This window comes from Rhinolophus ferrumequinum, chromosome 24 (assembly GCF_004115265.2).
Source record: "Rhinolophus ferrumequinum isolate MPI-CBG mRhiFer1 chromosome 24, mRhiFer1_v1.p, whole genome shotgun sequence".
NCBI classification, from domain to species: domain Eukaryota; kingdom Metazoa; phylum Chordata; class Mammalia; order Chiroptera; family Rhinolophidae; genus Rhinolophus; species Rhinolophus ferrumequinum.
In genome coordinates, this window is record NC_046307.1 from 18988318 (window position 1) to 19132496 (window position 144179).

Consider the following 144179-nt stretch of genomic DNA (forward strand, 5'->3'; position numbering starts at 1 on the left):
CCTTCTCTCCTGCATATTCTGTTGTCACTGTCCTTGGTGATTTCTATTTCAACCCCAGAAAGGACCCAGTAACAATGATGCACCCACTCCACCAGCAGAGGGAGCTAGGGTAGATAGAAAGCAACTACATACACCAGCTAACAAGTTCACCATAAATGACTGCATTGGGCCCAGCTTGAAAATGTGCACAAATTATACCTGCTCATGCCAAGTTCAAAACAGCTTCCAACTGCCTGATGCTACATTCATCACCATGTCCCAGAAAGATGCAGACTGAAGGTTTTCAAAAACTTCAAAAGACTCTTGCAGTAATTGCATATTCATTAGGCAAATTAGTTCTCGATTATTTTTAAAACCATAACTTGAAAAAAAACAACCAACAAAGGCTTCAATAGAATTATGCAGGAGTGCTGTTTGGAATATAAAAATTTAAACTACTGTTCATTCTTTCTGGAAAGCATTAAATGGTAAAACAAAACAAAACAAAAAAAGTGGGGGAGAAGGAAAACTAAAATTAAAAAGCCACCTACAGAAAAAGAATCTATCTATATGAAATTCAATCCTTTGGAAGTATGTACGTAGATTTTTTCCTATCAGTTGGGTTGGGGGAAAATGTACACAGTGTTTCTACCTCTGATAGGAAACATCAGTGGGAAAATAACCACTTTCATCATAATATTCCATTGGCTGCAGTAGGTGATTAACACAGTGGGACTCCTACAACAGTCTCCACTAGGATCTTGTTCTTTGAGGAGTCGCAATCTGCTATATAGACTGGGCTTCATTTCTTTAGATTCCATTATTCCCCAAATAAGCAGCTACCACTTCACCCAGATGTGTCAACACGGTGAAGAGTCACAAAAAGCAAAGAAAAGCCAGCAATGAAGCATCAGATGGCTCACGGCCTCCTGTCTTGATGTGCATTACAAAATGGAAAAACGTGTTCTAGAACATGGGCCCAGGCAGGGCTCTTCGTGACAGGAGCAGGGAGGAGTGCAAACGCTAGTGTTCGCCACGGGGGGAAGGGTAAGCGACGGGCTCCCCTCCTGAGGCCACATGTGTACCACAAGAAGGTATCAATTAAAGAGCCAGCAGTAGCTCCTGTTACTTGCCAATGCCCACTGAGGTTGATTACTGCACCATATGCAAAGGCCTGGCTGCCTTTCACCTGGCAGAAAAATCAAGAGGCCTGTTCCAAAGCCAAGCCCATCTTCCATGATCATAAGCATAGTGCTACATTATAGGACTAGTGGAGGAGGTAGACATTGAAAAAAATAATCCCAGAATTAAGTTTATGATGACAAACTGTAGCTAGTATTCCGAAGGAAAGAAACAGGGAGCCATAGAGAAAAAGAAGGAAGGAGGGGTATTATTTACATTGGAGGAAGGGGAACAGGCAGAGAAGAACAGTATTTCTAGGTAGTATAGCATAGTGGTTAAGAACCCAGGCACTGATGTCTGAAAGATTTGGATTTGAACCCAGTCCTGCCTCAGGTAAGTCATTTCCCTCTTGTAAGCATACCTAGATAGTACTTGAAGATGTAATGATGTAATCTATTTACCTCCAGAATTTAGTGTTACGTTGGTGCAAAAGTAATTGCAGTTTAAAAGGTCATAAATAATTGCAAAAACCTCAATTACTTTTGCACCAACCTAATATTATTAATAAGTTCTTATTCAATAAAATTGTGATTTGACATGATAGTCCAAAATTCATCACACTGGTGTATTAATTGGCTACGGCTGTGACACAAATACCAGAGGCTTAAACAGCAGAAGCTTATTTTCTCACAGTGTGGAGGCTGGAAGTCCAAGATCAAAGTGTTGGCAGGGTTGGTTTCCCCTGAGGCCTCTCTCCTTGGCTTACAGGTGACAGCCTTCACACTGTCTGCTGACGCGGTCTCTCCTCTGTGTGCACACACACTCTTGGTGTCTCCCTGTGTGTGCAAATTCCCTCTTCTTAGGACAATAGTCCGGTTAGAGCTCACCCTGGTAGACTTGCTTCAACTTAATCACCTCTTTAAAGGTCCTGCCTCCAAACACAGTCACACTGTGAGGTAGTCAGAGTTAATGTTTCCATATATTAACTTGGAGCATACACAATTCAGCCCATAACAACCAGTATAGCAAGGAAGCTGACCGATCAGAAAAGATGCTGCTTCACCACTGGCCAGTCAGAATAAGTGCTGGTTGGACAGAACCAGCAGAGTGAACTGATACAAATGGGTTCTTGCTACTGTCACGACTGCTTTTATTTACTGAGTTGTATTAACACTGCCTGTACTCGGGAATATGCCAGGTTTTTAGGCAGTGATCCAATGTTTCTTAGAGGTGAGATTCTGGGAGGCAAAGCAGTCTTCAGCCAGTGGGAACATGTGCTGCCTGTCCCTGGAATGAGATGAACACCCAGAGCCTTTAGAAGCTACCTGTGAGAAGAGGCAGGAAGAGAACAGTGGCGAGGGGAAGAAAAGGGAGAGTGAAAGAAGACTGAGATGTGAAGACAAAGGAGGCCTCACAGGGCCCGTCTCCAGCTTTGGTTCTAGCCCAGGGTGGACCAGTCAAAACTTTCACACAGTCAGGATGGACTCTCCTTGGCATACCTCCTTCACGTCATCCTGCTAAAAGAGATTCTTCTTTTTCCTTTTTACCCAGATGGTTGCTTCTGTTATTCTACTGTATTGTGTCAGATTGAAGGTTGTAGAAGGAAAAGGAAAAGAAAAGGAAACAAAAAGCCTGTTAAACCACATCACCTTCTGCATTGTCTCCTTCTTCTTCTGCTTCTTCTTCTCCTTGGTCAGCCTTTATTCTGTGCTGGCTATGTGCAGCGTCATGTTTCTCACGTATGCCTTCATTGAATCCTCACAACCCCAATAGCCGTGTTATTATTTTATAGGTGAGATTTAGTGACTTGCCGAAGGTCACACTAAAGAGTGAGTGCAGAGCTGGACCTTGAACTGAGATCTATGACACTTGAAAGTCCCTGCTCTTAACCACTATGACATCCTGTGAATGTACACCTGGGGCACAGTAAGTGTGGAAGGATGAAGCCTGGAGTCAGGTAAAGACCAGCACCAGAATTTAGAGTACAGATTGCAGCCACGAGACTGTAAGCACCATAAGGAGGGCACAGTTACCATGGGGTCTGAGGTCGATGCCAAGATTTGAGGTCATAGCATGAGGAAGAACTGAGGATCCAGGAAGGCTTCAAAGTCCAAGACCAAAGTTGGGGTACAAGACAGGTATGAAGGAAATTGGACTGTTCATCTTTGATTCCTCCTCCTCCCTCACTCTATACATCCAATTAATCATGAAGTCTTACTGGGTCCACCTCCAAATAATTCATTCTTTTGCTTCTCTTCATCCTAATCGCTTCTGTCCTAGTCCAGGTCCCCCGCATGGTCTCTCTGCTTCCAGTTTTGCCTCTCTAGTCCTTCTATCTTACTGCAGCCAGAGCGTTCTTTCTGAAATAAAAATCTCATCTAGCACTTCTCAACTAATAGGGCTTTAGTAGTTTCCCACAGCTCTCAAGATAGAGTAGGTAGCTCAAAAAAAGCTTCCAAATCTTTCTACCCGGTTTCCCCAAAAATAAGACCTAGTCGGACAATCATCTCTAATGCATCTTTTGGAGCAAAAATTAATATAAGACCCGGTCTTATTTTAATATAATATAAGACCGGGTCTTATCATATAATATAATATAATATAATATAATATAATATAATATAATATAATATAATATAATATAATACCGGGTCTTATATTAATTTTTGCTCCAAAAGACGTATTAGTGCTGATTGTCCGGCTAGATCTTATTTTCGGGGAAACATGGTATGGTTTAACTCTTTCCAACCACATCTCTCACTTCTGCCCTGTTTTCACTTTCCCATCAGTCTCTCTGATATAACACAACATGATTTCTCTAGTCTTCAGGTCTTTATGAATGTTATGCCTGCGTCTAGAGCACAGTTATGGTCCCAGTGCCTTCAAGCCTCAGTTTGGACATCACTTCTTCTCAAAAGCCTTCTCTGAGATAGGTGAGAATTTGGAAGCTACACCCCATCACATTAAAGCTCCCCTACCACCGTTTCTTTCTACCTTCAACGTTTCTTACCTACGCTTCATTATGATCTCACATCTATTTCAGGAGTGCTGTGAACTATTGTCTCTACTGAGTGTAGAGAGCAAAGGTCTGTGTATTAATCCAAATGGGAGAAGGGGGAGAGAGAGACAGACCAGAGTACAATGGCTTATGATAAATATTAAGTAAATATCACTGGGGGAAGCAGGAGGCTCTTTGTATATAGAAGGAGGAAAGGGACCGGCTCGGGGGAAAGTAGCCCTGTTCTGCAGAGGGTAGTATCACTAGGTCACCTAGAGACGGGATCAAAAACTTCAAACTTGTCAGCACCCCTGTCCCAGACAGCCTCTGTCTCAAAATTCTGAGGAACCTCCTCTGGGTTTTTCTGAGGAAGATTCCCAAAGAGCTGCTTTACTTCTCTGGTCCCCCTGGTTCCTGAAATCACCCTTCTTTGAAAAATCCTGTCATTCATTTTCCACGTTAAATGAGAGTGGACAGCATGAAGATCTATAACTCTTAAACAAGCCAAACTCTTCCCTTCTGCCTTTGTTCTTTACCACGGGATAAAAGTGTATCATCCTGTGCTTAGCCTATATAATTGCCTCACCCATACCCCACATAGGTAAGACCATAAATTTCCTGAGGGCAGGAACGATAAGCGAGTCATTCTTTGTTAAATCCACTACCTACACAGTGCCTGGCTTTAATGGTATGTTCAATAAGCAATAAGGAGTGAATGTTTACGATGTAAATAAACAAACTGCCCAACCGTATCACTTCCCACCAACACGACACAGAAATATTTCTCCTGACTACCCACCCCCACGAAGCACTGCAGAAACTAGCGCTAAATGGGGGAGGGTCTTGCCCCAGCCGCACCTGGTGACATCCTCCTAATTCTACTTTTGGAAAAGAAGAAAAAGAAATGCTGTGAAAAAGTAAGAAAGCTGTGGAAAGGCAAAGTTCATTTAGGGACAGTTGGAAGGAATTTTTTTTTTTTTAAATAACATCTGGACAAATTTAGAAATGTATTTGAGGTCCAATGCATGAAATGAGAAGCAGAACATGGTCTCAGCACACCAATTACTTGCCCTTTTGTCTCTCCTATTTCTTTGAGAAAATTCAGTGAGCTAACTCTTAGCCGGCCAACATAATAAAGTACCCCACATTTGGGTAAATTATAGATTAGCTACAGCAATTGTTCAGCCTTTACAAAGAATTCTCCAAATAAAATAAAAAAATAAAAAAAAAAGATTTTTTTTTTTTTTTAATTTTAGTGCAGTTTGTTCAATGTCCTACAGTTTTGAAAAATCACATCATCGTAGAACTCAAATGGTCTTGTGGCTTTTTGCCCTCATTTGGTCTAAGTTTTTCTGTTTTTCCCAGCTGCTCTATTAAAGCAGGACAAATTGTCACCTTGAGAGAGAAAGAGAAAAAAACGATAAAATAACCACACATTTTTTTTACACACTGTCAGTCAGACCTGGAGATGCTAAATGACAGCCGAGAAAATTGCTAGGTTTACAGGGGAAGTGGTGCCCTCTTTGGTGATCACCATTTCGATGCTGCCGTTACTTAACCACGGAGCTGGGTTAACTGGATTGTTCTTCCTGGGGGTGGAGTTACAGGGTCTTCTGACCTCCAAGTCTCCTGGCGGCTTTTAAGAGGAACGTGTATAAGATACGGGGTCAGGCTTAGCCCTGCCATTTGCTGGCGGCATGACCTTAAAAAGCACATTGTCAGAAAACAATCAGACAAAGCAGAATTGAGAAATGTTCTACAAAACAATGGGCCTAGACTCTTCAAAAATGTCAACATCGTGGAAGTCAAGATAGGGCCGAGGAACGACTCTAACGTAAAGATGACTAAAGAAACGTAACAACTGCATGCAATGCGTGATCCTGGGGTGGATGCTGCATCAGGGGAAAGAGGAAATAAAAAACTGCTTTAAAAGACAATATTAATCAACTGACAAAACTGTCATTCTTTTGTTTATTGATGTGTTACCTTTTCAGATTTTCTCCTCCCAGTAGAAACTCCATGAAGAGGACATTTGAAAAATTTATTTGCTTATATATCACTAGAATTTAGGAGGTGTTCAGTGATGTCTTCTGAAAGCATGGATAAATGAATGATGAAGTCAGCTCTGCCAATCCAATCATTTTCCAAAAACTGCCAATATTTTCCCAGCTCTGTGCTAGATCCTTTCCATCAGTTACCTCATTCATTCCTCTTCAAATCAATAACTAAAATGAAGTAGATGCTATCAGTCCTGTTTTACAGATTAATAATCTAAGAATATCACCAAGGTGTCTACCTCCATTGGGAGTTGGGGGCAAAGCCAAGATCTGAACCACGTTCTGACTCCAGTCTTTGTTCTTTCCGTGCACGGTGCAGCCTCAGGAAAGCAGGCATATTTACAGTCTTCCCCTCTGATCCGCTGCGTCTCATTAACATCCTGAAATCATGCGGGTACGGACTTGACAAGGCTGCATTTTCTTCCGCTGCTTCCCTTTGACACGAGGGCAGCGGTGGGTGACGGGAAGGCTTTTAACCTGGTGAATCAATAGCTGACCCTTGTCCACCTCCATCACGGGGAGTGACGTGTGGTCGCCTCAAACACATCTCAGGTCTTTAAGGCATCTTATTTGTTGTCCTTGAGTCCCATTTTTGCAATTTTCGCAACATTAGCTTGTCTTTTGGATGGGACATGACACCCTCAGGAATCATGCCGGGCACGACTTGCATCAGCAGAAATGATAGCGAGGTTTTTGTCCTTGCTCCAAAACCTCCAAAACAAGTGAAAAGCAAGCATTGAGATTGTCTAAGGAAGTTTTTGTCAAATATTTATTAAGCTACCTATGCAGTTCCAGGTACTGCTTTCAAGGAGCTTTCAGACCAGTGGGAGAAATAAACAAACAAATTAATTAATGCCATCGGAAGGAAAGTACAGGAGACCACAGGAAAGGGGGAGCAAGCAATAAAGGCTTCCCAGGGGGAATAACATCTCTGCTGGCTCCTGAAGGATATGTGAGAGTTATCCAGATAAAAGGGTGGAAGGTATCTGTGCCCTTAGCAAAAAGAACTATATATTCAATGGCCTGAAGGTGATAGAGCATGGCATGTGGAAGAACTTAAGCAACTTCCAGTGCCTAGAACATAAGGTGCAAGCCTGGGACAGGAAGACACACAGCTACAAATGCAGACGGGGCCCGAGGGTTTAGACTTTATTCTCAGGGCAACAGGAAGCCAATATTAATTTTCCATCAGGACGATCTTCAGACTTAGTTCGAATGATGGCAAGACAATGCAGGTAGATTGGGACTGGGATTGCTTCAGTCAGGGTCTCAGGAAACACAAAACTGCTCCAGATATTTTAAGGAAGATAATTTCATAGAAAGAATGATTAGCCAGATGTTAGAAAACTGAAAAGACCAAAAAGAGGTACTGAGGTGTCATAAATGTCTGTAGAAGCAGCTATCACTTCAAGGATTGGAGAAGCAAAGAGACGAGGTTGGCATTACTAAAACGTATAAGCTTAGCAGAGGGGCGCTGCAGAGCGCCAGCCCAAATCTCGGAGAAGATGCTGCCTGGCTGGTGCTGATTCTTCAGTTTAGAGGGTCCAGCAGAACTGGCATTCAGACTTTCAAGGAGAGGCTGGCTGGTTGGGTTCCAGTTTATTTTTCTAACACTCAGAATCTGCCTCAGGGAGGGCACCATAAGGCAGGTTCTGAGAGTGTTAGATAAATAAACTGCAACCAAATGTTTCAGCTTGAAGCAAGTGTCACAGACAAGGTGAAGAAGCACAGCTGGATTCCATAAACAGGAGGGAGCAAGACCCTTCTTCCCCCTCGAACTTCACAGCTTCTTGGTTCCCCTCTCCCACTGGGAGAGCCCACCAGGGAGCCAGGTGGGAAACGTGGTTAGCAGAGGCTCAAGTATCACAAAGCTGAGGAAGAAAGACGGGCTTGCCGCTGAGAGACAGTAGTTTACCAGCCACTCATCACAGGTCTGCAGGCTTCCTCTCTTTACACACCTCCTTGACAGCACTGGGGGTGAGGCCAAACTGGGAAGCAACGGATTTAAGCTCCAGGGAGAGAGGAACAAAAGGAGCGATGAAGCACACCCTGGAAGGCTGAAATATGAAGAAGGAATCTGGCCATTGGGAGGATCATGGCAGCGCTGCTTCTGCCCACTGCAAGGGCTCTGCTCAATCAGGGTCAGCCACACAGTGCAACAGGCAGTTTATACCTGGGCCCTTTGATCGCACGTGTAGCCCTGTCATGCAGGGTCTCTGGTTCCCGCTCCCGGCACCAGAACGCAGGATATGGTGAGGCAAAAAAAGAACACCAATGGAGCCATAGATAGGGAAGTTATGCCACTATATTCTCGCTGGCAGCTGGGTTGGAGACAGAGGAAGCAGGATCCACATGATCTGCAATCCACTGTCTGCTTCTCTGCCAACCAACCAACCAACCAACCTCTTATCGTAGCCACGGCAGTTATATTAGTGGCTAATAGCTAACCACTTACAGCGGATGGCCATCTGCTACCCGAGCCAGCACCTTTCCAACTGCTCTCTGGGACTCTGTCCCCACAAACACCCATTGCAGAGCCCCTCCTGAGATTCCATCCTTCCCAAACAATTGCTCCATGGTAAAGCTGGAATACTTTAACTTCCATCCACTTTACTTCCAGTTTCCTTCTGGGCATCCTTCTCCTTTCTAGCCTTAGTGCTTAGGGTGAAGTTCCAATTCAGCTAACAGTAGAGCACGTGACACAGGCCTGAACCAATCAGAACATCACATGCCTTCCAGCCAACATGATTGGTTCAGTATGTTCAAGTGACCCAATCAGACCCAATGAGATTGAGAAAGAGATTCTGCTCTGCCATATGAAAATTAATCTGGAATTAAAGAGTGGGAACTGCTGTAGGTAGAGAACATCCACAGGAAGAGAGCTTATTTGAATATGGGACTACAATATCAAATGCAGACCACAGAATCCAGAAATGGATCCTGGTAACATCATTTGAGGCTGTAACTGAAGTCAAATCTACTGTCAGGACTTTTCAGTAAGTAAATTACCAAATTTCCTTTTTGTTTATGCAAGCCATTTGGAGTAAGGTTTTCTTTCTTGACACACACACTACAAAAAGATACTAATGTGCCACCAGTATCTGGCATCTGTTTCTTCACTCTTTCTCATTTGCAAAATAACCTTTGCCTGCCCTCCCTTTGGATCACAGTACCAGAAGGAAAATGCCTTCACGCAATAGAAAAAACCACAAATAAACAAAATGAAAATCATTTAACTTCACTAGTAAACAAAAAAATACAAATTACAATGAGAATGATCTCATCTTGATGAAATTTCCCCTTTATAAAAAAACTTTAAAAATGACAATAACCATCTCTAACAAAGTTGTGAGGAAACAAGTACATCTATATACTTCACATACCATGTAAATTAGTATAGCTATTTTGGAAATCATATTGTAATATATATTAATGGTCGAAAACTGTTCATCACCTTTGACCCAATAATCATAAATTTCTCTTAAGAAAATATTGCATAGGCCATTCTCTATCTTGCTTGACCCTCCTGGTCTAACTCTAGTTCATTAATGTTCTATTTAAAAACTACTAAAACTGTATATCATACCCTACATATAGTAGAATATAGTGTTCCTACTAATTTTCAGGACCCTGAATAACATTTTTATGTATACTAATGAAGGTTGGGTTAACTTTTTATTTTGGAGTTTATAATATTCTTGTCAAATCTCTTTTGCATGTGTAACTGGTGTTTCAATCTTCATTATAAGTGAGTACTTTTCATGTTTATAGCTCATCTCTCCAACAAGACTAGAAGTTCTCTGAAGTAAAGTACTAGCTCTCATCTTTATAGTTATCCAACAACATTTCAGTCAACAAACATGTAGTACATACGTACTACGACGTGGAAACTGCACAGTAGTTCATGCAGCGCCATGCATAGTTAGTGATGGATAAAGAGACGATGATGAATATTTGCACAGAAAGGAATGAGAAATAGAGCCAAGGGTAAATAAATCAATCCTAACAGTAGAAATACAGGGGTCTTCAGAAATTATCTGAGACCCACAGGTTTTTCCCATAGCCTAACATCTCAATGCAAAATGGCCAGTGCACATTCAAATGTCTCTTTCTGGAGCCCAAGGACGACCAGAATATGGGCTGTCTCTGCAGCACCTCAGTCTCCTCAGTCCCGCAGCTCTAGGGGACTGAAGTTCCTTAATTACTACACACCGTTTCATAACTCTGTGCCCTTGAACATTTTCTTCTTTCTGTCTGGAATACCCTTCCCCACCTTGGCCACCTGGTGAGTGCCTCCTTCCACACCTAATGCATGTGAACCCTCCTCTGTGCTGCTGCACCTAAACCCCTCCTTCCCTGACCCATGCTGTTCCCCGCACTCGTCATTCGTGGCAGTATCACACGGTCTCTAATCTCTTATCTATCTGGCTAATGTTTCCACAGCCCTATGAACTCCTTGAGGTTCTCATTCATTTCTGCATTCCAGCATCTAGGGCAGTGCAGATACGCAGTGTGCTCAGTGAACGCCTGTCGAATAGATTGATGAATACATTTTAAACTGATTGCATCTTAATGTTTCTGAGAGTCCAGTCCATGGGGCAGAAAATGTTTACATGTGTTTTTTCCCAGATAGTTCTGCAAGCTTGTATGTACCCAACTACAAGACATTCACACACACACACACACACACACACACACACACCCTAGGACTCAGGTGTAACCATGCTGTGTGTTTCAGCATATTAGCAAAGGGAATGCTTGACCAGCTGGAGACCTCCCAGAATAGCATAATTCATCAATCACAAGAGTTTGGGCTGACACTTCAAGAGGTAAACATGTTTAGTGTTTTCACCCAAAGGATGACATTTTGTCTAATGATGTTAATTTTGCACCATAAACACTTTACACTACCCCCCAAAAAAAAAATCCAAATAAATGCCTGTCAGGTCGACAATTACAAATGGCAAAGGGGAGATAGATTAATTCCTGCAACAGTGAGTTTGAATTATCCAGAAGACAAGTATTTAAAACACAATTAGACAGAGATTAATTAGCCCTGTGTCTTCATAAAGCTAGCTCTTTTGTTTGGCTTGAAATATACTCCAATTTGCCTGTAGTGTTAAGTATACAGATTTGGTTTACTTTACTTTCTCAGTTTTTACCTGAATTTTCATTCTGAATTTTCCATTATCTTGTATTTATAGCTCGCCCCACAGTCATAATGTCTCTATTTAGAAACACATTTTTCACTTGCTGGTTACCAAGTAGATTTTCAGCAAAAGCAACCATTTGATAAGAAGAGGAAATACAGGTGGACCTCACTTAAATTCATGAAGTAACTACCTAATACTCCAGATGTATAAAACCACAAAACTGTCCTTTTCAAATTTGCTCCCCATAATCTCCTTAAGTTACATGCTTTGTTGAACTTTATATACCAGTTTGAAAAATTTAACCTAAGGGAGGCGTCCTATAGGGGTACAATGATTTACCTTCAACTTGCTTTATTGTAGACTGTATTCATAATAGTAAAAAGAGAGAGAGAAATGGAAGGAAGGAAGGAAAGAAGGAAGTCCTAAAAATTCTTCAAAAATAGAAGAACTAGAATATTTAAGTATTACAACACTACATAGCCATTAGAAATAATCTGGAGAATATATGAAAGTTGGGGAGATGTTTTTGATATGGTGATAAGAGGGAAGAAAAAAAGCAAGTCACAAGCAATATTTGTAGGCAGCAAAAATAGTGATGAAGAGCATGGATTCTGGAGCAAGACTACTTTGGTTCAAATCCCAGTTCTATCACTCACTAGCAGGGTGACTTCAGGCTTTTAACCTCCTACGCACGGTCTCAGTATACTCATCTATAAAACGGGGGTAAGACTAGGACCTAGATCATAAAGAAATTAAATTAATATGAATAAATACAAATAAACCACTTGGAACAGTGCCTGAAACACAGTAAGAGCAACATAAACATTGGCTCTAATAACATTTATAGTATGTTTCTGTTTTTAAACACGTATGGAAATATTATATGCACAAGAAAAAAACTTGGAAAAATATGCTCCAAAATATTAGCAATGATTATGTCAATGGGATTAAGGGTAATTCTTAGGTTTTGTTCTTATGTTTATTTTTTTTACTGTTCTAGAATAACAATGCAGCATTTTTGTAATCTTCAAAGTTGATCATTTTTAACGAAATCATCTTTTCTTATATGTTTTTCCTCTTAAAATTTCATTAGTAAAACACCATCTTAAAGAACAAGTAGAGTATGTTACAATATAGTATAATTACAGCTGGAGAGTTTACTTGAAATGAAGTACAAATCCACTGCAGTTGAAGAATTTGAAGTCTATGGTATAAAGTAAGGTACTGTGTTTTGCTTTGTTTTGCTTTTCAATGTTTTATTTCCTGGGATCAACTATACCTGCATGGCATTCCTAAATGTCATTCATTGATTCACTTGACAAATTTTTGAAGGGCCTACTATGTGAATAGAATTCTAGTGGGAGAAACAAACAAAAAACAAAATATACAAGTCCATGATGTAGCATGCTAGAAAATGATAATTAGGTCTGAAAACAAGAAGGAAGCAGAATGTCAGGGATTGGGCAAAGGGCAGGGGGGAAGGAAGGAGTGGGGTCCAGTTTTTAAAAAGGTATTCATACTAAGCCTCACTGAGCAGGCACTGTATGCCAGAACTGATGAAAAGTCCTTTGATAAATACAAATATTCATTCCACAAACTGTTGATGAATACATAGTATGTGCCAGGTCCTGAGCCGGGCACTAAGAATGCAGTAGTGTCCCAGCAGTCTTGGTTCCTGCTGTACTTTACCAAGTATAAAATCTTATGGTTGCAATACTATCTAGTCCTTTACAGGGAAAGTTTCCTGACCCCTGCTCTTAACCATTATTTTATCGGAACAAATCTGAGGATTGGGTAGGAAATCGTCACAACTGCAGTCCATGTAGACAAGAAAAGTCTCTGGAGTGTAGTTGTGCCTGCGTAGGCAGTTTAAATCTACAGTTGAGTTGGGAAATACAGACTATGCCTTTAAGGTTTAATGCAGTTAATGCTTGAGAAGAATTACAAGAAGGCATTCTGTGACATTTGAAGCTGTTTCGATTTCAGCTGCCTGTTATCTGACACTCCAAAATAAAATCACTAAAAATTTGCAGCCTCCTTACTTTGAAGTTCACATATGAGATCTGTGATTCTCCGAATGCCCCTCAAATACAAAAAAAAAAAAAAAAAAAAAAAAAAAAAAAAAAAAAATCATTTTAGAGATGTGGCTTGCAACGCAATGAAAAATATAAATTCAAGACTTGGGTATTATTAACTAAAAATAGCAGCCACTTTGAAAACTCCATCACATAAATCTCTATTATAAGTCTATAGTAAGTTTAGATTTTGATTCCAATCCACAAAATCTCATGTATTCACTCATTCAACAAATTTTTATTGAGGACCTACTATATGCCAGGCATTGCTACTAATTACAGAACAGTTACTTGTCTGGTGCGAGTAGCCTAGCCAGTATGACATACCCCTCACCAATGATACTGTCACTTTTAAAGGAGATGAAAAAACAGGTATGTCCCTATTACCTTGGAGTGTATAATCTACTGGAGAAAAGAGAACCCAAGTGAACACAATAACGAGAAAAAAATCATATCATTAGAATCGTGCACAATGTGTGAAGAATAGGATTCTAGGAAAGAGAATAACATGGCATCTCATTCCCATTGCAAGACTTGGAAAGCTTCTTGCAGGAAGAGGCATCTGAGATGGGACCCAGAGAAGGAGCAGAGTGAAGCCAGGCGAACTCGGCAGGAAGAATCCTCTTGTCCCTTGCTACAATGTTCACACACTGAAATGCTAAGGATTGGGGGAAACTGGGACCAAGACATACCATTTAACAAATGCAAGTTAGATGTTAGTTAGTGCTATTACCCTTCTACACACGTGTGCACGCACACGCATACACCAACTTACAGATGGGCCAGCTGAGGCTGGGAGAACTGCCAGTTCATCCATCTGCCCAGTAAATGGCAAATCTGGGCACGAGTCTGGCTGGCTCAGTGGCCAGAGCTTTTCCTGCCCCATAATGCGCCTCTCTCCCCTGTTCTTGATGCTTCTGAAACCGGGAAGCCCAACTCCCCAAATCCCATTTCAGTTCATGGGACACGGGGCTACTAAGGAGAGACTGATTTCAGAGCCATATGATTTTGCTTTAAAATTTCCAAATTCAGGGAGAAGAAATGTCAAAAGCTGTCATTTAAACTAAGCTCCATCCCATACTCTCTAGCACTCCGGCCACCTTCTCACCCCATTCTCGAAAAGAGAGCTGCATCACAGATCTCTTTTCTGGAAAGAAAACATCACCATCAGTTCTTTGGACTTTTGGAGATTCTAGAAAGAGCCCCTGGTGTTTTGTGAAATGTAATCTTCACTTCACGTGGTTTCCTGGTAGCCGTGGGGTTACTCACTTCCTGGGGATGCACAGGCAGCTGAGTGTAAGTTCTGCAAACTCCCAAGCAGAAAGCCATTTGTTTTAGAGCAAACACAGATATAGATAGACACAGCCACACATCTGTCTGGTCATTTCATTCCCACTTGACAAGTGAGGAGAAATGATTGGAGTACAGTGATGGGACCTCCACAAGTCTAATAGCCATTTAGATGGTATTTCCAAAGAGTCATTGGAACCCAGTGGTTTTTCTGATCATCCACGGGAACCCAAACTTTCCCTTTCTTCTAGACATTAATCTGTAATGATTCTAGAACAGACCTGGATTCAAGTCTCAAATCCTCCACATATGGCTTGTGTGACCTTAAGAACTTAATTGACACATCTGAAGCTCAGTCTACTAATACCATGTTCTCCAAAAATATTTACTTTCCTGTATCCCCTTTGATTGATATTCTGCTGGTTTTCACCAGCAGGGCAGTACTGGTTTATGAAATATTAACTGTATCTGTAGTTTTAATAAACAGCCACAGCCTCGAGCTCTCCAAGGAAACCTCCTCCAAGAGCCCGAGAATCCCTCCATAATCCAGCAACAAAAGGGTTAATAACTGGTACATCTGGGACCTCTAGGACCCCCCAGCTGGTATCTTTTCTGATTGGTTGATGCCAAAGAGAGTTAAAGCACCCAAAAGTATCTTATACTTGCTCCCCACCATAGGTTCTCCCAGGGATCCCCAAGGGCTAGTCATGTACTCCTCCAGGTGCTGGGGATCTCTGGCCATCCTGACACCCATATATGGGAGCCGATCCACTATGCCGATATTTGTTCCACCTGCCATGGCGTGTCCTGGTCCGGCAGAAGAGGGGTGAGGGATGCCTTTGGCAGCACAGCTAACACCCATGTGAGCAAATCCTCTGTGCCCATCTGGACCACAGAGGCTATGACTGGCCAACTCAGGCCAGCATTCCCTGGAATCATCTCTGCGTGGCCACTTATAGAAATTGCAGCCACCATGAGCCAGGCTCTGAGAGAACCAGAGAAAGATGGGGACAGCAGATGGGCAGGTCAGGAGATAGAGATAGGAGGAGCCATTGCAGGTTCAGGTCAGTGGCTGGAGGCTCCAACTCTACAGCTAGCACTCCCAAGAGATCAGAATATTGTTTGGAGTCCTATATTACTATGGTGTTTCCCATTTCACAGATAAAGAAACTGAGGGATGAAGAGGCTATTTAAAATGTGAGTGACAGAGTCCAAATCTAAACCCAGGCACCTCAGTGACACAGGATGCGAACTTACCCTTCACACTGCACCACTGCTCATTTGGCCTGAAATATAGATTGAATTTAATTAAAAATGACATTCCAGTAAATGATTTTCATGGCTTAGTTGATAGGAGAGAATTTGACCATATAAAAATCATAAGCAACATTATAAAATCTAGAAAAAAAGTTTAATGGAATTGCTTAGTTCAGCAGAAACCGAAGGAGATTCAGGACCATGAACAATATTATGGATTTTAAAAGGAATTCTCTACTTTTTAAGACGGCAAGTCACCTAATGGCTATCAATTGAACACAGAAGTGGATAGAAGAATTGGATGTATTTCCTTGTGTCAAACCACAAGGTATCATTTAGCATGTGACAGCCATCAAAAGATCACACCAATGCCTACAAATCCACAAATGTCAATCACTAACATTTCAGTGAATGTGTGCATTACAACTTCTATCACTTGGTAAGTTTTATAAGTTTAGTTCAGACATTGAAAAGGAATACATGTTTAATTTTTTATGTAAAGCTTGATTTATACATTAAGTTATATTACTGTAATGTTTTAGCATTTTGTTAACTACCACCCCTGCTTTCACTTATAAAAAGGATGTTTCCTAAGTGTGTAAGAGATTGAGCTAGTAAATTTATTGGAATTTGAGGATAGTATTCTAGCACCACTACTTAGCATAAAACAGCCCTGCAAACCTGGTAGTCACACAGACCACTCCTTGTCTGTGGCTTGGGGTAGAGCCATGCACAGAGAATACGAACATTCAGATAAATGTTAAGGAACTATAGTCGATGTTGTTTACTTTTTTCCTTTTATTAGGGGAAGGGGTGCTCTCAGCATCAGCTCTCCCTTCCTGCATGTGGTCCTGGCAAAATGCCTCAGGACGTTTCTGTGGCATAAATTAGGAAAGAGAAAACAACAAAACTGATAACCAGCTTCACATCATCAGACAACAGTAAGACTTGCAAGACAACAATCTCAACAATAAGATGTCAAAAGAGAAAGCAATTCAAGGATATTAAGGTCCCGTGTTCTTCAAAGAGCTAAGAAACCTTTCCCAGAAGCAATCCCACCCCCAGCAAACATCCATTCATGTCTCATTGGCCAGAATTGAGCCACATACACCCTTCTGAACCAAGAACTCACATGGGGAAAGGAATTTTCTCCATGGTACAGATTCTTCAAAACAGTCCCTACATTCATTCCAGAGCACCCCTAACACAACTTCACCAGCCAAAAATCAGAGAAGGTACCAATGGGCTTTAGTTCCACGTTCACCAGAAAAATTCATCATGGTAAACCAATGGAAGAAAGGAAGTCTTCTAACAGATTGATCTACAATTATTTCCTTTTCTATCAAAAGACAGTAAATACTGTCAAATAAAGCAATCACTCATCTTTCAACCCTGACAAAAATGCACACTAGCCGTGCAAACAGGAAGCTGGATCCAAATTAGGAGCTAAATTTGCCATTCCTGTATTGGTCTGTGCTACCAAATAACAAGTGTTAAGCTTTTTTGAAAGAAGCCGGTCAAATTACCAAGCAAACATAATCTATTCCAAGCAGACAAGTAGTGAGACTACTTGTAGCTGACGCGAATTTTTAAATGCAAATTGTTTCACACTCAGCTCACGTGGCTTAAACAATCCATTTAGAATTAGGGTGGGCTTTCAATGAAGAGTGTTGATTCAGCAGCTCAAACATTGTCACCAAGGACCCCTGGTGTCTCGTCTTCTTCTGTCCCTTAACTCTGCCTCCCACGGGGTTGGCTTCATCATCAGACTCCATACGATGGACATGCCTCACAATATGCACCAGCTCAAGCTTTACTCTTATGACAAAACGGCTGCCTCAGTTTCAGGCCCTACGTCCTTATCCTAAACGATCTGTGGAACAGAAATAGTCAGTTCCAATAAAACAGACCCAGGTCCTGGGGTCTTTCATTGTCCTGAAATAAGTCATTTGACTAAATCCAAATTAATAACTGTACCCAGCGGGCAGAATAAATATGCAGGTTGGTGTGGGTCAATAATAGCCGATCATTTGAACTGTGTGTGGGATTAGTCCCACCTCAAACCACATGGAACAGGGTATGTTCAGGGAGTAGTTACTGGGAGAAGGGAAGAAGAAAGCAATGGTTATTTGAGTGACAAACAGCAAATTGCCACTGCACCTATCCTCCACACCTGAGTTTCTCTGTACATAAAGGAATGATTCCAGCAAGCCTCCAGTTTCCAGGGCTATTTCAGAGCTACCTTTTACAAAACCACATGGTTCATTTCACTCATTCACCTTAAAAGAAAAAAGAATCTATAAAATAATGGCATATTTTATTTAACAAGTGCCCCAGAATCAGAGTCACAATACCTGTGGCATCCTCTTCAGTTGGCTCAGTGGCAGGTTTTGTGGCTGCAACTCGCACTGATGAAACATCATGTCAAAGCAGTTTCTGGATTCGTGCTCGCTGGGCTATATCCATTGCTAATCGAGCTTGGAGATTGGATGCTGGCGTTAGACACAAAGATGTGAGACAAAAGCGGGCCAAGTGATGAGATGCCAGCCTAGATTGGCATGTGGATCATTTTCACTCAATTTCCCTCTGTTGATGGATCAAAGTACTCTGAGCACAGCAGTCAACCAGGAGAAAATTCCAAAACCTGCGTCTGTCCATTGGCTCCCAGCTGCAGCCTGGAGACAAATTAAAGGACACAGAGGGAATTCCCAGCTTCCAAAGAGATATCAAGCAACAAGATGAAAAATGAGCAAACTGTGATCTGCAGCGCAAATAGGATGTTATTGTTGCAACATCCCAAGTCCAAAGCCATCAACAAGCAACAGTCTGGTGTACTCAGAACACACCTGGGATTGGACCCCGTACACTTATATTTGACCAATTACTTTACTACTTGGGTAATTCACTCAATGTCTCTAAGACTCAGTTTCCTCCTCTGTAGAATGGGAGCAATATAATGAAGTAGAAACTTCTGAAGTATCTCTGTAATGCACAGTTGCCCCTCTTAATTATCCCCCAATGTATAGAGGAGCCATTTTGTAAATGATTCCCTAGCAGCCATTTTCTACAATGGTGATAGGTGATTGAATCCGGAGTAAAATCTGGCCAACTATATTTCTCTTCCTGATAATATTACATTTAGAATTGGGCCTGAAAGGAAACAATTAGGCTCCTTCAGAGTGGTGGGACCAATAGCATGGAATGTCATGCTATTATCAGCCAAAATCCTCCACTTGCACTTACCAGCAGAGAAGGACAATCTATGCAAAACACACACACATCCCATAATCTTAAATCAATCATCCTCAATCCCCTTTTCTTGTTTAATATACTTAAGTTGGTGTCCATTACTTGCAAGCAAAGAATTTCCATGAACTCATAATGTCTAACTCACTAGGTAGCTATGAAAATTAAATTAGATAATGATGCTTTGTAAATGAAAAGTACTACAAAAACTGATAAGGGCAATAAATTTTATGACTGATAAAGATAATAGATCTGGACAAAACAAATGTACTATTTTTTTAATGAAAAACAAATTATTTTTGGAGAAAGGTATTTCTTGACATGGAAGGATGTTTAAGATATATCATTAAGCGGATGTTCAGTTTACCAAAATAGAAATTGTTTATACCAGGGGTCAGCAACGTTTATACCTTTCCTATAAAGGGCCGGATAATAAATATTTTTAGTTTTGTGGGCCATACAACCTCTGTCACAACTACTCCACTACTGCATCAAGGAAGCAGCCATACAAATGTGTGTGGTTGTATTCCAATAAGACTTTATTTATGGACACTGAAATGCAAATTTCATATCAGTTTTACCTGTCACAAAATAATGTTCTTTTATTTCTTCAACCATTAGAAAACATTAAGTACAAAATATATTCTTAGCTGAGGCTGTACATACACACAAACATACACACACAACTCTGAAACTGTTACTTCAAGATAGGAATAGAATTTATTTGAAGGTGATAGGTTTCAAGGAGACTTATTTTCTTCTTTTTGAATACCTATATTTTCTATTTTTCTAGCATAGGTATATATATATATATATATATATATATATATATATATATATATACATATATATATATATATATATATTACTTACGAAATCATTTTTAATTAAAGAAAAAAGTAAAGTGGCATCATGAAAGGTAGTTCAAAGGTAAAGAAGGAGGCAGGAAAATGGCAGTTGGAGGGTGAAGTCCCCCTGAGTTTCCCTGTAGCACTAGCACTCTTCTTGGGGGCTAATCTGGATGACAGTCTCACTGAACCATGACGACACCACTGGGACAAAGCAAGGAGTCCTGTCTGAAGTGACTTTACCAAGTCAACACGGAGCCTCTTTACCAGGTACACTAGCCTCAGTTATCTCAGCCTCCAGTTCCAGATGTCATAATACCAACCCCATAGCCTTGAAATCGTAGTGTTTTCCAGAAGAAACAAAAATTAGTCAGTGTAACTCCTTTTTGGACCCAGATGATCAATGAGCCATTGGTTTTCCTTTATAGGACAGAGCTCAAGGGATCATCCACCCAAACCGTCACCAGGGCTGGGATACTTCCACGCGGCATCCCTTCCTGACTCTCAGCCAGCCTCTGCCAATACGAACACCATGTGCAGTGCACGTCAACAGCTGTGGTTCTCCCATGTGCCAGGCATCGTGCCAGGTGCTACTGGAAAGACACGTTCCCTCCACCAGTAGCTGCAGGTCATGTTCTTAATGTAAGTACTGTCAGTGTTTGGTTTAACGTATGTCACAAAAAATAGCAATAATGATAACGATGATGCTATGTTCCTGGCACCCACTGTCTCATGTTAAGTCTTCACTTTACCTGTGATGCATAATCACCACCGTTGAGAAAATGAGGTTCAGAAAGGCAAAGTGACTGCCCAAGATCAGCCAGCCAGCAACTAGCAAAGCCAGGACTCAGTCACAGGTGTGACTCCAAAGTGACAGAGCATTTGTGCCCTAGGGTCTTACCATGCAAGGTAACACTTGGAAGCCGGTTAGAAATGCAGAGTTTGGGGCCCCACCCCCAGAATTGGGGTCCCACCCTCAGAATCTGCATTTTGACACAATCCCCAGGTGAGTCCGGTGTCCAGTAAAGTCACTGTCCTAAGAAACCAGTTCTTCCAATTCAAAGGAAAGGGGGAAGGAAACAAAATGTATTCTGTGTCAATGGGCCATAAACTGCCATTTTAATGATTCTTTTTCTTTTCATCACTCAGTGACCCTGATTTCGTAAACACTATATTAATACATAGGTGAGGGACCGGAGGTTCAAGGAAGTTAAATAACTGCCCAATAAGGCACAGGGCCAGGATTTGACCCCAATGCTCCCAACACCATTCTGTCTGTCCTTGTTACTTTCCTGTCAGGGGCTGAAGGGAGTTAGATGACCATGTAGTCAACTTGGAAGAGAGCTTAGTTAAGTTTGGGACTTGAATTTACCGATAATGTTGGAAAGAGGGTAATTTCTGTTTTATAAGCCTTAAGCTTCTAATAAGCTACATTAGGGGATAATGGGTATAGAGAATCCTTAATTGTGTCCACCAGAAATGATACATATCTTTTTTTTACCTCTATTAAATTAGAGGTAAATTAGGTGTAATTTCCCTATGAGGTTTATCTAAAAGGTGCTGAAATGGCAGCCTTTGGAATTGACAAGTTCCTCATCTCTAATAAAAGAGGAAACAGAAATTAGACTCAGAGAATCTAATAAGCCCACCAACAGCTAAAGAGAAATGGAAGGCTTGGAATGAACACTGAGAAATGCTGGGTCTTTTCAGAACAAAGACCAAACAATTACTCAAAACAAGTCAGAAAAAAAAAAAAATGGGACTTGCAGGTTGGTTTAGATCAAGTGTTATCCCTGATTTAAATGATAAGGTATGTCCAAAACTATATGGAAGGAGAAAAGGTGGCCACAGGCAAGCAGGACACAGAGCCCAGGAGAGACAGCCTGCATGTTATGCTACTCTCACCCCACCCCACACATCCCGCCTTTCCTTTTGCCCATTTTGCTCAAGGCTGTCTGTATTCCCTTCACCTTAAAAGGTGCCTGGCCATAGTAAACACTCAATAAATAGTTGGTAGATAGATAGATAGAGAGAGAGAGAGAGAGAGAGAGAGAGAGAGAGAGAGAGAATATTAGGCAATAATCATTAAATGTATCAAATGTCGTCCAGAAAATCTGAGGCATTCTATAGAGATGTCTCCAAAGAATTCTGGGGGTCATGGGAGGTGAGGAGAACTTGCAAGTCTGTCCTCCCCACTCAGCTATAGCCTCCTCGTTATATATGTTGGGCTTCTAAGTAAGATTTGACTTAAAGTCTCATGACTAAAAGGAGAAAATAAAATATTGAAAATCACTGGTCCAGTAGATAAAGATTAATCAAGAAACAAAAATTCTAAGTCTCCTTCGTATCAGCCTTGTGACCTTGAGCAAGTCATTGAACTTATCTGAGCCCCCGTTTCATCACTTATAAAATAACTGATCGAAGAGAGATCCAAGATGGCGGAGTAGACAAACACTGTGTGTGCCTCCTTCCGTGAACACATTAAAATTACAACTAAATTATAGAATAACTAACCTGGACAACCACCTGAAGTCTGGCTGAACAGAAGTTTCATAACTAACGATATAAAGAAGCCATGTCGAGACTGGTAGGAGGGGAGGAGATGTGAAACGGGCCGGCCTCAAACCTCCGTGCTGTGGCTGAGAATCATCAGGGATATCTCAGCTGCGAAGGTTCACCCCAGAGGAGTGGGGGTCCCCAGCCCGCAGTACTGGCCCCAGGAAGAAGAGCCCCTATAACATCTGGCTGTGAAAAACAGTGGGGATTCCGACCACCTGGGCAGGACTAAAGGCTGAGGGAAATCCAGACATCCTCTTAAACAGTCCCCACACATACTCACTCTCAGGCACTCACCCTGGGCTCTAGTGGAGGGACAGGGACTCGGAAGGCATCGGAGGAATGGGGGGGCAGACTCAGGTGTGCAGCTGCAGGGCCAGGGCTGGAAGACAGTCGCCATTTTCCTGTGTGGGGCCCTCCTCCCAGGCAGCCAGTAGGTGGGCACCATCTCTCCTGTGTTGAGCCCGCCCCTGAATCTGATTGGCCTAGTGAGCTCTGCTGCTCCACGCTGCTGACTCACTGAGATCCTGCTTCACCCAACTTGCTTTACTGCCAAGGCTTTATCAGCAGCTGAATCTTACGGAAGCCTGCGGGTGGCAGTAGGCCTCCAAGTGTCCTGGCTCTTTGTGAAGCTACCCCAGACCCGGTACTGGTGGCAGCCATCCTCCATCCGCAGCGTGGCCTCTCCCATGTGCCTCCAACATTAGCACAGGCAGCGGACAACCTCAGATCACTGTAGCTCCTACCAGGTAATCCCTAGTCAGTCACAGGCAGTGGGTGACCTGGGCCTGCACCAGAGCCCCTCCCAAGAAGCCCTAGGACGAACATACTTGGAGGTTGTCTTCAGACCACAGTAGAGCAATGCCCAATTAGCTACACAAGCAGCACAAAGGGCAGTCTCAAAAGCTACCAGAGCCTGCGGCAGTGAATCTCACTCAGTGGGGTAAGCCTCCCACACAGCAGCCTGTAAACTGTGGACGTGGCCAAACCCCACAGCCAATCAGCATGGGGGGGCAATGCCATCCACTGACATGCCAAGGCTCATCTCTAACAGGAGGACACACACAAGCCATACAATGGACACTCCTGCAGCACCTGGATCAGGTGACCAGGGAAACTGTACCACTCGGCCCCATAGGGCACCTACTATGTAAGGCCACCTGGACAAGACTGGGAGACATAGCAGATCTACCTAACACATAGAAACAAACACAGAGAGGCAGCCAAAATGAAGAAACAAAGAAATGCATCCCAAATGAAAGAGCAAGAGAAAAGTCCAGAAAAAGACCTGGAGACAAGCAAACTACCAGAGAGAGTTCAAAACAATGGTTAGAAGGATGCTCAATGAACTTAGTGAGAACTTCAACAGAGAAATAACAAGCATAAAAAAGGACACAGAAACTATAAAAAAGAACCAGTCAGAAATGAAGAATACAATAACTGAAATGAAGAATGCACTAGAAGGAATCACCGTCAGATTAGATGAAGCAGAGGACCAACTCAGTGATTTGGGAGACCAGGTAGCATAAAACACCCAATCAGAACAGCAAAAAGAAAAAAGGATCCAAAAAAATGAAGTTAGTTTGAGAGACCTCTGGGAAAACATCAAGCATAACGACATTCGCATCATAGGGGTACCAGAAGGAGAAGAGATAAGGCAAGGGATTGAGAATCTATTTAAAGAAATAATGGCTGTAAACTTTCCTAACCTGTCAAAAAAAAAATGACATACAAGTCCAGGAAGTGCTGAATCCCAAACAAGAGGAACCCAAACTGGCCCACACGAAGACACATTATAATTAAAGTGGCAAAGGTTAAAGACAAAGAGAGAATCCTAAAAGCAGCAAGAGAAAGGCAACTAGTAACTTATAAGGGAGCCTCCATAAGACTGTCAGCTGACTTCTCAACAGAAACTTTGCAGGCCAGAAGAGATTGGCACAAAATATTGAACATGATGAAAAGCAAGGACCTACAACCAAAATTACTCTACTCAGCAAGGCTATCAGCTAAAATCAAAGGATAGATAAGGAGCTTCACAGACAAGAAAAAGATAAAGGAGTTCATCACCACCAAAGCAGTATTATACGGAATGGTAAAGGGACTTTTTTAAGATGGAAGAAAAAGATCAAAATTACAACTAATAAAACGGCAATAGCTACATATCTATCAACTATTACTTTCAATGTAAATGGATTAAATGCTCCACCCAAAAGACATAGGAGGGCTAAATGGATAAGAAAACAAAACCCTGACATATGATGCCTACAAGAGAGTCACTTCAGATTGAAAGACACACACAGATGGAAAGTAAAGGGATGGAAAAAGTTAGTTCATGAAAATGGGAACAAACAAACAAAAAAAGCTGGGGTAGCAATACTGCTACTTATACCAGACAAAATAGACTTTAAAACAAAGGCTATAACAAGAGACAAAGAAGGACCCAGTAATCCCACTTCGAGGTATTTATCCAAAGAAACCCAAAATGCTACTTCAAGGGGACCTGTGCAGCCATATGTTCATTGCAGCATTGTTTACAATGGCCAACATGTGGAGGCAGCCTGGTGTCAATGGAAGAATGGATAAAGAGGAGGTGTTACATATAAAATATGGATTATCGCTAGGCCATGAAAGGAAGTGGGTTCTTGCCATCTGCGGTAGCATGGATGGACCTGGAGGGTATTGTGCTGAGTGGAGATATGTCAGACAGAGAAAGACAGATGCGATGTGATTTCACTTATACATGGAATCTAAAGAACAAAACAAACAACACCAAAAAAAGAAACCAACTCAGAGATACAGAGAACATTTTGATGGTTGCCAGATGGGAGGGGGTTGAGGGTGTGGGTGAAAAAAGGGGAAGAGATTAAGAAGCACGATTTGGTTGTTACAAAGTAGTCATGGTGGGATGTAGGGTACAGCATAAGGAATAGAGTCAATAATATTGTGATAGCCTGGTACAGTGTCAGATGGTTGCTGGACCTATCCTGGTGATCACTTAAAGTATACAAATGTTGAACAACGATGGTGAACCCTTGAAACTAATATAATATTGTATGTTAGCTATATTTTTAATAAAAATCTTTAAAATATAATTTGTTGAGTTTGGTTAGATTATTTCTAAGGTCCTTTCCAGCTCTAAGGTAATTTTATTTCCTTTTAATTACCACCCAATTTTATTTTTTTCTTTCTTCTTTGTATTTTTTCTGATTTTTGTCTAATTTCTTTATAATGAGCATGTATTTTTTTTGTAGGAAGAAAAGGTTTATGTTCAAAGACATATAAATGAAATTAAACTTTAAAAATCCCTCCCAAGTATTCCCTGCATTTGCATTGCTTTTAACAAAAGCTGGAAGAGACGTTTTCCACATTCTCGCCTGGGGAGAACAGAATTTAAAGTCGTGCTGTAGGGAGAGCTGAAGCCTTCAAAAGCAAGTAATGCTTAATCTGTTCTATTTCTGAAGCACAAAATAAAACCAAACAAAAAAGAGAACTAAGCTACAGCTTCACCAGAGCCAAGTTTCCTCATGCATAAATAGAGATCCATCCAGAAAAACAGCCTTCTCAGTCGGGTGGGACAAATCCTCGTGTGCTTTTGTGGAAAATTCCCCCAGCAAACTGGCATCAAGGACACTGTCTACAGCTGTTTCCATGTATGGCCAGAAAACTACACAAAGGTTGTGAGATGCCATGGTCTCTGCTGGGAGCAAGTGCCTGAGTAAGAAAGCTGCTCTAGCCTTTACATCCCATGGAGTAAAGGTGACACACAGCTCTTGAGCTGATTGCAAGATCACCCTGAGCAAAACGAGTGTAGGAGAGCTCTCATTTCAGACCTCCAGTCTCCCCTTCTCTGTGTCTTTTCCTGGCCCAGGAATGCCCTCACCCCCTCCCACCCACTGTGAATCTTAGTGGTGCTCAGTTCTGCTTCCTCGTGGACCTAGGATGAGTCCTTCTCCTCCTTCCTCACTGATATCTCACTCAGGAAGGGACCCTAGCCACAGTCGTTCCAAAATATAAATAATGATGTGGCTTCCTGCAATATCTCTCCCAGGTGATGATACTTGAATAGAAACTAAGGAATAATTTTCTGCTTGTGGGATTTCTGATTTTGGTGAGATTGATGGGAGCCATCAGGAAACAAGGAGAGCTTCTCGGTCCATCTGAAATCAGACATCAGAGCTGCCACACTCTGAAAGTACAAGACTGGCCCTCCTTCTTTTCTTTATCCACTCGTTTCCTGTAGGTGAGCCCACCCAAATCCCGCCGCTTTAAATACCCCATCTATACTGAGGATTTCTGTATCTCTCCTGGAAATCCACACTCATAAAATCAAGTCTCTATTTGTCATTTCTATTTGGATAGAATAAAAATCTTTAATACAATCAAAACAATGTTTTTATTCTTCAGAAAGTCTTCAGTCTTCTTCAGAGTACATACGAGTTCTCACAATTAAGTTCGCAAATTTGTTGCAACGATGTTGCTAACCTTTTTTGATATCAGAGGGATTATTCATTATGAATTTGTACCGGCTGGACAGTTAAGCAAGTTTACTATTTGGAAATGCTGAAAAGGCTGCACGAAAAAGTGAGACAACCTGAACTTTTCTCCAGCAATTCATGGCTCTTGCATCACAACAATGCACCAGCTCACACGGCACTGTCTGTGAGTTTTTAGCCAGTAAACAAATAACTGTATTGGAACACCCTCCCTACTCACTTGATCTGGCCCCTAATGACTTCTTTCTTTACCCAGAGATAAAGGAAATATTGAAAGGAAGACATTTTGATGACACTCAGGACATTAAGGGTAATATGACAACAGCTCTGATGGCCATTCCAGAGAAAGAGCTTCAAAATTGCTTTGAAGGGTGGACTAGGTGTTGGCATCCATGCTTAGCTTCCCAAGGGGAGTACTTCAGAGGTGACCATAGTGATATTCAGCAAAGAGGTATGTAGCATTTTTTCTAGGATGCGTTCACGAACTTAGTTGTCTGACCTCCTAGCATGACCACCCACCTGATTACTCAAGACAAAACTCTAGGCATTTCCTTTGGCTTAATTTCCTTTATGCTCCACAATCAATTCAATGGATGTAGGTAAACTAACTTCAAAAGAATCCCAACCACCATTTTTCTCCTTCTCCACTGCTCCTACCCTAACCTGGGCCACCATCATCTCCTGCCTCACCCATTGCTATACCCCCACTGATCCCAGTCTCACTAAAATTCATTTGCCACGAACAGGCAGTTGGATACTTTTTAAACATAGATCCAATCAAGTCACTCTCCTACTGAAAACCATCCAGAGCTTCCCATCCCACTTACAATAAAATCTAAATTCTCTGCCCATCTTACAAAGCCCCACATGATCTGATGTCTGCCTTCTTCTCTGACCTCACTTCACTCACCACTACCCAGCCACACACTGGCCTTTTGTTTTTGCTTTTTTTGGATTTCACACCCACCAATCTGGTCTCGGCTTTAGCGTCTTCATGTGTGCTAGTCACTCTCCTGCAATGTTCTGCCCCAGGATCTCCCCATGGATGTCTTCTTCTTGTCATTTAGGTCTCAACAGGTAAACTGTTACCTCTGCAGAGAAGTCTTTCTTGACCACTAATCTAAAGTAGTCACCAGGTGAGATATCATCACACATTGTATTTTCATTATCTGCATAGCACTTATCATTTGATATTTTCTTGTTTCTTTATTTTTGGTTTCAGTCTAAGACATGTGATATAATGCAAAATTCAAAAACTTCCCCATTGTTCACCATGGTTTACCATTATCTATCCAGTGCCACCTCCATTGGGTTCTCAATAAATATCTATTGAGTGGATGGATGGGTGGATGGATGGATGGATGGATGGGTGGATGGATGGATGGATAAACAAGGATATAAACCAAAGATGTTTACGATGAAGGGAGAGGAAACCATGAGGAAGCCTTCACAGCATAATGAGAAAATCGTGGTGAGCTACTCTTGACTCATCTCAGTCAGAGCCACATTGTTCTGGGTGGGAGCCCCAGTCTGAGGGTCCTCAGGGTTCTTTTTCTCATCTTCAAGGGCAACTCAAGATTTCCTCTTCTCTCTCTACATTTCTTTCTCATTTTATACTGATCTAACATTGAAGACATTTTGAAAATATGAAAAGGCAGCCCACAATACCATCATCACAACAAAGCAACTCTTTCCACATGTCCATATTTCCCTTGAGTTTTTATTTAAAAGCAGATATAGTTTTCACAAAATTAGAACCAAAGAATATATGCTAGTTTACTGGGTTGCTTTTTATACTTTGAGATCATAAACATTTTCTATGCTACTACAGATCTGAATATTTTTGGAATATTAATAATAGTTAGCATTTATTGAGAGTTTGCTGTTTGCCAAGCATTATTCAAAGCACTGGTGTTCTCTTGTTTTATCTGCACAATAACTTTTTAAGGTGGCTACTATTATTATTTCCGTGGTGTAGATTCCCCTGCTAGACAAGGCACTTGCATGTGCACACTATATGTATCAACAATAAACTTCAGTGTAAGATTGTTGATAATATTAACTGGCTACAACTCATATATCCATCAATAATGGAATGCTTGAATAAACTGTGATGCATCTGGTCTGTCTACTGCCATTAAAAGTAATTATACAGTAATATATATGTTGATATGGAAATATTAAGAGAAAAAAGAATCAGAATATGTTTATTATGATCCCATTAATAGTTATTTTAAAAGGTCATGTGCAAGTAAGTAAAAGAAAACTATATACCGGGGGCACCAAAAAAATGTATACAAGTGGACTCTTTGGTCAACATTGCTCAAGCAGTAGTTCGCTGTAATCAGAAGTGTCTGGATGCTGGTGGTAACCACTTTGAGCACCTCTTGTAATTACAGTAGTCAAACATGACTTGTATTCATCTTTTGTTATCGGTATCCATTGAGTATTACAATTTTAATAGTTTTCCTTTCTTAAGATGTGTATACATTTTTTGGCACCCCCTATATTGTTTGATTGCATTGACATGAAACATCCAAGCTACAAAAATCCACAATGACAGAAAGTATATTAGTGGTTGCCAGAAGCGGGGAAGAGGGAAAAATGGAGAGTGATTACTAACAGGTATGGAGTTTCTCTTGGGGGTAATAAAAATGTTCTCAAGTAGTGCTGACGGTTGCATAACTATGAATATACTAAAAACCACTGAATTGTACACTTTAAAATGGTCAATTTTATGGTATGTGAATTGTATTTCAATGAAGAATATATTTTAAAAGAAACTGAAGAAAAAAGTTGTGTTTAATATATATTAATTTATATTATATTACACTATACATTACAATATATATTATATTTATATATAAAATGGGGGATAAAAGGATGCCCAGAAAACTGTTAATTGTGGTGGAAGGAAATGGAGATGGACATATAAAATAAGACAAAAAGAAAGGTTTTTTTTCTGTGTAGTTCTACATCATTTGAATGATATGATTTGAGTAATTTAGAATTAGAATGCTTTAATTTACTACTTGTTTAATTTAAAATAAAAATTATATAATAAAAATAATGACAAATTTTTAAAAATCCATATCAAGTAAGCAAAATAGGGATTGATGTTTGATTTTTCTTAGCTCACCATGGTATTAAGATCAACAGGTTTTATACAAATGAGAGAATTTCAGGGGGATGTATCTCCTCCTTAGTTTGTGTCGTCCTCAGAGGTTGAATATTTTCTCCTCCATAGTACAAAGAAAGACTTTTTTGGATTTATAATGAGTTTTAACATAACAATACTATATTATATTATATTGTCTTTCTTTGTACCACGGATATATATATATACTGCCAGCTCCCAAATAATCATACAGTAAGGGTAAGAAGCATAATTAAAGTTCATAGAAAACAAAGAACAAATTTAACACTGCTATATTTTCTTACTTTTATTTTACCTGAGAGTGCAAAATAAAATGCTCAAAATGCAACAGTGAGAAAGTGGAGGCATTATTTATAGATTATATATGATCATAACTTAGAAAAACCAACATAATCTAGAGACAAACTATTAGAAAAAGGGAGCTTAGTAATGTTGCTGATATAGGATTGACCTACAAAAATCAATAGTATTTCTCAACATCAGCAATAACCAGTTAGGAAATATAATAAACTATAAGACAAGCAACAAAAATAGAAAATACTCAGGAACTAAGCTAAGGAATAAAACTCAATAGCTCTCTGGAAAATAATTTTTAAATCTAATAAAAGACATCAAAGATAATCAGAATAAATGGAAATTACAATAATTTTTAAATGTAAATTTTTCCATCACTTATCTATAAATTTCCAATTTAATTTCCACTTGAACACCTTTGAGAAATTCATCATATGTACTCAAAAATTTACATGAAATAATAAAGGTTGATGCATAACTAAGACAACTTTAAAACAGAAAATTAAAAAGCTGACCATCAGATATTAAGACACATTATAAAGCCGTAATGCTAGAAAAACACATCCATAGAACAGAATAAATATCTTAGAAACACAGTCATGTGTGTATAAATACTTCATACTATATTTCCCCAAAAGTAAGACCTAGCCAGACAATCAGCTCTAATGTGTCTTTTGGAGCAAAAATTAATATAAGACTTGGTCTTATTTTACTATAAGACCAGGTATAATATAATACCAGGTCTTATATTAATTTTTGCTCCAAGAGACACATTAGAGTTGATTGTCTGGCTAGGTATTCTTTTTGGGGAAACAGAGTATATGTCAAAGTGCAAATAAATAAGAAAAGAATTTATTGTTTAAGAGTGGGTATTAGGAAAACTCGATCACTGCATGGAGGAACATAAAACTAAATCCCTTTATAAAACTATATAAAAAGGAGAGGCTATAATTGGTTTAGATATAAAGGCAACCAACCTAGAAGGTTAACTGAACAAAATACCTTGGACTTCATTTTTTTTTTTAATTTAATTAATTAATTTAATTTACGCATGTGGGGTGGCGGGAGGGAAGGTAATTGATTGGGTTACACTTAAGGATTTCTGCTTCTGGGTGGGCTGAGGATAATGGCACCTAAATCAGAATCACTTCACAATTGTTCCAAACAAACTATACAGATGAACCAGAAACACAAATAAAACCAGAGAAAACCCATCCCTTCAGCATAAGTAGAAGATAAAGGACCCTGGCCCCCATTGCAAGCGTTTGTGGCAAGTGAGAGAAGTGCAGGAAAACTGAGAAGGGTGAGAAGGGGGTTGTTGGTTTGAAACTGGCCGGGTACATTGAGGGCAAGGAGAGACGGAAGACCGGCACAGATCGCTCCAGTAAGTGGCAGGTTAATAAGCCAGGGAAGCTATTTAAGAGACTCGTCTTGGGTGCTGCCAGTTGAGTAGGTCTCCGCACCCCACACCAGAATGTTACAAGTTTCTATGGAGGCCTTAACGAGGTTCAGTCACGTACACTGTCCAGCTGGTCTCAACACGTTGCTCTCTCTCAAGCCTGCGTCCTTGAAAAGGGCTCTGGCTGTAGGCGTGGCAGGTGGAACGTCCACTCCCAAGTCAGCGGAGGGAGTGAGGAGCCTCCGATTGCCTGGTCCAGCTCACAAGTCAACCTGCGATCCTCTCGAGGGTCTCCTCCAAAACAGGGGTAGTTGTCTAAGATCGGATTAAAATCACCTCCAGAAAGAGCAAGTCCATACTACATAACTGTGACAACACTTAATAATAAGAATGACTACAGGGAAGAGATTTAAAAGCGTGCAGGACCCAAAGCGGCAGCCTCAGAAAGGTACAACATCTGAAGGGAAAAAATATTCGTACTTCAGGGCCTGGGGTGGTGAGGACAAAGGAGCACGTGAAAAAAAATTGGTATCCCACAAGACAAAAGAAAATTTAAATATTGGGGAATACATGGGAACTTTCCCATTATGATAGATACAGATAGATGACAGGTAGATAAGATAGATATTGATTGATAGATAGAGCATGGATGGATGGATGGATGGATGGATGGATGGATGGATGGATGGATGGATGGATGCATAGATAGATAGATAGATAGATAGATAGATAGATAGATAGATAGATAGATATCCATTAAAGAAACTGCACTTCACAGGCAGAAGAGGAAACTTTTGAATGAAAACTTGTACTCTTCCCACATTGCCAAGTTGACCAACAAAATAAAGACCCCAAAACAGTCTACATCTACAAAAACTTGGAAAAATAAAACTGAAACTTAAAATTGAAACATTTAAACTGGTGAAAATTATTACACACCACCCCAAAAACAACTAAGCAAAGAAACTATAGAGCACAACACTCCAAATTAAATACAATATTTTCAAGCCAGTATATGAATGAGATGTTCAAAATGGAAGAGAAATGGACATAAAACATGAGAAAATAAAGAGTGGATTTAAAGAAATAGAAATAAATGGAAGAAAAAAATCATCTCAGAAATGAAAAATTAAATTACAAGTTGGCCTAGGAAGATTACATCGAACGAACATTTAATAAGAAGAAACGAAGTAAAAAAACAACTAAGAAAATAAAAATAAGATGAAAACATTAAAAAGGGACAAAAAGAAAGTAGTTTAAATGGAAGAAAAACAAAGGAGATCCAATTACATGTAATTAGACTGTCTAAATAAGAAAAAGGAAACAATGGAATAGAACTATTACTTTAAAATATTGCCCACGAATTGGTTCAGGAAATCATAGAAAATCTAAATCCACATACTAAAAGGGCCCACCAGGTACCTTGGACGATTTATCCAGAATTATCAACCCACATACTGTGTTTCCCTGAAAATTATACCTAGCCAGACAATCAGCTCTAATGTGTCTTTTGGAGCAAAAATTAATATAAGACCTGGTATTATATTGTATTATATTATATTACATTATATATTATATTATATTATATTATATTATATTATATTATATTATATTATATTATATTATATTATATTATACCAGTCTTATATAATAAGTAAAATCATTAGTAAAATAAGACCGGGTCTTATATTAATTTTTGCTCTAAAAGACGCATTAGAGCTGATTGTCTGGCTAGGTCTTATGCTCAGGGAAACATGGTATATATATCCTAGCAAAACTATTAGATTTTAAAGGTAAAAAAAACAAACAAACAACAACAAAAAAAAACCCTCAGTTCTCCAAGCTGGCAAAAAGACTAAAAATTTTTAAATAACAAGAAAATTCAGCTGTTATCAAACTTCCCAAGAGCGACATACAAATCAAGGCAAGAAGCAAGCAGCATTTGCAAGAAATTTAAGGGGGGAAAATACGAACCAAGGATTTTATGTCCAGCTAAGCTGTTCTTCAATATCAAGGCTATAAATAAAACATAACATAAAAAACAGTTTTACACATGCAAGAACTTGGGGAATACTGTATTCACGAGTCCTTGAAGAATCTGCTAAAGAATAAATTTCACCAATGAAGTTATGACTGAGGAAATTTAGTTAACATATTTAATTTTAGATTTAAGATGAAAACAAAAATGGAGACAAGAGTAGAATAATAATATAAAATGGCACATACTCTGCAAAATAAATACAATGTGAATAAAAAGTGGAAGAGAAGGGAGAGGGAAAGTAGAAAGGAGAATAAATTCATTGATGTTACATAGAAGCAGTTCTCAAAATTTTTGGCCTTTGAAATCCTTTACATATAGATGATGTAATACAGAATTGTACACTTGAAATCTATGTAACTTTACTAACAATTGTCACCCCAACAAAATTTAATTAAAAACATAAAAATAAAAAAGAGATTCTTTACACTTCTAACATTTTTGAGAACCTCAAAACAGTTTTGTTTATTGAGTTATATGTGTCAATACTTTCCATATTACAAACAAAAACTGAGAAGTTATTTATTTACCTTTTTTAAAAATTAAAGTTTATTGGGGTGACAACTGCTAGTAAAGTTACATAGATTTCAGGTATACAATTCTGTATTACATCATCTATATATCACATCGTGTGTTCACCACCCAGAGAGTCAGTTCTCCTTCCATCACCGTGTATTTGATCCCCTTTACCCTTATCTACCACCCCCGCCCCCCTTACCCTCTGGTAACCACTAAACTATTGTCTGTATCTATGAGTTTTTGTTTCTTCATTTGTTTATCTTGTTCCTTTGTTCTTTTCAATTTTATGTATCACATATCAGTGAAATCATACGATTCTCTATTTTCTGTCTGACTTATTTGACTTACCATAATAATCTCAAGATCCATCCATGTTGTCGCAAATGGCTTACTTAAAAATAACAATAAACCTATTACATGGCAACAAATACAACATTTTTATTAAAAATTGACATTTTTCCCCAAAAATATAATAAAAAGAGTGGCATCATCTTACATTTTTGCAAATCCCTTTAAGGCCTGGCTTAATAGAAAACAGCTGGATTTTCATAGGTTCTTCACACATCTCATTAGCCATCACAGCAATAACACCATCATATATCACGTAGCCTCTGGAAAACTTTCATGTATTCATGAGAAAAAAAGAGTGGAAAAGTGAAATAATGTCGTAGTTTTACTATGAAAATAGTTTTGATCTCACACACCCCCTGAAAGTGTTTCAGGGGCCTCCAGTGGACATTATTTTGAGAACATCTGTTGCACAGATAAAAGAAAGGAGTCAAGGATACATTGGAAACGGACAAACCACATAAAAAAGCTTAACTAAGAAAACAGTGGAACTTTTCCGCCTGCTCCCCTCCCCCTCAAGCACCGCTCCAGCTGCCTCGTGCTCGCTCCAGGCTCCTGCTACACCAGCACTGCCATCGTCTCCTGCCAGCCACCATCATGATCATCTACCTGGAACTCATCAGCCATAATGAGATGTTCTCCGACATCTATAAGATCCTGGAGATCAGGGATGGGTTGTGCCTGGGGCTGGAGGGGAGGACAGTCAGTGGGACAGAGAGTAACATTGGTGACTCACTCATTGGTGGAAATATTTTTTGAAGGCCCCGCTGGCGAAGGTACCAAAAGCTTGGTAGTCATTGGTGTTGATATTGTCATGAACCATCATTTTCGGGATAAAAGAAGTACATCAAGGATTGCATCAGATCAATCAAAGGGAAACTTGAAGAACAGAGACCAGGAAGAGTAAAACCTTTTATGACAGGGGCTGCAGAACAAATCAAGCATATTCTTGCTGACTTCAAAAACTACCAGTTCTTTATTGGTGAAAACATGAATCTAGATGGCATGGTTGCTCTGCTGGACTACCGTGAGGATGGTATGACTCTATATATGATTTTACTTAAGGATGGTTTAGAAATGGAAAAATGTTAATACAGTTGGCCATTGGGATCCATCACCGTCGTTATCATCATCACTGGCTGCTGCTTTTCATCCACACACCAGGACTAGGACAGATGGGACTGATGTCACCTTCAGCTGTTTGTTTATCTTGACCTTGATTTATTTGGAGCAGAGGCAGTGTTTTTAGGAAAAATATGTCATGTAGGTTGTCTAAAAGTAAAATGCATTTAAATTAAAAAAAAAAACCAGTGGAGAGGGGCATTTTAAAAGGTAAGCACCAAGGTTATCACTAAATACATAATTCTGATACCAAAGAAATTTTTTAAATTAAAGAGCAAAACAAACACATCATGTACAGAAACATAGAAAATATAGTAAACTCATATATCATGTTTCCCCAAAAATAAGACCTAGCCGGACAATCAGCTCAAATGCGTCTTTTGGAGCAAAAATTCATACAAGACCTGGTCTTATTTTACTATAAGACCCGGTTTTATAAAAGACTGGGTCTCATATTAATTTTTGCTCCAAAAGACGCGTTAGAGCTGATTGTCTGGCTAGGTATTATTTTCAGGGAACAGGGTAGTAATTATAATTGAAATAAAATGACAGGATAGAGACCAAACATAAAACGCATATTAATAAATGTGTATTGGCTTCATTTATCTTTTAAAAGAAAAAATATTTCCAAGTCAACTCACAAAGAAGTATCAAATCTATGATGTATACAAGAGTCACACCTGAAAGGAAGTGATTCAGAAGGCTAAATGTAAAGGGATGGATACAGACATAACAGGCAAATGAAATCAAGACGGGGGAGAAGGGAGGGTAAAGGGGATCAAATATACGGTGATGGAAGGAGAACTGATCCTGGGTGGTGAACATACAATGCAATATATAGATGATGTATTGTATAAATGTACACTTGAACCCTATATAATTTCACTAACCAATGTCATCCCAATAAACTTAATAAAAATTTATAATAATAATAATAAGCTATACCCTACAAATAAAACACCCAGGCTGGAAGGTTTCATGAGGAAATTTTACCAACGTGTAAATAATTGGATAGTTTCAGTATTATAAAAATTGTTCAATAGCACAGAAAATGAAGAAAAACTTTGAAAATCATTTTACGAAGCCAATATGATAATAATACCGAAATATGATATAGTCCAAAATTGTGAAAATATAATTTATGAATATTAATTCAAAATTTTTAAATATTTATCAGCAATTTATCACCACACTGTGAAAATAATACACAATAACCAAGCAGGATTTGTTCTAGGAATGCAAAGTATACTTATTAGCATAATATACCATAAATCTAAGGAGAGAAATCATGTTATTATCTTCATAAATGCTATAAACCTTCTTTTCAACACCCATTCCACACACACACACACACACACACACGCGCGATGCTGAAGCCACAATCTTATTTGGTGTAAAAATGCTCGAGATATGTGCAAGATGGCCCCAGTGATCCCTATTTCCATGTAATCACTACTTTGTATAGACCCCTCCCACACTGAATAGTGCTGATCTATGTACCCAGTTGCACAAATTATGGAAATGATGTTGTGTGACATCCAAGGTTAAGTTATAAAAAAATAACTATAGTTCACACCATGGATCATTTGTCCAGAGCAAGCCAGCTGCCATGTTTTAGGACACTCAAGCAGCCCTATGGAGAGGATTGCTTGGTGAGAAACTGGTCTCCTGCTAGCACCAACTTGCCAGCCATGTGAGTAAGCCATCTCAGAAGCACCAATTAAGCCTCAGATAGCTGTGGCCCCAGGCATCATCCTGACTATGACTTCATGAGAGACCCCCCCAAGCCAGAACCACCCAGCTAGGCCACTCCTGAATTCATGAACTATAGAAAATATCTGTGATAACAAATGCTTATTGTTTTAAGCAACTAAGTTTAGAGATAATTTGTTACGCAGCCATAGCTAACTACTACAACCAGTATGAGAAAACAAACACAGTACGGAAAGACACAAAATCAAATTTGAACAAATGGAGAGATAGCCCTTGTTCTTGGACATTGATTTGTAAACTTAAGGCAATACTAATAAGCTATTTTTATTAAACTAGATAAGTTGCAACAAAAGTTGATGTGGAAAAATAAACGTGCATGAATAGCTAGGGAAAAGACTGAAAAAAGCAAAGCTACTAGGAAAAGGGGCCTATCAAATATTAAAATATTCTACAAAGCATCCCATAATTAGAACCATGTAGTACTGGCACATGAATAAGGCAGACAGATTGGTGCCACAGAAAAGAATAGAATGCCCAGATGGAGACCCAATACATAGGGACAGTTACTACATGATAAAGGTAGCTTTCCAACTCCTGGGCAAAGATGAACTTTTTAAAAAAATGATATTGAGATAATGGCATAGTCTTTAGGGAAAAGAAACAATAAATGCATTCCTCTTATTACATGCGAAAATAAACTCCAAATGGATCCATATATAGCAAAGTAAAAAATAAATAAAACCATACAAGCACTAGAAAACATGATTGAATTCATCTATATAACCTGGATATAAGAAAAGTTTCTAAGATTTAAACACCAGTTGAAAAAAATTTTAAGATAAATTTGACTATAAAAAATTATACATTTTATTCATGGAAAAAAACGCCACAACCAAAGTAAAATGCCGAAAATGACAAACTGGAAAAAAATTTTGCAGAATGTATCACAGACAAAAAGGTATTATCCTTAATATACTTAAAAACTCTTACAATAAAGCGGGGGACGTGACCAAAATCTCAAGAGAACAATAAGTTAAAGGACAAGCAAACAACTCATTAAAAAGACATACAATGATCCTTAGTCATACGAAACTATTTCAATTTTACTCAGAATAAGAGAAAAGCAAATAAAATTACAGTGAGATACCCTTTTTCTTCTATCAGGTTGGCAAAGAATTAAAAAGGTTGGCAAAGTCTACTGGCAAGGCTGTGCGGCACTCTCGCTCATGGCTGGAGGGAATGCAGATGATATAACCCCGCTGCTGGGGAATTGGGCAATCTCTAACAAAATTACACACGCATTTTCTTTTAATTTAGCAATCCCCATTCTAGGAATTTACCCTGAAGATACACCTCTACCAATAAGAAATACATTTGCATTGGGTTATCCATTACAACATTATTTGTAAAAATGTGAAGGTTTGGAAATAACCTAAATGTCTATACATAGGAAATTGCTAAATTACGATACATACACACAATGGAGTGATTTGTAACAAGGAAGAGATCTCTATGAGCTAATAGGAAGTGAGTTCAGCATATATCGATAAGTGACAAGTGCAAAGTACAGATGTATTTATATTTCCACAGTCACACCACGTCTATGTGATACTAGTTAATGACAAAGAAGGACATGGTCATTGGTAGACTCGTCTTAATTAAGTGACCAAAGTTAACAGAAAGGGTATAAATTGATATATGCCTCCTGACATGATGCCCTGAGAACACAGTATCACCTTTGTAGCATTTCTGCAAAAAATTCATAATCGTGAAAAAACATCACACTAACACAAACTGAGGAACAGTCTATTAAATAAACTGTTAAAGGCATAAAAAAAAGAATCCTAAGGGAGAGAAAGAAAAAAAGGAAATAAAAGAGATTTGACAGGTAGAATCCTGGACTGGAGGGAAAAACTAACTATAAAACTCAATATCGAGAGAATTGGCAAAATTCACACTTGCGTAGTGGATTACATAGTAGTAAATCAATGTTAAATTGCCTGATTTCGTGCTTGTATTCCAGTTATGGTTTGTTCCTGTTCTTAAGAAACACACAATAAGATAACCAGGAGTAAAGACATATAAATTCTTTACTAGGAGTAAAGAACAGGTCTGTAACCTATTTGCAAATGGTTCTTTACACACACACACACATACACACACACACACACACACATAAATACATATATGTATATGTATGTATATATATGCATATGTGGAACAAAATGTTAAGATAATGAGTCTGATTAAATAATATATTGGAGTTCTTACATATACATTTACAACTTTTCTGTAAGTTTGAAGTTCAAAATAAACAGTTTTTTAAATGTACATTTCTGTTTGACAAGTGCCAACATGAACAAAGGTCACTAGTGGTTGAAAGCACAGGAGAAAGTATTTGAAATGTCTAAAACTCACAAGGCCTTACCAAATGTAAAAGGAATTTCTGCAAAGCAACAAGAAAAAAACAGCAATCCCAATAGAAAAAAAAAAGGACAAAGTCTATGAACAGACAATTTACAGAGGAGGAAATCCAAAAAGCTATTAAACATATTTAAAAATGCTCAGAAACATTGGTAGTTTAAGAAATGCCAATTTAAAAAATGAGATACCACTTAACCTTATTAACTCACAAACATTAGAGTTCTAAATAATTCTAAGGGTTGTAGAAATGGAAATGTAGGAACTCTTAGGTATTACTAACAGATATATATATATATATATATATATATATATATATATAGATATATAGATATGTAGAACTATAAACCGGTATAGCCATTCTGCATAATACTCTTATACTTAATCAAATTAAATATATTATTACACTGTTGGAGAAAAACTTCACTGGACACTTGTTAAAAATGTTAAGGAAAACTTGAAACTATTGCAATAGGGGAGAAAGGTTGAACTCAACTCTGCTGAAACAAAAGGCAGAAGAATTTTTAAATGCTGGGTGAGCTAATGGAAAAGTACTGGAGGACATTGGAGGGAGGCTGGTTCATGTAATTAGGCCATTTGTGTTTGCTAATTGTCACTTTTAGAAGTTAGGCTCCCACAGAGACTCAGAGACAGGGATGCTATCTCCTTCCACCATTACATTCCAAAGAGACGATGATTTCCAGATCCTTGAGAAAGATTCCTGGGTTGTAGAAAATTTACAATACAATTGTAAGTTTTCTAAAGTAAATTCTCTAAAAAGAAAAGGGAGGTCAGAGCCTACAATCAGGAAGAAATTTGTCTAAAGTTTAATCAAACTGAGGAGAATGTTAAGGTAGCCTTTATCGATACCTACCAGTAGGTAACTCCACTCCTGAAGATGGATGCATAGATAGATAGATAGATAGATAGATAGATAGATAGATAGATAGATAGATAGATAGATAGATAGATAGATAGATAGAAGATATAGATTCATAGATAGATAGATACACAGATAGATACATAGATACATTGATAGATAGGGGCAAGCAGATATGCAGAAGTATGAGAACAGTATTTAAAGCACAGAGACTCACTAGCTGAATAATCTTACGTATGGCACTGAACCATTCTTAGCTTCAGTCTTTATCAGAAAATGTGGCTATAATAGGCAGGTCATTTCTCCTTTCTTTGCCTCGATTTGTTCCTTCCACCCCTCACTCCTACTGAAATTGCGCTGTGAGAGATGCCGTATTTAGCAAAGAGAAGGGTTTGTCTGCCCCCATTCCATAAAATCTAAATACCTGAACCTCCTATAAAAAAAAGGCAAAAGTCATAGGAAGGGTCTACCTTTCCCCCCTCTCAGCAGAGACCAGAATGGAGAACTTGACTCCCCCAATTTCAGGAGGGAACCAGAATCCTGAGGAGAAGCAAGAAGAGAATCAAAGAAAGCAGAAGCCTCTGAATGACCTCCTAAAGTAGACTGAAAGGTGTCTCAATGAGGAAAGTAAAACGCCTGCTTGTTGTATTTCCTCATTGTGTATTTTCACAGTTGTGTATTTTCACCTTGTGTATTTTCTTACCTGCAGGCCTGTCTGGACATTCCATCCTCAACCATTCGTTACAACAATCGCTATCATTAAACGCAGCTGTAAAATCAACGGGTTTTCAAATTACAAAGCATTCTGTATTGCTTATATATATATTATATATAAGTGTGAGTGATTATAATTATGACCTCAAGGATTATAGTGTGTGTGTCAGTGTGGAATTCCCCCACAGGGCAATAGGGTAAGGGGCATATATGCAGTTTTCTAACTTGCTGGATCTAGAACCATTACAGTTTTCATGTCCTGAGGCTTTTCTCCCATCTGCTCTATCAGGGACTCTCTAACCCCGTTGTGAGGAATGAGTCATTTCACACAGTTAGAGAGGCATGCCAGTTAGAGAAAGGCATGCCAGTTAGAGAAAATGTTTCCAACTAGAACAATCCGTAGAGTTAGAGCTGGAAAGAGTTATAGATCACTTAGGGAAGTGTCCGACAGAACTTTCTGCAATGATGGATAGCTTCTCTATCTGGCTGTGCTATACAGTATCAGCCAATCACTACGTATGGCTGTTGAGGATTTGAAAGGTGGCTAGTGTGGCTGAGAAACTTAATTTTCAATTTTATAGAATCTTAACTTAAAGTTGAATTTAAATAGTCTCATGAGGCTAGTGGCTACTGTATTGGACAATGCAGATTCAGGAAAAGTTTCCTGACCTGGGACCCGTAGATGTTCTAGTCTCCAAGAATAGCTTTTAGAAGATGCATAAATTCACCCACAATTGTATATGAAATATTGACTCTGCAAAATAATAGTTTTTTTCTTCTAATAACACATAGCTCTCCAAGAATAAGTATTAAATAAATTAGGGAGGGTGGTACAGGGGTGAGAATGAAAATGGGAATGAGAGGGGAAGGTGAAAATAAAATTTTAAAAAATAAAATAAAAATAAAAGGATGGCTCTGCAGACTGAAGATGAGAACGGTCCAAGAACCGAAGAGTATAATAACTCTTTGTACCCAAGGTACAAGAAAGAAAAAATTGTTTGTATAGGTATTTTTCAAGGTCAGATTTAGCTTTCATCAAATTCTCAAAGAAGTCCAAGACTCCCACCAAAATGTCAAGAATCTCTGAGCTCAGGGAGAATAAACTCAGGACAGAAGAGATGGTACTGAGATGTGAGTTGGTTAAATAATACAATAGACAACCTTTTATCTGACACAATTGAGATTGGCAGTTAGCTAGTTAACCAAGAAAGTGAGAAATTTTATCTTAAAGTGGGAAAACATAAAAACATAGTACTGAAGACACTTAAAATATTTTACTTCGATTTATATATAAAAATACATGTATTTGCCTTTGCCCGTCTTCTGGGGCGGAGTTAAGGACTTTTCTTTGTGAACAAGTCCATTAACTAGACTTCTGAATTGTATTTCTCCCATAAATCAAAACCATAATGCATTTTCTGATTTCCAGTGAGCTTCTCTAAATGGAGCAAGAACATAAACACTTCTGAAGCAATCTGGGTGCAGAATCCTTGACTTTCACAATTTCCCACAAATTTTATAGTTGTCTCACCCACATCCAATTCAAAAGCAATGTTTTCAATTTAACTTAATGAGTCTTTCCAAAGGAACTAGGTAGGTTTCATAAAAACTCCCCTTTTTCTCTTCTCTCAAATGTCAACAGTTGTGGAAGGCTGAGTTAATGGTTCCCCGAAAGACGTCCATGCTCTAATCCTTGGAACCGCAGTATGTTCCTTTACATGGCAAAAGAGACTTTGCAGATGTGATTAAATTAAGGATCTTGAGATGGGGAGATTATGCTGGATTATCCCGTGAATCCAATCTAATCAAAGAGAGGTGGAGCGTCAGAGAGGAATTTGAAAATACTATGCTGGTGACTCTGAAAATGGAGAAAGAAGCCAGCCACAAGTCTAGAAATGCAGGTGGCTTCTAAAGCTGGAAAAGGCAAGGGAACAGATTCTCCCTTAAGAGCCTTGGGAAAAAGATGCAGCCCTACCAGCACCTTGATTTTAGTCCAGTGAAACCTATTTCAGACTGACCTCCAGTACGATAATAAATGTGTATTTGTTTTAAGCCACTTAGTCTGTGGTTATTTGCTAAATCAGCAATAAGAAACTAATACACCAGTATATGTAATAGTTAACTAAATGAAATCATTATAAATGCAATGAGCATAAACAGATTTGGGAATAAATGCAAATAACCTTTGCAAAAGATGTTAATTCAACCTTTGAGACCAAAAACCTACAAGAGAATGAGTGAGGTATACCAGCAGTGGTTATTCAGGATGCTGTTTTATGGGGAAATGGAGAGCACTCACTAACCCAGAAAAACCACTCTCTTAATCCAGAAAGAGAGCATCTGTTTTAATGGCTCACTTTTTTTGAATGGTCACTGTATTCCAGGCACTGTACTCATCACTTTACAACAATTCTGTAAATAGACACTATTTTCAATTATATTTCACCAATGAGGAAATGTAACTTCAAAGAAAGTTAACTTGTCTCAGACCACAGAGCTAGTGAACGGCGGACTTACTAGCCAACACTTGGTCTGTAATCCATCTGATTTCAAAGCCTAGGCTATTAAGGTCCCTTCCAACCCTGTTTCTGTATTTCCCAGATGCTAACCCAAACACCTCATTTTACAGATGAAAAAAACTACCATTAGTCTAACGACTTCTAGCTCTTTCACCATAGTAGTCAAGATCACAGCAAACACACACACACACACACACACATCAAACAGGGTAATTTGAAAGAAATTGAATAAAGGACTTTTCACAAGATGTGTTTTTACATACACTGAGAAACACATCAAGTGAGTCAAAATGGTATTTACTCCACTTCAGAGAAAGAGGTTGCAAAAGTAAGATCCAATGACAATGTCATGACATGGTGTACACAATAGTTTGTGATCAGGAACTATAAATCAAGGGATATCTAGATGGATGTAGCATTACGTAGCATTACTATAAACTTTCATTTGAGGTTTGATAAATGTGTGGCCACACAATGATTCCAGTTCAGCCACTTACTAGCCGTGTGCTCTTGGACAAGTCACTTATCCACTGTGAGCCTTTGATTCCTTATCCGTATGGCAACTCCTACCATCTTCCCAGGGCTGTTTCAGGGATCAAATGAGATAACAGATATGGAAGTGCTTAGTAAATAAACTGAAACATTCTCTATAGATATGAGAGATTATAAATACCTGTCACATAAGTGAAGTGGATAAGCATGACCAACCATGTTCTAAGACAAAAACACTCTTATCAGGCCTCTCTGGAGTCAGTAAAATTTTAGCTCATCAGAAAAATGCTGGCTTTTGTTTAAAACTTTGCTGATGTATGGGCTTGTCACCTGGGACCTCTCATCATTGTCTCTGACATCTGGGAAATGCAAATCCAGGACCATTTTCAAATATAACAAGATGACAAATTAAAGTCCAGGCAGGTTCCTTTGTAATTACAACCTAACACTGCAACTGGTTCTTGTTAAAATGGTTTCATTAAATCAGCTGTTCAATTCCCTCTTGCAATGTACAGTATTTAACCGTTGCTATACAGTGAGGTCACACATTTATTGCAAAAATAAAATGCCAAAATTCACAAGCACTTCAGTCTCTATTTTTAAAAAAATGCTTACTCCGGTACTTCAAAATATGAACAGTATAGTGATAAGTGGGCTACCCAGACCTTTTCGTTGAGAAAAATTATTTTGTCTGATTGTATCAACTGTGGGGGGCAGAATAGATGCTACGTGAATTGTGAAAAAGGACTGTCTTAATTTGACGTCTCTCATACTCCTGAACAAAATATTTGAACAGCCATACAACTATTGAAGAAATTACATTTGTAATTAAAAATCTCCCCCAAATAATAGTCCAGACCTAAATGGTTTCACTGGAAAATTCTACCAAACGTTTCAAGACTACCAATTCAACACAATCTCTTGCAGAGATGGCTGAGTGTTTACTGTGCCAGGCACTCACTGTTCCAGCTTCTTTTTTTTTTTTTTTAACGTGTCTTGAACTTTCATCCTTTCAATCCTATAAAACAGGCCCTACTATTATTCCCTCCCCTAGGAAGAAAATGAAGCCCAGAGAGCTTAGGTGTAACAGCTAGGGCACAGCATAGCCAGACTTCCAGTTTAGGCTTCTTGGCTATATTTGAATTAAATCAAACCCTCAGATTTTTTTTTATATTTTAATCTTAATCTAATGCCAAATGTATTGTCAAATTTCGCTTTAGTGAAGGGAAATTCAGATTTGACTGGGAAACACTATTTCAACAAAGAAGTTGGGGTACTGCCATAGCTGACATTCTTAATAGAAATGTGTTTTGTAAATAAAAATAAAGGTTATTCCTGCTGGCAACTGCCATACAATTTCCATCTAGATGATAGTTCAAATATATCTGAGGGAATAAACCAGAAAAGAGGTCTGTTGTTGGAAAGATAAGAGCTTCACTATAGCAGAACCAACAGCACCACTATAATTACAAGAATCAAGAAGCAAAATACTGCTTCATTAATTTTTTCCTTGTTATTTGACTCCACCCCTTCCCATTGATTTCAACAAGCCCACTGGATAAACACTGTAGAGAAACCCGCAGTATATAGGTATATCTGAATTGCCTCCATTTGGGGAAAAACAGTATGTTATAAACATTATATTGACATAGAAAATTCTTCTGATGAGTGTTTTCTCTGACCATAAGTGAAAACATGACTGCACCCCCTCAAAAAAACTACAGGGAAAAATAATTTAAAATTTAATATTCAGCAAATGCTCTTTATACTGATATACTTCCTTCTCAATGGCTAAGAGCTCTACGTTAATTCAGCCCTCAAAATAAGCTGTGATGCCCCTGACAGCAAGGTTTGCCCTAGCTTATGGGGTATCTACCCCGTTTTGCATTACGAGATATTCACAGGCAAAAGCCATGCTGCCAGGATGCAAAGGCTGACTCTGAGGGACATGGGAAATCTGGGAGTTCCAGGGATCAGAGGTGGCCTCCACCCAGGCTTCTCCAACTCTTCCAGAGAGAGACCTGACTCCCACCAGTAGAACAGGGCCGTGTGGCACTGGGGGATGTCCTAATTCCACATGCTTGTATCAGGCTGAAGCATATGTAATTGCCATCCTCCGGTAGTCCCATTATATTCCACCTAATAGAACACCTGCCCTGTACAATGCAGCATTCTACGCAGTGCCCCGAGCAAATTCTTTTTTTTTTTTCAAAATTAAGAGTCTATTCCAATTATACATTCTACAAAGTGATGTGTTGATTTTGATATAAGAAAGTGTTTTTTCCACAAATCTTTGAGAAAAATGAATGCTCTCCAAGGAGCATTCCGCCCTTCTATCTTGTGGCTTCCCACATCCCTCACAGAGATGACCATATATTCTCAAGGTACTAATACTCTGTTTTGAGAATTGCAGATACCCTCTTTTGAGAATTGTCCCCACTCCCACCGGAAAGAGGTTTCAGAGGCAGATGGTGGAGGTGAGGGGGAACAGTAGAACAGGGGCGGGGGACAAATGCCTGGCTATTGCTTTGCTCTTCCCCAACTCTTTTCTGCAAATTCCTTGCCTTTTTTAATAAGGCCCCAAAACATTATTAGCATTTATTTTTTTCTAAGAAGAAATGGTTCTCACAGCACTTGACAGAACAATTAACACCTAGGGAAAGAAGTTATAATGCTAGCTTCTGAATTCACACATATAAAAAGACTCCTTTCCATACTGGAATGGTTCCAACTGCAATCTGATGCATAGTTTAATTCAATTTAAAAGTGTAATTAAAAAGGGGAGCCACCCTAGTGCCTCAAATGTGACTGACTCCAAGTTTTGCAAGGGCTTTAGAGCCGATCACCAAGATACAGGCAGAAAAGTTGCACAGAACTTGTTTCAGCTCTAATCTATGGATATGTTCAGAGGGGAAAAGAAAAAAAAAAAAAAAAAGAAGACCTGAACTGAGGTACTCTGAATTTCCATGCCATATCCTCCAATTGTCTGAAATGTCATTTCAGACAGAAAAGGTTTCTTCATAGTCAGCCTTACCTATCAGTGACAGGTAGGACCTTGGTAAGTTTTTTTTCTTTCTTTCTCCCCTTCCTTACCCCATATCTTGTTTCCATTTACAATAACCATACTCTGTGGTAATTCATTCATTAAATTATTTCTGGCTGCTTTTTGTATGTCTCCTGTCTTGAGGACCACGGGAATTTTTTTTTCCTTTGGACTGATTGACAAGAATGACTTGGGTTTTGTTGAAACTAATGACTACATCCTTAAACAAACACAAATAACAGAGGAGCTTCAGTCCAGACCACAATTTCCCATCAACCTTTCAAGAAATTGTCAATGCGGTAATTTCAAAATTTGAACAACGGATGGACTTTTGAATTTAGAGAGATTCCGAAACCCAAAGTGGGGGGCAAAAAAAAACATACAACTAACTGAAGAGTGAGCATTTTCTCATTTGTCATGAGATCTCAAAGTTCATCGTGGCACTGACACAAAGAAGCAACGATTTCCTCAGCAGCCTAACAGATGGCAGGCACGAAATGGCTCTAACCCTCTCCGACGATGCTGGAGAATAGCTCCGCGGAGTTCAATTTAACAGGATGGTGGCTATTTTCTCTCGGCCGCCTCCTGCACAGCATGCCTGTCCAGAGCTACATCTTAAGGTCCAGAAACAGTTACTCAGGTTAACCCTTCGAGATGAGCAAGCGTCTCAAGTGACTATGGGATTGCTTTTCTGCATGGAACTCTGTCCCAAAAAACACAACTCAAACATCTGATCATAAAGCAGGTTGCCTGCACGTGGTGGAGAATTTCCAGCATCTCTTTTCTACTATTAGCATTTAAGAGACACTGAGCACTTTTTTCTTAGAGAGTGAATGATATTTTTCTGAAGGGCTGGAGGCAAAACATTAGGAAAGAGCCATCTCCTATTGCAAACTCCCTCCTCTAATAGCTTCTGAGGGTTACCGCTTACATGAGAACAGACATTACTTCTGAAGTTGATCAGAATCACTGCTCACAGCTTCAAGATAACCTGGGGAGCTTTACGCAATCCTGATGCCAGGGCTGCAACCAAGAATCTCAGGGTGGAACCCAGGCATCAGTATTTTTTTAAAGCTTCCCCTGGTATCCCCAGGAGCTTCCAACTGGCAGTCAAAGTATGCAAGAGATAGTGCATTTTACATTTCAAATTCTGCATTTTAAATATCTATAAATTGTTTCTGTAAGTTAACTTAATTTCAGAGTCCCTACCGTACTGGGTTTGTCATTCTTAGAACTCCACCTCTCTACCTGCCTTGATCTTTCCGAGGCTTGTGTTAAGGGTTCTGGGGTTTGCAAGGTTGGCCCACGCTAGTTAGCACGCCCCGCCCAGACATCAGGAAAGCAGGCGCTCATACTGCAAGCCCTGGGTTCAGGGATGTCCTGAGACCAGGTTGTAATAGTCAGAACTGTCTGAAAGTAAAAGATGTTTATGCCTGAATACCGTGTACCCTGCAATCGCTGTGCACTGCGGAGCTGCTACGTGGCTCAGAAGAGGTGGTCTCATGCAAGCCAGCTCCACGCTTCTGTATGTAAGGCCGGGCCTAGAGAGAACCAGCTCTTCTCCAGGTATCATGAGCCTCAGAGAACCAGGTATGACACGCCCCCCACTAATTCAGACATTATCATCCACAACTGTGCCATCTGCGGGTGAGGCTTTGGGGCCACCCAGTTACACATTCTGGTGATGATCTCTCCACTGTGCATCCTGTGCTGATGTTTTCTGCATCCATTAAATAAGTAATCATTGTTTGATTTACCCAACGGGTAACTATGTCTGGTCTTACCGCCAATTGGTGCCCATTCCTGCCATCTGTCAGTATAATGATGGTGCAAGCCTTCTGGAAACCCACTGGATCAAGTCAAAAGAAGACAAATCCTGCCTTTCTCTTGCACACAGTAGGTGCTCAGTGCTAGTTAAACTAAGGATTCTACCCTTAACGGCACCCAGGCTCTAATAAAAGAAAGGCAATAGGGTTTGGACAAGGCATTTTGATAACAGGGCACAGAAACCCAAATACATTCAAGTGAAAAAAAGATCAAATGAGAGGATAAAGACAAATCCATGGAAACAAAGTACAGAATGTACAAGGTATAATAATAAATAAACAAAATACAGTGAATGTTTAAATTAAAAATAAATTTATTACAGTAAAAGACACATTGCCATTAATCCCCCTCAAAATACTCCCCCTCGCTTCATACTTATCCCCTCGTTCTTGCCACTTTCTGAAGCAGTTCTGGAAGTCCTCTTTCGTGAGTGTCTTTAGTTGCGCTGCCATAGCTACTTCGATGTCTTGAATCATTTTGACTTTGGGGAAGATCCAGAAGTCGCAGGGTGCCAGATGCAGTGAAAAAGGTGGATGAGGACACACTATCATGTTTTTATTTGACAGAAATTGCCCAATCAGAAGCAATGTGTGACATGGAGCATTGCCATGATAGAGGATGATTTATAGCCCACTTTAAAACATACCTTCTCTCAATTGTAGCTCACACCCGACTGATTGCACCGAACAAGTTGAAACTTGTCACACAGTTACTAAGGTTTGATGCGCAGCTTCCCGTATTGAAGATCCCTGCCTTTCCGTTGGATGGCACTCGGCAGCAGCATTCACTGTATTTTTCTATCACACCTCGTAAGTTTCACATTACAGAACTACACATATAAACACACTAACATGAATGGGGGAGAAAATGGCCTAAAAATCAAGAGAAACCACTTGTAGCCAGATGTCCCTTACCTTGAGGTCACGGACGTGACAACTGCAGTTGGGGATCAGGAAGTAAGTTAGAAAAGGGTAGTGGAGCCACTAAAATAATGTCACAAAGTCAATGTGGCAACATTTATTCATTTAACTGCTGGAAAAGCCCCTCAAAGCCTCACTCGAATTCTGTTTACTATTCCTTGACATACAGTATACAATTACATGATTTCCCGGCTCCATACAGCAAATGAGAGGGAAGTTCCTAGAGTGTTGGCAGAGAGGAACAACAGATAACTGTGAGGGAAAAGGAAAACTATAAAGACCACTGCAAATGGCCCCTCAAAGAACAGAGCCTTTGGGGGTCATTCATATAGGAGCTTTAATAAATCTAAACAGGACCTGAAAGAATTCAAAACATAAATAATAACCCTGAAAAGACTTCATTACCTTCAGCAGATTCTGGTTTACAAGGGCAGGAAAGTATACAGTAAATTAAAAAAGCGTTCCATATAAATGATTGAAATAAAGCAAAAAAGGTGTGCAACTGAAAGGAATAGCCTTGTGGTTGTCCACACCATTCATGTACCGCATAATGTCTGATAAATGAGATATTACTACAAGCAGACTACTGAAACAAATGCACAAAGCAATTTATATAAAAAATACAGCACCTTTTTGTTTTAATCCACATATGACTGAAACCATAAAAGCCCCTTCGTGGCCAAAGCACCTCGATTGTGTAGGGATAGCTTAAGTCAGCTTCTCTCTGCGTAAGAACTTTATATTGTGTTCTGAGTGATCAACTGTATTGATCAACAGGCCCAGCTGACTGCAAAACCTTCATAAGTGATAGAGGCTAAGGAGCCCAAAAACAGCTCCGCTAAATCGGTGTTTCTCAGAATATGTGTCTGTGAAACAGCACAACTGAATCTCCTGGTAAACTTATTTCAAAATGCAGATCGCCAGGTGCCGACTGAAAGGTCATGAAGCAGAAACACCAGCAGATTTCTGGTCCCAGTGGAAGTCTAGGACTCACTGTGGTGAATCATCACCTTGAAAGGTGGGCTCCGAAACCCAGTCAGGAGGAGGCTGACCAGGTCTGTGTATCAACCCTGGCCCAGCCTTGTTCCTAATCTGCCCAATGAGGCTACACTCCTGGTTCTGACATTTCTTACACTGGACTACAGATAAAAAATAAAATTTAAATGTGGGCTTCTAAATGTTTTACCACGGGGAAAGGATTCTGACACATAATAAAAATGAACTCTAACAAGCCCTAATTAATTTTTAAAAGAGCAGAAGATTTTTCAGCCATAGATAAGAAGCCAGAAGCAACGGATGCCTGCAGGAGAAAAAGGGAGGGAAGGAAAGTGTCTGATGCAAGTCCAGAGAATTATGTGGAAATGGGAGGAAAATACATTCAAAAGCAGTACTGGAGGAGAGGCAGAATGCGGCTTACGTCCGGTTTACGAAAATGCAATCTATTAAATATTAGCTGGGAGGCTACTCAGGCTGGTCCTTAACACTCCTGAGGCAGACACTGAAAACTACTGGCAAACAATGTTTTAAACAATTTTGAACTTATTGCCAACATGCAAAAACTGGGAGATTTCTTTTCTTTTTAAATTCTCTCTTTTCCTGAAAAATTGGAAGTTGGAAGAACTAGAAGAAAAACCAGCCACATGGCAACACCGTGCTGGATCCAGGCAGCAGCTGTCCACCTTTCGCCAAGCACACGCGCTCCCAGGATCTGCCCAGTGGTCACCAGCCTGCTTCACCCATCAGATCACCTGCCGGACCCCCACAGGCATTTGCATCAGCCACCCCAGCTTCAAGGAATTAAGGCAAAAATCCAGCCTCTCCGAGCTTCACTATTTTTCTTTCTCACAAAAACTCATACTACAAAGATCCTTTCCTACCTCAGAAGTATTAAGAAAGAAATCAGATAATGTCTTCAAATCACCTAGAATTCATGGTAGTGTTGTCATCTTTAACTACCCATGGGAATCACCTAGGCCCCTTTAAAACTACTGATGCCTGGGTTCCCCCCAGAGATTCTGATTTATTGGTCTGGGACGTAACCTGGGCATCCGGATTGCACAAAGCTCCCCATGTGGATCTAATGGACCTCAGCCAAGACCGAGAATTCTCCTGCCTTCAGCAGAGGCAAGTTGTTGAGTATGAAGAATTAAGTTTATTCCAATGTCAACCTCCAAATACAAATTTCTTGCCTGTCACCCCCGTGATAAATCACATCGTCTCTTATTTTGGGAAGTGGGCTATTATTCCAAAATCCTACAAAATGCCATTTACAAATTGGAAAAGGAGGGCAAAGTGTGTTCTGGTTTCTACCATTATTTTTTCCCTTCAACACAAGTGAAGAATGAAACACTAAGGAAATAAGGAAAAATTATCCCAAGACACAAAACTCAGGCAATGCAAGTAGCTCAAATACACTAAGAAGAGGCTCACAGTAGCAGACTTGTATTTTTAAAAAAAATACAATTGCTTTGAAATTCATCAATACACTAAGTGGAAAGTCTTTCAAATATTAAAAAAAAAAAAAAAAGAAAAGAAAAAATGTCCCCAAGACTTTCCAGCAATGGCCCAATTTTTATCTTAAGATGAATTCCAAATTATTGCCTCTCTTCAAGCTTTCTGTTAGGTCACGCACATTTATATTTTGGCTTCCGATCATGGGAAATGTAAACTACTGTCATCTAATTTTCAAACAGTAATACCACCTTACATTACATTTGAAAAGCACATTTTCAAAATGGTTTCACATGATAATAATGGCTCCTATTTACTGGACTTCTACTAGGCACCAGGAATGCTAGGAAAGATATATATATATATTCCAAAATCGGTCCAACGACTGCACAGTTAATTCTACCACCCCGTTTTACAAATTTTAAAAAATGAATTTCAGAAAGATGCAAAATTATGTACTAGTGTGCTGTGGGTGGCAATGCTTAGATTCAATCCCAAGTCTGTTTGATTCTCAAACCTGGGCTTTTCACGCTAAATTACCTTGTTTTAATCATCACAACCCACAGGTAGAAAAATCTGTACCCGATTACCCTCACTTGCCCAGTGAAAAACAGAGAGGTTAGGGTCTGCTGCGCATCTCAGAACAACTTAGCAGGAGCCAAGACTATAACGCGCCTTCCTCCTCTCCATCCCATAATTTTTCACAGGTCAAACCACAGTCCACGCATTACATTATGAACGCTATACTGATGGCAGTGATGTAGTACTTATGGGTGGAAAGCAAATGCTCCTGATTTCTGAGAAGCTTAAAAATTATTATAAATGTGGCTTAGCTTCAACTCAGGTCTGGAACATTCCTGTCCGTTCCAGGCTACCGGCTAATCAGGTATCGGGTTCCACTCCTGTCTTTGTCCCAGAATCCTCTCATGAATCCTCCAGGCAATGACGCAGATAACATAGGGGCACGAGCACCACTCTCCAGGCCTGTCCTCGGCTGCCCGGACACCAGACAACCAGCAGGATGCCCTGAAGACAGGCGACATCGCCTGCTCTCGGTTTCCCCTTTAAGTGTATAATCGTAAAGAGACTGTGTCATAAAAAAATCCAGCTAGAAAAGTTTCAGCTCCATGAGTGCCGCTATTTGAGGCTGGCTCCCAGGGGAGTGTATCATTCCACGTCCTGGCAGGAGGGTCTCCTCTTCTTTAAGCTGCCGACACTGCAGCTTTAAACCTGTATTTTGAAAACAGTGTCTTTGATGTGTTGTGTCCGAGAAGTGACTCTCGAGCGAAAGTGGACACAACCCAGCTCCCCTGCAAGAGAAAGCAGACAGGCTTTATCACCTCATAAACATGTCTCACCAATCAATACTCGTTTGTCGACTTTGCTGCAACAACTCTTAAGGGCCACTTGAGTTCTATGGCTATGGATAATTCTTGAAGAAACAGTATCTCTGCGTCCTAATGATCTTTGAACAAAGCAAGCACCTCATTTTATTAAGTCCAGCTACCTAAAGGAGCTGGTTCAAAGGAGAGTTAAGAAAGAGCTGAAACTGAGGTCTTAATCATTTCTATGTGAAAGACCTCTGCTATGTTTGCCAACCTCACCAAGCCCTGTCTCCCAGCTGCCGGCAGCAAGAACAAACACATGCGAGGGCTATTTGTCCTACTCAAAAATGACAGGAAATCTAACCAATGGACATGTCAGCAGCAGCACCACAAGCACATTGGTTAGTGAGACTTATGCACCTCCGGTTTGGCTCACGACAGAATCACCTTCTAAGCTTTCTAACTGTCAAATGCCCACTTGGATATACAGGCCAGACAGAGGGTTCTGGGGCATATCTTTAGGGCTAGGTACCATACACAACGTGGTCACAGTCTGTGGGGGTTTAAATTATGCACATTTGAAATGGGCCATGTTATAGGAATATTAAATAACGTCTCCTACACGCATTTGTGGGAACCCCACAGAATGTTGTTGCTGTTGTTTTTTAAAGTAAGAATTGCAGAAGTCCAAAGCTGGCAAACGGAGGACATTGTTGCCAGCATCTGCACTATGGCCACAACCCAGTGATAATGGGATCTGCCACACAAAATGCCTGCATTTCCACTCTATTATGCACGTGTGTTGGAACTTTATGAGCAATTTGAATGATCATTGCTGCCAGTATTTTATCTTCATTGTTGTGATCATTTCAAGGCTTCTGTATGCCTTAAACTATAGCATCATCCACGCGGTGATATTAGAGCTACTGCAGAGAAAATAAACTGTCACACTATTAACGTTGGAATAGAGAGGTACGATGTGATCAAATGCTAGATAAAAAAGGCCAAACCATCACCACAAGGCGCCCTGATGTTAATTTAGGAGGGGGCACGCTCTAACCCAGGACAGAAAACTTTTTCTTAAAGAATCGGATAGTAAATATCTTAGGCTTTGTAGTCGGTAAGATATCCATCACCACTATTCACTCTGCCGTTGTAACTAGAACACAGCCAGGAGCATAACTGCCTTCCAGTAAGTTTATTTACAAAAGCAGACAGCCGGCTGGATTTGGCCTGCAGGCTATAGTTGGCCGATCCCTGCTCCATAGCTATAAAGGTAATTCCCCCACCCCTTTCTTTGAATATAGCGTGTTACAGCTCATAAAAACAGCAGTTCTCCCCCTTAAAACTATTCTCCTATTTTTCACAGAGCTAATTTTGAGAAAATGAAAAGTTCCATTAAAACGTCTACACTTCAAGCTTGCAAAAACTTTGTAAAAATAGACAAGAAAATGGGATAAACATGGGAAGCAATAAACTAGCAACAACACTGCAGCAACACAAAGCCTCAAAATGTTCTGTATCATGTTTTTGGTGACGCTTACATAGCTGTATATACCTGTCAAAACTCACCAAACTGTGTGCTTAAAACTGATCAATTTAATGACACAGATAATATTTCAATGAAGCTGATTTTGAAAAAAGCGTAAAGCTTCAGCAATAGCCTCTATCTAATTTGTAGTAACTGTAGAGTTCTGTGGTCAGAATACATACCCCTTACTTTACATTCGTTCCTCTGAGAAAACTGCTCACACGCTATGAGTTTGAATGTAAATCTTTCAGGAACTCGGTTGCATTAAATGCAACTGTCCTGCACTGAATTTCTGGTAGTATCCAGACCTCAACCACTTCACTTAAGAGAGGAGAATAAGTTGGTTTTTAGAAACAGCACAAAGCCCGGAGTTCATGGCTTAGCTCTCAAAACAAACAAACAAACAAACAGAACAAGAACATGGGTAATTGAAGACAATGAGTAATATTTGTTTAATTTCCTCATTTTCACTAGCAACACTTAAATCAAAAACACAACTTGCTGAGTTAAAACACAAGTCGATGTGAGTCTCATCTCCTTTTCTTTTTTTACATTATCTATCTTTTTTCAGTTACAAATGACATGCAATATTATTTTAAAGTGTACAGCATAGGGGTTCGCCCTTTATATAATGCATGCAGTGATCCCTCTGATTCATCTAGTACCCACCTGGCTCTATACATAGTTGTTGCAACATTATTGGCCATGTTCTCTGCGCTGTACTTTACACGCCCGGGACTACACTGTAACTACCAATTCGTACTTCTTAATCCCTCAGTTTTTTCTTGTCAGTTGTCTTTGCTGCAGTGTGGAGCCTGTCCACATTCAAGCAGCAACAAAAGGCAAGCAAGAAGAGGCTGAGACGCTCACGTCAGGAGAAAGCCACACAAAATCATTCCTCTGATTAATCGAAAGTCAACAGAATACATGACAACAATGCCAAATCCCAGGTAGTAGCTTTCTCAGTGCCCCTGCATTTAACCTGTCTCCACTCAGAGATGAGAACTCACTTAAAGCCATGGTTCGCAAAGTGCAGTGCCTGAACCAGCAGCAGCACCACCTGGGAAACGATTCGAAACACAAATTCTCAGGGTCCACCTGGACCTACTGAATCAGAAACTCTGGGGGTGGGGACCCACCACTGTGTTTTAGAAATCCTCCAGGTGATTCTGACACGCACTACCGCTTCAAAATCACTAGCTTAAAGTTTAAAAACCAATATATACTTTCCCCATGTCAGCGGTGTCCCCTCGTTTCCTTTGTATTTAAAAGAATTTGTGACCATATTTCATCAGCCACCCTTGTTTATTTTTATTTTTTTTCCAAACTTATTTATTTAAGTGTGTTTTTCCAGGACCCATCAGCTCTAAGTCACATAGTTGTTCCAATCTAGTTGTGGAGGGTGCAGCTCACACTGGCCCACGAGGGGATCAAACCGGCAACCTTGTTGTTGCGAGCACTGCACTCTAACCCACTGAGCTAACCGGCCGCCCCCTCCCCTTGTTTTCCTGTTAAATGCAGAGCTGACTTTAGATCCCACTCTTCAGGGTAAGACGAACTCTGTGCCCAAGTACACAAACATTGGAGGTGCTTAGTGAGCTTCAAAAAAATACCAGCCTGAAAAGACAGGGAGATCTGGCCAAATTCTTCTCTGTAACTTTTCAAAGCACAGAGTAGATTATAGGAGCACACAATGTTTAGATTCCATTCCAACATTTTTGAGCACCTGCCATGCACAGTGGCTGCGCTAAATGAAATTATCTTGTTTCCCCTTTGCAGTAATAAATAAATCTATTATTATGTGTAAAGTACACAGAGGCTTAACATTAATTAGAGTGGAGTCTAACCCGCAAACAAGCAGAAACACTTTATAATTCTCAAATTCTCATTCAGAGGCATGACCAGCATGCTTTGAACATTGAGATATTTGCATATAAATGTTCCTTTTGCTTCTTCTTGGGTTAATTGTTCTCATAGTTTACTGTATATCACAATTAGAGTACCAGGTTGCTTGTACAGAACCCTGTGTACTATAGTTTTAAGCCAATAAGAGGAAATTTGAGGTCATTCTGAATTACCCAAAACAGTGTTTGCTCTACTTGAAGGTCTTACCTTCCCTCAGATGTTAACAATCTAAGTCCAATAAATTTTACAAGATGTAAACCCACTGTACTCATTTATTTTAGGCTTTGATTCTCTCTTAAATAACTTTGTGCTTGTACCCTTTCCACTATAAAGACCATGCTTGATGTAGACAATAAAAACTTAAAGAAAAACCTTTATGTAAGTCTGAAATCCCCTGCTATCTGTTAACCTCGCATCACGTTCCCTAAACTAGAAGTGGCATGTGCTCCTGCACAATTGCTCTTTCTTCCATCCTGTGCTCATGGCAGACATTGCTAATCAATGACGGCACTCTTACCCAGAGCCTGAGAATTATTTTAAGGCCTCAGAATCCTTCTCAACAGCATTTCAGGCAGCCATTCTTAATCAATGGGACTACATTATGACGGATAAAATACATTTCTTTCACTGGCCAATCAACAGGCCCCATTCTGGTTTTCCTCCCTGCTCCAAATGTAGCTTTAAACCCCTCCTTTCATTGTTCACAGAACAATAAAATTAAGCTCCAGTGATTCCCGAGCTGCAATCTCCGCAAATCTATGCCGCCTTGAGAGTTGCAATCATGTTGGATTGTGCTGAGCAGTTTAAACCATTTGAATGAAGTTGTAACCCAGCACGTAGTATGAAACTGCTCTGGAAAAAAAAAATCAAAGAACCAAGTAAATAAAGCTACAGAACAGATAAGGAAACACCTGTGAGGCAGTCCCCTGTGCACATAACTGGGAAATGCGTAGCATGAAAGCCCAGGGAGGCAGATGTATAACACCAAGCTGATAAGCATAAAAGCACGGCCTGAGTAACTAATTCTGATTTGGCTTTTGGTACTCACTGCTGCTTCTTTATTCGGCCGAGGGGGCACCACACTGTTCCTTTAGCAGCATCTCCATTATTCTAATTCCCTATTGAGAGAAGAAACAAAAATCAAAATGCCGTATTTCATGGACAAGCACCTTTACATTTATCACAACCCTTCCCCTTCAAGGAATTCAAGTCATGGCCATATATTCATTTCAGAGAAGCAGGCTCATAGTCACACCTTACATTTTTATAATAGTCTACTCATCGATTTCACATACGTTATCTCCACGTGTGCTCAGAACTACTCAGGGAAATAAGGCAGAGTTTAGGGTCTTCATTTTAAACATAAGGAAACAGCCCGAGAGAATTTGACGAACTTCTTGAAAGTGGCCCAGCTACTAAGTGGCATTGCCAGAGCTGGAATAATAATGGCCATAGTTAATGTGTATTGAACACTTACAGATGTGCTACATTCACTGCTAAGGTTTGATGTGCCTTATCCTGGGTAGTGGGTGCTGGGTGCACTGTCTCAGGCACTCCTTCCAGCCATCTGCCAGCACTGTGGGCTGCTGACAGCAGACAGCCACCCTCAGCCAAAGGGAGCTGCCTTACCTGAGGCTATGTCCCCTCTCCACGTGTCATCCACATCCAATGATTGGTGGATACGGGGGTCTGAAGGCCTGGCCCCCTTCCCTCAATTCGAGGTAACTCTGAGGCGCATCCCATCTCCAGCTCCCCAAGGGATCAGCGGAGACCTTCATCACAACTATGTCACAGTTCAACGTCACCTGCCGCCTAATCTTGCTTTCCTCACTCCCTCACAAGGGGTGTTCCTGAGTGTCCTCTCCAATCACCCTCTGCTCGCAGATCTCCATCTGAGTGTGTCCCCACAGCCAACTTGATACCTTGTTTAATACACATAAAACCCGGAACATGTACTATTCTTATCCCCATCTTACTGATGAGGAAACAGCAACTCAAAAAGGTTTAAGTAATTTGCCCAAAGTTATACAGCTATTAAGTAATGAGTCCAGGGAAAGAACAGAGGCATGCTATTCTGGTTTCTGGGGCCACCCCCTTAACCATCTTGCAATGCTCACTCCACTAGTGTACATTTCAAGCTGTCTACCCACCTACCTTGGCCAGTCAACTCTTACCCTGGAGCAAAAAGGAAAGCAGATATTCCCTCTTTCCTCCTTCAAGGGCAAGTTTTGAAGACCAGAGGATAAACCTTAAGATGGAAAGACAGGGTTATGAGGTATAATAATTATGCAGTAGGGTCTTAAGGAAGTCAAAGCTGGATCCGGGGGCCTGGGACACATGGTTCTGAAGTTCTCAGGGACTGAAGAATAGGTTAGAGAGTCCATGTGTCCCATGCCCCCGGATTCAGCTTTGGCTTCCTTAAGACCCTAGTTCATAATTATAATAATTAAAATGCAGGTTCCCACGTCCCTCACAGGAAGACTTTGATTTAATGGGACTCAAGTAATAAGCATCCAGATGATTCTCAGGATCAGGTGGGGCTGGGAAACACTGAGTGGGCCCTTAAGAGAAGGGAAGGGACTTCCTACTTGGGGTTTGATCTGAGCCATGAGAGGGGGATGCATCTCTAGAGGAGACAATAAACTGTATTTAGTACCAAAGTACACTGAACAAAATGTAACAGTTCCTTGAGGTTTCAGAAGGTCCTTCAGATTCAGGCTGGCCATCACCACAAATGCTGCCACTGTCTTGGAAAGAAGAAGTGTTAATTAAAGGATCTTGACAGAATGCCGAGAAGCATGGAGTGTTGGGTAAACCCAAGCAGCAAACTGTAGGACCAGGCACGCTGTCATCAGAATCAGGAGACCTGGGTTCTGATCACAGCTCTGCCAGTGCTTCTCCTGGGCACTTCAGGCTTGTCACTTTCACCAAGAAGTAACTGAGACCTGAGAGCTTATGGGATTACAAGGCTGACCGGATGGTGTTTTCCACAACCAGCCGCACACCAGAATTACTAAGAACCCACAAAAGCAAATACAGATTCCCAAGCCTTATCCAGACCGACTCAGTCAGAATTTCCAGTGCTAGGGCTGGAATCTATAGATTTATAACACACTGTATGTGGTTCTGAAGCACAACTAGTTCATTTGTAAATGAACTAGAATTTGTAAATGGCAGCTTGACACCACTTCCAAGATCCCTTCCAATTCTGCCAGTCTGGGAATTGATGAAATAGCTCTCCTTAATCATGTCTGAAGAGATGGTAATCTTGGACTCTTCGAGCTACTCTCCTTTGAAAGAATTGGGGGTGAGGGGAAGAGGAGGAGGGGGCGAAACTACCCGTGGAATAAAATTTAACCTAAGACCAGAACTGTGCCAATTTCTGCTCTCATTCGTTCATCAACAGATCCAGCTAACAAATATTTATTATGTATCTACTATGAGCACTGGAGATTAAATGGTGAACACACAAGACAAAGTCCCTGCTCTCATCGAGCTTATAGTCTAGTGGATTTCCTTCCCTGGTTTCATTTTTGTTGTTGTTTCAACAAACCCCTGGACAATAATTAAATGCCGTCCGTCTACTTTCAGGAAGATGAAAAACTGCCATGTTAATTCTGTTCCAAGCTTCTGTCCGCAGAGTGGGCACATAAATCTAGACGGCATGTCTTTAAAACCAGAAAAGCACACTCCTTCCTTAGGAAGTACCTAAGTAAGCACTGGTGAACTCTTCCCATCTGTCTGAATTAGGAAGCCACTACTTACACAGCGGAACACTAATTGACGTAAGTGAAGACTTTGAGGTTTGCCTTGGGAATTGAAAGACGTTATTTATTGAATCAATTATGTTCACAACGTGACAGTTGATTTTTCTTTCTGTTTTTTCCCCTCTCTCATACCACTGTAAGTCTTTTTAAGCAGAACAGTTAGAGATAGAAGGCGGAGAACGGGGGCAGAGAGAGACCTATAAAGTGCATTTAAAAAACTAACAGGGAGGCCAAACCATTATTTAGTACCTCTGTTTGGTAAAGAGGGACAAAATCAAAGCCCAATCAATCCAGTCCTTTCAAATAAAGTTCCAACGCTCGAAACTCAGCCCCCAGGAGATCGGGCTTAAAGGGGCTAAATTTACACCACTTATAACACAATGACGCCTAAAATGCAGAACAAACATTATGTGGATCCACCTTTATAGATGTGGCTTAAAAGCTTTTTGGACTGACAGACCATAAACCAGCTTGATTTTATTATTTCTTTTCCCTCTGAGAATTTACAAGGCTATCTTTCTCTACTTACCAGCAGACAGGTAAGTGAGCTCTTTCAGCCTCATTTCCCTTCACACGAGAGCTGTGCTGACCAAATGTGTGCCCACAAAGGAGCCCCCGAGTCTTCCAGACTCAAAGCACTTCACAAATTCCCCCACTCTAAGAGTCTCTGAGAGCTGATTAGTATGGAAAATGAAAAGCTTTTCTGAAGAGGAGGCGGAGTAAGTTAGAACTGAAGGTAGCTAAATCCAGACAGTATATTTACTTTGCTATCAAACTGATGCTTCTTTAAGAAGCTCTGTTGTACCTAGGAGGCCTCGAAGAGAGTAATATTAGACCTTATAAAAATTACGAAGTTCTAAAGCAGTTCCCAAAAGACACATCTATGGGGTACTCTTAACAAAAGAGAACGGCTCGATTATCACAATGGTAAAAGATCGGTGTTCAAGACGCCCACTGGAAACAATGCTTTCTTGTGGGTCATGGCTTTGGAGTAAGTACCATCAATAGTATCGAGGTCCTTGTGTGTAAGAGGCTGCACCACTGATGCAGGGGGCAATAAGGATGCATATAAGACATGAAGCCTCTACTCTAGCGGTCATTGGTCTCTTGGGAGGAAATAGCAGAATGCAAAATAACTCAAAGGCAAGACAGCCTCTGAGCAGGGCTACCATGTTTAAAAGGAAACAGTTCAATGGAAGAAGAGAAGTCGAGACTAATCTCATGAGAAGGGAGGACTTGCAGAAGCCACTGGACGAGGAGGGATTTGAGTCAGACCCAACATCTGGTTCATGAGTGTGACAAGATGAAGGGAAAGACCAAGCAAGCACAGGGAGGTTTAAGAAAAGACGTGCGGGTGGGACAAAGTGTTCCTGTAGTTAGGCAGGTGCCTTCCTGAAGGGTGAGCAAGTGGACTGGAAAGAGATGAGACTATTACATTTCCCATCTTTCCACCCACCCCGTTCTCCACCCTCCATGTACGTACACCTTTCCTCCCACCTTAGTTCTGCTCTTTCCTGGAAGAGACAACAGCACCGAAAACATCCCTGCATTGCCACAGATGGCACAGTAATTATGCAGTAACACTTTGAGAGAGACATAGGGTCAGGTCCAAGCTAGTTGTGAAACCTTCGGCATTTGGCTTATTTTCTAATCTTCAACCACCTCTTCTTCGAATGGAAATAATAATATGGGCTTCTCCTAGGAATTAGTTAAAATAATGCCTAATCTGGTTATCAAAGCACCTAACTTCTAGTAAACACGCAGTAAGTAAGTAGTTGTTCATCTAAATCTCTTAGTGATCATCTAATCCCACTAAAATGTAAGCCCCATAAGGCTGGGGGCCTTGTCAGTCTTATTCAAGATATATCCTCTAGAACAGGGGTGTCCAAACTTTTTTCAACGTTTTTTACCAAGGGCCATATGCGGTAAAACACACAAACAGCCGGGCCACTCACTCGAGGTGAAGTACGTATTGCCTCACCTGGTTTATTTAAGTAAACTAAATATATTTTTGGAATTTGCTGCGGGCCAATTAACAATGGATCGCGGGCCGCCGTTGGCCCGCGGGCCGCCGTGTGGACACCCCTGCTCTAGAAGAACAATGCCTGGTACATAGAAAGCAGCAGTAAATGAACAAAGGAATGAATCTGTCTGTCCATCAACCAATCTATCATCAGCTTACAAATCTACCACATTAGATGATAAAGTGCTCAGAGGCAGGGAACAGAAGTTACTTACTTTTGAATCCTAATTGTCTAGTGCAGAATTTGGCACACAGTAGGTGCTCAAAGTTGATGTATTATAAGACAAAGTTGATGTAGCAACTGACTGCGTCGGAATGCCAGGCTTATGATAAATTTGAATTTGGGAATTACAGTGCAATCTGCCCAATAGTTGGCCTTCTTGAAAGTGGGGTTGAAAAGGTCAGGATAACAAGGGCGGCCACAGGGAATGAAAGAACAAAAGAAGGAAAGAATAAAGAATGAAAGTATAAAAGATAAAAGGGAGGGTCTGATGTGGAAAGAACTGACAGCCGTGGTGGGAACTTAAAACAGGCCCTGAAGAATCTGGGTTAGCCAAGGGTTTAGAAAGTAGGATGAGTTTGGATGCTACTGTTTGCATTATAAAACCACTCGCCTTTTGATAAAAAGTTGTGCATCAAGTTTACTTTTAAACGTTCACCACCTTTTTGATTCCAATTTTTAAGGCTGACAGATCTTTTCAATTCCTTGTTGTAGAATCGTAAGGTATGAATAAAAGACAGAATAAGGATCTGTTACTCCCTTGCTTCAACCCTGCAGTAGTGCCCCACTGCTCTTACAATACATTCTGTCATGGCTATTAGGCTCTGTTTGAGCTGCTTCCAGCCCACCTCAACCGCAACTCCCTCCATTTTTCCCCTCAGCACTCTACAGATACACAGGCCTGCTTTCTCTTCGTAGGACATGTTCAGTTCCTTGCTTTTTCACTCTCTGTTCCCTCCGGCAGGAACATACCCAGATCTTCCACTGGCTGGCTAGCTCCTGGCAATATTCAGCTCTCAATTCGCCTCCGCAGAGACTCCCCTAAACACCGAAGCGAGGCCACAGTCTGGATCACATAGCCAGGTCTTACCGTCTTTGTAGCATTCATCACTATAAATAACTATCCTGCTTTTTAAAATATTTTGTACTGTCTGTCACTGCTCCCCCCCCAATAGAATGTAAGCTCCATGAGATAGAGAAAAACCTGGCCAGTGGGTGTCCTCTGTGGAAGGAGGTAGTTAGGGAGGGAGGGAGTTTTTACATCAAATGGAAGAGAAGGACTACTCAAAACTTCTCCAGGAAATCTTTGGCCATAATAAAGCACCTACTAATCTGATGCTGTCGAACTCTTTTATATTCAGGACTTCCTCATCTATGAAACTGGGATAACAGCGAACAATATTAATACTTAAAATTCATTGGTTCGTACTGTGTGCCAAGCACTGTGCTCAATACTTTACCTGTGTTGGCCCTCCTATCTGCCTTAGAGGATTATGATGTTTTTTTGGATAAGAACCAAGGCTCAGAGAAATTCAGCATCCAGACCAAAATCACACAATCACTAAGAAGCAGGACTTTGAAGCAATCAGGAGTGAGAGTCCAGGATCCAGGATATTACAACACTGGGGGGTGAGAGTTTTAAATGAGATGGTGGATGTGAAAACACCTATTATAATGTAGAATACATAGCAAGAACTTTTCTGCCCTTCCCTATTGACTATGTTCAAAAAAGCCTGGAAAATCAAATTTTAGTCCTGCTCCCAAACTACATGGCATGAGTCTTAATATGTGAATCAGGATATCCTGATAGAATGTATGACTTCAATATAATTGTCCCACAGTGGCTAATAAACTCAAGTAAGATTCATTTTTATTTTGATAAGTAACCCAGAACCCTAAGGTGTAACTGCAGAACGTTAAACTGGTACAATAATTCAGATGTCATTGCGTCACATTGTAAAGCGTCCTCTCCTTACGAATGTTTAATCTCAATTTGTAATGGAAAAGAATATATTCCAAAATAATAAAACCTAAAAATTGGAAAGCACATTACATTATTTAGGACAGTACATTATTACTTTAGTCCAGATAGGAAACTGTCAGCAAAGGATTGAAAGTGGCCCATCTGATTTAGAGAAGCGTTCTGCGATCAAATATCAGAGTGAATGATCACAAAGCCATTTCCATATTGCCAACCTTCAAATCAACCCTGACCGGACGTGAACATGTTAGCGGGTACAAGGCATGTAGTCATTGGTGTTTTTGGTTTTACAAGGTTAATTCCCCCACCTCCAGTATGAGTCAATTTGTCTACTTCCATTTTCAGTTTTTTAAAGTGTGACCTGTATATATAATTTAATTTTTCCTGAATTAGTCTTCATGCAAAATACGGCTTGTTCACCAATCAAGGCCAGCCTCCTACCCGGTGCCATATCCCATCTGTGACATTTCACTGATCACCTCTCACCTGCTTAGAAACCTCCATGGATGGGAGGCTTTCTACTCTTTATTCCATCTGTCTCAGTCCTAATTACAAGAGAATCTTCTTACACTGACACAGGGCTGTCTCAGTGCCTGGCCCCAAAAGGGCGCAGTACCAACTCCTGTACTCTTGACTAACGAACAAAAAGACAAACAACAATGTTCATATCGATGCCCTTTATCAGCCATTGCTTTACTATTTATCAAATTTATGCTCCGCCATAATTTCCCCTTGTTTCTTCCCTATTCTGAGATAAAATGATTAGCAATTTGCTTATATATTTCGTCGCTAAATTGCCACTAACAGAATAAGTAAGTCCAACTAGTATCCAGATAATAAATAAATCCAATAGATGCCCTGATAATTCTCCTTTTGTCTTTTATCTCTACCCTTCGCCTTCCCATAGATTCATTGATTTCTGTAAGTCAACGATCCTCTTTACATGTAAGGTTAGTCTACTCTGTCTTCATACAGGTGTTTTCTTTGAACAACATATAATTTTCCAAAGCCCTATTCACTCAAAAACTCATCCCACCAAATCTCAACAACATTGAGGTTAATGATCATTTATTATGGGCTTACTACATGCCAGTTTACCTACATTATCTCATTTAATCTTCTCAACAGTTCTAAGCTAAGATACTTTTACTCTCATCACTTCCGAGTAAGGAAACCGGGCCTCAGCGAGGTGAGTAAGTTGCTCAAGGTCACATGGCTAGTAAGTGGCCAAAATGGAATTTAAACGCGGATTTCTCCAACTCTTTCCACAATAAGTATGTACCTCACTGACTTTGTTTCTGTGCCTGTGAAATGGGTATAGGGAAAGAACAAGCACACGTCCTTGAAGGATGGCTCTGAGGACTCAGTGAGGCAACACAGAAAGCTAGTGACACATGGCAGACTTGATCTAACTCTTACTTCCCGTTCTCCCTGTGGCCTGAAAAGGGGCTACTGATTTCCTGACGGACCCAGACCTGGTGCGTGGCCTCTCACAAGGGGACTCCCGCAGCAAGGCCTCCTCCACTCAGCTGGCGATCGGTAACCTAAAGGAAATGTCTGCAGGGGCTCGCCTTGCGCTCGTTCCTAGTGCACAAAGCATATTTTACTTGTTCTTCCCATCACCTCGAAGGGTCCCTAATACTTCTGTTTGACAACTCAGAGCCCAGCAGGCTAAACCAGCTTCCTCGAAGTCGCAGGGGTCCACCAGCCACAGAGACAGAATGAGAATCCTGGGTCTGGGGAAGAACTTCATTATTAAGAGGCTGCGGCCCCTACCAAGCTGTGCTGAGCACTTCACATGCTTTGTCTTATTTAATCCTCACACCCAGCCTATAAGTCAGTGGTGTGAAGAGAAGAAGACTCAGATAGGGTAAGAAACTTGGCCCAAAGCACCCAGCTAGTAAGTGCAAAATCCAGATTCACACCCAGGTTTCTGTGACTCTGGGCCCTCAGTATACCACCTCCCTTTAAAAAAAGGTATATTTAGAGGGTTCTCATCTCAAATTATCAAAGAATGGCGTCACCCGAAGCATAGTCCTTCCTGCCATCCCAAAGTTATTCCCATCTACATCAGCGTGGTTTTAAGGTTAAAAATTTAGGGGAGGCAGGGTGAGACCGAATCACTAGTGGCTCTTGAAATTGCCTTAAGAATACAAGCACCTCTCCACATCTCCAAATGCATTTCATTTTCTGTTGATACCACGTGAAGTCAAGAGCCCCCTCCTGGTGTCCAATTAATTTGCTAGAGCAGCTCACAGAACTCAGAGAAACACTGACCTGTGTTTACCAGTTTATTAAAGGGTATGATAATGGATACAGATGAGCAGCCAGATAACGAGATACACAGGACGAGGTCTGGGAGGGTCCAATGCATAGGAGCTTCTGTCCCGGTGGAGTTGGGGTGTGTCACCATCCCCATGTGGATGTCTTTACCCACCCGGAAGCTCTCCAAACCCCATACTAGTGGACTTCCATGGAGGCTTCGTTACACAGGCATGATGAAATATGAACTCCATTTCCAGCCCCTCTCCCCTCTCTGGAGGATGAGGGTTGGGGCTGAAAATTCCAAGCTTCTAATCAAGGCTTGGTCTTGGCTTCCATCCAGGGCCCACCCAGAGTCACCTCATCACAACAAAAGATGCTCCTAGCGCTCTTATCACTCAGGAAATGACAAGGGCTTTAGGAGCTCTGTGTCAGAAATCGGGGCAGAAACCATCATACATATTTTCTATTATCTCTCAGAGAGATGGAAGAAATGGACCTAATAACATACCTGATACTTTTTTAAAAGTTGCTCTACCATTTCAGTTGCTGACTAAATGGGGAGCATCTCACTGGTTAATGCCTGAGATCACAGCCTTTGTATTGTTTGGTCCCAGATAGTTTTCCATGGATTACTGACACTCACAGACAATATTCTGAATCTACCAGCTGTCCTGAAGGTTAAACAATCTAATAAAATTCTTCCCTTCAATTAAAAAATCCAAGGCTTATAAAAAATACTGGGGGTGCCCAAAAAATGTGTACAAGTGGACACTTTGGTCAGCGTTGCTCAAGCAGTAGTTCGCCGTAATCAGAAGTGTCTGGAAGTTGATGGTAACCCACTCTAAGCACCTCTTGTAACTGCAGAAGTCAGACGTGACTTGTATGTATCTTTTGTTATCGGTATATATTGAGTATTACAATTTTAATACAGTTTTCCTTTCTTAAAATGTGTACACATTTTTTTTTTGGCACCCTGTGTACATTCACATATCTTTCACCTGGAGAACTGCAAAGGTGGAATTCCTTTTAAATAACAAGCAAGGTAAGCAATTCTGACTGTTGTTCTGAGATTGACGCACAATCCTCGAGGCTGAGGGACAACCTGGATTCATAACTTGTTTGGAATTTGACCAACAAATTCAGGACCCCTGGGAAATAATTTGTGAGAATGTCTGAAGTATAAAGGGTGAGCTGCTGGAAAAGTAAAACTGGGGTGGGGTGGGGTGATATGCAGCCTTCGTCATCGAGTGCTCAGACTAAGCGTTTGAATCGCGGTTCTACCACTCCCCTCCTGTGTGATCTTAGGCAAAGCAACTCACCTCTCTGTGCCTCCTCAGTTATAAAATGGAGATAACAGTACCTACCCAGACAATTGCTGCGCAAACTGGAGGAGGTAAAGCATGCGATATACTGAGGATGTTACCTAGGGCATAGAAAGTGTCCAATAAAGATTACCTCTTATTGTTCCCTTTCCTATGACCCCAATGGATAAAATGTTTCTCCACTTTTAAGACTATTTTTAAGGTAATAAAATGAAAACATAAAGAAGTCTCACCACGTTTGGAAAATAATACAATAATATGTACATCTGTTCACTGATTCAGTAAGTATGTATTGAGCACTATGTGCTAGGTACTGAGGAGAAACAGAAGCCTGTGGTTCAGTGAGGGAGACAAAAAATACATTCAAAGCATCATGAAAACAATCACGTACTGAGAAGAGCACTTCAGGGAACCTTTTCTAAAGTAATAATACAAAATATGAAAGACTTTATGCATAAAGATGCTTCAGATGGTCTCAATTATAATGGGAAAACTTGGCAATAACTCCAACACACAATACTAAAGAAACGGTCAAATCAATTATTATATAGCTACTTAATGAAATATTATGCAGTCATTAAAATGACAGCTTTGAAGTTTATGTAATTATTGTGAAAGTCATTTGTAATAAAATGTTACTTCAAAAAAAAGCAAGACATGAAATTGTACTTATACTGTAGTTATGGCTGTTTAAAATCTGCATATGAAAGACTAGAAGTAAATATGCCAATTTGAGTTATAATGGAGAGATAATTATCATTTATGTATTTATAGTGTGCAAGGTATTTTAAGCACTTTACAGTATTTCCTTTAATTCTCACACTCATAAGGTAGGTACTATTACTCACATTTCACCCAGACAGAGATTAAATTTGTACAGACTTTATGAGGGAGGGCACCGAGATTTAAACTAAGGTTGGCTTGACCCCAAAGGCAGGCTTATTATAACCATATTTGTCTATAATGTCATAGCAGGAAAAATAAGTTTGGGCTTATAACTTCCTTGCATTTTTCTTTTTAAGTAACAACAACTGATCACTGACTGTGTGCCAAGTCCTAACCAAAGCATTTTATACATGTAACTCCGTTACTCTTCCCACTACTCTATGAAGTAGCTTCCAGTATTGCCCTCATTTTACAGATGAGGAAAGTGAGACTCAGAAAGTCAGATGGCTTGCCCAAGGTCACACAGCTGATCAGCACAGGATAGTCTGCTGGTTTCAAAGAGACGGAGGGCAAAAGAATGTAACTGGCTTTCCTGGAAATATAAATATAAGTAAGTAGCACTTACTCAAAAACATTTTAAATACATTGCTTTAAATTTTGTTTAAAGTCTTTTGGGAGGAGTGCGGCAGGATTTTGGGGGTTTTTTAATTATGAAATATTTCAAACATATCAAGAAGGGCAGAGAATAGAAAAGTTGGTAGGCTTTAACAAATGTTAATGTCTTTTAAAGTAACAAAACCTACATCCCTACCAAAGGCCACTGAGGAAGAAAAATTTTAATTATAGCCTTTAAATTCTTACACTAGATGTCAATATGAAAGGAGTTAATTAATTCAAAAAGCCACCATTTTCCTTTACTAAGGAAATTCAGAGAAAAATAGAAAAACAGTTTAGCTAGAATCTACGGAAGAATGCTGGACAAGGAATAAAAGGGGTCAAATCCCAGGCAGTAAAAGGAATTAGAAAAAAAAATGGAAAGTGACACAGAAATAGCGCTCCAGCAAACAGGGGTCCGTGAGACATCAAGCCCCTGTCTCTAATGGAAAGACATCCCAGCCTCATCCCCATCACCTTCCTGGGGCTCAGCCTCGAGTCCCACAAAAAGTGGGCATAACAACCAAAGAGGTCCATCAGCAAGAGATGACATTCTACAGTACAACAGGGAGACAGAATAAGAAGCTACCCGGCAGAGGGGAGAAAGATGATTACAGAAACAGCTCCAAGAGCATTTAATTAGCATGCTGCAGGACTTAGGCTCAAAACTGAAGTTCAACTATCAGATGTAGCTTTTAAGAAATGAAATTACCTTTGCAATTCAAGCTGCTTTACCCAGAATTCTGTATTAACGCGATCTGAGATGCCTGAATGACATTTCCCCGGCTTTGCTGGTCAAATTAAGAGCCTCAATTCAGCACAAAAAGCCTAGCTGTATCCAAGCTCCATCCTACAACAGACTTGATCCACAAAAGATTTGTGCCTCAAATGTACAATCTGCAGATGCAGCCCCTATTTTTCTGGTATTTCAATGCAGCCCGTGCAGAGCTGCTTCAGTTTTCAATTCTGTGCCTTCCTTAGGTTTATATGAGGGACATGTAGACATATGGTGCACTATTTTCTCATTGTCTTTGTCTTTGAATTTAGCACAACAGAGAGCAAGAACAGGCTCAGAAAGTAACAGGTTGGTTGGAAATTCTACCCAGAACGGTGGGGAGAACATGGCTCCCGAATCTCTAAGGATACCGTTGAGTATGAGAGTAGCAGAGCAATAGGAAAGCAAGTATCACAGTTAAGTGTTATGGAGACAAGGGCACTTTCAAGTGTCAACTTCAGAGTCATATGTATACCCAGTGCTGACAGAGACAAGTTATGCATTTGTTTTGTCTCCTCACCCAAGCTTTTTTGGGGAAAGGGTCCTGTCCTCCATGCCAAGGGGTGAAAGATAACGACAGATTAGAGGGTCGGCTCTGAAGTCAGACCACCTGAAATTCCAGCTCTGCCACTTACTGGCTGATGACCCTGTGCCAGTAATGTAATCTCTCTGTGCCTGCATTTCCTCATCTGTAAAAAGGAAAAGTGGGAATAACAACAGTCTCCCTTTAAGAGGGCTGTTGGGAGAACTGAATATTCATAAAACAATGCAGTGCTTGACTCATGGGAAACACTCAATTGTATTAGCTACTATTATTATCATATCTGGCTTTCTCCAGTTTCCAGAACAGTCTGTGTTTACAGACAGCATGGATTAAAAATAAGCCAACGTATCTATTATTGGCCACTAATATTCTGAAGGCACCGACGATACCCATACATCTTTGTAATATGCCATTTAGTTAGCTCACATGAATAGGATTTTAAATGAAATTGTAACAACCTTACCACATGCTTACCACCCCCTCTGCCTAACAAGTATTTAGTAAAAGTATACTTCTTATTTTTAAATATTTTACTGCCACCCTAGCACTCGACTATCTACTTGTTACATGAATTATCTCTGACACTCTTGGATCTGTACTTAGCTTAAACTCCTGAATTTTTGTGCAGGCTTAAAGACTATTTGTCAGATAAATTTTAAAAATCTTGGTATTTACACCTTGTAGGAAAAGAGGGGAGAGCTGAAAAAAACATACAATGTCAGAATTGAAAATGACCTCCTAGTCCAATCCCTGATTTTACACAAAGTGACAGCGGCATTCAGAGCAACTAGTCCAAGCAGTGTGGCCACCGGAATGTGGCCAAGGCAGGCCCAGAACCCAGATTTCCTGATCCCTGGCTCGTTCGCTCCTCACTGCACTGTGCTGAGATACGACGACTGATTACTACTCAATGACACCAAACACATCGAGGGCTCAGGAACCCACTTTCTGTCATTTCAAGTAAGAGCTTAACTTTCCAGGTTATGTCTAGTTTAACAGAAGGCAAAGTCCCAGCTTTTCAGCTGGCTGACTTAAGGGATTCCTGAAAGCTTCACCACTGATCAGTCTAATACAACTCCAATGAATTCAAATGAGCCACTGAGGGATTTTGGATTCCTAAGTCTCACAGGCAAGATAAAGGCACTGATTTAAACTCAGGAGAAGGAACAAAAACCATGTCACTCACAGAATACTCATTTTCACTAAAATGTTTTCACTGCAAAGGCTACATTTCTCAGGACTAAAACTCTAATAATAACAGCAGAATGAGCTGAGCTGCTGGGGAGAGAATATGTAAGAGGACAGCTACAATTACTTAACTGATTTAGAAATAAATTGTTAAAAATCAGAATTCTTGGTAATATTCTCGCAGTATCTAATGAATAAATATCAAGTAAAGCAATCTATTTGAGTACTCAAGAGTGGAATTAAAAAGTAGTATCAACAGAGGTAAATTGAGAGCTGAAAAATAAACCCTCTGGAACTGGAGGGACAGAATGTATTTCATCCGTTCTTTCGAGTGGTTCAAGTAATGGAAAGAATCTTGCAAGAATTCATGTAACCAAGCCGGAAATACAAGTCTCCAAAACACAGTCAGTGGAATATTCCACTGGTGTTCTTATGTCGTATTTCTGACTTTTATTTATTGTTATAAATGAGTTTTATTTGCTCTTTTCCTCTATCTTGGACTCACTGGGTCTTGAAATGCCCACTCCTTTTCAGAGTTTTGACTACTATGCACGCGTGTACACTCTTTAATTTACCGCTAAGGGACTGAGCAGCTCAGGACAACTAGTGCAAGGGAACACAATTCAAAAGCTTGGAGGAGGACTGAGGTCAAATCACTAGCTAATGACTGAAGCATGTCCTTGGGTAGGAATCAGAAGACTGGAGCTAACAATTCCATTTCTTCTTCACAACAATCCTATGAGGGTAGAATAATTAGCCCTGCTTTCCTAATGAAAAATGAAAGTTCTAAGATGTTAAGTCATTCATTCAAGACATACAGCAAGAAAACTGGTACTACCCAGAGCCAGCGTGTCGTGGAAGCTGTAAATTGGCAGAATTCTTTTAGAAGGAAATTTGGCACTATGCATTAAAGGTCTTAAAAATGGGCTTTAACCTAGGAAGCTACCAGAAACATACACAAGAATTTATATTCATGGATTTACCACAGTATTCTTTATAATAGCAAAAAAATAGAAACCAACAATAAGAGCTATTATGCCAATGGAATGTTATGAAGGCATCAAAAATGATGTTTTCCAGGAACATGTAATAACCCAGAAAAATGTTCACAGTATGTCCACAAATGACAACATTGGGCTAACGGAACAGAATGATCCCACTTTTTCCAAAAAAAAAAAAAAAAAAAAAAGCTATACATACACATACATATGCAAATATACTCAAAGACACACGAAAGGGTCAATCCTAAAATGTTAAAAGTGAACATACTGAATATTAAAATTATGGAATTAAAAACTGGTAAAAAATGTTTTTTTAAAGCAACAACATAAACTTGACCTATACTGCTGCTATAGCTAAAATTTCTGTTTAGATCAGTATTTAAAAGGCAACTTATTTATAAAAACATATACTTATTATCAGAGAACTTCTCTATTTAAAATTTTATTTTTCAGTTCCAGTTGACATTCAATATTACATTAGTTTCAGATGTACAACATAGTGATTAGACATTTATATAACTTACGAAGTGATCACCCTGATAATTCTAATATCCACCTGGCACCATACATAGTTTTTACAATATCATTAACTATATTCCTTATGCTGTACTTTACACCCTCGTGACTATTTTGTGACTGCCAATTTGTACTTCTTAATCCCTCATCTTTTCACCCAGCCCCTCAAACCCCTCCCACCTGGCAACCATCAGTTTGAGAGAACTTGTCTTACTGCTAATAATTATTGGAGTTTTCCTATGTGCCAGGCATGTTTTATGTATGTGCCCTCATTTCACCCTTAAAGTAACCCTGTGAAGTAGGACGATTATCACTTCATTTCAGAGATGAGAAAATTGAGGGTCCAAGATGTGAAGCATGACACCTTCGGTGTGAGAAAACCAGATCACGGACCAAGAGGGATTTCTCTCTTCAATCCCTAGGTTAAACCTTGTTTCACATGACATCATCTTTCTAAAGGCAGAACATAGTAGGCTTTTAGTATATGATGTTTGGTATATGATTACTAGGATGTCTATAATTTGCTTCAAAATATTTCAGCACAGGCAGTATAATATTATGGCGTGTGTTATTATAGTTCAAGTTCCGCACCAGGTACAGTCAGTTCCCCTAAAACACGCTTCACACTTCAGGGGTTGGCTATGAACGTTCTAATCAGCAGCCTCGCTCTCCAGAAACTTCAGTTACCTTTATCCATGACAACACCAGAGGCTTTTATAATTAGCATAAGGAATGTGAAAACTGTGAATTTTCACTAGTGACATCAGTGGTTTGCTGAGCAGCAAAATGGATGTTAGAGATGGACTGTCAGAAAAGGTAAAGAACCATATGATTTCACTGATATGTGGTATTGTCATGCAGGGTGTCATGCAGGGTCTCTGGTCCCGCTCCCCACATAAGAACACAGGACATGGTGAGGCCAAAAAGGAACACCCACGGAGCCACAGATAGGAGAGTCATACATACCACTATATTCTCGCTGGTGGCTGGGTTGGAGACACAGGAAGCAGGAGCCACACTATCCGCAACCCGCCGTCCACTTCTCTGCCAACCAACCTCACTTGCTAGCTGCAATCCACTCTCTGCAGTCCCAATCCTCACTCCACCCCTTGCTAGCTTAGTCACAGCAGTTATATCAGTGGCTAATGACTAACCGGTAACAGCTGATGGCCAACTAGTCACAGCTGATGACCATCTACTACCCGAGCCAGCACCTTTCCACGTGAGGCCGAGAGCCTGGAAACTGCTCTCCAGGGCTCTGTCCCCACAGGTATATAAACCGAAAACAACAAAAGAACAAGACAAACAACTGAAAGAACAAAAACTCATAGATATAGACAATAGTTTAGCGGTTATCAGAGGGTAAGGAGGGAGGCAGGAGGAGGGCTCTAGAAGAGGGTAAACGGGGTCTAATATATGGTGATGGAAAGAGAACTGACTCTGGGTGGTGAATACAAAATGTGAGATACGGATGATGTATCAGAGAATTGTACACCTGAAATCTATGTGACTTTACTAACAATTGTCGCCCCAATAAACTTTAATTTAAAGAAAAAAGAAAAAGAAATGGGCTGTCATTCATTTAATTAATGGGACTTAAAATATAGGGATCAGCTCAAAATTCTAGAGATACTCCCATCCCTGCACAATCAAGGTGTAACACTCTATCTAGCAAGCCCTTCACCTGCCAACTTTAGGGGTGACAGCCTTAGTTTATGTCTACATGATCCCATGGCCAGCCACTGGACCAGAACATTCTGGCTGCCTGACACTGTCTGTAAAATAGCTGAATCTTGCCTTTGGAATATTGTCAGCTCTGCCTTCAGTGAACAGTTCACGCAATTCGTGGTCAGAGTAACAAAAGGACAGAGACTTAATGGAATTTACATAACGGGTAAACTATTTGGTGCCTACTTGTACATAAAGGACTAATAAAATATCTGTATGTGTTACAGATCTTTTTTTGTAAGCTGGTAGGGAGGTTGTGAGGATGTAGCTGACTCTCACCAACTATGAATTATCCTGTTCCCAATATGAACCAAAAAGAAGTTAACAGTTGTACATCAACTCAGCACACAAATAGGTTAGGTCAGGGTGACAGGCAGTTCTGACATGGCTCCCAGGGATCCCTGCCTCCTGGCATTTATGCCGTTGTGTATATATAAATACACACACACACACACACACACACACACACACACACAAACATGTATAGTATCTTATGTCCCAGGCAATCATCTTCCACTTTTAAAATGAATCTTTGTAAGGCTCAAATAAGAACATGCCACGTTCAGATCTCTTTAGCTGTGGCATGTCTAGGCCAGACTTCCTCAAAACGATGTTCAAATTATTTGACTTGCTCACATTGCTTCAGTGACAAATATTTTACATCCTGTTACGTTCGATCTTTCTCTGCTTCAGCTTCCCGATCAACACAATAAGAATAATGAGGGAACTAATAATGGGGCCTTGCCGGGAAATAACAAATTATTTTATCACACATTGAAAATGTATTTCACCAACTTAAAAAAACGAAAATCCCTCAATGCGAGTGCATAATGAGAGCTCTGCATGTTCGCAGCATTCGTAGTCATCTCTAAGGACTCGGGCAACTAGGCGAAAAGAGAACACTTGCATCGCAAAACTGATAGCACCCCTGTTATCCTCTGAGCCTCTCCCAGAAAAGCAAAATGTGGGATTTGCAAGAACCACATGGGAGTTCACCAGAAACTGCTTTTGATTTGGGTTTGGAATTTTGTTGGAGGAGGGGGCGGGTAGAAGAACTGGATTGTTTTGTTTTGATTTGGAAAGATGCAGGCAAAAATTCCAAAAGATAGTTATACCCAGTGCAGTATAAAGCATGCTTTCTCAATGGGGGCATTATCAAAACAAGGTGACAATTTCTTCTTGGGAGTGAAAAATATCTTACGCTTTTTGTGTATAAAGCAAAGACATAATACAATATATAAAAAGGCAATCAGTATATCTATAGTATAATAAGTTCATGGTGGGAGGGTAAGTTCGGGGGAAAAAATGTCTAAAAAGCCTCCATGGGGGGTGGTGATAACGGAAAAAAGGTTGAGCAACACTGGCCTAAGAAATGCCTTCCCCAAACTGGGAGCTGGTGCAAAGCCACACCTGCCGCAGGGACTATCCTGATCTCTGTTACCTTCCCTGAGGATCCCAGAGGTCAGACTTGCCTCTGGCCTGGGTTCCTCCCAGCTCTGCTTCACAGTTGGCCATTCCCCAGCTGAGAAATGTGTACGAGGCCTTTCATGTGCCCCAGGCTGCCACCAATCCCTATTTTCCTTCAGATCTTTCTCTGTTTCCTTGATCTGTTTTTGAATGCGCTTGCCTACCTCGAGGCATGTTATAATCCGCATTTGGCATCTAGTGTGCTACTTGTCTGTGGTGGCACCTTTTCAAAACTTCCAACCTATCTTCCGTTGGCCATCTTGGGTCAAAACTGTCCACCAGGAAAATAAAAATAAATAAAATTTAAAAAAAACACAAAACTGTCCACCAGGACATGAAATCAGGACAAAGAGTTAGACTGTGGAAGAGTCAAGACAGGTGGGTGCCTCTCAGACTGAGGAAAGCGCTGCATGGCACGCCCAGTAGTGTCACCGGCCGAGGATGTGGTATATACAACATTCAGTCTTCTGTACAGACATGAGAAAAAGACACAGGAATGGTACATGCCATTGCTGTCTTGGACAAAAATAGATACCTACCTCAAAAGCAAACTTTGAAGCAGTTCCTCAAAAATTAAACATAGAATTACCATGTCATCCAGCAAAAGAACTGAAACAGAGACTTGAACAGATATTACCAAGTTCATGGCAGCATTATTCACAACAGCCAAAAGGTGGAAGCAACCCAAGAGTCCATCGATGGATGAAAGGATAAATAAAATGTGGCACACAATAGAATATTATTCAGACTTAAAAACAAAGGAAATTATGATACATGCTACAACGTGGGTAAACCTTGAAAACATGACGCTAAGTGAAATAAGCCAGTCAGAAGCACAAACATTGCATGATTCCACTTATATGAAGTACCTGGAGCAGTCAAATTCATAGAGACAAAAAAACAGAATGGCGGTTGCCAGGAGTTGGAAGGAGAGAGGAAGAAGGAGTTAGTATTCAATAGCTACCGAGTTTCTATTCAGGAAGATGAAAGAGTTCTGGCGATGATGGTGCTGATGGCTGCACAACACTGAATGTACTTAATGACACAGAATTGTACACTTAGAAATGGTTAAAATGATAAATTTTATGTAACGTATATTTTACCACAATAAAAAATTTTAATATACTTTTTAATATTCTCTTTTAATATAAAGACAGCTTCAAAATACTAAATAGCAAAACAACAAATCCATAGCCCATGGGAAAGCAGAAACAAGGGTATGTCATTACAGTAAAAATGGCAGAAACGCCAGCTAAACACGCCCTCCACCGGTGCGGCATTATGGCATGTAGGCCAGCTGGAGTCTGGATAAGAACAGAGGCTGGGACTGTGACCCAAAAGGAGGATGCTCTGTAACCACTCAGAGGTCCTTTCAAGTGAGCGTCATGGCCCCTCCCTCCTCTGGCCCATCCCAAGTTCTTTCCTTGTAACTGCGCTCCTGGCTTCTGCATCCCCCATCCTTACTGTACACACCACACCTCCGCTCTGGCTCTATTAATAAGCACACTCATCTTGCCCCACACCAGTGGTTTGGGTGCAGAGCCCACGATGTGACAGACTGGTGTAGTCATCAGAAGCACACTCTGGACAGTCAGACAACTTGGGTTCAAATCCCAGGTTCATTCCTCACTAATTCTGTGACCTTGAGAAAAATGTTTGCCACTTGAGATCTCACTTTCCCTGTTTGGAAAATGGGAACAACAGCTACTAGATCTCAAAGAGTTGTTTGGATAAGTAAATAAGGTCATGAAATGCACCCCAATCACAGTGCATGGTATCTAGTAAGCTCTCATGAGCACCAGCTGCTTTTTAATATCCTTTTTAGCACCGATCATAGGACTGAGCACTAAACACCAAGTGGGCACTAAACATCAATAAAGTTTCAGCATCAGCATATGTTTGTTTATTCATTACCCGACATGCTCTCCACCCTGAGCTAGATGTCTGGGGGGGTTGAGTTGTGTAAGGTACAGTCGCTACTCTTGTGAATTCTATCTTATTCCTACTTGCGTCTCCAGCATCCCAGGCGTTGCCTGGCTCAGAGTTGGCACCCAAAGTGGAACTGAACTTCTGAGATTAAAATCTAGTAGTGTGTTCACATGAATTTGAGGGGGTTAAAAAAAAAAAAAAAAACACATGTAACTTTCAAAAACAAAGTATGAAAAAGAAGCATGTGAGTAGGATTTTTTCATTCTTAAAAACAAAGAGAATATCTTATGTATAGTTGACTTGTGTTCTTCAATATCCTGAAAATTTTCATACACAGCTTTCTCAAAAACAAACCCTGGGAATGCATTAAGATTCCCATTTTGTGGATGAATAAACTTAGGATCAGAAGGGTGAAATGACTTGTGTCAGACCACAAAGACAATTGGCTTTTGTGGGCTGTAAATTCAGAAATGCTTCTATTTCAAGGGCCTATTTGTAGATTGGAGTATGAAGAGGAAATCCCCATTCTCCTGCCCACAAGCTTGCATTCCAAGAGGAACCTGGGGTCCAAGTGAAGTATGAAAGTCAGCATTTGTGTCACAAAGGTCCCCGAATTGCAAGTCTCTTCTGAGTGGTTAAAAGGAGAAATGCAATTGAACAAGCCCCCAGAGACACAGAAATACAAGTGACCTTAGCTTGAGGGTCCAAATCTAGGGCCAGCTTTGAACTTACAAAACAGAAATATAAACTTTGCAAGCACCTAGTTTTGCTGTTGCTGGGGGGCAAAAAAATAGGTATCAGACCCCATCATTAAACAGCGTCAGAGATAAAGTCCTAACGAGAAAATAAGTCACCTAAAACACTCCCATGGTGACTTCCACAGAAGTCATCTACACAGGCTCAGCTGTGAAGGTTTTATCAGGGAACCAGGCTGATACCGGAAAATATCCCCACTTGGATAAAAGGTGAATGACACCTAAGCATGAGTGGCTCCTAAAATTGAAAAGCTACCTAATTAAACTAAGGCTCTTTTTAAAATAGAAGTTGGAAAAAGCAAAAACTAGCAGAAAAAAATATATATTCTTACTTCTGAGCATAATAAGTGAGAACACAGAGGTGCCCCCACTTTAAAAATTTAAAGTCACCTGATGATTTCCAATAGTATTCATTAGAAACCAACTGTGGACCTCACTGTGCATTCTAACTCCTTTCTACTCATTTCCACGTCAATGTACAGAGCACTGTCCAAGGTACTAGGGGGTGGAAGGAAATTGGGATTAGGATTAACAAAAGCCCCTCTTTTTTTATCAAGAGCATAGAAGCTACTATGAGGACATGCCAGAAACCCTTGGGAATACAGATATTCCCCACTCTTCAAAAGTTCACAGTATGCTACTTCTGGTAAAGTGGCATGCAGTAAGACTCACTGGCAAAAGATGGGGGTTTCAGTCCAGACTCTACCCTTTGCTAGACCTGTGATCTTGAGTAGATCCATTTAGCCCACACTTGACACAGTGCCTAGAACAAAGCAGGTGCTCAGTATATATTTGTAAAAGGAAGAAAGGCAGGCAAGCAGCCATCAACGCATTGGATGCACTTATCTCTTCAAGACCTTTCTCATCAATAAAATGGTAATAATAATTTCTACACATCTGACAGGATCTTAAACAAACACTATCTGGTTAAAAGTCATAATAGGTTCAGATTGATGGACCGGTCAAATACCGATGAATTTAGATTAATCAAACAATAAAGCAAGAGTTGGCAAACTATAGCCCACAGGCTAAATCCAGACCACCACTTGTGTTTGCAAGATCCATGAGAAAAGAATGGTTTTTACAAATAAACATTTACAACCAATCTGATGGTAGGTAAAACTAGCTGTTTACCCCAATTTGGCTAAATGTTAATCTGCCCCCCAAAAAAAGAATTCCATTCTTCTAAGTATTGGATCCTTAGTAGATCTGTGTTTAAAAAAAAACACTGTACTTTATTATTACATTTTTAATTTTGTCAAAAAAACTTCAGCAAATTTGTTTCTTTTGTTAGAAAGTAGCTATGTAATATCTCAATTTTGCTTCTTGGCCCACACAGTCTGACGTATTAACATATTAACTGGCTCTTTACAGAAAGAGTTTGCCACTCCTGATCCAAACAATGTACAGGAAGTCAATTCAGTCAGGGACATGACAACAAAATTATTTTTCTCATCAGCACCATTATATTTAGAGTGCAATTTTGCAGAACACGGGGATTTTTACAAATGCATATTTTGCAATACAGTAGAAAAACCTGCAATAATGTACAAGTAAGTGACAGTCAGATCTTCCAGAGGCTCAACTACCCGCTTCTAGCCCAGGTTTAAACAGGCTGGGCTGGTCTGGATATGTGCTCATCTGGGCCAGGAACACATCGTGCATTTTGACAGTATGGAGTACAGTACAATACCAAACACTCATTCTCACTCTCAACCTTCCAGACTAATGCATCATGGTCCAGGTTCATTCTTGAACCTAGATCTGCAACATGAGAACAATGGTCCATTACCCAGAAAATCTCTGGGGTCGTAACAATAGTTCCTTAGACCAGCCATTAAGCCTACCCCACAGAACAAAATTAGGTAACATATACATACGTCCTGAGTAAATCCTGGGAATAAATGATTCTGCTCATAATAGCAATAACAACATGATAAAATAAAACATTATAAATAAAATAATAATTTAAAAACCACTTCAGAACACCTGCAGATAAAGATGCATAAGGAATAGACTTTGCCCTAGGCAAGAAATTAGGACACATCAATCCCATGTGGAAAATCATAATAGACAGACTACACAGAATTGCTCTACTTAAAAGAGGGTAGATGGGACCTTAGAACTCCAAGATGGCTTCTGAATCACTTTCCTGGAAGCCTAGCCTCTCACAAGTACAGAGTTTGGAAACCACCAATAGACAACCAGGAGTTCTAGATTTCTGTGTCTTCCTCATTCATAATATCAGGACAATAACAGCTATTTCAAAGGTTTGTGAGCATTAAATGAGATAATAAACAAAAATTCTTTTTACAATGAGTACACATAGTAAGCACTCAATAAATATTAGCTATTACCTTTTTTATTAAATAGTTGTCATATTATGCATACTGTAAATATAATTATTCATTCTGATTATTTCTCTTAGTTAGACTATAAGTATTCTCCATATTATCACATACTCTTCATTGGCATATTTTTAATTTAATAGGTCATAAATGGCACTTTAGTTTTGCTTTGATTTGGATTTGTATAATAATTAGTGAGGGTAATCACTTTTGCAAATATTTGTTTCTTAATTGTATTTTTTTCTTAAGTCTGTTCATGAGCCTTATTCAAGAACTCAGTAGGAATATCAAGGGTTTCTTAAAATTACTGTTGGTTCCAAGTGGGAACAAGCTTACCTTCTGGGCTCCCTGTCTTAAGAATGCGCTGGCAAAAGTTTCCAAAATACAGTTGAGAAAGCCAGCCCCTGTGATTGAAATCCTGCCTCTTTGAATAAACTCCGTCCTGCAAAAAAACAAAAACATACATCTTTGATGTAATTCTACATTTGGATATTTAAACCACAGGGATTTCCAACAGCATAATTACCACGTATAATTAACACAAAATAATACTCACAGTAATTCAATAATTGCCTATTACAATAAAAGACTTTGTTAAAAAGAGACTTATAGTTTATATAAGCTGTACACAATATTATATGTCAATTATATCTCAATAAACCTGGGAAGAAGAGAAAATATATGGGTGCATTATTCTAGTAACTGCAGAACACAGGATTTCTAGTCATACCTAGTAAATAATTCCATGATAGGAAAGTCAAAGACCTTTAAATATTGCTCTACTTGACCCACAATGAACAAATTTAACTCATTCTTAGTGTGTGTGTGTGTGTGTGTGTATCCAGTGTGTGTGTATCCAGTGTGTGTGTGTGTATCCAGTGTGTGTGTGTGTGTGTATCCAGAGTGTGTGTGTGTATTCAGTGTGTGTGTATCCAGTGTGTGTGTGTGTGTATCCAGTGTGTGTGTGTATCCAGTGTGTGTGTGTGTATCCAGTTTGTGTGTATCCAGTGTGTGTGTGTGTGTGTGTGTGTGTGTGTATCCAGGGTGTGTGTGTGTGTATCCAGTGTGTGTGTATGTGTATCCAGTGTGTGTGTATCCAGGGTGTGTGTGTGTGTATATCCTGTGTGTGTGTGTCCAGGGTGTGTGTGTGTGTGTGTGTGTGTGTGTATCCAGGGTGTGTGTGTGTGTATCCAGGGTGTGTGTGTGTATCCAGTGTGTGTGTGTGTGTATCCAGTGTGTGTATGCACATATAAGCACTTTCACTGACACTAAGTAAAATAGTTTGAGAAAATTATGGATCCAAAAAGCTATGATTTTGGTAAGAATAGTTATCATAACCTCTTCATTAGACTTTCTCTCTAATCCTCTATAATCAGTAGCATGATTTAGATCATGCACACAGAAAAACAAAGACTTCAGAACACTTCTCTGTTTCCCTACCCCCTACACACACACACACACACACACACACATACACACACACACAAAGAGTTATCCCAGCCTATCTGACATAAAGAGTCTAAGCAAATAGTCTAAGCAATGCAGCTTCCATGTCTTAGATTTAAGCCTATTTAAAACAATTTGCTCGTGTAAAACATATCCTAGTGACACTAATCTTTCCTGTCTTTATTCCAGAGTAGAGTAGAATTTAACAGTGGTTTTAATATTTAGAAACTAATAGTTGAGCAGTCTTACATCCTTGGGAGAGGTGAACTCTTCAGTCCTCAAGGCAACTGTAGGTGAGTGATAAATGTCTCTCTAACATCATATTCTAAACAATATTTATTTTTGCAACTTCAGGGAAAAGTAAGTGCTCACCAAAGCACACTCAGGGTTTGCCCACATATCAGAGAATAACAGGACAGTAAAGTGGGTTCATGGCCTTGCCACCAACAAGATGAGAGTTCATCCTATTATATTTTAAGACTGCCAGAGAAGAGTGAGGAGTAAAAGAGATCCGAGATGGCGGAGTAGATAAACACTGTGCCTGCATCCTTCCCTGAACACAGTAAAATTACAGCTAAAGTATAAAACAATTAACCTGGAGAACCATGTGAAGTCTAGCTGAACAGAAGCCCTACAGCTAAAAATATAAAGAAGCCATGACGAGACTGGTAGGAGGGGCGGAGATACGGAACGGGTTCCAAACCTCCGGGTGGCAGTTGAGAATCAGGAGGGATTACCTCAGCCGTGGAGGTTCCCCCCAGACGAACGAGGGATCCCAGCCCCCCACACCAAGTTCCCCAGCCCAGAGTACTGGTGCCAGAAAGAGAAGCCCTCACAACATCTGGCTGTGAAAAACAGTGGTGGGGATTCCAACTGTTCAGGTGGAAAGGCTGTGGGAAACTCAGATGTCCTTTTATAAGGCCAGTGCATAGACTCACTTGCACTCACTCAGGCACTCATCTTGGGCTCCAGAGGAGGGATGGTGACTCGGGGCGCCTCAGAGACATATGGGGACAGACGGAAGTGTGTGGCATCAAGGGGAGGACTGGAGGACAGTCGGCATTTTCCCAAACAGGGGTCTGCCTCCCATGCAACCGGCAGGCAGACACAATCTTTTCTACACTGAGCCCTCCCCCATGGGCCAAATCTGAATCTGATTGGCCTGATGAGCTCTGCTGTTCTGTCCTGCCCACTCATGTAAGAGCCTGTGCACAACACAGCAGGTTACACATCAACGTACTGTTTAACTTCAGCTCTTTAAAAAAAAAAAAAAAACAGAAAAAGAAAATATGGATGGATGGATGGATGGATGGATGGATGGATAGATGGAGCTGAAATATTAACAACAGGATCTCTAGGATATTAGAATTATAGTTGTTATTTACTTAGTTCTTCTTTTTTACTAATTTTCTATAATAAATATGTATTACTTAGCAATCACCAAAAATGTTAATAATAAGTCCCTGAGGATCATTGTTATGTAAATAAAGTTATTCTTTATAAAAGGTTCTGCACTACCAAGGACCATTTTCAGCAAAGGTACATGCTAACTTCTGATTTCCCCTTTACTTCAAGTCTCATTAAACACCTCTTGACCTTCCTTTTCCCACACCAGGTACCCTCAGTTCTTTGTGCCTTTTGTCTTAAGACTTTTTCCCATGTCCAAGTTTGAAGTATTCCATGTTTCACTCAAGAGACATAAAGATGATCCAAATATTCCTAAACCTGTCCTTTATTTCTGTTAAGCCTAAAGGAAGGACTGTATTGCATTTATGATGTTATATTCTCTGGGTCACACCTACTCTTCAAAAACCTGTACAGGGACAGTGTATCTTATGTATTGGAGAGTGTATTATCTTTTAAGGTTGTTACTCCATTTTTTCTCTCTCTTTTACTGAGAAAACTGTGGTAAGGAGAAGTTAAATAACTTGCCCAAGGTCACATAACTTGTCATGCAGATTCATTATCTACCACCTCAAACTCTAGTCCTGCTCCTACCTCAGTTAATGACACAGCCATCCTCCTAGGCTGTGAGATTAGAAATCTCAGGAACATATTATTTGGTTCCCTTTCCAATCAATCCAAATGCAGAATCAATCACCAGATTGTGTATATTTTATTTCTAACATCCCTCAACAGTTAATGTCATTCTCTCCCTTATTACTGCTACTGCCTGGGTTTAGCACAGCATTTTCTCTCTCTCCAGGACCACAACTGCCTCCTAATGGGGTCCTTTTCTCCAGTGTGGACTCTCTATAATCCACTCTGCCCAAAGTCAGCTTTCGCAGCACACACTGGTCTCATCAATGGCTGTTTACTAAGACACAGGGAATAAAGCCCGCATGGTCAGTCGAGATTCATCCATATTGTTGCATGTAGCTATTGTTTGTTCATTTTCATTGCTGCATAGTGTTCTATTGTGTGAAAATAGTCCAATTTATCCACTCTACTGAAGATAGACATTTAGAACAGATCCAGTTTGGGGTATTATCAACACTGCTGTAATAAGACTATTTATAATGCATACAGTTACATGAGTGCACCAGTATCTCTAGAGTATCTAGCAATCAAATATCTGGGCCACAGGACAGGCACAACTTGAACAGAAATGCCAAATGTTTTTCTGAATGGTCGTACCTGTATTTTTTTTCTTCATTGCATCAATTCCAGTTGCAATGACTAGCACATGGTAGGAAATCAATAACGCATTAGGAATGAAAGGATGGAGAGAAAGAGAGAGGGTAGGGAAGAGGAAGGGAAGAAGCAAAAGAAAGGGAGAGAATTAGAGTACATCTCAATGCTTTTGCCGGGGAACCATGTCTCAGGAGTTTCACCTACTACAGCCTGTAGGGGGCAGCCTTCACCTGGCTGAGTGAGAAGCCACAACAGTTATCAGGAAAATTATGTAAAAAGAGGAAGCTCATTCACACACGAAGAGCCTGTATCTGAGTCACATCTATCACTTTGGCTATAGAGTGGACATAATTCAACACAGAACACAATGGAATCACCACTGTGGAACACAGAATCACAATGAAACACAGAGAATGCACAACACAAATTTCAGAACATCTTTGTGAAAGTGAATGGCAGTTGATACCATCAGTCTTCCAGTGGGTCATTTAAATTTTTGGTTCCTTCTGGATTTGGGAAAATTTTAAAGTTCAGAGGAAACACTGATCAGGAACTACTCCCTAGAGCACATGGCCACCAGCTCTGAATCCTCAAAACAGCGGCTTCCAGGACAGCAAAAGCTCTGAATGAGATCCTATCCTCGCATTGACTGGTTAGTATGGCATATCTTGCCTAAATGTTTTCATGAGGGGAATTTAATCAAAGTGTCTTTGAGGAAAAAGCCTCCACAAATATTCTTGTGATGACATCTTAATTCTCATCATGATGTTTTCGACATTTCTCCTATAACCACATAGAGGGGTGCCCCAAAGGCAAGGCAGGGTTTGCAGGTCAGGGGGTCAGCTCACTCTTTGCCAACACCCTGGGTCTAACACCACTGCAGAGACTGCCCACCTGGGATGTGCACACCACACCAGAGTACAGAGTCTCTCCCACCCCGTCTTCCCAAACCCATCTATGGAACTGTGCTTCCTCAGAGAACCAACTCAGTGTAGCGTTCTCAACAAGTGCTGCAGTTTTCAGCCTTCACATACACACACACACACACACACACACACACACTGTATACACACACACACACATACATACATGTATATAATGTATACATTACACAGCATATGTGCATATATATACATATGCATATACATACACACACACATATAACATTCCTGGAGTCAGATTACTTGGATCTCCTAACACAGAATGAAGACCTACCCAGGTACGCAAGTTCATGAAGCTCTGTGAAGCTCAGTGTCCTCTGTAAAATGGGGTTAATACCTATTTCATAGGTTGTTCCAAGGGTGAATAAGGTAATATGTGTAAAGCACTGAAGGGAATATGGGTAAGAACTCAATAAATGTTAGTCAATAATACGAACACCAGTCAGCATGAAATGGGCCTGGGAATGGAGGAGAAGGCAGAGGGTCAAGTCTCCAGTGAATGAAGAAAGTGACCATATGAGCTGTGAGTGACAGCTATGAGGAGGAGGAGGTGGGACAGCCTCGTGAGGTGTTGAAAGAACGTGGGTGTGGCCATGAGGAGCTGCTCTCAAAAGGGTGATGTTTCAGTTCACTCTATAAAATGAGTCTTTTGAGAGTTCCTATTTGCAAGGCTTAAATTAGATATAAAGGGAATCAGGAAAATCATTTTATCATTAAAAGCAGTTTAATGTCTATTGAGGTCCCTATTCTTTCTGAATGTCACTAGATTAAATCTTATGACTTAATTTCAGGATTCTTGGAAGGGATTTTATGCCTTGTTTGCATTGCCTTACAATTCCATGAGTGCCCAAGGGTTGTACAGAATTACGTATCATTTTGTGGGGAAATAACCTGTACCATAGATCCAGAATTCTCTTCATCAAGGAATCTCAAGTCCAAGGAAATAATAGCAGAAAGTAGATCATTATGAGTATACACACTTGCATTTGTTATTGCTTGTATTGGTTATGTTGATTATAAATAAAATATGCAAACATCCTCAAAAATAGTAACGATACTAATATCAGTAATACTAATAGTAGTAATAACAATGTTATGTCCTACCACCACCATTCTTTTTCCCATTTACAGAAAGAGAAGCCCAGTGTCTGAAACTTGGGCCACGGTTCAAATCCAGCTCCAGGCAACTCTAAAACGTTTGTACCTCATTAACTTCTAGGTAGCACTCGATCACCAAAAACCACTTAGCAATGAGCCTCTCCCTTCTCACCTGGCATTCAAAGCCCTTGGAGCTCCAGGAGGCTCCCACGTCTCCAGCTTTGTCTCCAGCTTTCTCTCCCACGCTGCTATCACGTCACACACACACACTCTCCCTCTGCAGAGCCGCTGTGTGAGACCAAACACCCTGCCAGGCTCTCTAACCTCCACTCCTAGGCCTCTCTCCCTCTCAGTTGCTCTCTTTTAACCCATCCCAGGTTACTGCCTAAATTATTAACAATGAGCAGCAGCAGAAAATGCTGTAACACTGAGGAATAATCAAATCTCAGGAGCCCAGTGGCCTAGTGTGGGCACTGATTACCGGGCAGGGTAATCAGTCTCTTAAAACATAGCATTTAAGAATTGGTCATCAATAGCCTACTGTGGTAGAGCATTGTATTGTCTTTTATAAATATGCATTAGTTAAACTCTCACAACAATTTTATGAGGTTAAAAGTAAAAGCTCACAGATGAAACAACTGAGGTTCAAAGAGGTGAATTTGCTCAGGTCACCCAAAAAGGAGTGGTAGGGACCCTATCTGAATCCACAGTTACCCCAGATCCCTGTCCCTTCCCGTAGTCCTACTACCTAAAGAAGGGCCCGTTCAATGCCAGCTGGCTGGCATGAAGGTTCAAAATATACAGCAGCTTGTGAACTAGTCCAATAGGTTTGCCTTGGGATATCGGGCCCACCGATGCAAGCATCTCAGTCTGGGCTGGCTTCGAGCCTGTGTGACCTACGTGGTCGCACAGGACTCAGCTATCAGAAGGGCTACACACTTAGTTGAATGCTCTGCTGTCACTATTTTGAAATTCTTAACCATTTTTGAACAAGGGATTCTGCATTTTCATTTTGCACTGGGTCCTACAAATTGCGTATATAGCTGTTCCTGATCTATACAATACTACCAACTGCCATGCCCTGGAGGGTTCTGAGATGCTTCGGAATGCATGTTTCAGTTTAGCAACACCTAATAAATGCCTCAAACACAAGCAAGGCCTTGGACCCATAATATCTACCTCTAACAATGTGTCCTAAGCAAATAATCTTAGATGAGGGTTTAGACCAGCCTATAAATATATTCATCACATCATTATTTGTAAGAGCAAATAATGGGAAATAATGCAAATGCTCCCACATTAGGCCATTAATAAAACACACTGGAATGAGTTTATCCAATGAATCCATCTGATCAGCCATAAAAACCACTTTAAAAAATGACATATTTAATAAGGAAAGACAGTCCCAAATGTAATGATAAATGAGTGTAAAAATCAGAATACCATGCACAGCATGATTCCATGTTTGTAAAACTGATTTTCCTGCCGAATGAGTAAACACGTTGCAGCAACCGCAGTGTGCTCCCGCCGTGGAACGCTACATAGCAACGGGAAAAGAGCAGACTCCTGATACGCGTACGCGGATGCTCACAGACAGAAAGGTGAGCGGAAGAAAACAGAAAGAGCAGAGCACGTCCTGCAGGACTCCATGCCGTGTGAAGACGGATCACAGGTGGGACTAATCTCTAAGGACGAAGGTCACAGTACTGGTTTCCTTTGGAGTGACTGATTAGAAAGCGCAGACACCTGCAGAGGGTATATGACCATATTCTATTCCCCTTCTATGTGCTGTGTACCTGTTCTACCATGAACATGGAATACCTACTTGTGAGAGGGGAAAAAAAAAAGGAAATATTATTTTTAAGTATGATAATAAAGAATACTCGGAGCAAGATTCGTCCAAACTCGACCACTGTGAGGATGGGAAGGTGTTCCTATCTTAAGATAAGAGGCTGTTGAGTCATCCCAGGGCAAAGGAGAGAATCAAACAACGAGCTAGGAAAGATCACATAAATTCCTCTTGAGGTCACCCCGCTTGAGGTCACATACATGTTACATGGAGCAGCCTCCACCTCCAGCACAGAAAACGTCTCAAAATGTAGCTGTAAATGCAAACCAGAAAACTGAACTCAGCGTGTCAATTTTATTTTTTCATTAGCTACCAATATTAGTCTTGATTAGAAAGATGGCAATCAAGCTCTGAGGTGGCGATTCTCAAGCTGAAGGAGGAGGCACATCCTTAGACCCAGGAGACCATCATCAGAATCCTGTCTATTGTCTCAAGGCCTTTAGGTTGTTCTGCATGATACCCAGGCCTGGTTGATAAAATATTTTAACTTTTATTACCCACACTTTTTATTCTACAGATTAAAGAAGCTAAAAGAAAACAGAAAGAAAATTAAACCAGCATCTCCTCCTTAAGAGCGCAGAATGCCACCCAATGTTGACACGAATCCCACTCAAGCCTCCTTTCTTCATTCCTTCCTTCCACTGATTTCTCTCTTGCATAAATTCAAGAGGGCCCTCATCTATATTTAGTGTTTGCTGGAGAGCCAGATTATCAACTGGTCACAGGAACTTGGCACAAAACAGAGTTCCAAAAGGGATGCCCGCTATATGTTTGCTTACCATTGGGACCACAGGATACTAATTGCTTACTAGGGCCTTTCAAATCTATCTAGCTGCTCAACTAAAAAGGCAAGTGCTAACTAACAACATGGAAGTCACCAAAATGTCAAATTTGCTCCTGGAAGAAAAAAAAAAAAAAAGACTTCGGAGCAAGGAAAAATGGATACAAGAAGAAAAAATGCCCAACAATTAGCCCCTGGAAATGCAAATTATACTATTTGTGATTCACTAAATGAATACTCAGGACTTGGGATATTTTAATCCAGGAACTGAAAAATAAAAAATTCAAAATATTATATAGCTTATTTGTTAGAATGAACAGTGTTCATATGAGTAACTTCAACAATAAGGAAAATTTATTGAACTAAGGAACAGCTGTTCATCCCATTAATTGAATCTGTGTGTAAAGTTTGACTTTGGCTTTCTTTTATTATATCCCAGAGGGAATTTCTTTGATATTTTATAAATGTTGAACCAAAATATCCAATGTTATTAACACACACTTCACTAGGCTGAGCATTTTTAAATCTCAAAAATCAGGTTTGTAAGCACCAGTGGATACGCTGAAACTCTTAGACAAGGGGGGGGTGACAACATGGGTGACAATGGTCTCATTACTCAAAAGCAAAAAGACCCAGCTCTGCAACATCATGAGCGGAGGTAGTCTCCACTGATCGTGATAACTTGCTTCAAGATAACAGAAACATTTTTACTTATCCAAAACACACACAGCTATGGTGAAGGAGCAAAGCCCAAGAAAATACCTTTCCAAGATGATTATCTTTTAGCATTCCATCACTTGGATGAGGTAAATGTCCATTACTGAAGACAAATCAAACGCATATCAATTATTTTCCCACATAATACAATAAAAATAAGGAAAAGAACCAAAAACTAACAAATACACTTTAAACAATAGAAGCAAACACAAAATAGTAAGAAATTAATAAGCTCATCTTGGAATGCAAGATATCAGAGGGCAGAAACCGTGACTTTTCCACCTGAGAACTCTAAAACAACATACTCCATCTTCTACTTCCAACGAAATGCCTGTGCTCTGCTCTACACAGTAAATAAAGCACATTCCCATGAGAGCTGACTTTTAATTTTTGTTTCTGATTAAGACTCACTTTTCTATGTTCTGATTTGGCCCAAGTAGCCGAAGGCACAGCCGTGCATCAGCCCGGCATATCTGATTGGGGAAACTGAGGCAGTTCCTCAGAGCACCATGCAGGACGTCCTTGCGTCCACAACAGCCACACTCACAGCATGAACCAAGAAAAGCACATAAAACACAGGGGAATTCAGTCCAAGCCAACGGCTTGTATTGACTCCTGGATGCTATTCTCTCCAGTGCTTAAATCTCACTGTGGATCTAAAAATAGAAGGGTTCCTCCTCCCATGACTCTGACGGAGGAGAGCTTCTCCCCAGAGACGGTGTGCTGACGGAACTCAAAATCACAACATGCAGCGTCTTTCTGCAGTGTAACGGTAAATAATTAGAAACACTGTTTTCTAGATTAAAATAAAACATGCTACAGGTCAGCGTCATGTGAATTGTTAAGATTTTGATAACAACCACAATCAAGGTAATGATACGGAACATTAACATTTATTGACCACTAAGAGCAGGCACTGTTCTAAGCTCTCTGCATGTACTATCTCATTTAATGGTCCCAACAACCCTCTGAGGTAGGGAAATTATCCCCATCATACTGAAAAGGAAACTGAGGCTTAGAGAAGTGAGGTAAATCGTGCAAGGGCATATAATTGTAGTGCAGAAGTGGGATTCTAACTCAAGAGTCTGGTCAGTGAGGCGCAGGACGAGAGAGGCCGTGCAAATCTGCAGGTGCCAGGTCAGCTATGTGAACAAAGCAAATCTGTAGACTATTGGATAAATGAGCCAGGTATAGAGAGACAAGAGACTATGAGGCTGCCCTAGTTGCTGCTGGCTTTCCAGATCCTGGTTCCTGGCCCTTAGGAGGCTCACCCTGTATTCATAGCCAGTCGTAAATTCCTATTACTTCCAAAGCCTAAGAAAGACAATGAGTACCATTGTGAAGAGGTAATGCGAAGAAGAAAAACAGTGTGCAGCATTCCTCCTTACTGGTATTCGCCAATTATTTTTGTCCAGGTGCCCAGATTTTTTATTTTTAGTTATTTGGGTTTGAGGGCCTTACCATTTCCATTAAAATGATACATGCATCAAAAAATTCAAACCATATAAACAATATCAAAAACCACAGTAAATTATCCTCTGAAATCATAGTTCACAGCAATAGCCACTATTAACATTTGGTGCTTGTTACATTTTGCTTTTGTTTTAAACTTATCTCAAATGACTTAATCATTTCTCACCCACTATACTGGCAAAAATTTTTTTAAACTATGTTAGTATTAAATGCTGGAAATGTGATAGGGAAATGAACTCTCATGTTGATGAGAATGGAAATTAATGTATTAACACATTGGAAGACAATTTGACAGAATCTGTAAAAACTCTAAATATGCATATCCTGAGAATATATATATGGCTATACATCTTTCTTTCATTGAGATATAATTCACATACCGTAAAATTCACTCTTTTAGGTACACAATTCAGTGGTTTTAGTATAGTCAGAGTTGTGTGTGACCATCAAAACCAGTTCCAAAACATTTTCATCACCCCAAAAAGAAAACTCCACACCCATTAGCAGTCACTCCCCTGCTTTTCCTCCATGGCCACAGTAGCAACCTACTTTCTGTACCTATGGATTTGCCTATTCTGGACATTTCAAATAAACTGACTCATACAATAATATGAGTACAACATGAATAATATGAACAATATGAACAAAACTGATTCATACAGTAATATGAACACAAAAGAAGCCTTTTGCAACTGGCTTCTTTCAGTTGTCATGTTTTCAAGCTTCAGTCATGTTTTAATATGAATCATTACTCCATTTCTTTTTATGGAATAATATTCCATAAAATATTCCATTGTATAAATGTAATACACTGGTTTATATATTCATCAGTTGATGGGCATCTGTTTCTACATTGTGCCTGTTAATGAATGGTGCTATGAACATTCCTGTACAAGTTTTTATGCGGGCATATTTCGATACAATGTAGAATTGCTGGGACAAGTGGTAACTCTATGTTCAACTCTTTGAGGTACCAACAAACTGTTTTCCAAAGCGGCTGTACCATTTACATTGCCACCAGCAGTGTGTGAGGGTTCTGATTTCTCCACATCCTCTACAACACTTGTTATTGTGTCTTTTTTATTATAGCCATCCTTGCAGGTTTGAAGTGGTACCTCATTGTGGTTTTCATACGTATTTTCCTAACGACAAATTATGTTGGGCATATTTTCATGTGCTTAGTGGCCATCTGTGTATCTTTTTGGAGAAATATCTCAAATCCTTTGCCAATTTTTTTATTGGGTTGTCTTTTTATCACTGAGTTGTAACAGTCCTTTATATATTCCAAGGGACTAAATATTCCAAAAGGACTAGATACTAAACCCTTATCTGATACACGGTTTGCAAATATTTTCTCCCATTCTCTGGATCTTCTTTTCATCTTCTTGACAGCATCGTTTGAATCACAACAGTTTTTAATTTTGATGAAGTCAATTTTACCTATTTTTACTTTTGTTGCTTGGGCTTTTGGTGTCCTATCTAAGAAACCACTGCCTAATCCAAGATCACTTACGTTTTCTCCTAAGAGTTTATAGTCTTAACTCTTTCATTTAGGTCTTTGATCCATTATGAGTTAATTTTGTATCTGGTGTGAGGTAGGGGTCCAACTTCTTTCTTTTGTAGGTGAATATCCAGTTGTGCCAGCACCATTTGTTGAAAAGAATATTCTTTCCTCCATTGAACTGTCTTAGTATATAACTTTTTAAAATACACTTTAAATGTTCTATAGCTTGATTGTGGCAGTGGTTACGCAACTGTACATGTGTTTGTCAAAACTCAGAACTGTACATTAAAAAGAATAAACTTTATTATATGTAAATAATATCCTTGATAAAACTGAGAGTTAAAAATTCTTTACAGAAATATTCACATAGAACATTTACAAGGATCATATGCCTTACAAATATTGCAGTACTGTTTGTAATAAAAAGAAATTGGAAACCACCTGAATGTCTGTCAAAAAGGAAAAACCTAAATAGTACAATCATATGTATATGATAACATATAATATAACAGTATAATAATATAATATAGTATAATCATAGGGTTGAAGACAATGCAACAGTTCAAAGGAATAAGTAATATTATATACATATATATATATATATAATAGATTCAGTTTAGAAACATTCTATTAAGCGAAAAAGATAAACGCACAACGACTCACACAGAATGAAAGCATAGATGTAAAAAAGACATACAAAACTATACTATACAGGCTCTTTGAGTACATATGTAAGTACCTAAAGGTATGTCTTAAAGGTCTGGAAAAATACTCAGCACACTGATAGCACGCATTGCCTCTGGAGAGGGCAAAGAGGCACCAGGATTGGATAGGGTGGTCAAAAACGAGATGAGTGCTGTCACTTTTCTCCCAAAGGGAAATGTATTCATTAATTACTTGTGTGATTTAAAAATTAATAATGTGTGGTTTATGTTGAGTTGTAAACACGGATTATAAGTATGTGCTCTTTAATGCATGTACTCATTTGTGCATCCTGCACCCAACCTGTTCATAGACACACACACACGCACACACACGGAGAGGTGATCTTACCAGTTTGGATTTTCCATACTTTCACGGAAGACAGACTCTTCCTTCATGGACGCATACTGTGTCCACGTAAGGCAGTGACTCCGTATAGCCATGTTTCTTTCTTGGGGATTGAGCCATGATTCCTCTTCTAACTGGATACTGGGTACCTTTAAAATGCTCACCTGTCCAACAGAGGGAAAATGGCTTTCTCAATTGAGGAAGAACAGACTACATAAAAATTGTGTTTAGAACTGTTTTCAGTCTTGGATAATTAAGAGGACAAGTGATCCTGATACACGGATGATAGCTCACCAATGGCCATAAATGCTTGATAATCAAACATACTATGACCTTACTAAATGCTGGTGAGGACATGCAAATGGCCCAGGATTTATGGAGGCTATACAGGTCCTGGCCTGATTTCTCTAACTGCTAAACACTAAGCAAATTATCAGCCTCCTCGTGTCTCCTTTAGGGCTGGTTATGGCCTTCTTAAATTGATAGATTCTAATTGGGTCCATTTATAGGCTCACATGCAGGACGATATCAAGTAAAATATTTTCTTCATTTTAAACTTTGTTCAATACCTAGAAATGTATGCTTTCCTAGGTGGAAGAGACATGGAAAACTACAAAGGCAGAATTATACAAGTCAGAGGTGTCCTTAAATTATTTAAGAATTGAGATACAACACAAAATTGAACGCCTTTTTAAATAATAGATTCAAAGTGTGTATGTAGGGCAAAGGCAGAGTACACACTTTGTGGGAAAAACCCATAATAATTCGCTGCACACACTGCAACACATTTTACCATCTGGAAAATAGAAGAAAGTTCATTTTCATTGTCCTATCAGCTTTCTTTCCAATAAAGAATGTGACAGAGTTTTAATACACGATAAGGAAATAATAGAAGCCATCATATTTTTTCTATATACAGTACAGCAATGGAATTTGCAAGCTAGTCGGCAGTCCAGCTGGGTTCCACATCATACACAGAATCACTTCCGGGTTGAAACAACCACCTGAGACATTTCACAAAGTGAGCATCAAGATGCTCTCCTCTTATTTCCTAATGATTTTAAAAGGGTTCTTGGCACTAATTTCTCTATGGTTCAAGCAGTGTGATTAAAAATGTCCACTTACCTTTTCCCCAACAATCACTGGTGTGCTTAAGGATTTCAAAGAGAGAAAACAATTTGCTATCATGAAGATTTCGTCAAGGCTATTACTTTACAGAAACATACACAAAAAGACTAACAGAGAGCACTGAGAACATTATACTCCCTGAAATAACTGTTCTCTCCGACAGTGAAATAGAAACCGAAGCTTTTATATTCCTGACTAAAGATCTGACAAAACATTTACCATTGGCCTATTTCTGATCAGTGTTATCTAAGAGTCATATCTAACCATGGACTGATTAGAAAAGATGGTCACTTCATGTAAAATGGCCAAGGTATCTTTAAAATAATTGTAGACCATCTCTATGTCCACTAAGAAACCTCCACACGAGAGAGAGAGACAGAAACAGACAGGAAAAAACTATCTCTGGTGGCATCTGCCAAAACTGAGGTTGGGTATGACAGACCTTTCTTCCTCTGAAGGACAATGAGGTAGAGAACTGGGAAAGTTCTAACACTCCTTTACACTGGAATAGGTCCTTTTCATGGCCATTTGAAAATTACCCAATGTTACACCAAAGCGGAATTTTGAAATAAATTTACCTTCCTTAAAATTTCCGGAACCACATTCTGACAGATTGCAATCCTCTTTCTATAGATGATCCCTGTTGACACATCTAGAAACAGAAAATTTTTACACTCAAAAAAGAATTTAAGAAAATGTACTCATGTCTTAAAAGTCAATAAAACTTTTAATGTCAATCTCAATTTTCTATTTGTAGATTTCCTAGAGAAAATGTTTAACTCAAAACTCCGTGTCCCTGACCACTTTTCTGGAGGCAAATCACTCCAAATGTACTTATCTGTGATCGAGGAATAAGGGTAAAAAAACTACTCACACTTCACATTGTAAAGTCAAGGAGATAAAAGAATCACAAATTGTTCACTGCTCTGAACTATCAATGTCACCACTGCAATGACAAGGGCCAACGAACCTCCTGTTCAACCCCAACAAAGAGAATGTTTTAACAACAACAACAAAAATGGAGAATCTGATTCTGCCACCTTCTGCACCAAACATGTTTTCAAGCACAGATTCCTGGCTATAAAATTTAAACCTGTAATTAATTATATTAGGCACATTCTTCTTTCATAGGGGGGCAGACTCCCTGTGGATTCAGCCACGCTCTTGCTGCAAGGTTTCTCAGAGCTCTGGCTACAGGAGCCCTGAACCTTGGTGCAAACACCCTGACTGTTCAAAAGCTGTTGACGGGGAGAAACCGGTTCGTCTCCTTTGTCCATTGGCATTCCTTCGGCTATCTCCTCCAGTGTTTATAGCACACATACTTCAAATGGATTAGTCCCTGCTGAAGGCAAAGGTGCCCTGTCAATGGCAGAAAGCATAATTAACATTCCTATACCACTTGGGAATGCTCACATTGTTCTCTCTTTTCATCTTCACAACAACCTAAAAGCAGGATTATTATTTTCCCATTTAACAGATGAAAGAAACTGAGCCTCCAATAAGTTAGGTCATACAGATAGTAACAAAATAAAGACTCGAAATCAGATTTCTCTGATGACGAAAGACAAGTTTCTCCCACACCAAGGGAAGGTACATGGGAAAATGTTTTCTTAAATATATTTATAGAGTTATGGCAATGCAAAAAAAATATCCTCACAAGCAAAAGACAGTTTCGTGTTCACCAAGCACAGAGAAGGCCTCAGAGTCACGTAAACAGTCACATCCCATACGCTTACTCAGAAAGCTCGAGAACATGTTAGACCTGGGCCTGGGTGTCTCCGAATGCTCATACGTTGAGTATGTGCATCATTACAGCTTCCCGCATTGCCCACTTCTCAATACTGACAGTGAAAATGCTTCCGCAGGAGATGTGAGTAACAGAGAACAATGAGGACTCCTACGTTCTAGTCCAGGGGTCGGTAAACATTTTCTGTAAAGAGCCAGATGGTAAATATTTTGGGTTTTGTGAGCCATACAGTCTCTGCTGCAACAACTCAACCCTGCAGTTGTCACAAGGAGGCAGCCATAGATAATATATACACAAATGGGCATTGCTGTGTGTCAATAAAACTTTATTTACAAGAGGCAGCACAAGCATAATTTGCCAACTTCTTCTCTAGTTAATACTGAACCATATTAAGTATATTTATGACTCCATAATCTAATCACTTTGCAGTCACATCTCACATACATGCTATTAATCACATCTCTTTCGCCATCTATAAAATTATATACGAATATATTATAAGGATATAGCCATGTGACCTTGGGTAAGTTATTTAACCTCTCTGTGCCTTCGTCTCTTCATTCATTAAATAGGAGTAATGATACCTACCCCATACATTGTTCTGAAGATTAAACTAATTAATAAAAGAAAAAGTTCCTAGCACATATAAAGTGCTCCAAAATGTTAGCTGTTACAATTGCCATCAATGATTAACTGAGAAAGTAACAAGAGCATATGAGGCAAGGCTTCGATTCATGTAAATGCCGAGTGCTCTTTTCTATCAGTCACCTCAAATACAGACATCTATCTGTTTAAAACTTACTAGGCCACACACACATACACACACACACACACATCTTTACAAAAATCAGTATCACTTGATGGTCATCACGGAAGTAAGGTATAGTCAGAGAACTTACCTCTTTTTTCCTCCACAGTTTTTACACAGATGACATTTTTATCCATGGGGTTGGGATACTAAAAGAAAACACATAAAGAATAATTACCATCCATCTTTTACCAAAGTGATTTATTTCATGGTAACCACAGTTATTTGCAGGAGCAGTAAATATCTTCCAAAAAACACCTAAGGCCAGTTTTCCATCAAGGGTCTTAATTTTACGACATCAGCCTAGATAAGTATAAGTGAGATGCTACCAGCAGTCAGACCTGATTGAAATCTAGGGGGAAAGGTCTTTGGACCCAACCGAACCCCCAGTGCAGAGGGTGAGGTTAGGTTAAACTAATTAATAAATAATACTATTAATATTGAACCAGCCTTATTAAAATCAACAGTGTTTTTGGTGGTAAAACGCTTTATTTGCACAATCTTGTTTAAACCTCCTACCAGCCTCTCTGTTGTGACTGGGTCATGTGGTATCATCCCATCTTTCAGAAATGAAACTGAAGAAAGGTCAGAGAGCTTACGGCCACCCAGCTAGTTAGTGATAGAGCCAGGAAATCAAACCAGCCCAATCCAGAGTGAATGCCTTCACTATTATCCCACACCACTGCCTGCTGGCTCAGTTAGCATCGCAGGAGTATAATCACAGAAGTAGTCTATGCCAGGTACTCGAGAAATACTTTACTGATGAAATTCCCCTGAAAGACAATTTGGATGAAACAAGGCTGATAATAGCTACCATTTTTTGTCCTAGGCAATTTACATACTTTATTTCAGTTTAATTCTAAGAACGATTCCATGAGATACATACTGGGGTTTTTTTTCCATTTCACCTATGAGAAATAAAGCTCAGATGAAGTGAGTCATTTGCTCAAAATCACCCAGCTAAGGAGCGCCGAGAGTATGATTTACCCCCAGATACTCTCTGTTGCCTTCAAAGCCTGTACACCTAACCTATGCTCAAATCACCTCCGAGTTACTCAGATTCAACCCTTTCCGTTGCTCAGATGCAAAAAGAGAGACTCAGCGAGCAGAAGCGACCTCCTCAAAACCATGGGACAGGGTGGCTGCTGACCCAGGCCTGCGGAGCGCTCCCGGGGCTCTTCTTTCCCAGAGGTTTACTGCTTCATCATGGGATCAAATCTGAAAAAAATTACAGGCAGTCTTATCCAAAACATCGTACGGTGCTAAGGGAGAGGTGAGAGCAGTGAAGAGGCTGAGGGGGAAAAGAAGAGGGGCCCCCACTTGGCAAACTTGAGCTCTAAGTCTTCTGAACCCCAGGAAACGGTATATAAAAGTCACTGAGTGTGGACCTGCCGACCCCGTTGTGTGCATGCGTGTGCACGTGTGTGTGTGTGTGCGAGAGATTGACTGACTGACCAACTGACTGAATTTCAGGGAAATGGGTCCTTCACTTTCACACATTCTTATAGATATCTGTGGCCCCAAAAGACACTGGATTAGAACACAGGCTCTATGAGAGAAAGAACATTGTCCATTTCAGTCACGCCTGTATCTCTATCCCCCAGCACAGTGTCTGACACACAGTGGCCACTCAATAAGTACCCATTGAATGAATGAATGATTTGGAAGATAAACCTCGCTGACCTCAGCGATCCATTTGGAGAATAAACCTTATTTCGTTAGGGGACCAATCTGTAAAGACCAAGCTTAGTCCTCAGCAGCCTGACAGCTCATCACGTCCCCATAAACGGTCATTCACATGGCCACCCTGGCAACTGCAATCTTGATAACTAATCAAAAACATGGCTTTCTAAGTAGGCATTCATTCATTCCTTTTTGCTCCAGAAAGAAATGTTCAAATTAACGAGGGCTTTCTTGAAGTTTAGCCTTCACTATTTCTTGAAGATGCTGTCCATTACAGATGTTCAGGTTGAGCTATTCTGTTCCTCAGCAAGGGGCCTCCCTTACACAGCACCCTTGAAGCAAAGGAAATACTCAAGACTCACACAGATGCCCTGAACTGTGTGTGTGTGTGTGTGTGTGTGTGTGTGTGTGTGTGTACTAGAACTTTTACACTAAGGTAAAATGAAAGCATTTCCTTTACTACAGCCCTCGTTTGCTTATTTTATATTCATCAATACATCCTGACGGAGTATTGTAAATACAATGTAAGCTGTAAGATTACTGTACTAAATTATGAAAGAACTTGGATTATGTAATGACCAGAGACGGACAGTGATCCAAGTTTCCCAGCTCTGATTACTTCACTACCAGTGAAATTCCTAAAGAGTATATATAAGCTCAGAAACTTCACACTTTCACATAACTGTAATATTTGTTTATTAAATCAAAGGGTTTATTAAATCAGTTTAAATAATAGTGAAAAACTTTATTCTTCATTCAAAATTTTTTTGAGTACCTACAATATCAGGCACAGTTCCAGGCACTGAGACATAGTCATGAAACAAACAAAACTGTAGCCTCTTAGTTCACCTCTTAGTCGAGGAAACTTTCTATATATATATATACACACATATATATATCTCCATACATACATACATACATACATACACACAGACTAAAGGATAACAGGGGGATGGGAAATTGTGGAGAAGAGCCATTGTAAAATACTTTGGGATCACCCACTAGACAATGCTTGTAAATACCAAAAGCAAAATGGAAGTTCTATTAGCCAAACACAAGACATCCTGAACTATTCACTCTAGTAAAATCATCTGCAAGATTCAAGTCATTTTCCGATGCAACTACTTATGGAGATGGATAGACATGAGCCTCGCTTCCATATGAGAATGGGAAAATTACAGGTCTATTTACAATAGCTAAATACCATGACATAAAAGGCAAATGATTGAACTTTTTTAAATTAAGGATTTCTTGTGTTGAGGCTCCCCCTACCTGGCATTACTTGAAGTGATCTGACACCATCTTGTAACAAATATTTATGATTTAATTCACAAAACTTCATCTGAAGTCAGATAATAAGGGGTGGAGGCAGGGAAGGCTGCTCAGAGAGGGTCACCACCAGTGATGCCAATTTGAGAAGACAGAAAGCAGGTGACCAGACTTTTCTGGACATCGTTTCCAAGAGTCTGACAGTGGAACTGATGAAGCTAGGTCAGGGTCAAGCCCATGAAAGACTTAGTGAGCACCTACTGTGCCCACGCAGGGTGCTGCGTGACAAGCAGCAGTAAACCTATTAATGATTGTTAAGATAAGCAGTCTTTTTGTGTTTTAAATACGATTGCATAAAGCCTGCACACAAGCAGGGTCACACTGGGATTTTCCAGCCCCCACGCCACACTAGGGACTCTCCTGGAAGCAAAGTGCTCTGATGACCCAGATACCTACCTTCCAAAACCCTATGCCGTCCCTTGGACTTGACTCACTGGGTCACAACTACAGTGGCAGAAGAATTACTTCCCAGGCTGTGTACGTTCCTCATCCTTGCCATCTTTTCTGGGTGATTTATGGATTTTTTTTTAAGGTTTATTTGACTTAATTTTGAACTTATGATTTTTACTTTCATCACAGAATGTATAAACTAACTCCTTTCCCTTTCCCCAAGATACAGAACTACTGCAAATAATCACTGTATATATTATATGTATGAAACAGTCTAACAAGAGTAGAATGTAGTAGACTCTCCTACATTCTCATATATCTTGCTTTCATTTATTTTTTACATATTAAAAAGTAAGAGGCCAAAAACTACAAAAAAAAAAAGTGGGTAAAAAGCAAAATATACATGAAAACAAAGACATGGCTATAGAAAGTGAGAGGCCAAGAAACTGAGCCCATCTAATTTTAGGGGTAACATTCAACATATTGTGGGAAGAGCTTCATGAAGATATGGTTTTCACCTTTTGTATATATAGGAGAAAAACATATACAAGCTTTCATAAAGCCTACTCTTGAGAGAGTTAGGAGTTATTAAAATACCAACTTTCCAAAAAGCTCAAAAGTCAATGTCTGTCTTTTATAACATACTCCCCCAACCGCACCTCCACCCCCACCCCAGAGAAAGACTCAATGACCTCCATAGGAGTCATTGTTGACCAACTTCCAAATAGCACAATCCAAGAGAGTACAAGGAAGAAGGAAGTGGCTGTATGATTAGTCCAGCAAAGAGGACCTAAAATAAGTCTGGTATAGTACCCTATCTGCTTTATAAGCATTAAGGGAATCTTTGCAATTCTGGCTTCTTCCAAACATGTACATGTAAGTTACCAAATATGTTGGAATGTTATGTAAATGACACCTGTAAAATAAGTCATAATTCAAATACGCACCTTTATTCACGCTCACTTCCCCCTCTATTACTCCAGGTTAGTCAAGATTTCTGCAGACTACTTCTCTTGGCTTTTTATTTTCAGGTGCATGGAATAAATGTAATAAACTATTACTGTATTACTATTATGATTTTTAACAAGTACTTGTAAAGCATCTACTATATGCCAACATTAAGATATGGATATTGTATGCAACTATGTGTGCCACCCAATTTAGTTCCCCCAACAACTCTAGAGGATAGTTATTATTATTTTGTAAATAGAGGCATAGAAAAATGAACTGACTTGCCTAAACTCACATACTGTGTTTCACCGAAAATAAGACCTAGCCAGACAATCAGCTCTAATGTGTCTTTTGGAGCAAAAATTAATATAAGACCCGGTCTTATTTTACTATACTATATAGTCATGTAAATATAAGACCGGATCTTATATTAATTTCTGCTCTAAAAGACGCATTAGAGCTGACTGTCCAACTAGCTCTTATTTTTGGGGAAACAGGGTAGCTGGAAGCGCTGTCCGCCTCCCTCCCCCATCTGATGTCAGCGCCCATTTCTTCACATCTGTACCATCCTCCTTCAGTCCGTGCCTAATCTTCTAGTAGAACTGAGGACAGGAAGATAAAAGGGAAGAAACACTATTACAGTGTGAGCCAAAAGAAAAACAGCCCTTATCACATGTCAACTCATTTATTTTGGAAATGTGGGTTCACCCCAAATATTTCAGGATCTCTGCAGGGACATAAGTTCTAGACATGTAAATGTCAGATTTGCAAGGGGGAAGAGATAATAGGATCAGAAATGGAAATGTTATTAATTACCCAATCAACTTTCTACTCTAAATGGAAACAGTCATTCATAAATCTCCTTTATGAGTTTGAGGGCAAACACTCAAGCTATTTTGTTCATCACACCAGGGTCCTGGCTAGAATAAATAACACCCGACGCCACTGTGTTGAAGCAAAAAAATTATTTTACATCTGTCCATTTTATTACAATACCCAAAGTAAAGACATGTTACTGAACCCCACACTGTTTCGGTCTAAAATTACAGAAGAGTGTATTTCATTCATTCATTCAACAGTGATCATTCAACAGTGTTGAGTGCCTACTATGTTTCAGTATCTCTTTGGGTACTAGGCTCCATCAGGAACAAATGACAAAATCTCTGTCTATGAAGCTTACGCTCTATTCACAGTGACTCTTTTGCCTATAGCATAAAAAGAAAAATTAACCTGAACAACTCTATGGAAAGGAAAACCATAAATCCTCTGGCCTCATTTGAGAATAAACAAGAAAACCCAATCAACACAACGGCTCTCTGGGTCCTTTTTAATGCCTTTAAGTTTCAGGTAGGCGAAATTTAAGAAATCTCTGAAGAGTTCTTAAGAAAGGCAAGCCCATTAAGCCGACTCATGTATGCTTCCAGAGAGGAGTGAGCTTCGAGACTGCTACACTCCTCTACACAACTTTGTGTTCTCTTTGTCAGACAAAGAAAGAAACAAAATCCACTGTCAAGTGCATTGACGCTGTAGTTCATGGAGAGCACAATTTAGCATCCGATGAATAAACCATTTTGGGTTTCATAGTATTCCTCCAGGAAGAGTTCATTGAGAAACACTGTACACGAACAAAGAGTGTTGCAGTGTTTGTTTTCAAGGTGCCACTTCGCTTTGAAAGCATGTAGCTAATATTCTGCCTGTGGTATCCAACAGGCAGGTGTAAGAAGAGCAAACATTTCTCAGGTTTTAAAAATAGTAGTATATTATAACTTGGAAGGCAAGTCCTAACATACCGAAAGCCATAGATCAGTAGACTCTATTTAAAATAGAACTCCCTCAGTGCTGGAGAGGCTTCAAACATACCATTGTGCAAAATCACATGAAATACTTCCCAAAGATCCTCATACGATCGTCCCTTCTGCCAAGTGCTTTCCTTTCAAAAACCTACATAAAGACTAGAAGAAACATAAAAGTGTATCTTGCCAAAAAGATCATTCTTACTAGTTCAGGCTTATAAAAAGCTTATACTTGTCGAATTGTTACACATTTGATCTTCCCAACAATCCTGGGAGATAGGTGGGATACAGGGCATTCACAGATGAGAAGAAGTTAAGACAGTCGGGTTGTCTTATACGGTTGTGCAGGTTGCTCACTGCACAAGAGCTCCCAATCAAGAGAAGCCCGTGGGCACAGAGCTACAGCTAGCTAGAGAAAAGAGCAACTTTTTCTAATTTGCATAAACAGCCCCATTTACTTTCCACTAGCCCCTTTCGCTGTGAGCTTATGGACTAGAATCCCAAGATGATGCCTCCTCCTAATTCACACAAGTTCTCACAAGCATGGGCTGGTTAGAACGGTTCCCCAAAACCACCCGTAAGTTTTAGGTTTCATAGTGTTAATGGGAAGAGCACAATGACTGGAATCCAGGTCTACTGACTTCCAGTTCATGGCTTTAAATAAAGTAGGACCAAAATTCTCACAGCACATGGATTTGCTGATATCTTAGAAACAGTCACATAGCCCCTCCCAGGGATCTGTGAAGCCTGGTTTTGAAAACGAAACATGGAAGTGTAGTGTCGTCCATAGTGTTAGCACTGTCCCAGCACTAGGCCTTTTCTATAAATGTTCTCATCCCCTTTCCCTACCCCTAGCTTCCAAAATGTCCTCCTCAGTCTTTATTTACTTTACTTAGTATCTTTAAGAATTCTTCCAGATCCTAACTAAATGCAGGTATATAGGTGACCTCAGTTTATAACACATGGCACATAAAAAGTCAACCTCAGAATCGTGAGCATTAAAATTTTGTCATTGGTATAAGCCACTAAATCACAGGGGTGATTTGTTATACAGCAATGGACAGCTGAAACACTGTATGTTCTCTCCCTGTCACACAGCAAAGCTATGCCCTTCTGCCAGGCACAATAAGTCTAGCCAAATGAATAACCCTGAGAGAAGACTGGACAAAAGGGAAATTGAGATTGGATGAAGAGCACAGCAAAGTTGATTCTGAAACATTTTATTCCCTCAATACAATCAGTCCTCTGGATCCAACCAACCATGGATTGAAAATATTAGGAAAAAAATAAAATTGCCAGAAAGTTCTCATAAGCACCACTTGAATTTGCCACACACACTAAGCACGATGCTGAATCCACGTGAATGAAATGACATGTAGGCATCCGCTGCTGTGGCTTATATGCAAATATAGGTTATATGCCAATACCACGCCATTTCGTATAAGGAACTTGAGCATCCCAGGATTTTCATATCCGAGGTGAGGGGTCCTGAAACCAATCCCCCTACAGAGGGACGACTGTAATCATCTGAGTTCCTAGTCTGTGAGGGACAGCACAGCCTGGTGAATAGGCGTGTGGGCTCGGGATTCAGATGTGTTGCAATCCTGGCTCTCCCACCTGCTAGCTGTGGGAATTTGGAACAACAGTTGCTTAAACTTCTCTGAACCTCCGTTTCTCCAGACCATGAAGTGGAAGTCAATCTTTACTTCCTAAAGCTGCTGGGAGAAGTAAACATGATAATGTATGAAAGCACTTCCTCCCTTCTCCTTTCTTGCCTAGGAGACTCCTATTCACGCTTCAGCCATCATTTCACAAACACCAGTATTTTGAGGGAGCCTTTCCAAATGGCCCCCCTCGCGGACGTCAGCCGGCCTCCCTGCTATATTCAGTCACAGCACCATGAACTTTCCCTGTGGAAATGCACATCATCAATTGAAATTATGTACTCATTTGTTGATCATTTATTAATGTCACTGTCATTCATAGAGACCATCAGCTCCATGAGAAGAGGGTCTGTCTGTCTGTGGTCCCCTAGCACCTAGCACAGAGCCTGGGGCACAAAAGAAAAGCATCTCTAAACACCTGTTGAATGAAAGAAAAGCGTTTAGCTCAGATGCTTGGCACGTGCCAAGGACTCTCTAAACGAGAGCTTGGCGTTGTGCTCCATGCTTTTATTTCTGCAGGATGAGTCCTGCCCTGAAGAAGCTTACAGTCTAATGAGGGTAAAAGACAACTGCAAAAGGAATTATCCAACACTGTAGAAGATAGCTAGACAAAGTGCCCCTCTAGGTCTGACAAGGCAGAGATCACCTGGGCAGAACAATGCAGAAAGGCTTTCCAATCGAGCGGTGGAAAAATCCACCTTTCCACTTTCTCTTTTTTTAAACAGCTGTGGGAATTTGGGCAGATTGCTAACCCTCTTTGGGCCTTAGTTTTGTAATCTGTGAAATGGGGAAAACAATAGTATCAGCCCAAAGGGTTTGTTGTGAGGAATCAAGTGAGATAATTCATGTCAAGTGCTTATCGCACTGGCATTAGAAAATCCACCCTTCAAAGTGCCGGTCCTAACAAAAAAATGGGGTGTTTGCTGTTTCTCTTTTGGGCCCAGAAGACTGGCCTAAGACAAAGTCTACACCAGATCCATAATTCATGTTTCATTCATTTATTCATTCATCAGATTTTCACTGAGCATCTTGTAGGTAGATGCAAGGCTCCATGCTAAGTACTGGGGATAAATGAACAATTAACAAACTGACACTCCTCCCCAAAAAGGCCTCCATGGCAACACCATATTCACCAGCCAACTATTCACTCCTCTGTGACCTGGGCCCCCAACTGTGTCACCTCCTCTAACGGAAGTCAGGTCTTATCACTTAAAAATCTCTAAATAGAAAAAGTCACCTCCCTTAGTTTGGCGTCCAAATGGCATGTGGAGCACACAGCCTGGTGGCTACTGTTAATGCAAATTCTTGCAGATCCTGCTTAAGAATGTGAAAGCTGAAGAGGAACCTAAAAGATCCAGTACAACACTCATCTAGATGCAGATAATTGAGGCCTGTAGAGAAAATGACCTTTGACCAAGGTCATCACGTGAACTCACTAAAAGCAGAGCCAGACCAGGGGTCCCACCTCCCAGGCCTGGCTGCTTTTGAAATTTCCCAGTCTCCTCTTACCAGAAGCCACAGTCCTAGGCAGAGCCCTCGGGAGAAAGAGGGCCACTGAGCACTGAGGCAGGGTGCTGGGTTATAGTAGTACAAACAACAGTAACATTTTAGAGGACTTACTAAGCATCAGTCCCTGTGATAAGCACTTTACGTGAATTATCTCACTTGATTCCTCACAACAAACCCTTTGAGCCGATACTATTGTTTTCCCCATTTCACAGATTACAAAACCAAGGCCCAGAGAAGGTAAGCAATCTGCCCAAATCCCCACAGCTGTTTAAAAAACGAGAAAGTGGGAAGGCGGTAGAAAAATAATGCTGAATAAAGTAGGATGATGTTTCAATGCCTCCCACCAACTTTTAAGAAAGAGCAACAAGCCATGTACAACCTCGACAGGGCTCCAGAACTTGGGTTCCCTGGGCCTCTCCCCACAAGTCTCTCCCTTCAGCCGGCCCAGGGTGTGAACGTGATGCTCCACACGGAGCCTCTCCCTCCCGCCACAGGGGGAGCCTTCGAGGAAATCCACCCCCACCCTCGTCCAGCACACTCCGGAGGCGAAACCGGCAGCTGGAGGGAGAAATGGTGGAGGCAGGGGGTCGGGGGGGGGGGGGGGGGAGAGGAAAGAAGAAGGGAGAGAGGAGAGGAGGGGAGAAGGGAGGGAAGGGGAGGGGAGAGGTGTAGGCAGCAAGCGACGGGAGCGCAGACAGCTGGCCCAGCACAGACAGCGCGGGGAGCCCAAGCCGGCGCCGGGCCAGTACCTTTCGGAGGAAGCTGGCGACCACCTGCTCGAAGGGGTACTTGTACACCTGGCGCACGTCCACCGTGACCCCCATCCCCGCGCGCCGCGGCCCCGCGCGCCCGCCACGCCTTCCCCCAGCGCGGATCCCCTGCAGTTCTGCCCCCGACGCTGACGTCCACACCCATGCGGCCAAAGGGGCGTGGGGATTTGTCTTTCTCCTTTTTCAAACTTTCGAAACTTTATTGTCCACTCACAGAAACAGACAGGCGGTCGCGCTCCCGCCCACTTCCGCCAACGTCCTGTGCGGGCGGCGGGGCGCGGGGGGTGCCCCCGGAGCTCGCTGGGCGCCCCCGGAGCTCGCTGGGCCCCGGCCGTCTGCACCTGGAGGCGCCTGGGACGGCGGGGTCCCCATCCCGTCGCCGCCACCAGCACCATCAGCGCCGCCGCCGCCGCCACTACGCCTGCAGACCGCAGTTTGTCTGCCCGGGAGGCTCCATGCAATACCCTAGAGCTGTAGACTTTGGGACTTTGGCTTGTGTGCCATCACTTGGCCTGGAGCCACAGTGTAAGTCTTAAGCCACTGTTGGCAACACTAAAAAAGTTACTACCCAGCCTCCAAGCTGAGAAATTGTAATATAACCCTCCTCGGTGTTGCTGCATCTGCTGTGACAAAGGCCAACAACTCACACGACCCGGCAGCTGTCTCTCAAGACTTGAGGTTGGGTCTCAAGTACAGTAAAAATTGCCCTTATCACCTAGGAGTGTCCAGGAAATAAAGAACCGTAGCTTAGCATATCTGGCTCCAAAAATTCCTATGGTCCTTAAAGGAGCAAGGAACAAAGGGGTTCAAAAAGAATTTTGAGTACTCTTCACTCCACTGTGCAGATTTTACAAGGAGCAAGTGAATCCATTCATTCAAATAAGTTATTCAACATTATTTACTGAGCACCTACGATGTACCAAGCACTGTGGTAGGCATTGGATTCAATGGTATATAAAGTAAAGTTCCTGCTGTCAGGTAGAATGAGCGAGCCAGGTGATTTAACATCCAATAAAGAAAATAGGAAAATAAATGCGATAATGGATTAAGTTACAGGGGGTAGGGTATGATTTTAGCTAGGATGTATAAGGAAGGTCTGTGTGGTGGTGACTTTTACATTTATAACTTCATAATCGCACTTGCTCCTGACACACAATCATACTGGTGCAGCAAAAGCGAAGCCTTGGATAAATCCAGCTGTGCACTCACTCACTGTGTCACCCAAGCTGCTGAAAGAGACGGAGTCGGGGGGTGAGGGGGGGGTGTGACGGGGGGTGATGGTGGTGGTAATGTACACCCACCCATTGAATCAGACCTCTTTTTAATTCATGACCACTAACCTCAAGGGGCCTGTTCATGGTGCCAGAAAAAAACACTACATGTCTCTAATCCATTTACTGTCCCACACTCCTCTCACCTCAAACCCCCAATACCTCCCTTCCCGGCCTTATTCTCAGGTGATTACCTTGCTTCCTTTTTCATTTAGGAAACTACCGTGGGTTCTCTCTACCACACCTACCCACCCACCTGTCCACATGCCCCGCCTTCTCTTATCTTGTGGATGAACTGTCAGCACTTCATTTAGGGCCAGTCTCTCCACTTGTGCACTGAATCCAGCAGTGGGCTGGCCAGTGGTTAACAAACAGCTCTCCTTTAAAAAATCAAACCAAAACAAGGCCCTGATCTCTCATGCTTGCGATTGCTGTGCTATAAATATTCCCACTATGTGCTATAAATATTCCCACTATGGCCAATTTCAAACTACCAATGTGATGTCACTGCAGGAGCTGGGAAGAGAAGCACAGGAGGACTCCATGGTGTGGCATATCCACCATCCACATACAGTAGACAGAACCACAAGAGCATAAACTATGGCAAATGTAGCAACATAGGACGGGATGAGTTCTGAATACCCATTACCCTCTTTAATATAGTTTATTTCACTGTGAATTTATAAAATGTAACAATAGCTATACTTAACCAGCTGACCGGTGTTCAGAACATAGTACCGCAAAACGTGGCACCGTGGTAGACTGAATATTTCAAGCTGAAGGGGATTGAGAAAAATGGCAAAACCTGGTTCTCTCTGACCCTCCCCTCCCATCTCCCCTGAAGCTGGTCATAGGACACTGGTGTAGGAGGTGCCCTCTATTCCAGGAGGAAAAGAACATCCTTATCTCCAGGGTGGAGGCTTCACCAGGAGGAATCTGAACAAAAAGGTCTTACCAAGTCTCCCCCAGTTTCCTACACTTACCTCATCGTCTTTGTTCTGTCCTATTTCTACACGACTGTCCACGCTTCATCAAACCCAGCATTAAAACACTCAGGTTTAACCATTTCTTCTGATCTTCATTTCTTTATGAAGGTTCCCTGTCACATGAAACTTATAGTAAATAAACGTGTATGCTTTTCTCCTGTTAATGTCTTTGTCAGTTTAACTTCAGACCCCGCCAGGGACCCTAAGAGCGTCCAGGGAAACTTTTTCCTCTCTTACACAGCTCTACCACGTCACTAAAAGTTCCTTGTCTTCTTTCTTGTTCGAGGATATGTCTCTAGCAATATCACCACCCCCCCACACACACACTTTCTTGCATCATCAGTTTTGCCTCTACTGAATTATTCCAAACAGCACCCCAGGTCACTATTTCTTCCATCTTAAAAAAAAAAAAATCCACTCTTAACCCCTTATCTTCCTCCAGCTCTATTCCAATTCTCTCCTCCGTTTCTGCTCCTCAGAAGAGTTGCCTAGAATCTCTTGAACCATGAAGTTTGGGCACCTGCCACTCCACGAAAACTGCTATTGTCAAGGTCACTAATGACCAAACTGCTAAATCCAGTACAGTCACCCGCCACTTAACAACAGGGATATGTTCTGAGAGATGTGCCGTTGGGCGATCTCATCATTGTGCGAACATCCTAGAGTGCCCTTACACAAACCTGAATGCTACAGCCTACCACACACCTGGCTGTATGGTGTGGCCTATTGATCCTAGGCTACAAACCTGTACAACATGTTAATGTACAAAACGACACGACATTACATCAAGCACAAGAGAAAATGATGCAACCCAGAGACGCCATACACACAAGATGTATAAGACATATTGCTGCAGATGTACCATGGCGTACTGTTTTACAGCAAACTTCTTTTTTATAAGTAGAAAGCACACACTCTAAAATAATGATAAAAAGTATAGTGTAGTATAGTCAACACATAAACCAGGAACAGAGCCATTTATTTTGATTATCAAGTATGATGTACTGTGCATAATTGTATGCGCTGTACTTTTATGTGACAGAGTCCAGCAGGTTTGTTTACACCAGCATCACCACGAACATGTGAGTAATGTGTTGTGCTAAGACCTCATGAAGGGTAAGATGTCACTACTTGATAGGAATTTTTCAGCTCCATTATAATCCTATGGGACCACTGTCCTAGAAGGAGTGGTCCATCACTGACCAAAACATGTTAATGAGTACATGACAAATTAATTCTCAGTTCTTCGGTCCCCACCTTACTAATCCTAGGAGCAGCATTTCCTCAAAATACTGAATGAGGCGTGGGGGTGGAGGGTTAGGTGCCAAAGCCATTACAGGTTGAATATATGTATAAAGCAACTCTACTTACGGGAAAAAAATAAAAAAATATAAAAATAAAAGAAGCAGTCTCCCTGGGCGACTACGCAGCCTCACAAAGGAGAGATAACTTAACGTGCAGGAGTTTAAGGTGACCTGTACCTGACTCTGCTACCCGAGAGAAGCTGAAGACAAGGTGTGAAACACAAGCCCCTGCCAGGCTGGGCTCTGTGCCCCCACTCTGCTGACCACCGATTTCTTCCAGAATGTATCCCTGGGCAGCTGCTCGCCACCTCCTGATGAACTGGCCACGGGCGGCCAAGGTTGTGTCCTCAAAGATTAAGGGCCCCAGCATCTGTTGGCTATACTTGGGCTGGTTGGCTGAGTGACTTGTTTAAGAACAAATGACTCCTACCCATTCCAAGGACATCGGGGCACTCTGCGGGTGGAAATACGTGCCAGGCTTGACAAAGGGGGGCCACTGCCACATAATCTGGCTCAGAATAGCAGCCAGTTTGTACAACAATAACCTTCATTGCTGTGTCCCCAAGGAAGAGAGAAGGAGCTGTGAAACAAATTCCCAGTGCTTTGAAATGGGTGGCTTAACTAGTCAGGGGCTTGAGTTTAGAAATTTGCTGGCCAGCCTTACAAGTTCATGACCTTATTTGGTCTTTAGGAGACCAAACTCATCTATGTATCTTCAAGGCGAGGCGCAGTAGTGGACCTCCAATGCATTGTGATGGCATGAGTGAATGATTGGCCCTTTATAAACGCTGTGAGCTTTAAGTGGACTTCAGCCCTGTGAGGTTTAAGCTGCTGCCCCGACCCCCTCTCCTTGCCCTTGCCCCTCTTCCCTTTTCTCACCCTCTTCATCGGCTTCAGTTCCCTCTTCTGACCATCCTGACTATCACAGATCTTTATTATCCAATCTTATCATTGTCTGTTTACGTACATTCTCCACTGGACTGTGAGGTTCTCCAGACTGGAAGGAGTGGTCTGTTATTCACTCTTCCCTATCCAGGGCTGAGTAGGAAAAACCTCAGGCCTCCTCCTGTGCTTCTCCGTTATTCTCACACTACTGCCACACTCACAACACTTCTGACACCAGATGTGTGGGGTTTTTCCCCCACCACCCAATTCTGTGACACCAGTGTGTCTGTCTCTGTGTCCAAATTTCCCAATCATATTGGATTAAGAACCGTCCTAATTACCTCATCTGTTACGTGCTGAATTATGCCCCCATCAAAATTCCTGTGTTGAAGTTCTAAGCCCCAGCACCCAGAATGTGTCTGTATTGGAGAGAGAGGGCCCTTAAAGAGATAACTAAGGTCAAATGAGGTCACATGGGTGGGCTCTAATCCAACAGGACTGGTATCCTTAGAAGAAGAGATAAGGACACAGCTGTGAAGAGAGGAAAGACCATGTGAAGACACAAAAGACACCCATCTGTAGCCAAGGAGAGGGGCCTCAGAAGAAACAGCACCGTTTTCCTTCCTGTTTTTTAACATTGGGAGATGTAGTATATATGATTTTATCATGTTCTTTAACAAATTGAAGACAGTATCTTCAAAAATATGATTTTAATGATATTAATTATATTCCATTAGATAAATGCACCATCATTTTAAATTATTATTGCGTTATTTTTATAACTATTGCTGTCACGAAATTCCTTTGTCAGCATATTTTATTTACTTTTTGGAAGAGAGGCCTAAACAGGTAGTTGCTGAATAAAAAGATAGGACTATTTTAACTCTATTAACACCCTGATCTCAGACATCCATCCACCAGAACCATGAGGAAATAAATTTCTGTTGGTTAAACCACCCAGCCTGTGGTCCTTTGTTACGGCAGCCACAGCAAACCAGTGTATTACCTTAACTTGATCAGCTGCTAAAATCCTCTTTCCAAATGAGGTCACATTCACAGGTACTGGGGGTTAGGACTTTCGAAATACATCATTCAACCCATAACAACAGACACAAACAAGCTGAGATGAAAGATGAAGAGAGTCCGGTGGCACCAGATCTCCAATTCTAGTCCCTGAATCCCACAAGATGCCCTGTTTCCTGCAGCTCCTTCTTGAATTTTCTGAGCTTCTCCAGGATGCTTCCAGGAAATCTCCTTTCGTGCTTAACTTAATTTGAGTTGCGTTTTCTGTCACTTTCTACTGAGACTCCTACCCAATATGATGTGGAAGGAAAATGTAGCTTTATGAGTTCATATTCCAGACGGGAGAAAAAAATAAAAGAAAAAATAGAACCCGTTATTGCCAGGGCTTTTTTCATCTCCGATCAACCCAGCTCCTGAGAACTTTGAAAGTTGAGCTGCCTTTCACACTTATATTTTTCACTCTCTGTTTTTGACTCCTTCCACCTTGATTGCTTAGAAATCCAATAAGAATTTTATTCATTTTGTTTGCTTGGCAAAATTGCATTCTGTAAGGCCAATTCAGTTCACAGTATTACTACAAAAGGGGAAATTTTCTTTGTAACAGCAGTAGCAATTAATGGCATGCATTTTAAAAGAATCTAAGATAGTTCCTCTCCGGGAAGACCAATTTTAAAAGACTGATCTCACATAGACTGAAGACCAGACATTACTGAGGGGAAGTTGTGGCCATAATACAGAGACTAATAATAATTAAACCAAAGGTACACAGGGAGAATTTCAAATGAAGTGAAACTTAGAAAGCTAAGGGGTAACATATTCAGCCTCAGTGTGACTAAGTTTGCCAAGTCGTTTCCCTTCCCACATTATTTTTCTAGGGGAAGAAGATGTGAGCAGTAAGATAATGCAGGGTTGGACTAGGTCCAGGGGAAGCAGGGAGAAGAGAAGGGCCGGGAGGGAGGCAACCAGAATGGGTACCAGGGCAAAGGAAGAGTCAGTTGAGGGACAAATAACAAACTGAAGACAACTTAACTTTTCCTTGAACTATTTGTTAGATTATTTTTCTCAAAGGACTATCTCATTGATGAGATCAGACAGAAATGAGGATGTTTCAGTCAATAACATACCAGCCAAGAATAATGACAGCTATCAAATATTAAGTACATTCCCAACTCCAAAGGAGTTGCTGTCCAAAGGGCTTTATCTATTGAATCTTAACAACAATTGAAGAAGTAGCATCTGTTTCACATTGGGTTCCCTGGAAATACACGTTAAGACAAGAAGTTACATACAGGAGGATTGGGGGTAACTTAGGAAGATACACCCACAAGGAAGTGAAGAGTGCAGGACTGGACAAAGAAATAATTTATCCCAAAATTTGGTTCCAGTTGAGGCCTCAGCCAATCCTATAGGATGCTCTGGCACTGGGTGGTCCCCACTGAGGCAAGGGGGCTTGTAGTGGAGGCCAGTTCCCAGTAAGAAGTATAGCTTTGGGGTGGGGGTGGGGGAAGCACAGACCCTGCCGAGGGATCTGGGTAGAGCACTACAACATCCATTATTATTCACAGTTTACAGATGAATACACTGAAGCTTCCAAAGGGAGAAGACTCCAGTCTCTCTCAATTTTATCTGAAAAGGCATAAACTAACAGGTGCAAAGTCACTGGAAGAAAACTGGAATGATTGGAAGGCAGAACACCAAGAGTGTTCACCTTAAAGGCATCGGACGTTTCTACAGAAAGAATAAGCCAATCAAAAGAGGTATTGGTGACTTATGAAAGCATGAGAAAATAAAATTCAAGAGATAAGTATATATACTAGAGAAATTACCCCTAGAAGTAGAAGACGTACATGACAACTTTGAATAACTCTTTCCTCACTGGAAGATAAAATTGTTTTCCTAAAATGGTCACATCAAGATTAACCTAAGTCATCCAGCAACTGCCTGATTTCCACCTTTGCTCACCAAGCAGGCTGACTTTACCTATAAGAGCATTTCTAACTGATGTAGGAGGGATGTCTCGTAGCATAAAGTGGTTCCTGATTTTGCGTTAGCCTCTCAATTGCTTAAATAACTATTGTGGATGATAACATGTGGTGGCTGAATGTAGTTGGTTCACCCCATGTCTACCCATAAGATATGGACCCTGTCTCAGAGATAAAACAGATGCTGAGTGTGTGAGTCAAAGTGTTAATTCCAGGGACTTAACAAATCTTCCTACGTCACATGCATCCTAACATTATCCTTCCATGTGACCAAGCATAACAGACTTGCTTTTTTTTTACTGTAGTTATTACTACCATTGTGTTACATAGGGTGGCTTGGCCAGCCAATAGTTTCTGCATGAAATAACATTCCAGTGATGCTCTCAGAGTCTCCCAGGGATAACCGATTAAACAACTGTTAAAGGATGGAGAGATCATTCCTGGTCCTCCTAAGATGCTCATTAGTCCATGAACAGCTGTTTCCCTAAACTCAAAGCTGGAATAAAGAGCAAACTTAAATGCCAATTTCTCTGGGTACGAATCTTAAAAGACTGACTCCTCTACCATGACATATGAAACCAACCAGCGAAAGATGCCCCATGACCTGGGAATGAATGACTATCACAGCTTACAATTAACCAGCTAGGGGACTCCAGAAGAAAGGGCCACTCCACACCCCACTGTAGCACTCCTGGGACTAGATCCCGTTCAAGAGAGGAGGCAATTAAACAAGGAAAAAGTGGCTAGTTCCTGGGACGAGCATTTCTAGAACTCTGGAGGCTTCTGTAAGGTGAATAAATAATTCTTTGGTGGGTCTATTTACTATCCGTTCTTTCTGCTAGTATTTATTAATCATCTTCTGTGCACCTGGCACAGAATGCATTGGAACATAAAGAAAAGTAAGATATGGTTCTCCCTTCAAAAGGCAGAGTGGGAATTGTTGGTTGTTTACTCTGCATTCATCCAGCCCTCTGTCTCCAAAATAGAACCCTGTTTTCCTTCAGATTGTCACCCTACCCCCACCCCAGAGGTGGCCCTTATTGGTGTAGGAGTGATCTCCACTGTCTGTGACGGGCAATAGACTAGGCGTATGACCCAATCTGGATGAATGAGACATGAAGCGGTTTAGCGCCCCCTCCCCTGGACATGAACAAGGAAGCATCCCTTGCCCTGGCCAGCAGACATCTCGTGGGTAGAGAGCTTTGGTCTGACTCCATCCCTGTGGTGACAAAAGCCAGTCGATGGGAAAATCTGGGCCTTCAGCGAGCAGTGGAGCCCCTGACCGATCACCCAGAAACACCACACTACTTCCATTGCCCGATACAGTTCGAGTTGGATTCTGTTACTTTCAACCTAGAGAATCCTAACTGGTAAAAAGCTAACAGTAAATTCAGCTCCCCTGACAGGTATTTTCTAAAAATCAAGCCATAGGATAAAATACTCTGCTGGAACTAAATTGCAAATTTCTTAAAGATAGGACTGGGTCTAATGTTTCTTTGCATCTCTGGCACCCTACAAACACTAAATGCTGAATCTCTCATGAAATTCAGATAAGATAATGTATAAATTCTCTGGTAGAGGAAATTGCCATTCAAATAAAATAATAAAGAAAATATGGCACCAAATAGAAGCTCTTCATAATAATAGGTAACACTTCTTGAGCACTTAGTATGTGCCAGGTACTGTTCCTGTGTAATCACTTCGAGTGATTTGCATGTATTAACTTATGTAATCCTCACTACAATAGCCAGGTACCATTATTGCCCACAGTTTATAGGTGAAGACGCTGAGGCACAACACATTTGCTCAGATACATATGAGAAGGCGTGCCTGTTGAAGATGAAAATTCTCAGTAGATAACTAACTAATGACAAATAAAAATAAAACCTTGAAGTCTCCATGTTTCAACCAATTAGGACTTATCTAAGCCAGTTCCTAACAGGATTGTGTTTCGTCTTCTAGACAGGATGAGAAGGTAAAAATATATAGATTTGTTTAGTTTTTCCACAACGCTTTAATGTGTTATGTTGATTTATAGACTCCTGGAAATTTGTTTTTCCCTTCTGCTGCTGTCTAAAGGTTATCGTAGAAGCATTTGGCTAATCCATGCTATTAGTCCAATCTGTTACCTGTACTGACTTACAAAAATGCACCTGTTTGTTAACGTAGACATACCAGGCCATGTATCTTCAAGCCAAAGCCCCCAAAATTCTGCTCCATGTTTTTCTGAAAACCAGTAAATACCCAACGTGTAGTATTTGCTGTTATTTCTTTCAATAAATATTTTTGGGAGCCCACCACATTTTAAGCAGTCTTCTAGATGCTGAGGAAGTATCAATAAACAAAACAGATATAGATACTGCCCTCAAGGAGCTTACCCTCTAATGAGGAAAATAGATAATAAACAAATCATCCCACAAATAAATACAAAACTACATATTTTGCCTTGAAAGGAAAGCAAAGGGACTGCTGAGAGATAATAAAAGAAATATCTAATTCAGTGTATGTGTATGCCAAAGGAAGCCCTCCTGAGACCCAAAAGAAAAGGGAGGTAGATAACTTTCGTTATTTTCTTACCCAGTGTCAATTCACCTTCTATAATCACAGTCCAGGTCTTTCTGGAAAGTATTTGCACACTCTTCCCGAGCCCACTGCAGTGGTGCTTTGAAGACCTTTCTGTCACCCTACACTTCTAGGGTAGGGCCCCAACCTCGGCTAAGCCTGTCACTGTATTCTACTTCCCCGGCCAGTGATGCATTCGATTAGTGGATGGATGAGCCCATGACATCTTTTAGGCCAATCATAGCAGCAAGGCTCCATCTAGGGGCTTCGGTTTAAGCGATCTTAGCCACTGTGCTGAGTGTTGTGAAGATGTGACCTTGAAACTAAAACAAGGGGATGACATGTAACTGAGAGACAGCTACATTGAGAAATGGATCCCCTTGACATCAATTGAACTCTAATTTAAGCTGTATCTGACTATAGCCATCCATGAACTGTTCATTTATACGAGTCACAGCACATTTCTTTCTGGCTCAAGCCAGAGTGGCCGTCATTACTGCCAGTCATTTTGTTTTCTGGTTCTGCCCCTCCTGGAAATATGGTAGGACTGTACCTCCTTAGTCATTTAAGTGTGACATGAGACTTGATTTGCCCAATAACATGTGAACAGACTTACAATATGTCACTTCTGGGCAGAAGTCTTTAAGAGGAAGTATACACGTCACCATGTTTTCTTTTCCTGGCATGGCAATCAAATACATTCCAAATGGTGGAGGCTGTGTCAACTAACTGCAGATCCTGATTGAGCCTCACAGGAAGCAGAGCTCCGCACTGACCAAGATGGAGAAATGAAAGCACTGACATCGTGTTGTTCTTTATTGCAACATAACTGAGTCCAAACTAGCTTATATCCACCATTTTGAATTGTGGTTTTCTGTCTTTTGCAACACAAATAGCCCTAACTAATACAATGAATATGAGAAAGGTGGTGAGAAATAAAAGAGAAAGCATTCCAGTGAAAAGCTCCTGTGAAGGGAAGACACTGACTTGAAAGTTGAAATGGAGAGGACTTGTTTTGAGGCTATTGCAGTGACTCAGGCAGGAGGTGGTATTGATTGGATTATGGCGATGGCATGGAACATGGAAAAGAATGAAGAGATTCAAAATATATTTTAGAGATAGAAAATAACAGGAAATAATTTTTCTCTGCCAAGACCTATTGCTTTCTCATTTTGACTTTGTTTTAAAGGCCTAGGGGCAGCATGAAAAATAAATGAGCTGAGAATTAGAAGACCTTAATTCTGGGGTTGTCAGTTAGTAAGTAGGATATGGTCTTGAGCTAGTCCTTTACCTTCACTCGTCATCTCTGTAAAACGAAGGGAGTTAGATAAGGTGTCTCTACTTTTTCATTTAAGCACTGACATTCTATGGCGCCTGGTCATAGGAACCTACCACATTGAAATATTTTAATGGGATAAGCGTTCCTGGCTCAATTAAGAAAATAAAGAATGAAAACTCAGGAGACTTTGCCATAGTACAGGCAATTTGTGAATGGTGAGGGTAAAATAACACCCAGTGGCATAAGAAAGGCTTGAACCTTTTGATTATGATTTTGCAGTGAGTTTATTTAATATAAGTGTTTGGAAGATGTCCAAGATGGTATATGTGGTATACTGTCAACATGACTCATTCTGATTTTGATCCAGACAGACTCTTCTACATTAAATCTATTCCTCCAAACGTAACAAATAAACTGAGATGCAGAAAAGGTACCCAAGCCATACTGGACAAGTGAACTTCACAGGGACTTTATCATAACACTGTTCACTACAGCAGAATTTCCCAAAAGGTGTCCTGAGATGCTTAACCTTGAGACATAAATAAACATGTATTTTCAGTAGTTATTTCCCCTGACTTTGTGTTTTATTTAAAGAAATATCCATTAGTTTCACGTTCCTCTCTTCTCCCTTACTCACTCCTGGCCAATGGATGAGTTTGGAGGAAAAACTAAGTTAGGTTTTCAGTCTTTCCTTCCCTACCCTTTTTGCATCTGTTTCCTTCAGGGAGGACAACTTCTGTGCTATCCTGGGCCGTGAGGTAAAGAGGGCCACACTGCTGGTAGACATGTCTGTCCAAGCCTCAGGAAGCCCATTTGTCCAGCCCCTAAGCAAAATCCTCCAGTGCAGCTTGTATGAGTAATTTTGAGCTCCATTTCCTGATTCTTGTCTATCTTTCAGATGGTGATAAAATTGAGTGAGGGAAAATGACATTTATTGAGTCCCCTCAAATTCCAACACTGCTGTATCCATCCTAATGGATAATGGAAAAATATATGGCCAGTTATGATTCCACAGATATTTTTGCTAAACATGAATCTAATTTTTAAGGGGGTCAATTTAATATTGATTAAATAAAAACACAAAGAAAACAATAATATAGGTGGTACAAAATTACGAATTTTGGAAAAAATGCAAAACAGTCTGAATTATGGGAATGATAGAAGTTTGGAAATTACTGTACCAAGGAGGAGAATGTGATATAAGGTATGTCTTGACTCCATCCAGGAGTTTCATCATACCAAACAGATGATCGATTTCAGGAACTAGGTTTGTAGTTGATGAAACCTTATGTAAGAAAAGTATAGAATAGCAATAGAGTAAATTAAATTGGAGATTTCAGGGTGAAATAATAACTTTAGTGTGTATGTTTTTGCTTTGACCCAACAGCAACATGAATGCATTCTTGCTCACTACATATTCTCATGTACCCCGGAGTCCAGCTCCTGGACTTTAGAATTATTTGCTATTAAAAGGAAACAGAACCCCTGAGAAGAGCGCTAATCCCATGATTTAGGACATTAAAAACAAAAATTACATTTCTCCAACATCCTATTGTTGCCAAAATGCAAGAATACTTTCAAGAATGTCAAGGGCAAGTATAAAGGATAAAGGAGTCAACATGAAAGGCCCCCACTGACTAATGGTGACAATAGTTTTAAATAAAAATTTTATTATAAAAATAAAGCATAGATAACACACACACACACACACACACACACACACACACACACAGATCAAATGCATGCTCAGGTCAAAAAACAGAACTTGGCTACCCATCCCCTAAGTTCCTTCGACAAGCACCAATCCCATCCCATCCCCTTTCTTTTCTGCATATCTTTCTATAATAATGACTTCCTCGTATTTTTTTGTGGTTTCTATCACCCAAATGTTCATCCCTGGACACTATAGTTTAGTCTTGCCCATTTAAAAAAAAAAAAAAGGTGCTACATCTCTTAAGATGAAGTTACATTTAAGTATCAAAATCACTATCACTACCATCATCACCACCACCATTACCGTTATCGTTATGGGTTATAGGACAAGATGAGTCTTATGAAAGGCCGTGAATTCAATGACTTAAAATAGAAAAGTTGATATGAAGTCTGCCCAAAAGGTTATTGTAATAGAAAATGGTGACTATGATAGATGATGTTTGTTTTTTTATTTTAATAATTAGGAGGGTTTGATATTTCTTCTTTTAATCTTGTATGTTTATAAAGCACAGTCATATGCCTATTTCTATCTGAGAGCTAAACATTGGACACTGTAAGCCAAATAGTCTCAGCAAAAGTAAATGCCAAGACCCAGAAGGACTACTCAGCACAAGTGGGCACCCACAATAACCGACCAGAAAGAGGGTTCCACAGTGTTTGCCAGTATACTGTATTAGCCAGATGACCTACAAAGGGACGCTAACTACATAGACTCAATCTCTCAACTCCTAGGAGATTAAATCTAACAAACCAAGTCCTGTGATCTAGGCTGTCCTAATAAGGTAATCTTTTCTTTGGGATCTGAGAAGAATTTTGTGACCCACAGAGAGGAATAAAAATAATAATACTGCAACCTGGAAGGTACATCAAAACAGCATAGAGGGGCCGGCCCAGTGGCTCAGGCGGTTAGAGCTCCATGCTCCTAACTCTGAAGGCTGCCGGTTTGATTCCCACATGGGCCAGTGGGCTCTCAACCACAAGGTTGCCAGTTCAATTCCTCGAGTCCCACAAGGGATGGTGGGCAGCGCCCCCTGCAACTAAAATTGAACACGGCACCTTGAGCTGAGCTGCTGCTGAGCTTCCAGATGGCTCAGTTGATTGGAGCGCGTCCTCTCAACCACAAGGTTGCCAGTTCGATTCCCACAAGGGATGGTGGGCTGTGCCCCCTGCAACTAGGAAAGGGCAACTGGACCTGGAGCTGAGCTGCGCCCTCCACAGATAAGACTGAAAAGACAACAACTTGACTTGGAAAAAAGTCCTTGAAGTACACTCTATTCCCCAATAAAGTCCTGTTTCCCTTCCCCAATAAAACCTTTAAAAAAAATTGACACAGAAAAATAATAAGCAACAAGAAGATCCCCACAAAAAAATAAATTTAAAAAAAACAGCATAGAAAAACAAAAACAGAAGTGAGAAAGGCATTAAATCCATCATATTGATGTTTTAGAGTAGATTTAAGTGAAACTATAGCAATAAATTCTGTAATCTTTGTTTGTTATGTTTATGAATTAATGTTCTGAAGTAAATGGTCCGGTAGTCTCAGTTAGTTTAAATTGTTTAAAATGATATGCTTAATAAATTTGTAATCAATGTTTAAAGGCCCCAAGAAAAATTGGTTTTCAGTTTTGAGTATTAGATTCATGAGCTTAATAAATTGAGCATTAAACAGCGAACTAATGATTGCGAGTATTCTTCTCCATGGAAAACCCCTTTGGACATAAAAGGATCTATTAATAAGGACTTAGACAGAAGGTAGTCTTACCTTGTGTTAGTTTTCTATCCCTAGGTAACAAATGATCCCCAAACTTCCTGGCTTAAAGCAACATTTATTATCTCACAGTTTATCAACCCACAAGTCAGGGATCTGGGTAGAGCTTAGCTGAGTGTTTCTGGCGCCAGGTCTGTCACAAGGCTGTGATTAAGATGTCAGCCATGGCTGAGTCTCAAGCTCAACTAGGGAAGGAGCCCCTTCCAAGCTCACTCTTGTCGTTGTTGGCAAGATACAGTTCCTAGTGAGTTGTGAGACTGAAGGCCTCAGCTCCTCCGTGGCTGTTGGCTGGAAGCCACCCCCTGTTCCTTGCCATGTGGACCTTTCCACAGACAGCTCACAACGTGGCAGCTGGCTTCATCAGGTGAGCAAGCAAGAAAGGCCGGAGAAAGAGTCATAGTCTTTTATAACCCAGTCTCAGAGGTGACAGCCCATCCTTTTTGCCATATCCTGTTGTCAGAAGCAAGTCACTATGTCTAGTTCACGCTGAAGGGAATTGCACAGGGGCACCAATAATAGCAGGAGGTGAGATTCCTCGGGAGCCACTTAGAAGCTGTCTACCTGTGAATTTTTCCCAAGGCATGGGCCCATACGGCAACAGTACACTGAGGGCCTTTTGTACACAACCAAGTGTCATATCTTTGAAAACACCAAATCACTCAGTATTTATTGAATACCGTCCATGCACCAGGCACTGTGGGAGATGCTAAGGATACAATGATAGACGAGGCACACTTTTTGCCCTTAAGGAGCTCATAGCTGAATGAAGGAGACCAACAATCAAAGAAGAGTTAACCACTCTGTACTCTCTTCCCCTCCCAGGGAACGTACCATTTTATTTTCCAAATATTTGTTTAAATCTCTGGTTCTCTGTGAGGTTATCGTGTCCCTGAGAGAAGGTACTATGTCTGTTTCATCTTCTGGCTTCTTGTGTCTTGCCCATGGCCTGACTCATAAGAGGCCTTCAAAAATATAACATTTTGAACCTAAAAAGCAGACATGGTCAATAATCGATCAGCCATTCACATTGTAGTGTGAATTCATGGCCCCAATCTTCTGAGAAACAGTCATTAATAGGGGAATAAGTACTTGGGAGCTGGATAAAAGTGATACTGAGGTGACCGCACAAAAAGGAAGCTCATGGTGTTAAAAGAGATAAACATTGACTCTATTTTGTCAACACCTGATTTAACAGCCGTATTCCCACCTCCTGCCCCCACCCCCCCCCCACCCTCAAGCAACGAGGAATTCCTACTGTATTATGGTTCCAGGTCTTTTCTTCTCTGGCTTTTACATGTTCTTTAACACAAGCAGTAATTATATACCACAATTCTGACACTAACACAACTGCACTTCTCTCTCACATAATTGCATCAATGTGAACTCTCTATAATTACTGTGTTTAATTAAAAAATGAAATGCAACTAATGAGGACAGGTGATAAAAACAACTGCAAACATTTCTTTCATATTTACCTGTATCATAAAATACATTCAGATTAAGGTCTAGGGAACCACAGAAATTTTTTATAAATGTCACTGGCACTGATATAAATGAATATACTATCAGAGCAAGCAATTCATATCTGTCAAAGACTTAGTAGAATAAAAACAACATCATCTGGGCCGGCCCGCTGGCTCAGGCGGTTAGAGCTCCGTGCTCCTAACTCCGAAGGCTGCCAGTTCGATTCCCACATGGCAGTGGGCTCTCAACCACAAGGTTGCCAGTTCAATTCCTTGAGTCCCACAAGGGATGGTGGGCAGTGCCCCCTGCAACTAAGATTGAACACGGCACCTTGAGCTGAGCGGCCAATGAGCTCCCGGATGGCTCAGTTGGTTGGAGCACGTCCTCTCAACCACAAGGTTGCCTGTTCGACTCCCGCAAGGGATGGTGAGCTGCACCCCCTGCAACTAGCAACAGCAACTGGACCTGGAACTGAGCTGCGCCCTCCACAACTAAGAATGAAAGGACAACAACTTGAAGCTGAACGGCACCCTCCACAACTAAGATTGAAAGGACAACAACTTGACTTGGAAAAAAAGTCCTGGAAGTACACACTGTTCCCCAATAAAGTCCTGTTCCCCTTCCCCAATAAAATCTTTAAAAAAAAAAATCATCTTTCCCACAAACTTAAGCTTAATTGATGTCTTTGACCAGTTTAATTTAGAAAGGTAAATTACTGATTACAAAGTTAATGCTTAATGTGGATTTCAAAAACTAAATGTGCAACTCCCTTTTCAAAAGGGATCTTACCTGCAAGCCAAAATAAAAACAGGAAAAAAAAAAGCAGAGTTGTTCTAGGAGCAAAGGTTTAAGCCATATGAACTCAGCCCTCCTCACCCCACAGAATCCCCTAGACAGGCAGGGAGGGGAAGATATAGCCATTTCAAACCACAAATGTCTTCCCAGAAGGGTGGGGTCTATAAAAGAAACCTGGCTCAGCAGATCTTTGTGTGTGAAGGCATAGATAGGCCTAGAGGCCAAGCCCCACTGGGGAATAGGGGCCATAAAGATGAGTTATTCAGCCTACCAGAGTTAAGAAGAATAGAAGGTACACTGGGATGTTTGAAAGGCAGAAAAGAAAACAAACAGGATGGTTGTAAGTGGCCAGTCCAGTCAGCAAAAGAAGACTTGCTAAGTTGTCTCATTACTGTAATACAATATCAGCCCCCTACGTATTCCCCCATGTCCAGTACAGTTAGTTACTTTCACAAAGGCCTAGTAGGGTAAGATGTTTGTGAGGATCACAGAAAGGGCCTGCATGTTTAGAGTCTGTGTGGAAGTGACGTGGAAAGGAACAGCATGTTGGGGACTAAGTAAATTAATTCAGTTGTTAGGATGATCCAAGGAGTCTGTAAGTGTAAAGTGATTAGAACAGTGTCCTGCACACAGTGCAGCTGATACATACTGCTAAAATAAATGAACAAATTCTGTAATGCAGCCCTGACAGCCGGCCCAGCTAACCTGGCCAAGCAGAGGAACCAAGAGTCACTGGGGTAAGAAGAAAAGGGTAGTAATGGTATCCTCTCCAGTTTGTAAGGCCAGATTCCGTATTATGCTGACTAGAGGTCCAAGATTGTAAATTCATTAATGATAAATACTAAGTATATTTCCATCTTTGTATCCTGAGGACCCACTACAAATGCCTGGAACATAATATTAGGTTGGTGTCAAAAGGAATTGCGATTTTTGCAATTATTTTGAACCTTTGAAACTGCAATTAGTTTTGCACCAACCTAATAGATAGCGAGTGAAAAATTGCTCAATGAATAAATGAACGGGTAGATCTTTTGAAAACATACATTCATTTTAAAATGTTTTTGAAGTTTCAAAAGGATATAACATTGCTTTAATCGCAGCGTCACTATGATATTTTTAACCTTCATATTTGTTTCTAGTTCTGAAAGAATTCTTGTAGTCATCGGGGTACCAATTGGCTAACCTTGCCCTAACCTTACCCTGATATTGCCCAAACCACTGACAATGTTTTTCAGTTCACAATCAGGAAGTGAATATTTTAGTGCAAACTTATGTCCACTAGTAAGCAAAGAACTCAGATATGTTTTGCATACAGATCAGAGGCACTATTTCTGGGTACAAAGGACAGTAGGCAGACCCTATGGCTCTACCCTCAAAATATATCCGAAATCCACCCACTTTTACCACTTCTAGTGGTACCACACTGGCCCAGGTCACCATTAGCTGTCACCAGGATTACTGCAATGGTCTCCTCGCTGGGCTCCCACTTTCACTTTTGTCCCATAGTGTCTTCTTTCAACAGAGCAGCCAGAATGGCTTGTTAAAACATAAATCAGGTCACGACCGTCTCCTCCTCAAAACATTTGTATCAGTTGGCATCCAATTGTGAAACCAGAAACCAGGCTAAACATTTCAAAGAGAGGGAATATATATTATCAGGAGTTGATTAAAAAGATTAGTAACTGCAGGAAGCCGCGACCCCCTTAGGCTGGAGGAACAAAAGGGAAAACTGGTGTTGCATGAAACCTACAATCAGAGCCACTGCTGGGACCACTGTAGGAACGGAGTGGCCTGAGCAAGTATTCCCAGCAGCTGCTGCTGCTGAGGCAGCTGCCTTGTGGGAAAGGTTGCCAGGACCCTCATCTGAAATAAAAGGAAAGCTCTTCATTCCTCCCATCTTCCAGTCCTGCCAGTACCTCCCAGTGGCAGAACCTAACAGGAAGCCAGTGGGCAAGGGAGTCTGGGAAATGTAGTTTGCAAGTCTCCTGCACCAGCAAGAAGAGGAGGGTATAGAAGGAGAGGGTCTGGGATTGACAGAAAACAGATCCCATCCAGAGCAGCACTTCATGCACGGTAAAACCCAGGTCCCTACAATGACTTCCAAGGAAGGCACCCCCTTGCCCCAACACTTATGCACCTTCCTTCTGACCTCATTCCCTACCACTTGTCATCTTACTCAGGGCACTCCAGCTACACAAGCTCCTTTGCTGCTCTGCAAACATGCCAGGCCCTTCTTCCCACGGGTCTAGCACATGCTGTTTCCTCTGCCTGGGATAATCATACCCCAGATGCTTTCACAACTCACGCCCTCATCTCCTGTAGGTCTTCATTTAAAGGACACTTTCTCAATGGCACTTCCCTGAAAACGAATTTAAAACTGCAACCCCTCCCAACTCCCAATCCCCCTTATTGTTTTATTTTTCATCAAAGCATTTATCCTTTTCTAACACATTATACATTATATATATATATACACATATAGTTTTATCATATACAAATATATCTTATTCTATATTATATATTTTTAGTTGTCTCTAAATATATGTATATATATTGTCAATATCCCCCCACCAAAATGTAAACCAGAATTTTGTCTGTTTTGTCTACTTATATAGCCCCAGGCTCAATAAATGTTTGTTGACTGAATAAATAAATGTAATCACTAGTAAATGTATTTATTATGGGATGAAAAGTATTAAAGGCTCTTAAGAGCATAGGGGAAGGGCAGGAAAAGAAACATTGCTTATACCTCTTCCTCTTCTCTCTAACTCCACTCAGCCTACATTAGGTGTCTCTTCTATATGTTTCCAACATTCTCCGTAATCCCATAGTCCCAGAACTTGGCACACTATACTGTAATTATCTATTTACACATCTGTCTCCTCCACTGAAACTCTAAGTCCCATGAGATACCAAAGGGCGGGTGCCCACTGAGTAACACTGCACATCAAGCACTTAGCAATATTGTCCTGCACTTCCTGTATGCAGGGCTCTAACAGGATTTGTCCTCAAACGTTCCGGTCAAAAAGCAGAGGAATACACTTAAAGGTCTCTCAACACTAGTCCTGCTTCGGATATTCTGGAAAGACAGAAGAGTCAACAGCTGGGAGAAAATATAAACAGTCAGGAAATAGTTAAGTACAGAAGCAAAGCAAGTCGGTAGCAATCATTGTAATATTCTAGCTAAGTGAGGATGGGACAAATTATCATGTCTTCGAAAAATATTTTAATCTTTTTATTAGAAGTATTTATATTGCCTGAAAAGCATTACACTGGTGAGTTATTTTAATAGCTGAATATTACAGAATAACAAACAAATCTTGAAAAACTTAAGTTATGAAAATCTAAATAATTATCATAGAAAAGCAATGTCTCTCAACAGATAACAGATTTTACAGTGTTATTCTCAAGGGGAATAGACATTAGAGCTACAAAAGTTCATGAATAAAAGTATCTTTCTAATTGTATAACCAACTTTAAGAGGAAAGAATTATCCTTCATATGTGTATTCATAGACAGTAAAAGGATAATTGTTAAAAATCAGCCTTGGTTAGTTTTTCGTTTAGAGGTTTCCAAAAGACACCTAGAAAATATGCAGTCTTTTATGAAGAGATCGTGGCTATATCTTAGACTTAAAATTGATTTATTTATTTGGTAATAATTCAGGGACTGGAAGAAGTCATATCACCCACAAATACTTAAGCACCAAATTTATCATCAATAGCTTTGACTTGGCTTATATCCGCAGTAGCTTAGAGGCATGCAGAAATGTCTTATCTTATCTCATCCTAAGAAGGAAATTGCTTGTCGCCTGCATGAATATTATCCATGCACATCACAGAGGAGAGACTCGGGACATTGAAAGAAAGGCCTCCTCAGCTGGCCTGTCTTCAGCACGAAGCACATACATACTGTTTTGTTTTTAGTGGCCTGATTGTACACTTGGGCATTGGGCATCCCTTCCCTCTTCCGCTTAATTAAAAATTCAATTTGACCAATGACGATCTGAAATGCATTATAAGCAACAGGAATTCGGTTCATCAGAAACCTGCCTTTTCCATTCCTTTTTCACTGCATAAGTTTGCAAAATAACTCCCAACCAGAAAACGACTTCAACCTGCTGCCTGAAGTGTACATTTATTGGTTCGCTAGCACAAGGAGAAAACTGAGCTAAATCAAGGGAGATACACGCACACAGTCCTGGGAGGATAATTTTAGAACCAGTTTCAAAGCCAAGTCTAATTCGCAAACGCCTCTGCCACTTAGACCCACACGGAGCTGTTACTAGCCTCATGAAATGTCATCAAGTAATTGAGTTTTGCCAGTGGTGGAAGTGATCGTAGCCGCTGTGGCTTCCTTGCTGGGAAAGGGAGAAGGAGGAGGGGGGCCGTTTATTAGAAATCACTTTAGGGAAGATGAGATAAAAGCGGACGTACAAAGCCACGGGCTATTGACTGCAAATCTGGCAAGGTTGCAGGCCATTCTCATTGCAGGCAGGGCACCGCAGGGCCCGGTAGGACTCCTTAAATCTGTTGGCCAGCATCGAGAACTTGCTGCCGTGGCACAGAGAGCAGGTGGCACTGCCCGACCCTCGGCAGTGAAAACAGTTGTCCTCTGGAAGTTCCCCTTCCTGCAAGAGACGGGTCAGCGTTTAGTTACAGCAGCAGTTCAAGTCCATTGTTCACATGTAGGTCAAAACCGCACTGGGCTGCCGCAAAGGTTGGGGCAGAATAAGAGGAAAATGCCTCCCACAAATGCCACTGAGGGAACTGGCCAGAAGCGTGGAATAATCACAGCAGTTTTACCAGAGAGGGTTTCCCCGATGGATACCTCTAAGAGAGAACCTCCTGGTTCCATGCCTTGCGTTCTGTGACTTTAGGTTCTTCATTGACATGATATTTCTGTATGCTCCACAAGGGCAAGGACTTAATTATCCTCACTGCCAAATACTAATATCCAGCACGTGCAGCGTGCCTAGTAGGTGCCAGGCTGTGTTCTAAGACCTTTCTCTGTATCGATCCATCTAATCCCCATGACATTCCAGTGTGACAGTATAAGGATTATCATCCCTATGTTATAGATGGGAAAATGTGACACCGAGAGGTTCCGTGATCTGCCAGGGATCACACAGCTTGGAAGAGGAAGAAGAGGTTTTGATCTGAGGTGGTCCAGCACAAGAGTTAAGCGCTCCTAATGAAATGTTCACAGACCTTCGTTGGAGTTGTCCAAAGTAGGTGCTCAAGAAAGACTGCTTGGTGTGACTTAGAGGCTGAATGGCTGAAAGAACTAATGTTACAATCCTCCGAAGCTTAGCTCTGAATTCTTGCAATACTTCATCTTTGTTCTCTTTGAGAACTGTGATAAGGCCCCCAGATTAAGAGCTCTGCCCAGGAGTCAGTAGCCTGGGCTGAGGCCTGCCTCTGCAATCAATTATGCACCTAGGACAGTTCCCTTACCTTCTCTAAATCTCTGTTTCTTTACCTATGAAATGGGAGTGATAATACTTACCTCTCTGAGTAGCTGAAATAGTAGATGGTATATGAAAATATCATAATATATTATCTGGCATATTATAGGCTCGCCATAACAGTTAGTTCACTTCCAAGCCTTGTTGGTAAGTCTGCGGTCCTCGACTCCCACCCTCCAAAAAATGCCCCTTTGTCTGTTGTTGTGGTCTTCCCCTAAGACATCTCAAGGAAACTGGCAACCTTTGCACTCGTGTGAAAGACCATGCATAGACCATAACCCTTCCAATAAATAAGGGGCATCGCAGGTCTATATCAGTTGGATCCAGCACCATGTCCTGTCCATGTCACTTTCTAAACATCTCTCAAATCCATCCAGTTTTTTCCACCCCACAACCACAGTCTTAGTCTAGACACCAACTCTGGCATGAATTCAGTGAGGACCGCTGCCTCTGGTCTTGTGGGCTGTTGTCCCCACTGATACCAATCTTATTAAGCTGCCTGCAATTGTGACTGCCACATACATAGCACTCAAGGACCCTTTTAATGAACACTTGCCCTACACATAAACTTCAGATTAAAACCCAATATCATCAGCTGATTTAAATTTTTAGTTACTTCTTTCCTCAGGTTCTTGTTCTTAAGCCTCTCTTCAGCTGGTCTCCAGGGACCTTTCCTTCCTCCCAACCCAGCCAGCTCTTACTTGTTTTCAGATGTCACTTCAGCAGCACTTCCCCCAGGAAGCCTGGCCCACCCACACCTCTTGACCAGGAGCCCCTCCCACCTGTACTATCCCAAGCATGGCAGGTCTCACACTGTCCTGAAAGCTCCTGCTGACTAGTCAAGAAGCAATCTGAGCTAGTCCCTTGGACCGTCATTTCCTGGACATCCAGTGCCAGGCACAAAATTTTCTGTTCATATATTTGCCAAATGAATAAACAAACAAAACAATGAAGTTTGGAGAACGCTTCTTGTCCTTAAATTCTAGGAACTACCAAGACAGCTGGAGTCCACTGGGTGGCTCCATCCAGCTAACACAGCTTTCATTTATAACGTAATAATAAAAATAATCTCTGAAAAGGGAGGCATAAGTTCTCAAAATAGCTGCATCGTGCTGCAAAGTGCCTAAGAAGGTATTACATTTTATTTATTCTAGATTTAGGGAATGGAAGTGATTATCCAACTGACAAAAACCTAAATGATGTCTAGGTACCCTTTTGTGGATGTTTTATTGATTGCTGCCATGCTTTAATATATTAACAATGGAGAAATTTGTTTTCTTCCCTTAACGTATTTGAAATAAATATATTTTGCCAAAATAGTCTTAAGGCAAATTGCCACAGTCCGTTTTTCTGCCAAATCCACATGTTTTATATTTTATACTGGATCCCAGGGAGATTTTAATGGTGTAAGTCAAGGTTGTCAAAGTACAGTAGAATCCTGCCATACATGTGATTCAAATATTAGTTTGTATAAAATGCCAAGTCAGATATTGAAAGATTACTGAAATGACCTGGTGAGCCTGCTGTACAGAACAACCACAAATCACCTATCAAATTTTATGTGACGCATCCTGAGAGATTTCACTGGAGTTCCCATTCTTACCCTGGCTACCACCCTTCTCCAAGCATGCACCCTCCATATACTCATTTAATTAATGTAATGATTCATTAAATCAAGTATTTACTGAGCCTCTACTCTATACAAGGCATGCAGGATATAAGTTTCTGTTTTCCATTCTTTTTAGTTTTTAAAATTCTTCTCAGAAAACAGTTAAGAGGTCTTACGGCATAGCTTAGATTCTAGAACGAGCAAAGCTCCCCAAACCACCTCTTCCTGGCTCTATGACCAAGGAACTGGGGCTCGGCTTTCAGTGCAGATCCAAAGGCTTGTGTAGCCCCAAAGATGGTAACCAGCACCAATTTGGAGGCTGCTTAGCAGAGCGGTGAAGAGCATGAGATTGGGAGTCTGGTGAACCTGGGCTCGAACGTTGGCTCCGATGACTCTGGCAAGTTATCCAACTTCTCTGAGCCTTATTTTCCTAGCTACAGAATGAGATTACTAATAATGCTTAGCTCAGAGGCCTTGTGAGGATGAAATAGACTGCTGCATGCAAAGTAGGGGGCATGGTGCCTGGCTATCACGGGCCCTCAATAAATGGCAGCTGTTCTTCTTCTTATTATCATTATTATTATCATTACCACTACGACTATTATTTCAAATGCAGGATCACAAAAAGCATACAGAAGCCCACATGATTTATGGTCTCAGATCCACTGAACACAGGGCCGGATTTGTTCCCCTTCCGTGTTTCACTGTGGCTCAATTCAATTATCCGTCTCCTTTTCTTTTGCAGTTAATACAGAGGGTCAGCATGGCCTGGCTTTTAGCCTTGCCCTGCTCTTTCATCAGGGTCCCCACTGCTTCCCTTTTCCATACAACACCACAAAGAGCCTCCTGGTCAGAAGGGCTCTTTGGTGTTCTTTGACCCCCTTTTTTTATTTTTTAGAATAAACTTGTCTGGGCATTTACTGCATGAGGCATTGGACAAACAAATAGCAATTTAAAATGAAGTTTAAAGGACAGGCAAGTGAAGTATAACCTTTCACAGCAATTTTCTGCTACACACCTCTGTCCTGGTTTATGGCATTACAGCTGAAAAACATGGATCTCTCCCAATTGAATTTAAAGGTAATTGTTGTACCAGGCCTGTTGTTACTTTTTCATTCAAGGCTGCAGTGTGACCTGTATTTTACCATTCCTGGCCCTCTTCTGAAAATATATGCTTCTACAAGTTACAGTATGGTATGAAAAAGAATAGCATTAATGAATTTCAAAGTGGGAAGGGAATGCTTTGGATCACATGTTTAGTTACCTACCTGCTGTTATGCTAAGTTCTAAATAATGCTGTGTAGAAGGCAAGAAAAGGCAGAGGAGGAATACTTCTTACCAGCTGGTACTTTGCTCCCAAATTCCAATATTCTTTCCACAAACATTTAACTAACATTTACTGAGCACCTATTATATGCCAGGCTCTATTTTGGGGGGCAACAGAACAACTAAACATGTTACACCCAACATAAGCACGGCCCCTGCTCTCATGGAGACCAAATCTTAGTGGGTGAGAACAAATAATCACACAAATAAATATAAGATGGCAACTGTGAGGAGAGGTGTGAGGTGCCTTCTTGGGGATTTTATCGTCATGGAAGCCAGGGAAGGCCCTTCTGAAGGAGTGTTGCCTCTGCTGAGATCTCAGAGGCTGAGGGCAAGGCAGTGGGGAATCTGGAGAACATTCTAGACACAGGAAAGGTGCCTCCAGTAGGAAGGAGCAAAGAAGACCTGAGGGGTGGCGAGGTGGGCAGTGTGCTGGAGGGACAGAGAATGAGGAGAGATGTGTAAGAGATGAGGCTGCAGAGGCCCAGAGTGGCCAGGCTACACAGTGCTTTCTAGAATAAGTGAGGAGTTTTGGTTTTATCCCCAGTGATGAGAGGCCATTGAAAGTTTTGGGTGGGGAAACGGTAACAAAGGGGTGACATGATCATATTTGCATTTTAAAAATATTTTATCCAGTGCAATATCAGGTTGGGAAGAGACATGAGTGGCTGTGACCAGAACTTTAACAAGTCTTTTGCTGGAGTCTGGTTGTGACCTTCTTGTTCCTGTCCCCTAAACCCTCCGAGGCTGGGGACATCAGTCAAGTGCAGTGAAGCTTCTGGCCCATTTTGTCACATCAACTCATGGGAGGTGAGAGTGAGTTCCACAGAAAGCTTCACATCCCAAGAGATGGACTCTAAAGAAAGAGAAAATTCATTTCTGCTGCCATTCAAGCTTTTGTTCTCTTAGCTTAAATCCATCAAGATTGCTTTTGCCATCCCAACCCCACACTGTGAGCTAACGACACCCTCAGTCTTCCCCTTGTCTGAGCAATGGCTTCCAAGGTGAGGCGTGCACGTCTCTAAGAGGTGTGGGGAGAAAAACATTCGAACTACTTATATTTTTATCTCAAGAAGGCAAGAGATCACGCTTTAATAATATTTTCAAAAGAAACTGATATACTAATTTTTAATAAACGAGTTGATACTGGCACCCTCACTGAGACAGGCAGTCACCAGAAAAAATGTACCCAAAGGACCCTGAAATAAGCCTGATGTAAAATGACCCCACTTTACATAAAGTGACCCCACTTTACATTATGTAAAGTGACAATGGTGTCATGGCTCATTCGTTCACTTTCAGCATATTGCAACATATTGCAGATTACCTGTGCCTGGTCTAGTAGATTTACAAATGGCAATGCTTAGTTTTAATCAAACTCATCTCTGCAAAAATCTAAAGACCCGCAGCTTTATAAGAGTTCTTCAAGGAAACTGTGGATTGAGGATGACACCAAGAACAGAAGCGAACCCGAAAGAAAAGGACAGAGCTGATTTTTTTCCATCTCTAGAGCAAGATGGTCTAAGCCACACTGCAAAGTGAAAACAATAAATACCCAATCATATCTCACAAGAAGTCATCCGAAAACATTAAAATTAGGAGTGTGTGAAATATGGACTTACAACTATTATTGCTAACAATGTACCATTAAAATATAGTAACTTAAAATTCCTTCACATCTTTAATATTTAGATGTCTTTAAGTAGTTATATTCGAAAGTTGTTACTTAAGTAGTACGCAACCAAGACACTTTTGGAGACTACTGCAGTAGGGCCAGCTCTGCGTGGGGCAGTGAACCACTCTGACGCACCTGTGGGTACTGGTTGTGGGGGAACGTGCTTTCTGTCCCTGCCAAATGCCCATCGTTCTGGTCGCTGTCTCCATAGATTTCTTCTTTGCTTATCAGACATTCTTCCTCAGCCTCCTCTTCCTTCTGGAGAATTTTCCTCATGAAGTCTCTCTTGTCCATTGGGGTTCGAATGATTTTCAGGTTATTCGTATAGATGATTATCTTTCCAAAATCTATAATAGGTGGGGACTAGAGAAATGGAGAATGAGCATGGACTCTCCACCGGCAATCACCAGGCTGCAGGACCTACTCCACATCCCAGGAAATAGGACAGAAGGAACATCTACCGTCCAGCACTTGTGAGCCCATCGGACCGCAAAGCTACAGTTCATCCCCTGGTTTGTTTGCTTTCTCTGAAAATCATGACAACTACCTTCCTTCTTCCTGCTGATGGTAACTGAGTCAGGCCGAACTAGTCACATATCTGGAGTGTAAGACTCTGCAGGGCGGGACCCCGCATGTCTATTCCAATTACATACCACAGCCGCTGAGGTGGGGCCAGGCACAGTGTGTGCTTAATAAATACGAAGGAAGTCCCTTTTAAAATAAATATCTCTCCACATTTTTTTCTATACGTAAATAATAATAATGGCAGATACATTTTATTGAGCATTTATTATTATTATTATTATTATTATTATTATTATTATTAACACCATTTATTGTGTGTCAGGCTTCGTGCTAAGCATTTCACAAACATTGCCTGACATCCCCCCGAACATCCCTATGGGGTAGATGCTGGGGTTTCCACTGTTTACAGATGAAGCGACTAAGTCTCAGGGGGGTTAGGTGACTCTCAAGGGTACAGAGTTACTCAGGGCCTGAGGCTGGAATTCTCAGTCTAACGTCCATGTTCTTAACACCTACACTGAATTATTCACAAGCACTTCCCCCCCAAAATATGAGATAATTGTATTTATGTATACATATTCATATCTAATATATTTATATATTTTGTAATAATTTGTTTTTCATTATTTCTGTAATACGAATTATTTTCATGTCAATAAATATCCGTCGCTAGCATTGTTATTAATAGTGTATGTTCCCTTGCGTGGATTTCTCATGTGTTCCTTCATCATTTGCTGAGGAATAATCGGACAATACTATAATACACTAGAGAAGCATAACAGTAAATGTTTAGGGATTATGTAACTAAGAAGACGTATTTCTTCCCAGAACGAGGACAGTTTGCAGGGAGTATAACGCTGGATCCCAACTCTACTGCTCATCAACTGTGAGATACAGGAGAGTCATCTGACCTCTCAGTTTGCCCATCTGCAAATGGGCTGCCATCTAACTGGTAGGCACCACCACAGACACACTAGTGATTAAAATATAGAAATACTTCCACACTGGGTGGTAAATAGGTGCCGTCCTGAGACTTCTGAGTGCCCTCCTGTTACCCCAGCCTCTCTTCAGGGAGCCTCTAAAATAAAAAAAAAAAACAGTAACATAGGAGTTAAGACCCCAGGTGTCAGGACCCCAGCCCAACACTCTGCTGGGCCGATTGAGCAATTAAATATTTTGACTCTCACCCCCAAGCCTAATTATATCATCTTCTAGGGGTGGAGGTACCATGAAGAATACATAAAACAGGGTTTGCAAAAGCTGAAGCTGCCACACAAACAGTGGGCATTGTTACTGCTGTTATTATTAAAGACTTTTTTCAGGAGTGCATGCACGATCATGCTACACAGCTAAATGCCTCAGCATGAAATGTTTCGCCCTGCTTTTATAGCACTACATCAAGCAAATCTACTTCCATACTACACTTAAGCAGTCTCCTATTTAAAGCCCTCATGCACGTAATCACAACCTGGCCTGTGCAGGACTTCAATATTCAGGTCTTCTTCCTTGAAACATCCAGAGTTTTCAATAATTATTTATGAAGCCACAAGCTTCCTACCTGGCCCTGCTCTCTCTCCCTCTCTTCTAGGGATCATGTGGCAGCTTCCATTTCCTATTGTTTGATGCATGCTGGGTTCCTGTTTCACACTCTGGACTATCAGTTTCTGAACATCAGAAGATAAAGATGGTGGCACTTTTGGAAGGTTCCATTTCCACTTCCAGTAATAGCTGAAGAGATTCAGTTACTAGGGAGCTTTTCTCGCATCTACAACTGGTTATTTTCAAGGCACAACTCTCAATATACTAAAAAAAAAAGAAAAAAAATAGTCTACAGTCCTTTGGTTCAACCTTCTGCCTCTAAGCTGGTCAACGTCTGAAACACCCAGGAGAGTAAATCTATTTTTAATGTATTCCAAAGTTGGACGGTCCCAAACCACCCTTACAGTGTATTTAAGTTTCAGTCACCCTGACAGCCAAGTTCTTCCCTGTGTCTAAGGAAACTCTCCAGGTGTAACTAAAGTTCACATCATCTGATTACATCCAATCGCCTGTGTGGAACACCCACTCTGACATTATAGGGGCCCAGGATGGAGCCAGGAACTTGTTTGTTTCCTTCCACAGTGTCCAAAATGGTACCCTATATGACTGCGCATTCACAAATACTCTAATATCTACGGCAACGTGCCAAGATTGCTATTCAGCCACCCTAAAACCTTCCCACTTCTCTATGTTTACATACAGAAGCACCTCACTGGGTGCTACAAACTCAGGGAGCTGTGGAGGCAGGCAGACCTGAGTTGAAATTTTATTCAAATGTTGTTTGACAGCTGCATGAGATTTGCAAGTTATTCAACCCCTGTGAACTTCTATTTTCCCAATTTGTAAAATTCTTTCTCGTAGAATTCTCATGAAGATGAAATTACATAGCACGTATAACGTGGGCCTCCAGTAAATGTTACGTCCCTTCCTTTCCCTGCCATTTTTTAAATGAAACTTCTATATAAACATCAGTTTCAATTCCTTAAAATATTTGATTGTTTGTAACTGCTTTCTCTATCCATCACATAAAATCTTAAAAGACTCAATATTTCTTCCCTAAAAACCTGGTGATTATCACAACGGTAGGTAACATTTACTGAGCGCATACAATGTGCCAGGAACAATGCTAAGTGCTTCTTATGTATTATTTCTTTTAATCACCACAACAATCTTTGTAAGCTGGTACTTTTATTACCCTCATTTCACAGATTATGACATTGAAACTCAGCAAGATTAAGTGGCTTGCCCAAGCTCACACAGGAAGTAGGCAAAAGGGACATCAAGCTCAGGTTTAACTGACATTAGAGCCCTTGCTTTAAATATATATATGTATACATACATGTATATGTAATTGTTTTTAATGTAGTAAAATGTATCATTTTAACCATTTCTAAGTATACAGTTCAGTGGCATTAAGTACATTCACACTGTTGAGTAACCATCAACACCATGTATCTCCAAAACTTTTTCTTATTCCCAAACTGAAATTCTGTACCCATTAAACAGTAACACTCCTCCCCAAGCCTCTGGCAACCACCATTCTACTTTCTGTCTCTATAAATCTGACTGCTCTAGGTACCTCATATAAGTGGAATCGTAACAATTGTCTTTTCGTGACTGGCTTAATTCACGTTGCATAATGTCTTCAGGCTTCATCCATGTTGTAGCATGGATCAGAATTTCCTTCCTTTCCAAGGCTGAATAATTTTCAATTGTACGTACACACAATTGTGAATAAAGCTGCTATGAACATGGGTATACAAATACAGTGGTACCTCGGTTTTCTAATGTAATCCACGAGTTCTGAAACGTTGCAAAACCGTCAACAGCTAGGCCTCAGGATTTTGCACTCAGTGGAAGCCGTGTGACATGTTCAACTTCTGAGTCATGTCCAAAAACCAAAGCACTTACTTCCGGGTTTACAGCGTTCATAAACCAAAATGTTCGCCAACAGAGACGTTCGAAAACCGAGGTACTACTGTATCTGTTCAGAGCCTTTACTTTTTATTATTGTGCTTAACTGCTACCCAAATTGCCTCATAGCCAATATTTACTAGGGGTTATTTTATAATTGGATTCACTATTGAAAATTCATGACTTCCCAGCTCTCATTTCCTTATTTTTCATAAATACCACATTGACAACCTGTTTCAGTGGAGGGAGTTGTAGGAATCCATCCTGGCCACTCTCATACCTAGAGGCTGTCTGGGTTGGGATGTAGCTTTTGATCAGGCAACAAAGAAAACAAGGATAACTGGACCATGCAGGAACCTGAGCCTGAAGATGGTCTCTGGGATACTGTGTTTAAACCAACTGTGCTACGCAGTCAGGAAAACTCAGTTATCTGAATTTGTAAACCCATGCCTAATCATACATTTACATAAATGTCAAGTTTGACACATGACTTACGAAGGTCAAGCAGTCCAATATTATCTACTGTGGCCTTGTCCAAGGTATTGTGTAAACTACAACTTTGTAAATTCTAAACCTACAAATAAAGTTTAGGTAACAAGAGATACTATAAGTACAAGACATGGCTAAGTACCTAGGACATAATAAGCACTCAATAAATAGTAACGTAGTATCATCAACATTATTGTTAATGATCTTATTCTCTAAAAAACAGCATTCCATAGGGCAAAAAGCATGGGGAATAAGAAGACCTAGGTTCTTATTCTCACTCTATAATATTGTGTGGGTCCCTTAACCACTTGGCACTCAATTTTCCTCATCTGCAAAACGGGAATAACTATAATAAGCCTTTCTCCTGTAGGCTAGGGTGAAGACCTAATGAGATAATATGTGATCATGCTTTGTAATGCAAAAGTCATTCCCCTAACATGAGGAACTGTCCATTCCAGCCCCCTTAATTCGAAAAAACCCTGGCACTATATTTGATAAATGCAGACATGCCCATAATTATACTTTTATCAATGCTAGCAAGGCCAATACATTTGTCTGCTATAGATATATTATCTGTTTCCTTGGGAAACTACCAATAAAAATTATTAGAGAGTAATTATCTGAATTTCACACATTTTGAAGGCGAGAACAAATCTTGGTGTGCTATTCATTAATAACCTGGTATATTATATAATTGTATTTAATTCTTTTTAAAGATATACGTATATATATACATATATATATACCTATATACACATATTTACATATATATACGTGTGTGTGTGTGTGTATATAGATAGATAGATCGATAGTCAGTCTCTTCTAACTTAAAAAAATTCATGTATTGGTTTTTAACTATCCATGGTACTGGGGAAGATAATTAAAACCCACAAATAAAATACATGTTTTAACTGAACTGTTAGCTCAAACTTCTTCCCCATGTAACATTTCCTCTGGTTGATTTGCTCTTTACCATCTCTTGCCAGGACTCCACCTACCCAGTATTGATGCTAGTGAGTAATAAAAAGACAAAATACATAAACTAGCAGTCAGACAAACTTTTTTTAAACACAGGCGGCAAGAGGGAGGTAAGGGGAAAACACTAAGACATAGATAAACAAAAAGCTGAATAACTGCCTGGAATAAAATGAGCACCTTCAAACACTTAGCTCTTTCAGGAAACAAGACAACCTGTTGTTGCCTAATTTTCTAAAACAGCAGTCTGGTGACCTGAAAACCACTGTACATCTATTTAATTTACTTACTAAGATAACCCAGCCAAAGACCCAATTACAATTTTTCACCCTGGATGGAATTTGAATACGATCTATGCTTATTGCACTTTCCAATAAGTAGTCAACAAGCATGTTATTTTTGTCTCAGGAATATTACTCTAAGAGGGACTTCCTTTGTGGTGCACCTACAGCCCTCATTGGTACCCGAGCATGAGACAAATTTGAAACATTCACGTGTTTCTCTAAACACACTTTAGTCCTTAAAGCTTATACGCCATGCACAATACCAACCTTATGGTCATTTGCCTTGTAATCATTGAAGAAAGGCTGGCTGCCCGCCAAAGTGTAGGCATTGCCCTCTCTAAACACGCTGATCCTTTGAGCAGTCAGCTTAGGAGAGTACGAACGGGGTTTGGGGGCTTCCCCAGACCCGTAAACACCATCCATTGGTTCAAGGGACTCTTGGAGAAAACTGTGAGGGTATTCCTCCTTTGGCGACTCTAACTCCTGCCCATCCTCAAAGACCTGCTTCAACACTCGGCCACTGTAGGAGGAAGAGATTTTAAATCGTACTTTCCGGGGTTTGCCGTCACTCTTCTGGTTGAGCTTCTTCTCAGGGTCCTCCATCAGCAGAAACGTCCCCCTGTGGTTTCCAGGCTTCAGTGTAGCCAGAGAAACTTGGAGCTCTGAGAAAAAGGCACTTTATTTTCTCTCCTCCTGCATATAATTAATTCAAGTCGCTGCTGGGATATGCTCAGCTTACAGCAACTGACACCACACATTAAATATTGATAGATCCTCATGCAAAGGCAGGTGACTGTGGGTTTATGGAGTGGAAGGAGCATAAGACAAGATTGGGTCCCCTCTGAATCCCAAACTCACCCAGAATCTCACCCCAGCCCGGGTTTTTCTTACCCTGAGCATGAGCAGGTTTATTTAGATGGAACGTGTACCAATTCAAGAAGGATGAGTTACTCAGTCGATTAGCAAATGTCTTGTTATTCTGACCAATAGCTATGACCTAATAAGCATTTATAAGTGCCAGAGATTTTTACATGCATTATCTTACTTCGTCCTCACAATAACCCTACAATGAAAGTATTATTATCCTTGATTTACAGAGGGGAAAGTGAGGCTCGGAGCAGTTTCCCCATTTATCTACTGTATTACAGCTAAGAAAGTGACAGAGCAAGGATTCGAACTCAGTTCTGTCTGACTCCAAAACCCATGGCAAGTCCACGAAGCCGAAACTTTTAAACTGTGTCTCATAGAGTCCTAGAGAGGAGGAAGCCACAGGTCCTGGATTCTGGGCCTTCTACCTCTGCATTAAGCACAGCAGCTCCAATTTATATCCATTTTATATTTAAGATTCATGTGCAAGCGCAGCCCTAAGCTCCATTGCCTACTGGAAACAGCACCTAAATGCCCACCACGACGTAGTCTCTGGGATATATCAGAGGAGCATGAGATGTGGCGCTGGA

General features: G+C 40.6%; 2 protein-coding genes across 4 annotated transcripts; both read right to left on the minus strand.

The window, feature by feature from the left end:
- Positions 1-51989: 51989 nt before the first annotated feature.
- PRELID2 (PRELI domain containing 2) lies at positions 51990-110007 on the minus strand. Of its 3 annotated transcripts, none has more exons than XM_033096820.1 (7): positions 109867-110007; positions 99890-99947; positions 97822-97895; positions 96119-96279; positions 82959-83064; positions 58741-58810; positions 51990-54241 (listed from the first exon to the last, which is right to left on the minus strand). In XM_033096820.1, exons 1-6 carry the CDS (start codon positions 109939-109941, stop codon positions 58751-58753), a joined length of 534 nt encoding a protein of 177 aa, XP_032952711.1. In that variant the 5' UTR covers positions 109942-110007; the 3' UTR covers positions 51990-54241; positions 58741-58750. The 3 variants fall into 3 exon arrangements, 2 of the variants coding, with proteins under 2 accessions (XP_032952711.1, XP_032952712.1); XR_004422000.1 differs by lacking the exon at positions 51990-54241 and adding an exon at positions 59847-59940 and having other exon boundaries at positions 58747-58810; XM_033096821.1 differs by lacking the exons at positions 51990-54241; positions 58741-58810 and adding an exon at positions 81749-82038.
- A 20328-nt stretch (positions 110008-130335) lies between these two features.
- On the minus strand, positions 130336-143376 carry GRXCR2 (glutaredoxin and cysteine rich domain containing 2). The gene is made up of 3 exons (XM_033096537.1): positions 142990-143376; positions 137132-137359; positions 130336-131549 (listed from the first exon to the last, which is right to left on the minus strand). The coding sequence occupies exons 1-3, from the start codon at positions 143323-143325 to the stop codon at positions 131367-131369; spliced, it is 747 nt and encodes a 248-aa protein (XP_032952428.1). The 5' UTR covers positions 143326-143376; the 3' UTR covers positions 130336-131366.
- Between the last annotated feature and the right edge of the window lie 803 nt (positions 143377-144179).

What these genes read in the sequence shown, in the direction of transcription:
- PRELID2 (XM_033096820.1), bottom strand. Translation starts at nt 109,941, where the DNA reads ATGGGGGTCACGGTGGACGTGCGCCAGGTGTACAAGTACCCCTTCGAG. An exon ending in TCGCCAGCTTCCTCCGAAAG is followed by an intron (nt 99,948 to 109,866) that starts GTACTGGCCCGG and finishes GTTTTCTTTTAG; the next exon opens with TATCCCAACCCCATGGATAA. An exon ending in AACTGTGGAGGAAAAAAGAG is followed by an intron (nt 97,896 to 99,889) that starts GTAAGTTCTCTG and finishes TTCTGTTTCTAG; the next exon opens with ATGTGTCAACAGGGATCATC.
- GRXCR2 (XM_033096537.1), bottom strand. Translation starts at nt 143,325, where the DNA reads ATGGAGGACCCTGAGAAGAAGCTCAACCAGAAGAGTGACGGCAAACCC. An exon ending in ACAAGGCAAATGACCATAAG is followed by an intron (nt 137,360 to 142,989) that starts GTTGGTATTGTG and finishes CCATTTCTCTAG; the next exon opens with TCCCCACCTATTATAGATTT. An exon ending in CCCACAACCAGTACCCACAG is followed by an intron (nt 131,550 to 137,131) that starts GTGCGTCAGAGT and finishes CGTCTCTTGCAG; the next exon opens with GAAGGGGAACTTCCAGAGGA.